Source organism: Lepus europaeus, chromosome 5 (assembly GCF_033115175.1).
Source record: "Lepus europaeus isolate LE1 chromosome 5, mLepTim1.pri, whole genome shotgun sequence".
Taxonomy (NCBI): Eukaryota; Metazoa; Chordata; class Mammalia; order Lagomorpha; family Leporidae; genus Lepus; species Lepus europaeus.
Genome location: NC_084831.1, coordinates 38,386,728 through 38,528,556, shown reverse-complemented (window position 1 = coordinate 38,528,556; position 141,829 = coordinate 38,386,728). Strand labels below are relative to the sequence as shown.

The window sequence follows — 141,829 nt, the reverse complement described above, 5'->3', positions numbered from 1 at the left end:
AACCGCCACATATCAGAGAAAATATGGTTTTTGTCATTTTGGAACTATTTGCTTATAGCTCTTTTCTATATTCCTGTGGGACAGTGATCTTTCTACTTTTACTTATTGAACATTGTGGTTGGTAATGAATTAAGTCTGTGATTGTAAAGTAAATTGAAATTATGTTATTGCAAAAATTAAAGGATAAAGGAAAGAAAGAAGGGAAGGAGGGGGAATTGAGGGAGAGAGGGGAGGTTAAGGGAGGGGGGAAGTGTTGGTATCTTCTTAGAGTTGTATCTACGAAACACATGAAATCTGTTCTATTTATATTAATAAATTTTTTTAAAAAATCAAGAAACAGAAACAGAATGAGAAAGAAATGTCTGTGTATATCAGTTTTGCTGAAACACAATGTTCTCCCCACTTTGTTTGAATCTTCGTCGGGCGTTGTTAGGAGTGAGGCACCGCACCGCATAGCTCTGATGGTCTGTGACCGTGTGGCCGTGACAGCATGGCCGTCAAGTTGGTGCCTTTTCACTTCACTGCTGTTTATGGCCCTTGCCTGTGCTCCTGCGAAACTGTGGTCTTTTGTTTGGTTGTTGAACTCCTTAGTTAGTGCAGCATTAAGCCTTTGACGATCATGTAAATTGAAAATATGCTATCTCAGAGATAAAAAATGACAAGTCAGTGTGCGGAACTTGCAAGTTGACACATCCTATTCTTCTGCTCTTTCAGACTCTCCAGGGCCGAGTTGAGTCCTGACCCTCTACCTGATACTGTCCCCTTGTGGACTCCCATATTTGTTTTGTTTTAATATTCTTCTTCGCTGAATGGATATGTTATGCCTTCAATATAGCATTTTCATATTAGGAATCATCAAAATTTCATGGGAAATTGTGTACTAAGAAAAAACTAGGGGCCGGCGTGGCAGCACAGTGTTCTAAGCCACCGTCTGGCTGCCTGCATCCCATAGCAGAGCACCTGCTTCGAGTCCCAGCTACTCTATGCTCCAGCCCAGCTCCTTGCTAACACACCTGAGCAGCAGCACACACTGGCCCAAATACGTGGGTTCCTGCCACCCAGGTGGGAGACTCAGATAGAGTTCCTGGATCCCGGCTTCGAGCAGGGGCACCAGCAGGTAGACGATCTCTCTCTGTCTCCCCATTTCTCTGCCCTCTGCCTTTCAAATAAATAAACAAACATTTGTTGTAAAAAAAAAAAAAAGGAAAATATATGCATGGATTTCAACATTTTTTGCAACAAAATAAACTTGTGTGTTAATGCTACTTTCCCCCAGCTTTTTGAAGCCCCTCAATATGTTGTTGCCCTGGTTTATTGACTGCTTTTACCCACGAGACTGTGAGGGCAACACGTGCTTACTGAAGGAATGAATGACTGCAGGAGTGAACCGTTCTGTCGGGCTCTGGGGACCGATTAGCCCACGTCATGAAAGCAGACACTGAGCCTCCGAGAGGGTAAGGTTCTGGCTGCACAGGTAGTGAGGCTGACCTGGGCCTGGGACCTCCTGAGCTCAAGTCCAGTGATCCACCCACCGGCACAGTCACCTGGGTACTAATGGGTTGTGTACTGGCTAAGCCCCAGGGAGGGCTCTGGGGCAGCCGGGGTAGGCAGCTTTCGAGCCGCACAGAGCATGATTTGGATCCACCTCAGGTGTCTTCCTCTGAACACATCTCCTCTTTTCTCTGTCTTCAGGGTCTCATCACTGAAGTCAGGGAAACAATACCTAGGACTCCTGTGACCTTGGTAAGCTAGACTGTGGACTCCCAGAAGTTGGAGCACTAGCGCACTGCCTGGCACACAGTAGGTGTTCATTACATATTTCTAAGTAATATGGACAGGGGAAAGTGGGTGTGTGCATGGCCCTTGTCACCACCCATTACTAAAGCTTTACTTTCACTGTTGCTCAAGTTGGATCCTTTAGGGTTAAACCACTCTGAAAGAGGAGATCCGAACTCTGCCCTCAGCCCTCACCCGCCCCTCAAGTGGGTGGGACAATCCTCCCAGGACTTAAGCAAAGTTCCTCACAGGATTGAGTGACAGAGAAGGTCAGTCCCAGGTCCAGAGCCGCTGCACCATGAGTGTGTCTGCGCTGAGCCCCACCCGGCTCCCGGGCAGCCTCTCCGGGCTCCTCCAAGCAGCGGCCCTGCTGGGCCTGCTCCTGCTGCTGCTCAAGGCAGCTCAGCTCTACCTGCACCGCCAGTGGCTGCTCAAAGCCCTCCAGCAGTTCCCGTGCCCGCCCTCCCACTAGCTCCTGGGGCACAGTCGAGAGGTAGGAAGGAGCGGGACAGGGACTGGGAGGGCAGGGGTGGCCGGGGCTCTCAGAACCCAGTCAGCATGGTCGCAGGATGCAGGAGCACAGGGCCACGAGGGGACGCTCAGACTGCCTCTCATCCCTGGCCTCATCCTAGCAATGGGGAGCTCCCAGTCTCCCTGGTATCCTGTCCTGCTGTGACCCAGCCCTGTCACACACTCCCTCCTCCTACACACCCGTCCTCCATCCTGGCAGCCCTGCCCTTGGAGAGCAAGGACTTTTCCTGGGTCCCCCCCCTGCACCCGGCTGAGCCTTTCCACATCTACCCCCAGCAGCTCAGCAGCTGCAGCTGTTCTCAAAGAATTAGGCTTCTAGAAGTTTCCCTACCCCTGCCACTCAGTGCCGTCCTCTGTGCCCGGCCCTGAGCACCCATAGGGACAGAGACATCAGTTGATGGAATCGTCCCTCTGTGGGGTCACACTGTGTGGAGGGCATGGGGGTCTCAGAAGGAGTGGACACAGGAAGAGCTCACTGCCAGGTGAGTGGCTCATGTCAGCTGTAGAGAACCAAAGAGTGCGATTTGCCTGAGTTCTGGAATTTTCCAGAATGGGAATTCATGAAGGGGACAGTGTACTATGTCTTCCAGGCCAGGAGTACCGAATCACATATTAAACAGGGTCTGTGCCCGCCCAGCTCTCTTGCGGCACCCTTTGAACCGTGAGCTTCTTGGCACATGTGCCCCTCTGTGCCCAGTGCCCAGCACACAGTCAGGCACAGGGGCTCAACTCGGGTGTATGGAGTGACTGGAAAGAGGAAGGGGGCAAGTCAAGGGCTTGGGAGGGCCAGCGCATCCCCACCCACGACCCTGCCACCTGTGGACAGGGAACACAGAAGCAGGCATGGGGACAGAGGATGAGGGTCACACAGGGTAGGGGAGACTGTGTAGAGAACAAGTTTAAGAGGTGGCCAGTGCAGAGATGACATCTCTCAGTTCATAGAGAAGGCCAAAGGAACATCAGCAGAGTGGAGCCGCAGACAGTAAGTGAAATCACATCACAGCCCTGCACAGAGGATCCTCAGCCCCTCTCCCTCTCATCCCCTCTTCCTGTCCTCTACCGCATTAAATTCTCCATTATCCTCCCTGCCTGTCCGTGCATTCCAACCTCTGGGTCTCTGCTTACCTTGGGCTCTTGGCCTGGAGAACCTTGTCCCTCAATTCACTTGCCGAGGCCCAGCCCCAAGCAGTCCTTCTGGGTCGCCTAGGAATGGAAGCGGTAGCTCCCGTTCCTGTGACTGGTCCTTCTCGCAGGGAAGAGCTGTGCTAACCTAACTCGAGCATTGTCCTCAGTGTTCTGAGGGCTCATCTGACTCATCTTGGTCACCCAGAGCTCCTTAGTAAATGGCGATGCAATCAGTGAATGAGCACGTGGAGGAGGAAGGGCTTCCTAACGCGCACTTCTGAGTCCCCCTCCAAAGCTTCCCCGATGCTTAGGCTTCCTTCCATCTCAACAGCAATGTCTTCTACTGCGTGGCCTCCCAAGCTTCCTGCCCGACTGGACTGCAAGCCCCATGCTCTATCCTGACCCAGTGCTTGGCACACAGTAGGTGCCTGGGAAGCACACCCTGAACAAAGAAATACATCCCGGAGCAGGGCCAGCTTCCTCAGGGCTGGTGACAATGGTTGTCAGAGATGTGGGCACAGATTGGCTACAGCAGGCAGCTGCTTTGAGTTCTGCAGAAGCAGCTGAACTGAAAAGAGCTGACTACACAGAACATCTCTAGGAACAATGTCTGTGAGGATTCCAGATGGGGTAAAGCTAAGCTGAGTGTTGAAAGCTTGGGGGTGGTGGCTCCACGGCAGAGAGGAGGGGCAGTCCAGGCTGAGGGAGGAACCTGTGCAGAGGCATGGCCGTGGGAGTCAGGAGAACAGCAGTAGCCTGAGGGATGAAACAAATGGATCATGTGGAACTGCCAGCGTGGAGGAGGAAAGCCTAGAGGAGCCAGAAAGCAAAAGGCTTGTGATCCGCATTGAGAAATTTCGAAAGATGACACTAGACTATGGAGAGCTTACAAGATTCTTTTCAATGAAAAATGAAACTGAGAGAAGGAAACCCAAAATCTCAAAATCGTAGAAATACTATTTTGATAGTTATGCATCCAAACTTCCTGCTATAAATCCATAGATATTCAGCATGTAGAATAACATGCACACCGTTTCTACTTATTCCTTTTTTCTCTCAGCCAAAGACATCCCAAATACTATTTCATCTTAACAAATATATGCATGTATGCAATAATAACATTGAAACTACCAGAACCAGTATGATAAAATAAACCTAATGGATAAATTTAGAAATTTTGCCATAATCTATTTTGCTGTCTGTGTAAACTGAGTTCACTGCCTCTCAAGTCACAACAAGTTGTCATAGCTGTTATCCATTGAAATAGCTGTATTGGTGTTTTCCCAGAATTGCTTTTGGCAATACTCAGGCAGCATTGAAGGAAGGCTCACAGCTCTGTGCAACAGCAGGGACAGAATCTGGCCTAAGATCAAGTTCTGAGGAGTCCACTTCATCAGAAACAGCTCCAAAACCCTCACTTGTGCTGAACAGATCCAGAATGCCTCCCATGGTCATCCTACCCATCACTCTCACTAAAAAGAATAGAACAAAATGAAGATTTGCATCAATTTGTCTTTCCCTTGGCCACAGTTCCAGATGAACCAGGAGCTTCAACAGATTCTGAAATGGGTAGAGAAGTTCCCAAGAGCCTGTCCTCACTGGATAGGGGGCAACAAAGTCCGTGTCCAGCTCTATGACCCGGACTACATGAAAGTGATCCTGGGGAGATCAGGTGAGAGAAAAACTCCTATTGCACCTGGAGCAGCCCTTCGCTCTTGAGTATGTGCCTTAGGGAATGAAAAATGCCAGAAGATAGTGGCAATGAAGGAGCAATTGTGAACCCTCCACCAGCTCTCCAATAAGCTCATGATCCAGCCTAAGGACAAGATATTTAATTATATTTCAATGTTGAAAACAACTATGTGGGGCTGAATTTATTTTTTTTAAAGATTTTTTTTTGAAAGACAGAGTTACAGAGAGAGGTAGAAACATACAGAGAGAGGTCTTCCATCCGCTGATTCACTCCCCAGATGGCCTCAATGGCTGGAGCTGTGTTATCCGAAGCCAGGAGCCAGGAGCTTCTTCTGGGTCTCCCATGCGGGGGCAGGGGCCCAAGGACTTGGGCCATCTTCCACTACTTTCCCAGGCCATAGCAGAGAGCTGGCCTGGAAGAGGAGCAGCCGGGACTAGAACCAGCGCCCATATGGGATGCCAGTGCTTTAGGCCAGGGCTTTAACTCACTGCGCCACAGAGCCGGCCCTGGGGCTGAATTTCTTATCCCCACACCCCCCTTTTATTGTTCTTGGTTTTGCAAATAGATTGAGGTGATCTTTTTATGTAAGTTGCCCTAGATCTCAAAACAAATTTCATATCCACACTGCCTTGAGTTTGGAACTTCCAACTGTTGGCTGCCCTGGCAGGCTTTGTTGTCTTATTCTTTGGGACAGAGGACAAAGCCCGGGTTTCCTGTAAACTCACCCTGCTGGTCCTGTGGGTGCTTGCTGCTGGTACCCCGAGTCTGCCTTCTTGAGCACAATGGATTATCAGGACAAGATAGAAAGGGATGGGAGGCAGATGGGGAGTGATTGGAACCAACTCCTAAATGCCAGTCTTCAGAATTGGTGGCAGCCCATGGTCTGAACCACAGCTACTTAGGGGGCTGCTCTATTTGGTTATGAACAGTTTCCTAGAAAGCCCTTACTTATCTTTCAGATCCAAAGTCTCGTGGTTCCTACACATTCGTGGCTCCCTGGATTGGTACGTACATCTAACCCAGGACTGCATGCACTTGCCAGTTAGCTTTGCCAAACAGCTATCTCTTTGGCTCAAGAAAAAATCATTAAGTCTTATTTTTCTTCTTCTAGACAGACGCCTGCCCCTTGCTAACCTTGATGGGAGCCCCCATGAGGCTCAGCTCATTCCACAGCACTTCTCAGTTCTCTCGAGACATTCTCAGCCCAACATGTGTGACCCTCACCTGACACAGCTCTGGTCAATCTTTCATTCACATGTATCAGCCCCACAGGGAAGTTCATATTCGTGCAATGCCCTGTGCCTTTCCTGCCGTTTTTCAGGATATCTCACCATCTGGGTTGTCCTCCCCTGCTCCTCCCAAATTATCCCGAAAGGTCTCTAAGATCTAGCCTCCTAACACACATCCACACCCCCATCTCTTATCCAGGGTACGGTCTGCTCCTGCTGAACGGGCAGCCATGGTTCCAGCACCGGCGCATGCTCACCCCAGCCTTCCACTACGACATCCTGAAGCCCTACGTGGGGCTCATGGTGGACTCCGTCCGAGTGATGCTGGTGAGCCCATCTCTCCCTCTTGCCTCCAACACAGCACCCCCGGCAACTCCCCTCCCAAGCACAGGTGTCCCTCACAGACAGTCATCAGACACAGGGGAAACACTCTTAGACCATTACTGTGAGAAGATGGTTCCCCAAAGTGGGTGGGGCAGTGAGGACAAGGCATAGACACACGGGTCCCTCTCTTCCCACTTCCAAGTCTTCAACACAGAGGACTGGAGGAACAGTCATTCCCACTGAACAGCCAGGCAACCTGTTGCTGTCTGAGTTGGGGAACGGCAGTGTCAGTGGTAGGGGAAAACCCCAGGATGTCACTGCACAGGCTCTGGCTTGGGACCCAGCTCATCCAAGTGCATTTGAAGTGAAACAGACACCAGATCTACACTTTAAGAGTCCTACCTGCCACACCGTCTCCCCTCATCAGAACTCCGGTTTCTCACCCAGCTGTGCCCAGCAAATGTTTGATGGATGAAAGGGATTGAAATCTCTGATCTTATCCCATCAGGGTTCCCTGAGGCTTTCTTCTTCTCTCTTGGCAAATGGCATTGCCCCCAAACACTGAGTCCTACCAGTGCCTCACGACTAGCTAAGTATCAGAACATCAACATCACTCTACTTCCTGTCGCCTTAAGGAATAACATAAGAGAAACTCAGAATTAGTGTAGAACATTAGGAGCATTTATGTTTGCCTTTGATTGAAAAGTTTGTAAGAAAAATATCACTTTACGGCTGGCGCCGCGGCTCAATAGGCTGATCCTCCGCCTTGTGGCGCCGGCACACCGGGTTCTAGTCCCGGTCGGGGCACCGATCCTGTCCCGGTTGCCCCTCTTCCAGGCCAGCTCTCTGCTGTGGCCAGGGAGTGCAGTGGAGGATGGCCCAGGTCCTTGGGCCCTGCACCCCATGGGAGACCAGGATAAGCACCTGGCTCCTGCCATCGGATCAGCGTGGTGTGCCGGCCGCAGCGCGCCTACCACTGCGGCCATTGGAGGGTGAACCAATGGCAAAAGGAAGACCTTTCTCTCTGTCTCTCTCTCTCACTGTCCACTCTGCCTGTCAAAATAAATAAATAAATAAATAATAAATTAAAAAAAAGAAAAATATCACTTTACAAACATTACAGTCTCGCTGACCTCTAAACAATCTGCTATGCCCAGTGAAGAATTCTAAACACTCTCTCTGGAGATGCAGGAACAGAGCCCAGCTTACCATGAACAGAATTCATGGGACAATCAAGAAGCTCAATGCCCTTCGCCCACAGGACAGATGGGAGCAGCTGGTCAGCCAGGACTCCTCGCTGGAGGTCTTCCAACACGTCTCCCTGATGACCCTGGACACCATCATGAAGTGCGCCTTCAGCTACCAGGGCAGCGTCCAGCTGGACAGCAGGTCCGTGATGACCTCCACCTGAAGGGTCCTTGTGCTCACCATCAGTGTGCAAGCACCTGCCAGCCAGCTCGGGGAGGGGGGTGGAACTTGCATGCTCACCTCCACAAAAGGCAAGACGCTGACCCAGCCCACACCAAGCTCTAACTGCAGACCAGAGTCCTCCTGCCTCAGCCGTGGATCCCTGACGCCCCCCTCCCCCCACCCAGCACAGGTGGGAGACTGGCTCTCCTGCCATCCAACAGAGGCCCCAAGGTCACAAGGACTGCAAACAGAAGTGGTGTGTGTCTCCATGCTGCCTGTCCCCAGTGTGGGGAGGAATCTCCTCCCAGAGCCCCATTCTGCCTCCAGATCGGAGGCCCCTCCACTCTGACCTCATCCACGTCCTCTCCCTCAGGAATTCCCAGTCCTACATCCAGGCTGTTGGGGACCTGAACAACTTGGTGTTTGCCCGAGTGAGGAACATCTTTCACCACAGCGACTTCCTCTACAGTCTGAGCCCTGAAGGCCGCTTGTCCCACCGTGCCTGCCAGCTCGCCCACGAGCACACAGGTTCTGCCTCCTCCTCCTGTGACCTCCTCCTTGTGCGAGCACTGCATAAAGGAGCCAACCCAGACTCCCCAGGCAGAGGCAGGCCCCCTGACTCCCCATAGGAGCTGGGACACACTCAAGCTGGGTACCTCCTCGGTGCAGGGGTTGGGAGCTGAGATGATGGGGTGCCAGGTGCTTGGCAGGGCTTCCTGGGTCATCACATTGGTGATGGATAAATGAGGCCCCAACCCAGCAACATCCAGCTGTGGCTCCTGGGCTGTGCTAATGCAGGGAGGCCTACCCAGCCTCACAAGAGGCTAGAGGGAGGATGCTGGGGCAAAGTGAGTCAGACAACCTCTGGAGACACATCCTTTATCCAAGTTCCTAGGACAGAGTCTCACCTCCACTACAAATGCAGCTTTCTGTTAGTGCAACCGAGAGACAGCAAATGATGGCCCAAGTACATGGATCCCTGCCATGCATGTGGGAGACCCAGATGGAGTTCCTAGCTCCGGGCGTCAGCCTGGCCCAATCACAGTTGTTACAGGCATCTGGGGAGTAAAGCAGCAGATGGAAGATCTCTCTCATCTCTCTCTCTCTCTCACTCACATGTACAAGTGCACACACACACACACACCCTCACTTGCTTTCTCTGTCAAATAAAGAAAGAAAGAAAATGCTGCTACCTGTCCATGTGTCACACAGTCACTTGTCTCACACCCACACTGACCTCTCAGGGTACTGGCATTGGGGCAGGTAGGAGGGGTCTTTTGGGAATAATGTAGCTCTCAGCTCCTCCTGGTACCCACTGCTCTGTGGCAGACCGAGTGATCAAGCAGAGGAAGGCTCAGCTGCAGCAGGAGGGGGAGCTGGAGAAGGTCAGGAGGAAGAGGCGCTTGGATTTCCTGGACGTCCTCCTCTTTGCCAAGGTCAGTGCGTGCAGGGCAGGCCCGAGCTTGGCCTGGAAGCACAGAGCCAGGGACAGAGCCCCCGCCCTCTCTCCCGCTGTGGCCTCCCCCAGATGGAGAACGGGAGCAGCCTGTCCGACCAGGACCTCCGCGCCGAGGTGGACACGTTCATGTTCGAGGGCCACGACACCACGGCCAGTGGCATCTCCTGGATCTTCTATGCTCTGGCCACGCACCCCGAGCATCAGCACCAGTGCCGCAAGGAGATCCAGGGCCTCCTGGGGGACGGAGCCTCCATCACCTGGTGAGTGAGAGCCCCGGGAGTGGGAGGGGGGCCCTGCCTGTCTGGGAGGGGAAGCCCTGGGGGGTCCAGCCCTGCCCCCTCCTCTGCCTGGGCTTTGTTTCAGGGAGCACCTGGACCAGATGCCCTACACCACCATGTGCATCAAGGAGGCAATGAGACTCTACCCACCGGTGCCAGCTATTAGTAGAGACCTCAGCACGCCCGTCACCTTCCCTGATGGACGCTCCCTACCCAAGGGTACAAACTTCCCACCCTCACTCACCTAAGCACTCCATGGGGACCCAAGAAGATTGGAAATTCAGCCATGCATCAGCAATTCTGAATCTCTGCTTCTCCTTTCCTTGTCACCATAATCGATGCTTACTTGGTAATTTGGAAGATGTGCAGGAAGTGCTTGGCATGGAGCTTAAACTCAGCAAAATCTCAGTGTATAGGTGTGCCTCTGACAGGAGATGTGGAGGCCTGTAGAGAAAATCTGCTAAGGGAGCGAGAGACGTGCTTTTTCCTAATGGTCCTGGTATATAAAGGAGATCAGGGAACCCTATGTCAGGTTCACTTATGGTTCAGTCTGTGAGGAGCCCTCCGGTTGGCAGCAGAGCTGCTGATGACCAGAGCTTGGTCCAGCTGTGGTAGAAAGCCCCTTGTTGGCATACCTGCCATTGGTTCTGTCCCCAGCCCTGGCACATCTTAGGTGCTTCATCCTTGGCAAGACATGAATTTTTGTGAGACCGAGCTACCTCTACAAAATGGCATAAGCAGTTGTCTTCCCTAAGGCATGCTTGTGAATACTGAGTTAATGTATGTTGTCCAACAGCTCAGGGAAAGTATTTGATCAGTGTCAGTTTTCACGTTAGTGACTTCCAATAGTGAGCTTCCTCTTGTTTTTTGCTTCTCATTCCTGGGTTCATGGTTTCTGCTCCTCATTTGTGCTCAAGTGCTTTGTCAAGCCCACCACACCCATCTGTTAGAGGATTAGCCTGTACAAAGTGAGGATTTGTGGCACCCACATCTTTAGTGCATGCAGGAGCCCTGCTGGCCGAGGGAGTGGGATCTTACCCCCTTGTCTCTGTCTGCTACCTGCCCTACAGGTTTCACAGTCACACTCTCCATTTATGGCCTTCACCACAACCCGAATGTGTGGCCAAACCCAGAGGTACGAGAGCCCCTGGGAGGGCGAGAGGTGGTCTCTCAGGGGCGTCTCCTCTGGCTCCCACTTCCTGTCCCCTTGTGGGTCACAAGCAGCACCTTAACCTCTCCCACCCCGTCCTGGCCCTGGTGTTCTCCGCAGGTGTTCGACCCTTCCCGCTTCGCACCGGGTTCTGCTCGCCACAGCCACGCTTTCCTGCCCTTCTCAGGGGGAGCACGGTGAGCATTTGGTCATGGGGAGGGGAAGGGGGGAGAGTTCTGGGCACATCTCCAATGTTTGTGCTCTCCTATGTTCTTTTTTTTTTTTTTTTTTTTTGACAGGTAGAGTTACAGACAGTGAGAGAGAGAGAGACAGAGAGAAAGGTCTTTTTTTCTGTTGGTTCACCCCCCAAATGGCCACTACGGCCGGCGCTGCACCAATCCAAAGCAAGGAGCCAGGTGCTTCTTCCTGGTCTCCCATGCGGGTGCAGGGGCCTAAGTACTTGGGCCATCCTCCACTGCCTTCCCGGGCCACAGCAGAGAGCTGGACTGGAAGAGGAGCAGCCGGGTCTATAACCCAGCGCCCATATGGAATGCCGGCGCTGCAGGCGGAGGATTAACCAAGTGAGCCACAGCGCCGGCCCCCTCTCCTGTGTTCTTATGTAGGATCTTCAGACCTGGCCCATTTTGTTAGTGTCTGTGAGAAGAAAGCCTTATATGGGTGTCTGGGTACAAGAGAGAGGTGGCATTTCATAGCCTAGCACGGAGATATTGACACATTGCCCTTCCCTGCGGCCATCCGAAATTCAGCGTCACTAGGCTTCCAGAGTTCAGTACATTCTGGGGATGTCCTCACTGTGGGAGCAAGACTTAGTGGGTATACTAAACATTAGTTGTTACGCTTCTCAATTTTCAGGATTCACAAGGGATGGATTTATTCCCTTCCACACATTCTTGATTCAGCCCACTGCCCGTTCTACTTAACTTGTTAATCCTCCAGTGGTGAACCAAAGGATTGATTTACAAGTGTTTGTTGTCCAGTATCCTTGCCTGCCCTAAGTTTCAGTCCCATACTTGCAAGTTTACCATATTCCTTTGTAGAAAGCGTCCCACCCCAATGTGTCAGTCTCGTATGTTTTGTGTTCTATTCTGAGAAAAGTTTCACTGCATGTTAATATTCAAATATCTATGCCTACTTCCCTGCTTGGCAGAAATCTGTATTGTGGAGTGGGATCTCTGTACCACTCTCCCATTCCACTGAGTCTAACATGGGCAAAAATGGGGGCAGTAGAATGCTCAGAAAACACTGGTGTGTAAAATATGAAACATGCTTGAAATTGCTGATGATCTGGTAGCACACTCTGAATTGACTGCTCCAAACGCCCACAAGGACTGAGGGAATCCTCCAGTGAGATATAAATTGCCATAAACTGCAGATTTTTCTGAGTCCATAATTCTGAGATTTCTTTAAATAGTGACTCAGCTTGCATTGAACAGGCTATGAGCAAATTGCTTGTTCAAAATTACTTCTTCCGAATTTGATTTATTTCAAGGTTGAGAACCTCGCCATAAGAATTGTCTGCAAATGGCGCTGTAGCCAATAGAGGACAGTGGTGTGTTGGCTACTGCAATTTCTAGTGCAGAGCTGATAGTTACTGTCAGAATACTTCGTTCATTTTTTCCCTTTTTTTTTTTTTTTTTTTGACAGGCAGAATGGACAGTGAGAGAGAGACAGAGAGGTCTTCCTTTTGCTGTTGGTTCACCCTCCAATGGCCGCCGCGGCCGGCGCACTGCGCTGATCCGATGGCAGGAGCCAGTTGCTTATCCTGGTCTCCCATGGGGTACAGGACCCAAGCACTTAGGCCATCCTCCACTGCACTCCCTGGCCACAGCAGAGAGCTGGCCTGGAAGAGGGGCAACCGGGACAGAATCTGGCGCCCCAACTGGGACTAGAACCCGGTGTGCCAGCGCTGCTAGGCAGAGGATTAACCTGTTGAGCCACAGCGCCAGCCCCCTTTTTCTTTATTTTTAAAATTTTAATTGTATATATTTGAGATACAATGTGATAATTCAATACATGGTTTCAAAGTGTGATGATTAAATCAAATTAGCTAGCATTTCCATCGGATAAAACATTCTAATAATAAATACTGATGTAGCAATATGTGGTATTTCAATAAATACACATATTATACACTGTTCAAATTAGACTAACATTTCCATTTCCTTATTAGTATTCTGTGTTTGCACTCCACTCCTCTATTCAAAAACTATCTAGGAAGTGGCTGTGAGCTGTAGTGAACACTAGAATTTATTTTTGGGTTTTTGTACTATTGTCCAATCTCCCTCTGTCCCCTTCACACGACCTTTTCCAACCTCTAGTCATCACTATTCTACACTAGTTGGTTTTAGCTTCCTCATATGAGACAGAATATGCCGGTGTTTGTGTTTCTGTGTCTGACTCACTTCCCTTGACATGATGGACAAGATCTTGGCCCATCCATTGGCTACAAACAATAGAATATCCTTATTTCTTATGCCTGAATAATATTCCACTGTGTATATATACAACACACCTTTTGTACATTTAAACTTTGATGGGTAATTGATTTCACATCTTAACTAGTTTGTAGTAATGCAACAATAAACATGGGCCTGCAAGTATCTCTTTGAATCATTGATTTCACTTCCTTTGGAGATATGTATACCCAAAAGGGATAGCTATATCATAAGGTAGCTCTATTTTTAGTTTTCTGAGGAACCTCCATACTGCTCTCCCTATTGGCTCTACTAGTCTACATTCCCACCAGCAATATAAATGAACTCCTTTTCCTCCACATCCACACCAGCATTTGCTACTTTTTGTCTTTTTGGTACTAGCCATTTTGACTGCGGTGAAATAATATACATTGTGCCTTCAATTTTTATTTTCCTACCAGTTCATGATATTGAGAATTTTTTCATTTATTCCTTGGCCATTTCAATTTCTTCTTTTGAGAAGAGCCTATTCATATCATTTGTTCACTTAATTGGATTACTTGCTTTTCTCATTTTTTTGTTTATTTCTTTAATGTTTTCTGGATATTGATCCTTTGTCAGGTAAATAGTTTCCAAAAATCCTTTCTCATCTATAGGTTGTCTGTTCACTTTATTGATTGCTTTCTTGGTTGGGCACAATCTTCCTTGTTTGATTTAATCACATTCATCTATTTTTGCTTTTGTTCCCTATGCTTTTCAGGTCCTATCCAAAAAAAAAATCATTGCCTGTGTTAATGTCTGGAAATGTTTCTTCTGGTAGTTTCATAGTTTTATGTCTTACAATCTAGGACTTTGATCCACTTTGAGTTGATATTTTTTAATTTTTAAAAATGTATTTATTTTTTAAATTTTCACAGACTACACCAATTTTACATATTTTGGGGGTATTTTGTGATGTTTTGTTACATGTATGCATTGTGTAATTTCCAATTAACATATATTTACCTTTTCAAATATTTAACATCTCTTTATAGTAAAAACATTCAAATTCCTATTGCCTAGTTTTTAGTAGAGAAATATGTAGTGCACTAACATTATCTGTAGATACTCTGTGATACAAGAGAACCCCAAAACATCTTACAGCTGACTAGCTATTCCTAGTGCCCATAAGTCAACCTTTTTCCATCTTCTCTCCCCAGTTTTCTTCTCCAGTTGCTGGTAATCATTATATTTTAAATCCTATAAGATCACCTATTTTTTAGGCTCCACAGATGATTGAGATCATGAATATTTGTTTCTCTGTACTTGACTTTTTTGGCTTGACATATTGACCTCAAGTTCCATCCATGTTGCTGGAAATGACAAGATTTCACTTTTTTATGGTTGTGTAATATCTCATTATGCATATGTATCACATTTTGTCCATTCATCACTGGATGGACACTTCAGCTGTTTCCATTTATTGGCTATTGTGAATAGTGCTGCAGTAAACATCAAAGTGCACTTATCTCTCAAACAGATAGATTTCATGTCCTGTGAATATATGCCTTGGAGTGAGATTGCTGGATCATAGGGCAGTTTTATTTTTAGCTTACTGAGGAACAGCCATTCTATTTTCCACAATGGCTGTACTTAAAATATTCCTACCAACAGTGTGCAAGTGTTCCCTTTCCTCCACATCCTCACCAACGCTGGTTATCTTTTGCCTTGCTGATGCTAATCAATCTTAGTAGAATGAGGTGCCATCTCATTGCAGCTTTGAATTGTCTTTCCCTGATGATTAGTGTTGCTGAGCATTTCCTCATGTACCTGTTGGTCATTAGTGTGTTTTGTTTTGCAAAATGTACGTTTAGATCAATTGCTTATTTTTAAATTAGATTATTTGAGTTTTTTGCCTTTGAGTTGTTTGAGCTCCTTATATATTCTGTATATTAACACCTTGCCAAATGTGTAGCTTGCCAATATTTTCTCCCATTCTGTAGCCTGTCTCTTCAATGTTTTGGTTGTTTCCTTTGCTGTGCAGAAATTCTTTAGTTTGATAAAATTCCATTTGTCTATTTTTGCTTTTATATCCTGTGATTTGGGAACCTGATCTAGAAATTCTTGTCTGTTCAAATTTTCTGAGGCATTTTCCCTATGTTTTCTTCCAGAAGTTTCAATGTTTCAGGTCTCACATTTGGTACTTTAGTCCATTTGGTTAACATGATGAGAGATAGAGATCTAGTCTCCTTCTTCTGCATGTGGGTATCCAATTTTTCCAGCATCATTTATTTAAAAGACTACCCTTTTCTCAATATATGTTGTTAGCATATTTGTTAAAGAAGACTTACCTATAGATTATATGAGCTTATTTCTAGGGCCTCTGTTATGTTCCCTTGATCTGGGGATATGTTTTTATACCAATACTCTGCTAATTTAATTATGTAGCTTTGTAATATATTTTAAAATCAGGTGATATAATGCCTCCTGCTTTGTTCTTTTTGTTCTTGATTGCTTTCGTTATTCAGGGTGTTTTGTGCTGTTGCCATAGTTCTGTGAAAAATGAAATTGGATTTTGGATAGGGGTTGAGTGGTATGCACATTTTAATGATATTGAGTCCTATCCATGAACATGGGCTGTCTTTCCATTTCTTTGTGTCCTCTTCAATTTGTTTCATTGTGATTTACAATTTTCACTGCAGGGATCTTTTACCTCTTTTGTTGAATTTATTATTGGATATTTAATTTTATTTTTTGTAGATATTTGAAATGGGATTTTTTTCTTTTTTTCTTTTTTTTTTTTTTAATTTTTGACAGGCAGAGTGGACAGTGAGAGAGAGACAGAGAGAAAGGTCTTCCTTTTGCCGTTGGTTCACCCTCCAATGGCCGCCGCGGTAGCATGCTGCGGCCGGCGCACCGCGCTGTTCCGATGGCAGGAGCCAGGTGCTTATCCTGGTCTCCCATGGGGTGCAGGGCCCAAGCACTTGGGCCATCCTCCACTGCACTCCCTGGCCACAGCAGAGAGCTGGCCTGGAAGAGGGGCAACCGGGACAGGATCGGTGCCCCGACCGGGACTAGAACCCGGTGTGCCGGCGCCGCGAGGCGGAGGAGTAGCCTAGTGAGCCGCGGCGCCGGCCGGATTTTTTTTCTTAATTTCTTTTTCAGATGATTCACCACTGGTGTATAACAACACCGCTAATTTTTTCCATTGACTTTTTTTTAAGTTTTATTTAATGAATATAAATTTCCAAAGTACAGCTTATGGATTACAATGTCCATTGACTTTTTATCTTGCAATTTTGCTAACTTTGACTATTAGTTCTGGTAGATTTTTGGTTGGGTCTTTAAGATTTTCTATATGTAAGATCATGTCATCTGCAAAGAATGACAGTTTGATTTACTCCTTTCCAATTGGGATGCCTTTTTTTTTTTCTCACCTAATTGCTCTGGCTAGGATATCCAACACTATATTGAATAAAAATGGTGAAAGTGACTATCCTTGTTCTGTTCCAGATCTTAGAGAACACCTTCAGGTTTTTGGTTTTTTTTTTACATTCAACATGATTTTTATTGTTAGTATGTTAGCATTTTAGATGTTTTTCTTAAATATGGCCTTTAGTATGTTGAGATATGTTCCTTCTGTGCCTCATTTGGTCAGATTTTTTATCATGAAGTTATGTTGAATTTTTATCAAATAGCTTTTCTGTGTCTATTGAGATGATCATATGAATTTTTGTCTTTCTTTCTGTCAACCTATTGTATCACATTTATTAATTTGTATATGTTGAACCATCCTTGCATCATTGGGTTGAACCCCTTTTGTTCCTGGCAAGTAGTCTTTTTAATGTGCTATTGGATTCAATTTGCTAGTATTTTACTGAGGTTTTTTGCATCTATGTTCATCAAGGATATTTTCCTGTAGTTTTCTTTCTTTGTTGTATCTTTATCTGGTTTTAGTATCAAGGTAATGCTGGTCTCAAAAAACGAATTTGGAAATATTCCTTCCTCTTCTATTTTTTGATGATTTTAAAATGATTGGGGTTAATTTTTTAAATGTTGGTAGAATTCAAGAGTGGAGCCATATGGTCCTGGGCTTTCCTTTGATGGAAGATTTTTAATTGCTGGTTCAATCTCACTACTATTATTGGCCTATTTAGGTATTCTTTTTCCTTATAATTCAATCTTTGTAAGGTATATATGTCTGAAAACATGTCTATATTTTCAGGGTATTGAATTTTCTGCCATATAGTTATTCAGAGTAATCTAATAATGCATTTTATTATGTGATATGTTATAATTTCTCAATTTTCATTATTTGTATTTGAATCTTAACCCTTTTTTGCTTGGTTAGCCTATCTAAGGTTTAATCAATTTCATGCATATTTTCAGTAAACAAGCTCTTTTTGTGCAGTGATATTTATATTGTCTTTTTTAGTTTCTATGTTGATTATTTGTGCTCTGCATTTTATTGTGTCTTTCCTTGTCAAATTTGGATTTGATTTACTCTTGTTTTTCTAGTTCTTTAAAGTGAAGTGATAGTTGTTTATTTGAGATTTTCTGAGTTTTTTTGTGGGCACTGATTGCTATAAACTTCTGTTAGTAGAGCTTTTGCTTTATCTCATAGGTTTTGATAAATTATGCTTCCATCTTCATTCATCTCAAGAAGTTTTAAAATTTCTTTCTTAATTTCTTCCTTGGCTTATTTGCTGTTGTGGTTCTTCTCTGTGGAGGAGGAAGTGGACACTGTGAATGACTATTTAGCCATTTGGGAAAATCTCATTTTTTTGGAAATTCAATGAACTTCATTAAAGTGTGAAAGTATTTAGTAAGCCTATCTCAGTCTGGAATTAACAGAATACAGACAAAAAATACTGTCAATGCCTATAAAAAAATCAAAGTAAAAAATCTATTGTACAGAAACAGATACCAACTCACCAGGCAGATGCCAATCCTTGCTTCCTTCTCTCACACACTCATTCCTTTCTTGAGATGCTTCGTGGAATCATCCATGTTCTTTGCACTGACCTGGACAAAGCACAAATGATGCCTTAGGAGACCATGATGGAGAGGGACAACTAGTTGAGGGATGGGGCCAGCAGGTCACTCACTGGCCTGAGCCCTGAGGAAGTGGCAGAGAGAGGAGGAGGAGGGATAGCATTCTGACAACAGGAAGTAAGCCAGAGAGAGAAGGTGAACAGGTAAGAGGTGGGTGAGCAACAGCCCACAGAGAGTTTGATGCACTTGAGGCATATGGATGCTGTCTCACTTGCTTGGGAAACGTTGAAGGATCTGAGCTGGTTAGGGATTTAGTGCAGGGGGAAGAGAGAGATGGACACTAGAGAATTCCATTGAGGAGGCTGAGGCAAGGTAAGAAAGGGGCACTGCTGGAGTAGAATTAGAAGGCAAGGATACTGTTGGACTTAGGAGGAGATGGAGAGGCAGAAGCCTGGACCACTGAGTGGGAGGCCGATGGGGCTTCGGCTGGAGGGTCCCTGACCTCTTTACCCTCCAGGAGCTTCTCCGTGGCAGTCCAGTTCCCTCTAAGTAACTCAGTTCATGTGGCTCCCTGGAGGGTGACCCCCTGATACCATGGCCTACCCTTCCTGCATGTGCCCTGAGTGGTGACCTCCGCAGTGAGGTGATGTGTGTCGAGGGAGTGAACTAATAGTGATGAACTCTGAAATATTTCTATGATTAGAAGCTGTCCTTTAGAGCACCAGCTCTGTCCTAAAAGAAATTTCCTACTACTGAGAGGAGAAGTGACATCGGGGAAAGCCCTGGAAAGTGGTAGGCTTTATCCAGGTCAGGACAGTGTGATAGATGCTTGAGGCAGAGGTGTGGGGGATGAGAGAAGTCAGGCTGGACCATGTGAAGGGGGGCCCTGAATGATTAGTCCTGTCCTGGAGCTTGGGGACCAATGCCTGCCCAGCTCAGAGGGAGGGGGCCTAAGGCTGCTTCTCATTTTACTGTCCCTTCCTGGCCCAGGAACTGCATTGGGAAACAATTTGCCATGAACGAGCTGAAGGTGGCCGTGGCCCTGACCTTGCTGCGCTTCGAGCTGCTGCCGGATCCCACCAGGATCCCCAAGCCTACAGCACGACTTGTGCTGAAGTCCAACAATGGGATCCACCTGCGTCTGAGGAAGCTCCACTAACCCTGCTGGGGACACGGATGAGAACTGGGAGCCTCCTGACTGAATGCCCATCTTCCTGCCCCATCTTCCTGGGCTTTGCATATCTGACCGCATCCTGCTTACCATATGCCCACCTGAGCTTCTTCCACCTGAGTCTGCATGGCCTCCTATCTCCAGGCTGATCCTCCAAGTTGCCAATGTGCTTGCCAGTCTACCTGCCTGTATCCCTGAATGTCCGCATAACCGCAATCACTGCCTACCCCTCAGCTTACTCTTCCTTCACCTGTTTCCCTCTTGTTCCTGCTTGTATCTTCCTGGTTGTCTTTTCTACCACTGCTATCATCAATTATCACAACACCATTGGCTTTCAGTGACGTAAATTTAGTCTCCTGTGGTTTTGGAGATCATAAATCTGGAATGAGTTTTGCTGATTCACAGCTAGTGTGTTGAAAAGACTCCATGCCTCCAGGGCTCTGCGTGAGACTATTCTTAAATTTTCCTTTATCCAGAGCTGCATTCTTTGCATCCCGTGGCTTCTGGATCTTCCTTCTTATTCAAATACGGCAGCATCTTCAAATCTCTCTACTTCTGTCTTTGTACTAGCTTCTCCATTCTAACTATGCTGGTAATTACATTATGCATCTCCTAAGACAAGGACTTAGACATCACTGGAAGACATTTTTTTCTGCCCAGCACCATCCCTTCCTCACTGCCGTGTGACATATCCAGTAATATCTTCCCTCGATGGCACATGTCTTCATTGCCAACATTCACACTAACCTCTCTGTGTATTCTCTTCCCTGGAATAAAATCCCCAAGTTGTTTGTAACACACATCTTCTCCTGGGTGGAGAAAGAAGGAAGAGAAGGGGGATGAAGAGTGGAGACAGATGAGGTGACAGGTGGCTTCTGAGGAAGGAGAGAGAAGTGATGTCTGCCCCGTGGTGCCAGGACCCCATCCAGACCTGACATGACCTAGCTGCCTCCATGTAACTTCATACATGGGACCCCTGGTGCCCAACAGCCTGAGCTGATCCTGAGGCTCCCATTGGAGCTGAGTTTAGGCCAAAGGCTCCTCTCCAGGAGATCAGAGAAAGATGCTCATCCTTGTCATGGGATAGACCTATATTAGCCAGTCTTTGTGCCACAATGAAATACTTAATACAATTTATGGAGGAAAGGAAGCTTTATTTGGTTCAAAGGTTTTTGGAGGCTGAAAGTCCAAAAAGTATGCTGCAAGCTTTGCAACAGTTGCATGGCAGGGAGCGGAGAACATGTGATTACATGGCAAGCCAAGAGACAGAAAGAGAGGCTGGGCCCAAACTCAGGCTTTTATTACAACTCCCTAAAGAGAGCTCACTTCCCAGCACAAACCCCAGATGGCCCAAGGACCTCTCACTAGTCCCACCTCCTTAAGCTTCCGCCACCTCCCAGTAGCATCACCATGAAACAAGTCGTTAAGACATGGGCTTTTAGGGCACATTTATCATTCAAACTACAGTAGTGACCATACCTGCATTCTCTTCTTTGGTTATATTTTTTTAAAGATTTATTTATTTATTTGAAAGTCGGAGTCACACACAGAGAGAAGGAGAGGTAGAGACAGAGAGAGAGAGGTCTTCCATCCACTGGTTCACTCCTCAGATGGCCGCATTGGCCGGAGTTGCACCAATCCTAAGCCAGGAGCCAGGAGCTTCTTCCAAGTATCCCACGCAGGTGCAGGGGCCCAAGGACTTGGGTCATCCTGCACTGCCCTCCCGGGCCACAGCAGAGAGCTGGATCAGAAGTGGAGCAGCCAGGACTCAAACCAGTGCCCATATGGGATGCCGTCACTGCAGGCAACAGCCTTATCCACTACACCACAGCGCTGGCCCCTGGTTATATTTTTCTAATAAGAGACTCTTCAGAATAGGACTATACCTGTGGCCCTCATGAGTTGACAAGGAAGACCTCACAGGTCTGGCCTGACAGGAAGGCCGTTGGGACCCAATCCATTGTAGCCCCAATGGGACAGGAGAAGTGTGCCAGCCTGGCTGTGTTACAGCCACCTGTTGGCCTCCCTCTAACATAAGGCCTGCAAGCTCCTCAGGAGACTCACAGAGAGGACAGCTGTCCAACAGGTGCTGAGAGGGGGTCCAGATGGGCCAATGGATCAGACCCTAACAACACTTCCTCCATAGGAACGTTTATTGGAATGCCCTCTCTCTCCAGCTGGCCAACCTGAAGTGTGGTGAGGGTTTTCAGCCCTGTACATATTCAAGGATTGCCCAGGGGCTAAGCTCAGGTCCTCAATCCAGTATCCGATGCTCTATACAATCCTACCCTTGGTAGTGTTTTCCCTACCTCTGTCAGCCTCTCCCAAGCCAGAATCTGTACTTTTTTGCTGGATTTAAACACAGGTTCTGCTGCCCCCATCCATAGCCCAGGGCCATGGATGCCATACACAGACTCCACTGGCAACCTCTATCTGCAGTGGGACTCTACCTTCTACTTCCCTGGAGAGATTTCTCCCCAAGTCAGCAGCTATAGCCAGGACCTCTGTTCCAAGCCCCTGGTTTCCCAGGTCATTGGACTAGCCCATCCTTGCTCTGTAAAAGGGCAGGGAAAGGGCAGGCTGGACACTTCATACTTAGCAAGAGGATTGGGCCAGGACAATGAACTTGAAACATCCTGGACCAGATGTTCAATTGGCAGCACATGATGCAGAAGGACTTGTGCTGGCCAGGCTCAGACAGTGCTAGATAATGGGAACTCACTGGCATCACTGCCCCTAGGGCGGTGAGTGAAAACAGGAAACTGAACCACAATAAACAGCTATCTTGGCATCTATGTACCAGAAAGGTAACTGACCAAAGACAGTCTTTCTGCTGACAAGAGAGACTGGGAAAGTGTGCAATATGAGAGAAAAGTTGATATATATATATGTAAAAGATTGATCTTGGGTCCTTAACTACACCATATATATAACATAACCAAGAATGGATCAAAGATTTGGAAGACCACAAATGACACAAAATGATTGCAAATTAAATGAAGACATGTAATATATTCCTATCCACACAGCAAAAATGCAAGAACCATGTGCAAAAATGACAAAGGGCTTCAATACACTCTTCCTCAAAGTTGATATGCAAATGGTGAGTAAGTAGCACACAAAAAGATGCTCAACATCATTAATTATTAAGGATATGTGAATAAAACAATGAGATACCACTTCATTTCATTTAGAATAGCTTTAATTCTTTTATAATTGAAAATAACTAATATTTGACAGTGCAGAAATAACAGAACTCTTGCATTATGTGTGAATATAAATTAGTATTGCTAATTTGGAAACTAGTTGGTTCCTCAAAATGATAAAAAGTTGATTACTTTATGATGCAGCCATTTTATTCCTAGGTATTTCCCCAAAGGAGTTAAGAGTAGAACTTAAGGAGATGCTTGTGAGCCAATGTTCACTATGATATCATTCACAATACACATAAGGTAAAATAATCTGGGTGTGCTTCAAAGGAGGGGGTACATAAAATGTGGAAAACACATACAACAGAATATTATTCAGTCATATAAGGAATGATGCATTCCACACCATTATGGACCTTGAAAATAAGATCCCAAGTGAGTAAAGCCAGTCACAAAAGGACCTGTATTGTATGATTTCACCCTGATTTAGAATAGAGAAATTCACTGGAGATTAGAGATTATCGGGGCATAGGGGAACAGAGAATATAAATTCACTGCATCCAGCTATACCTGAGACTTCACTCTGCCTCAGAGAGTGACATACCCACTGACAGAGAAATCTCACAAATCCCCTACAGCCACAGTCTCAGTTGGCACTAATTACAGCCCAAGCAGCTACACAGGCTCTTACTGTGCTCACCTTGAAGCAAAGCCAGTGTAGCCAACTCAAGCAACAAACTCGGACACAGGACAGACAAAAAAGGTTTTAGCACTAATGCCACCCTGTAAAACTGGGAGAAGTGACTGACCATCCATATGCACAAATATCAATATAAAGACACTCTTGAGGGGCTGGCTTTGTGGCGTAGTGGGTTAAGCTGCCACCTTAGGCACCAGCATCCCACATGGCTACTGCATTGAGTCCCAGCTACTCCACTCCTTGGGAAAGCAGCAGCAGAAGACCCAAGTGCTTGGGCCCATGCAACCATGTGGGAGCCCAGGAAGAGGATCCTGGCTCCTGGCTTCAGTGTGATCCATGTCCTGTGGCTGTTTGGACAGTGGACCCTTGGCTAGAAAATCTCTATCCGTGAGTCTCTCTCTCTCTCTCTCTCTCTCTCTCTCTCTCTCTCTCTCTTTCTATAACAGGGCCTTTCAAATAAATAAAAATAAATATTTTTAAAAATAAATAAATAAATAATAAAGACACTTTTGAAAAATCAAAATAAAGCAACACCTCCAAAGACACATAATTTTTTAGCAACAGATCCCAGAGAAAAGGAAACCAAAATAATTGCCTGAAAATGAATTATAAATAATGATTTTTTTAAGAAATTCAAGGAAATGCAAGAGAACACAGAGAATTCAGAGAAACTAGAAAGAACAATGCATTGAGTGGTAAAAATAATATGATTGTGTCAACAGACGCAGAGAAAGCATTTTGATCAAAGAAAATATCTTTTCATAATAAGCTCCTTAAAAAATTAGGTTTAGAAGGAAGGTACCTTAACACAATAAATTCTATATATGACAAGTCCACAACCAGCATCATGTTGAATGGGGAAAAACTAAGATCTGGAACCAGATGAAGATGTCCACTCTCACCACTTTTGTTCACTGTAGCTCTGGAAGTTTCAGTTAGAGCCATTAGACAAGAAAAAGAAATTAAAGAGATACAAATTGGAAATAAGGAAGTCAAAATATCCCTGTATGTAGATGGCATGGTTCTTTATTTAAGAGAAGCAAAGAATCCCACCAAGAGACTATAACAACTCATAAGATAATTCAGCAAAGTTGCAGGATATAGAAATATAAAATCAATGCACAAAAATTAACAGTATTCTTATGCACCAAGAATGATCAGGTTGAGAAAGAACTTACAGGAACAATCTCATTCAAGATAGCTACCAAAAAGCTAAGTAACTTAGGATAAATCTAACCAAGTGCATGAAAGATATCTACATTGAAAATTTAAAAAACAATAATGAAATAAATAGAAGAAGACATAAAAATGGAAAATCCATTCTCTAGGATAGACCACATGTCATGCCACAAAGCCAGTGTCAGCAAATTTTAAAAAATCAAAATGTTAGCAAGTATCTTCTCGGACCACAATGGCATAGAAGTAGAATCAAAGTAACAAAGAGAGAAAGATTCTCCCATTTATTTGAGAATGACAGGGCCTTACGGCAGCAGCACATTTGTCATGGTAAACTCTGGCTGGATTCAAGGAGGCTGAGGCAAGAGGAAGTTCTTAAAAGCACAGGGGGAAGATTTACGTAAATCCCTCAGCTGCAGAGTACATTTGTCTTGGCACCCCAGGCCGGAGCTGGCACCAGCTCATTGGTCGAGTTGTATTGGCAGCACCTGGGCAATTGTTCTCTCTAGATTATCTCAGCCTGATTATTGCAGTCCTAAGGAATGCTAACCACGAAATATGCTACAGAAATCGGAGCCTATGTGCCAGCCACGCAAAACACAGTGTACATTGGAAGAAGACAACTTTCTTTGTAGAAGTACTTAGCTCGGAAAGGCAGGCGTGAGGCTTTGCCCTTAACTACTTCTCAGCCAGGATTTGTCTGGATCTGGTAAGAATGATGTCGTCTTGGTATCCTCGCATTTCCCTCTTACCCCTTTTTGGCAAGGTCGTTCTCCAAAAGCAGCACTGATGCAGTAATTACTAGTCAGGTGTTGGGTTTCCCTGCTCATGGCTCACACTGGCGGAATGAGATCGACACCTGGAAGCCAATGCCAGCTGCCCTTTAGTTGCACTTGAATAGCAAGAAAGCCATCGAAAGTAACCCTCCATCTGCCTGGGTTTTCATTCTGAGCTTGGTCTGTAGATGTTGGCTACCGTCTCAGAGCCCTGGGTCAGCATTATGTTGTTGGGAGTTGTATTTCTGCAGATATGTGTTAGATACCAGGTACAAAGTTGATGAAGGAAAATGTGAAACAAACCCAACAAGAACATACCAAATGCAGTTTTTTTAATGACTGTGACCCACAAGCCTCGGCGGGTCATGGCTTGTCCTCCCAAGGGCTCCCAGGTGCAGCACGCAGTGGCTATGGAACGTGGTATTGTAACTGCACCATGATCCTGACAAGTGAGCCAGGCAGGCATGAGCAAAGCCACAGTTGAGAGGGGTGGGCATCTTCGTGTGCTACAGAGTCTGGTTTTTTTTTTTGTTTGTTTGTTTTTTGTTTTTTGTTTTTTTTGTTGTTTTTTTTTTTTTTTTTTTTGACAGGCAGAGTGGACAGTGAGAGAGAGAGAGAGGTATTCCTTTGCTGTTGGTTCACCCTCCAATGGCCACTGTGGCCGGTGCACCGCGCTGATCCAAAGGCAGAAGCCAGGTGCTTCTCCTGGTCTCCCATGTGGGTGCAGGGCCCAAGGACTTGGGCCATCCTCCACTGCACTCCCGGGCCACAGCAGAGAGCTGGCCTGGAAGAGGGGCAACCGGGACAGAATCTGGCACCCCGACCAGGACTAGAACCCTGTGTGCCTGCGCCGCAGGCGGAGGATTAGCCTATTGAGCCGCAGCGCTGGCCAGAGTCTGTTCTGACATCAAGTTTTCTTCCTGGGTTGTAGCTCAGCTATCTCAGGTTATGGCATCAGGTAGTTTTGGTGACCTTTCCATGTGGCTCCTACATCTGGCAAAAGGCTTATTTGTCCCTTGAAATTGACATCAACTTCTACAGCATCAGGGTAGAGGGCTCTAAGAATAGAATGTTTTTCATTCTTAGTTGGAAAGTTATAGCCAGATGCTAGGGAAAACCAGTATATAAAGTCCAGTCCAATCCACAGGTAGATAATAAAAAACTAAAGAGCAATGAACAGTTACACTCCAATAACAGGCCTATTTTAGCTGTTTCTAGAAACACAGCTGTTTTTTTTTTTAACAATCATACCAATTTCACCAAAGATAACTAAAGAAGCATCACGGTGGGGCTGGCGCTGTGGCTTAGAAGGTTAAGCCTCTGCCTGCAGTACCAGCATCCAATATGGGCACCAGTTTCAGTCCCAGTTGCTCCACTGCTGATCCAGCTCCCTGCTAATGTGCTTGGGAAAGCAGTGGAAGATGGCCTGAGTTCTTGGACCCCTGCACCCATGTGGGAGGCAGGGAAGAAGCTGCTGCCTCCTGGCTTTGGCCTGGCCTGGCCTTGGCCATTGTAGCCATTTGGGAGTGAACCAACAGATGGAAGACCTCTCTTTATCTCCCCACTTCTTTCCCTGTATCTGCCTTCCAAATACATAAATAAATATTTTTTTAAAAAGATCACTTTTCTTACAAAATGAGTTTAGTTTTACTCTGTTTGGCTAAATCATTTACATAAATGCAGCAAGAAAAGCGATTTGCCAAATGGCACTGTCAAATTCAGAAATAGCTGGAGGCTAGAAAAGCAGACCAAGGCCGACTTTCCGATTTCTCCTGTAAGAACCTCACCGCCGCAGGTCTCTGGGAGTGGTGGGAAGTGACAGTCCTCACTGTCAAGTGACAGTCACTCACTGTAAGGCTGGGGAACCTTAAAGTCAGACACTTATATATACCTTTTGAAAAACAACATCCAAAGAGAAAAAGAAAAAAGAAAAACAACATCCAGTCAATGTTTCCAACTGCACAAAGAAAACAGATTATTGAATCAATGCTAACTGCCATAGTTTGCATAAAAAACCCAAAACTTTCATGAAGAGTTTTTGAATTATGGAAAATTCAGATAGAAAGAAAAAAGTCAATGCTTCCATCTTTTTACAGATTTACTTATAGCAAATCACTATTAACTATACAAAGCTTAAGAAAGAAGTTTCCTTAAATTTGGAGGGAAATTTTCAATAAACAATCAACAATGTTTTAACTAATAAATATAAAATCCATAAATTCTTTTAGCTCATTCAGTCTAACATAAGTAATTCTTGTTCCATTTGCTCCTTGTTAGCAGTTTCATGGTCCTATCAGTTTTGTCATTGAGATTTTAGACCTTTTTATTGAATTCATTGATCTTAAAGTTACCAGAAATTCTACTGAACGGTTCTGGAATCTTTTCCTCCAGCTGATTGCAGATGCCTTCAGAGAAGAATCACAACGAAAGACCCAGAGTGGCCGTGGCACAGACTCTGGAGACAGCTTAACAACTGGCAAAGAAATTCTGCTATTTTAATCGCATATAGCCTTTAAAATAACAAGCATGGTTGGGACCATTAGGTTTTCATAAATTTCATTGAATGTTCAGAACATTTGCATCAGTAATATGTCCATCATCTTCCTATTTAACAATGCTTCCTCTACAACCTAATATGCCTAATACGCTTAGTTAGTTTATGTGTCTCTACAAGATGAAAAAATGCAATCTTTGAGGTTGCTCCACGGCCAAACCAGAGAATCCCAAAGTGAACTCTAGTTCAAAAGGACTTATTTCAGAACTTTGATCTCAAGGATGCCTGCCAAAGATGTCAAAAGTGTTTAAACATTTGATTAAAATAGGATCAAAGATCATCATGAAATAGCCATTCATTTAATCAGAATGATAATTAAAATACCTTAAAATCAAGGATATAGAAATATTAACTCAAGCCTCAGTGCTATTAAGCAATCAAAAGTGTGACAAAACAACATGAAGTAGAAGTGATCTTGATAAGACACAAGATAATTACGTTTCTAGAATAGTTACCAAGAAGTAAACAAAATCTCTTACAGTGTGATTCCTTCTCCTATGGGAAGCCCATTTAGATAACCTAAAAATAGTAAGCCTGATGAAATTATACTGGCTTTTACTTAGACACTATAATATGATGTACACTATATTATTGAAAAAACAAAAAAGAAAATTTAGTACCTTGAGCAAGAGAATCCATTAGTTTTACAAACAGTGAAATTTAAGGAAGCAAATTTCAGAATTAGAAATCTCAACTTATTGCGAATTTTCACTAAGAGTAGACCAACACTCCCAGGAAAACCTTATTGCTTTACCATAACAGTCTATATTCTGATATTATATCAGTGTATTAATATTCATAAATTTTTTAGAAAAACATAAATAATGATCTACTTGATCACACACAATTTTCTCTAGTAATATTTGTTCTTTAAAAGCCTTCTGTAGGCACAGTATGAAGACTTCTTCATTTATATTGCACCAGCAAACTTAAAGCCAGCTTCTTTTCCAAAGATTTGTTTATGTCATAGGAACTAAAAGGCATATGGGGTCATTGCTCTATGCTTGTCACAGGTTTATGCGTATTTCCTTATGAGTGCCCTTTTACCTCTAGGCCAATTAAGAGTAGAGCTCTTAGAGTAGGTTCCATGTCCTGCTGGGACAACTGATATCCACATGCAGAAGAATGAATCTACATCATATCCCTCACCATGTGCAAAATTCAATTTAAAATGTAACAAAAGCCCTGGTGTTAAAACCCAAAATTATGAAACCACTGGAAGAAAACAGGGGAAACACTTTAAGACATCAGGACAGACAGTCATATTTTAGAACAAACAATGAAAGAAAAAAAAACAGGCAAATCAGATTTATATCAAACTAATAAGCCTCTGCACAGCAAATAAAACCATTACCAGAGTCTGACAAGAGATTCATACCGGGGATGCACAAATTTCTTCCAAAAGTGCATGGAAAATGAGTATTATTAAAAAGCTAGGCAAATGGACACTATGAGAAACAGTGACTTGATCAGCTCTTGTCCTGACTGTTGATGTACAATGTAATACTTTATCCATTTTAGTATTTTTTTGTTCTAGTACTGGTGGTTGAACTCTGTAATTAACACACAATTATTCTTAGGTGTTTAAATTTTAACTGAAAAGTGATCCCTGTTAAATATAAGAGTGGGAAAAAGAGAGAGAGGAGATGTACAATTCGGGACATGCTCAATCAGACCTGCCCCAAATGGTGGATTCCAATACAATACCATCAAGGTGGCACGTACCAATGCCATCTCACTAGTCTAAGTGATCAATTTCAATTCACAATTGATCACATTGACAGGTCTAAGAGTCAAAGGGATCACACAAACAAAACTAGTGTCTGCTAATACTAACTGATAGAATCAAAAAGGGAGAGAACGATCCAACATGGGAAGTAGGAGACACAGCAGACCCATAGAATAGCAGATGTCCTAAATAGCACTCTGGCCTCAGAATCAGCCCTTAAGGCATTTGGATCTGGCTCAAGAGCCCATGAAAGTATTTTAGGCATGGAAAGCCAAGATACTCTGTCAAAAAAAAAAAGAAGAAGAAGAAGAAGAAGAAGACCTAAATGAAAGATTTCTGTGAGTGAGATCCCAGTGGAAAGAACAGGGCCATCAAAGAAGGAGGTACCTTTCTCTGAAGGGAGGAGAGAACTTCCACTTTGACTATGACCCTGTCAGAATAAGATCGAAGTCGGCGAACCCTAAAGGCTTCCATAGCCTTGGAAACTCATGACTAGAGCCTAGGGAGATTACTGACGCCATAAACAAGAGTGTCAAATTGTTAAATCAACAACAGGAGTCACTGTGTACTTTTGTCTCATGTGGTATCTGTCCTTAATGTGTTGTCCAATGTGAAGTAATGCTATAACTGAAACAGTATTTTACACTTTGTGTTTCTGTGTGGGTGCAAACTGATGAAATCTTTACTTAGTATATACTGAATCGATCTTCCATATATAAAGATAATTGAAAATGAAAAAAAAATTGGTTTTAAGTTGGAAATTGCATAGAAAATTAACTAATTTTTTAAAAATATCATGTAGGATCTCTGTCCTTAATGTGCTGTGCATTGTGATTTAATGCTATAACTGGTACTCAAACAGTATTTTTCACTTTGTGTTACTATGTGGGGGCAAACTGTTGAAATCTTTACTTAATATATATTAAACTGATCTTCTGTATATAAAGAGAATTGAAAATGAATCCTGATGTGAATGGAAGGGGAGAGAGAGTGGGAAAGGGGAGGGTTGTGGGTGGGAGGGAAGTTTGGGGGTGAGGGGGAAGCCATTGTAACCCATAAGCTGTACTTTGGAAATTTATATTAATTAAATAAAAGTTTTTTTAAAAAGCTAGGCATGAATTTCAAAATTGTTTTGCACCAAAATACACTTATCTTTTAATTCCATTTTTCCAAAACCTTTTTAAAAGTATCCTCATATAAGGAAATAAAAAAAAAACTCAAAAGCAAAAATAAAACCTTCCCATTAAAAGTGAACTAATGAACTGAATAAATATTTCTCAAAAGAACACATACAAACAGCCAAAAAGTACATCCAAAAATGCTTGACATCATTAATTATCAATGGAATATAAATCAAACCCACAATCAGATAGCATCTCATCCCAGTTGGAACAGCTATAATCAAAAAAGGCAAAAATAAATAAATAAATAAACAAACAAGTGTTAGTGAAAGTGAAGAGAAAGGGGAACTCCTTTTTTTATTTTATTTTTTTTTTGACAGGCAGAGTGGATAGTTAGAGAGAGAGAGACAGAGAGAAAGGTCTTCCTGTCTCCGTTGGTTCACCCCACAATGACTGCTGTGGCTGGCGCAGCGCGCCTATCTGAAGCCAGGAGCCAGGTGCTTCTCCTGGTCTCCCATGTGGGTGCAGGGCCCAAGCACTTGGGCCATCCTTCACTGCACTCCCAGGCCATAGCAGAGAGCTGACCTGGAAGAGGGGCAACCAGGACAGAATCCGGTGCCCTGACCGGGACTAGAACCTGGTGTGCTGGCGCCACAGGCAGAGGATTAGCCTATTGAGCCATGGTGCCGGCCGAGAAAGGGGAACTCTTGCACACTGTTGATAGAAACATAAATTAGAAAACCTATTATGTGAAAACAATATTGCAAAACCTCAAAAAACTGAAGTTATAACTACCATAGTAGGATTGTCATGAGTCCAACTCAAACTTGGGATTCAGACCAGGAAAAAGTCACAACCAGGGTTCAATTCAAGCTAGAATATCTGACTCCAAGGTTCTTTCCACTATTGCTTCTCACGCAGTAGGTCAAAAGCAGGTTTTGAGCCAAGTAAGGCAGGAGTCAAGGTCCAAGAGTCCCTGGGGAGGAGGAGAGGATGGAATGACAGAAGGCAACCTCAGAACTGGGGGAAGGTTGACTGGAATGAAGTGAAATAGGTGCATGCAGCTCTGCTTTGGTTTCTTAAATTCCCGGGATTTAGGGGGAAAAAGAACTCTGGCCCTGAAGATTGTATAATGAATCATGTCTCCACTCAGGGCCAAGCAGAAGTGTATTGGGGAAAAATTGCTTAGGTGGGTGGGGAACAGGTCAGCAGGAAACTCGTGGCCCCTGGAAGACCTGGAGTCCAAGGGACTACTCCTGAAGAGTATTTTGGGTTACATTGCCTGAATTCTGGCATTACATTTGACCCTGGGAAGAATACTCATGGAAACGGTGTGAGGGATCCCCATTCTTTGCTGTTTTGTGTGTGATCTCCATGGCTTTTTTGGTGCCTCACCGTCTATCTGGCATGTTCTACTTGGTGAACTCCTAGTCATACTTCGAGACCTCATCTGACTTGATTAGTATGCTCCACCTCTGGGTGGAAATTTCATGTCTCCAGGATAGTTTTATCACATCTTATTGAACTGAATTCATTCTCTGTCTTTCCCTACTAGAATGTGAGATCAATAAATATTTGTTGAAGGAATTTATTGAAAGACTGAGCAGAAAAGTAATTTAGACTTTAGGAGAGGAATTACTATCTCACCTCACAAAGGAAGAAGCAGAGGTTCTGATAGAATAAGTTCCTGGTTACATACTGGATTTGAGGCTGATCGAGGCCTTCAGTCTCCTAAGCTTGAGTCTGGAACTCCATCCACCAGCACCATCAACTCTGTCATAGCGCAGTTAGTGGACTGGGACGAGTCCCAGGAAACATTTCGAGGAAAGCCAGGGTTGGTGGTCTTGCAGTCCAAAAGAGAAAGCATATGATTCACCCCGAACTCTCAATGACTGTTTGCCTCCAAATACATCACTTTACATCTCTGTAGTTAGTTTCTCATCACTGAAGCTGGGGAAATAGTACACCAGCCACACCTACTGAGCACTTAGTAAACCAGCCTGTGAATTCCTTGAAGTTGAGATTGGTGTTTGTTTTTCTTAAAACTGTGCCCCACCACCTAATATACTGCCTGGTACATAGCAGATGATCATTAAATATTTGTGAGTGGAATGCGCACTGTTTTGCTGTATGTTAAACTGCCACTTATGATGCTTGTATTCCATATTGGAGCCCTGGTCCAAGTCCCAGCTGCTCTACTTCCAATCTAGCTCCCTACTAATGTGCCTGAGAAAGCAATAGAAGATGGCGCAAGTACTTGGGCCAATGCCACCCCTGTGGGAGACCTGGATGGAGTTCCAGGCTCCTGACTTCAGCCTGGGCCAATCCCAACCACTGAGGGATTTGGAGAATGAATGAGCAGATGGAAGATTTCTCTCTCTCTCTCACTCCACTCCCTCTGTCACTCTGCATTTGAAATAAATAAATCTCTTTTAAAAATAAATATTTGTGAGTAATGTGGACAGGAGAAAGTGTGTGTGTGCATATCCATTGCTACTGCCAGCTCATAAAATTTTCTTCCATTGTTACCCAAGGTGGATCCTCCAGATTAATCAACTCTGGGTGCTGAGAGTCCAAGTATGTCCTCACCCTTCATCCTCCTCTCGGGTAGAAGAGACAAGAATGTGAGAGGCCGTCATTCCTTGTTTGACTGGAGGTTTGGGCCAGGAGAGTGAGCAGGGAACATATTGCACAGATAGTCAGCAGGTCCCCTGACATAAACTGGGGCAAAAGGGCTCATGCTAGTCATGGGAGCTCACTGCCATTACCACCCCAAGTGCAGTGACTGAAAAAAGGGAGCTGAATCACGTAAGTAAAAGGCCAGTGTCTCAGTCCTGGTGGAATGATAAAGGTGGAGACCTGACACTGACTAAAGACACAGAGAAAATGAGGAGGAAAACTGGATATTCACATGTAAAACAATGATACTGGACTATAATCTACATCATATTCACAAAGTAACTAGGAATGGATCAAACAATTAAAAAGAAGTCTACAGAACAGCAGAAAATTCTTGAAAATATATAAAGAACCCTTGCATGCAACAACTGGTATGGAGCAACTCCTTCCCCAAATCACCAAAGGACTTCAATAGAAAGATTAGTAAATAGGCAGTAATCAATGACAGGTTAACTCTTTACAGAAGGTCCCATTATCTGTTCTTTAGGTTGACTAACCTGTACATCTCTACAGAACCATTAAACTGACCTCCAGAAGTTGACCCAGTGCAATGGGTCATATTAATGCATCAATATGGAACGGCTAAGAAAGAAAGACAAGTTAACTTGCCTCTTCAACCTTTTATTTATTTTATGTATTTTTATTTATATAAATGGAAGAAATTTAATGTTTTTCATATATGCAGTTTTAAAAGCAAAATGATACTTCTCACCATAATGTCCCTCCCTTCTTCGCTCCTAATCTCCTGCCTCCTTCTTATTTTTCTTTTAATTTTTACAATGACATAATTGCAACTTTGTTTATAATCACAAACTGAACCCTCCACTATAAAAGAAATCAACCTCTAGTAGGCAGAAAAACCACTGATTCTCAAGAGTATAGACAAGGGCTATAACAATAATAAAATCTCAAAATGTTAATTTCACTCATATACATTACATTTTTTGTACTCTGTATTAATTATAACAAATCATTAAAAACATGATATTTGTCTTTTGGGACTGGCTTATTTCACTAAGCAAATGGTCTCCAGTGGCATCATTTCATTCTTTTTTGTGGATGAATGTATTCCTACCTGTATATATATACCACAATTTCTTTACTTAATCATCAGTTGATGGACACCTGGGTTGATTCCATATCTTAGCTATTGTGAATTTAGCTTATATAAACATAAGGGTACAGATAACTCTTTCATAGCTGATTTCATTTACTTTGTGTAAATTCCCAGAAGTGGAATTGCTAGATCATATGGTAGACCCAGTTTCATATTTCTGAGGAATATCCACCTGTCTTCCACAATGATTGTATGAGTTTACATTCCCATCAACAGTGTATTAAGGTAACTTTTTCTCCCACATCCTCACCAGTATTTATTATTTTTTTTATTTTTGAATGATAGTCATTCTAACTGGGTGAAGTGAAACTTCACTGTAGCTTTTACTCACATTTCCCTGATTGCTAGTTATCATGAAAATCTTTTCATGTGTCCGTTGGTCATTTATATTTAATCCTTTAAAAAATACCTCTTCATATCCTTAGTCCATTTCTTAAGTAGATTGCTTATTTTGTTACTGCTGTTGAGTTTTTTGAGCTCCTTATTTATCCTAGATATTAATCCTTCGTCAGATGTATAATCTGCAAATATTTTCTCTGTGACTTTGTTGAATGTTTCCTTTGCTGTGCAGAAGCTTCTTAGCTTGATGTAATCCCGTTTGTCTATTTTTGCTTTGATTGTCTGCGTTTCTGGGGTCTTTTTCAAGAAGTCTTTGCCTATGCCAATGTCTTGCAGTCTTTTCTCTATGTTGTCCTCTAGTAATTTGGAGGCTTCAGGTCTTAGACTTAGATCCCTGATCCATTGTGAGTTCATTTTGGTATAGGATATAAGGTAGGAGTCTTATTTCATACTTCTCCATGCAGAAATCCAATTATCCCAATGACATTTGTTGAAGAGATTGTCCTTTCTCCAGAGAGTCATTTTATCTCATTTGATAAAGATTAACTGATAGTAGATGTGTGGATTAATTTCAGGAATTTTTATTCTGTTCTGTTGGTCAACTCATCTATTCCTGTGTCAGTACCAGCCTCTTTAATTATAACTGCCATGTAATATGTCTTGAAATTAGGTATTGTGATATCTCCAGCCTTGCTTTTATTGTTTGGGATTGCTTACTGTGAGTACATAATGTGCACATTATGAGCACATTATGAAGAACTCAGCATACAGAGAAGGAACAAGTCTCACCCAGGATTAAAAGCCAGGCTCTGACACAAGCTCTTTCTGCTACTGTCCCTTGTGCTGGAGGTAGAAACCAGGTGCTGAGCCAAGTAAGGCAAAAATCAATGTCCAGGAGAACCCAGAGTTGGGGGCAGGGGGCGGGTGGATGTAAGGATGCAAAGTAAATACAGAAGTGGGGCAGAGTTGAGAGAAATAAGGTAAATAGTTGCATGTATCTCTGTCCTTGACTTTTGACAGGATCCAAGGCTAAGAGGAGAAATAAATCTGTCCCATTGTCGGCATCATAAAACACTTTCTGAGAGGTAAGGTAAGGAGTAGGCTGTTTGGAAAACAGGTTTAGACAGGTAAAAGATAAGCCTAGCAAGACACTCATGGCCGCTGGGGAGCTGATAACCAAGGAATTCTTCCTGAATTATCTTGCATGCTGTAACTGCTGAATTCTGGATATTGGATTTGACTTTGGGGTACAGATCATTTCAAAAGTCAGCCTTGGGCACATTCTTTGTCTCACCCCTGTCCCACATTGGAGTGCCTGGGTTCAAAGCCCAGTTTCACTGCGGACTCCAGATTCCTGCTGTTGTACCTGAGCAAGTGCAGAGGAGCACCACACACTGAACATTTGATGTTCCTTTATTGCTGGCAGTGGAGAGTGGGCTCTTGCCCTAAAGAACTCTCAACCTTGAAGCCCAAAGCAACGGGTTTGTAAAGGCAAAAAACACAAAAATGGGAGGAGGAATACATGGTTGCTAGGATCAGGGGGAATGCATGGTTACTGGAGGTCAAGCTAACATAAAGTCCATGTGAAACTAATATCAATTATAATATTAACAATACCAGTTACAATGTTAGCAATTTCAATTATAATCTTGACATGAATCCAGTTATTGGCCTAAATAATATGTAGGAGAAAAATTATAATTAACCCAGATCAGACTGTGTTTTTAAAGATTTATTTATTTGAAAATCAGAGTTACACAGAGAGAAGGAGAGGCAGAGAGAGAGAGAGGTCCTTCCATCCCCAATTGACTGCAATGGCAGGAGCTGGGCCAATCCAAAACCAGGAGCCAGGAGCTTCTTCTAGGTCTCCCACATGGGTGCAGGAGCCCAAGGACTTGGTCCATCTTCTACTGTTTTCCCAGGCCATAGCAGAGAGCTGGATCAGAAGTGGAGCAGCCGGGACTTGAATCAGCTCCCAATGGGATGTCAGCACTGCAGGCAGTGGCTTTATCCGCAAAGCCACAGCGCCGGCCCCAGCCTGTTTTTAAGCTTGAGTGATCACGCTAGGGGGTGTCTACGCACTGCCAAGTGTGAATCAGTTTGCCAGGTGTGACGTAGCGGACTGCTGTTGTCTGTGCACGTTAGTTCAGAGTTTCAGACCATGTCTCATGGTGTGTGGGGTGGTGATTTCTCAAGATGGAGTCTCGAGTGCTCTAAAATGGAGTTCCTGCTGTCAAGGTGTTACTTCGCTGCTAATGCAGACCCTGGGAGGCAATAGTGACAATGCAAATGCTTGGATTGCTGCCACCCATGTGGGAGACTCGGATTGCACTCCCAGCTTCAGCACCAGCCCTGCTCCAGCCACTGCTGGCACTTAGGAGTGAACCAACTGATAGGAGATCACACCTTCTGTGTCTCTCTCTATTGCCCTCCCTCTCTGTCTCTCTGATTTTCAAATAAATATTTTTAATTTTAATAAAATAAATAAAAACTCAGCATGAGGGACATGAAGCTGAACGTGCCCCATCCTTTGCTCTGTGGCAGAATCACCGTGACCTTTTTCATTCCTGACACATGACCTTGCACTGGTCCCCACTATGAGCTCCTACACATCCTTCAAGTCCCCATTCTCTCTGTTTAAAACAATTTCTTCTCTGCTTGGACAATTCATTTCCCCAATATAGCATTAACATATTTTCTCATGTTGATTTCATGTACTGTCTTTGTCCACTACACTGTAAGGTCAACAAATATTTGGGGAATGAATGAATGACTGAAACATGAGCAATTCTCTGAAGTACTGGGGAAATGGATCACTAATGCACCTGACACAAGTAGAAACTGAGGCTCAGAGAGGCTCCATAACCTTCCTTTCAGGAAGATGACAACAAAAAATAAATGAGCTTTTGAAGTGTCCAAAGTTAAATAACTTGCCCAACGAAATAAAAACTTCATCAACAGCTAACCTATATCTTACACATAATTCTAAAGAAGAAAATATCTAAGCTCGTTAGAGAGTAAAGCACATAAACTATGTTAAAATAAAAATGTTGAGGATGGAGCCAAGATGGCAGCATAGGGAGGGAGCTTACTGATAATCCAGGAGAGACAGATTAATAAAAGTGGAGATAGTGGAGTCTCAGAGAAGAATTAGGGGGAAAACAGCAGAAGAAATTTCCATAATTAGAGGGACACAGTGGATCTATGTGGAGGGCACGGGCACCCACAGCTCAGGACCCCAGCTGCTAAGAGTCTCCGCACCAGTGCTGTAAAGAGAGGTGAGACGAAACCACAGTAGTCCGAGACACTGGTGGAAAAGTGTCAGGAAGAGCCTAGAGGGAACGAGGCTTGAAGCCCTGTGGGGGAAAGTACACCAGCCTAACTAGAGGAGAGAAAAAATAAAAGAGACAGTATAGACATGATTCTCTCTCTCTCGAATCAACTTACAAAAGCCTACAAGCTGATAGAGTGGGCGCCATTTTGGACACACATAACAGCTGCACCAGTTCAGGGCTGTGCTGGGCAATCAGCCATACAGAAAAACCTGACTCTGGTGGGGAGTAATAACAGGAGACTAAGACCTAGTGAATGTGTGGAGCTTATGAACTGGGACTGTGAGAAAAAAAAACTGAGGGTGTGTGGGAGAACTCACAGTGTGGCTGAGACTTGAGTAGTCTCAGTGGGAGACGCCACAGCTCAGGCAGCCCTGGCTACCCGGTGAGAGACATAGCAGGGGAATCTGAGCCTGCACTGAGGACTGCACAGATCCTTTGTGTGGTCCTTGGGACATAGCAGATGAATATTATACCTACTGGGGCTAGCGCTCAGGCACTGATCACCATCGAGGAGAAGAGCTCAGCTGAGCGGAAATACTTCCCTTCTGATTAAGAGAGAGAGAGAGAGAGAGAGAGAGAGAGAGGTTTACCATGCCAAACCTGGGTGTGTCACCTTTGGCACACCCTTAACCCTGAAGAACTGAACAAAGCTCTCTGGCCACACCCATCACAAGCCTCTAGAGATTCAGAAGGGAAGTAATTCCACTCAGCTAAGCTCTTCTCCTTGATGGCAATCAGTGCCTGAGCGCTAGCCCCAGTGGGTGTAATATCCGTCTGCTCTGTCCCAAGGACCACACAAAGGATCTGTGCAGTCCTCTGTGTAAGCTCAGATTCCCCTGCAATGTCTCCCCCCAGGTTGCCAAGGTTACCAAGTTTGTGGCGTCTCCCAGTGAGACTACTCACGTCTCAGCCACACCATGAGTTCTCCCACACACCCTCAGTTTTGGTTTTTTTTTTAACTTTTATTTAATGAATATAAATTTCCAAAGTACAGCTTATGGATTACAATGGCTTCCCCCCTCCCATAACTTCCCTCCCACCCGCAACCCTCCCCTTTCCCGCTCCCTCTCCCCTTCCATTCACATCAAGATTCATTTTCAATTCTCTTTATATACAGAAGATCAGTTTAGTATATATTAAGTAAAGATTTCAACAGTTTGCCCCCACATAGCAACACAAAGTGAAAAAATACTGTTGGAGTACTAGTTATAGCATTAAATAACAGTGTACAGCACATTAAAGACAGAGATTCTACATGATATTTTTAAAAAATTAATTAATTTTCTATGCATTTCCAATTTAACACCAGGTTTTTTTTTTTCATTTCCAATTATCTGGTTTTTTTCACAGTCCCGGTTCATAAGCTCCACACATTCACTAGGTCTTAATCTCCTGTTATTTCTCCCCACCAGAGTCAAGTTTTTCTGTTTGGCTGAGGGTGGGCACAGCCCTGAGCTGATGCAGCCGTTATGTATGTTCAAAATGCCACCTGTTCTATTGTCTTCCCTGCCTCTGTAAGGTGAGTGGAGTGGAGAGAAAGAATCATGTCCATACTGTCCCTTTTATTTTTTTTCTCTCCTCTAGTTAGGCTGGTGTACTTTCCCCCACAGGACTTCAAGCCTCGTTCCCTCTAGGCTCTTCCTGACACTTTTCCACCAGTGTCTCCGGCTACTGCAGTTTCTTCTCACCTCCCTTTCCAGTGCTGGTGTGTAGACTCAGCAGCTGGGGTCCCGAACCGTGGGTGCCTGTGCCTCCACGTAGGTCCACCGTGTCCCACTAATTCTCGAAGTGTTTCCTCTGTAGTTTTTTCCCTAACTCTTCCCTGAGACTACAATATCTCCACTTTTATTAAACTATTTTCCTGGACTATCAGTGCATTCCCTCCCTATTCCGCCATCTTGGATCTCCAACCTGGTTGAACTCTTTAACACACAATTATTCTTAGGTGTTTAAATTTTAACTGAAAAGTGATCTCTGTTAAATATAAGAGTGGGAATAAAGAAGGAAGAGATGTACAGTTTGGCACAGGCTCACTCAGACTTACCCCTAATGGTAGAGCTAGAAATGTGCCAGGGAATTCCAAATCAATCCAATCAAAGCAGCATGCATGTACCAATGCCATCTTGCTATTCAAAGTGAACAGTTTCAGTTCATAATTGATCATAATGATAGGATTAAGTGTCAAAGGGATCACATAAACAAGACTAGTGTCTGCTAATACTAACTGATAGAATTAAAAAGGAGAGTACAATCCAACATGGGAAGTGGGATACACAGCAGACTCATAGAATGGCAGATGCCCTAAACAGCACTCTGGCCTCAGAATCAGCCCTTAAGGCATTCGGATCTGGCTAAAAAGCCCATGAGAGTTTCTCAGGCATGGAAAGGCAAGACACTCCAGCAAAAAAAATGACCTAAATGAAAGATTTCTGTGAGTGAGATCCCAGCAGAAAGAACGGGCCATCAAAGAAGGAGGTACCTTTGTCTGAAGGGAAGAGAGAACTTCCACTTTGATTACGGCCTTGTCTAAATAAGGTCAAAGTTTGGGAACTCAAGAGGCTTCCATAGCCTTGGCAGCTCATGATAAGAGCCTCGGGTGATTACTGACATCATAAATAAAAGTGTCAGTTGTTAAATCAACAACAGGAGTCACTGTATACTTGCTCCCCATGTAGGATCTCTGTCCTTAATGTGTTGTACTATGCAAATTAATGGTAAAACTACTACTCAAATAGTACTTTATACTTTGTGTATCTGTGTGGATGCAAACTTTTGAAATCTTTACTTAGTATATACCAAGTTGATCTTCTGTATATAAAGATAATTGAAAATGAATCTTGATGAAGAATGGGATGGGAGAGGGAGTGGGAAATGGGATGGTTGCGGGTGGGAGGGAGGTTATGGAGGGAAAAGCCGCTATAATCCAAAAGTTGTGCTTTCTAAATTTATATTTATTAAAGAAAAGTTTTTAAAAAATAAAATTAAAAAAAATGTTTCCACTTTCTCAAAAAAAGAAAACAAAAACAGTTGTGAGTAACAGAGAGGGGAAAGTGAGTATGTGCCTGGCCATTACCACTATCAGCATTTACCTCCCCATTTCTCCAGGTGAATCATTCAGGGTTAACCAACTCTGGGAGCGGAAGTCAAGCTCTGCCCTCTGTCACCCTCCCCCCAGGTGGGCGGTACAATCCTGGACATAGGAAAGAGTCATTAGCAGGGGTCAGTGACAGGTAGGGTCAACCACAGGCCCAGAGTCACTGCACCATGAGCATGTCTGTGCTGAGCCCCACCCAGCTCCCGGGTAGCCTCTCCGGGCTCCTCCAAGTGGCGGCCCTGCTGGGCCTGCTCCTGCTGCTGTTCAAGGTAGCTCAGCTCTACCTGCGCCGCCAGTGGTTGCTCAGAGCCCTCCAGCAGTTCCCGTGCCCGCCCTCCCACTGGCTCCTGGGGCACAGCGGAGAGGTAGGAAGGAGTGGGACAGGGACCGGGAGGGCAGGGGCGGCCAGGGCTCTCAGAGTCTGCTGAGCGGGGTTCCACAGGACACAGGCTGGTGCGTGATGAGCACGCGGGCTGTGAGGAGCACACAGCTCACCTCTCGGGTCTGGGTTCATCCCAGCGACAGAGAGCTCACTCCCTCACAGGAAGCCCATCCTGCTGTGACGCAGTCATCACGCATGCCTTCCTCACTCAGTCCTGGCAGCCCTGGACATGGAGGGCACAACTGCTCCTGCCTGAGTCTCCATCTCCAGGCTGAGCACCCCCTACAGCCCCAGCTGTTCTCAAAACAGGCTTCTAGAAGCTTCTTTACCCCAGTCACTCAACACCATCCTCTATGCCTGGTCCTTTGCTTGTCTGGAGACACAGACATCAGTCTGAAGCAGTCCTGCTCTGTGGGGGTCATGGGGTGCGGCGACGACAGACGGGAGTCTCAGAAGGAGCCAGGACACAGGGTGGGCTCATTCTGCTGCGGTGAAAGTGGTGTCACCGCACACCCTGGACTGTGAGCTCCCTGGAGCTGAGTGCACCATCCCCTCCCTGCACCCAGTGCCCAGCACTGAGGCGCTCAGCACTGGCGTCTGGACAGACGGAGGAAGGAGGGAAAGGGGCAGTGGAGGGACAGGGTCACCCCCGCACTGGCCGCCCTGGGGTGGGGATGCGGACCCAGGTGAGGAGCCTCGCAGAGAGGGGCTCATCCGGGGACGGCGCATGGAGCATACATTGGCAGACAGGAGTTTTCACGCACTGAGGCCTCTTGATTCTCTTGTTACCGGCAAAAGGGGCCAAATATGGAGACTGGAAACATCCAACCTCCGCTCCATAACCCTGTCCTCTTCTGCCCCACTGCCCTGTTCTACACCACATTATTCATTAACACCTCTACCTGTCCACGCATTTTTACCTCTGGGCCTCTGCTCACCTTGTGCTCTTGGCCTGGAATAACCTGGCCTCCCAGTGTCCAACCTGCCAATGCCCAACCCCAAGCCAAATCCTCGAAGAAGTTTCCAGGGTCTTTCAAGAACGGAGAGGGCGACTCTTTCCTATGCACTGTCCTCCTCATGGGACAGCGCAGTGACAACTTGATTCAGGTATTTTCCTGCAGTGTGCTAGCTGGGAGCTCCTTCTGGGTAGGATCATCTGACTCACATTTGTAACCATGGTGACTCAATGAGTGAATGAGCACGCGAACAAGGAAGGGCTTTCTAGTGTCCGGTTCTGAGTCAACCCCCTCTCCAGGGCTTCCCCGATGCTTGGACTTCCTTCCATCCCAATAGTAATGTCCTGTGCTGTGTGGCCTCCCAAGCTTCCTGTCTGTCCGGCGAGGCTGTGAGCGCTAGACAGCTGAGGATCCATGACCATGCCTCCATCCAGTGCCTGACCCCGTGCTGGGCACCCAGGTGCTTGGTGATGAAGGAACCTGTTCCACGGCAGGGCCAGTGTCCTCAGGGCTGGTGGCAATGGTGTCAGAAAGCTGTGTGTGGGTTGGATACTTCCACGGCAAGCTGGTGCTTCAGTTCCATAGAAGCAGCAGAAACAAAGAACTGAAATTCCTGCACGGAGTCCAGATGCACTGGGTGTGGAAAGCTGGGGGGAGGCCCTCGCTCTGCGGCAGAGAGGAGGAACAGCTGGGCAGACAGAAGTGGGTGTGCACAGGCCAGCGAGTGTGCAGGTACAGCTATGGGCAGGTCAGCAGCGGAACAGCAGAAGCCTCAGGGCTGGAACATATGGGTTACATAAACCGTCGGCACGAGAGAGGAAGGACGAGAGTCGAAACCAGAAAGCCAAGGACTTTGTGATCCACATCTAAGACTTTCGCAAAACGACTCCAGGCTGTGGGGAACTCACAAAAGATTCTTTTTGACGGGAAGTGAAAATGAGAATACGAAACCCAAATCTCAAAATCACTATTTACACATCCAGATGTTGTGCAAGAAATCTGTATATATTTAACATGTGGAATGACATTAAATGTGTAATCTCTATTTAATCTTTTTACATGTAGCCATATATTTCATCTGAATAAATATGTGTATGTGTGCAGGAATAATGTGGAAACTATAACAACCAGTATGGTGATATAAAATTAGTGTATAAACTTAAAATTTCAATATAATCTATTTTATTCTATGAGTAAACTAAATTATGTTACACAGCTGCCTACCAAGAGACGTAAGTTGTTCTATAATTGTCCATGGAAACTGTTGCACTGAAAGTTTCCAAGGTTCTGCACAACGTGGACACAGTGCCTGACTTAAGCTTGCGGGTGATGTTCAGGGCAAGCCCATAGCTCTGCTCAAGAGGGAGGCCACATTTGGCCTTGGGCCAAGTTCTGGTGAGACAGCAAGGCCCTGGATGAGGCCGTTAGGCCTTTGGAGCAGGGGTTAAGACCCCATTGGGGCTGCCCACATCCTATACCAGAGTGCCTAAATTGGGTACTGGTTCAGCTCCTGCCTCTAGCTCTCTGCTGCTCTGCACCATAGAAAGCTCCAGTCGTCAGGTCTCTCCCTACAGGCTATGCGGGAAAATTGGATTAAGTTCATGGCACCTGGTCTGGCCAGTCCCAAATAAGCCGAATAAAGTAAGAATATGAATCCCAGTCCTCCTAGGTCATAAAAACTTCCAAGGTCTGACTTCTACTGGTAGATCCAGAGATGTTTTCCTGTGATTGTCTTCCTCTCCAAGGCCTAGAGTTAAAGAAAACTTTTCATTGTTTTGTCTTTCACTTGAGAACAGTTCCAGAAGAACCAGGAGCTGCCACAGATTCTGAAATGGGTAGAGAAATTTCCGAGTGCCTTCCCACAGTGGCTGTGGGGGAGCAACGTCCGAGTCCAGCTCTACGACCCAGACTACATGAAGGTGATTCTGGGCAGATCAGGTGAGGACGAAACCTCACTCCAGCTGAAGGGGCCCTTCTTGGTCTCAGCAAAGTGCTCGTCTGAACACCAATATCTGTCCCTTCCACCCACCATGCACCAAACTCACGACCCAACTTAATGCCAATGCATTTACTCGAGCGTTTACAAAAACCGTGATTATTTGTTCAGTGTCTCATGTCCTTTTTGTTGCTGTTGTTTTTAAAAGAAAATTGAGATGACCTGTCATGTAAATTGTCCCAGTTTTGAAAAAAACTTTTATATCCATACCAACTTGAGTTTGGAACTTCTAGTTGTTGGCTGTCCTGAGTCTTGAGGTGGCCAACCCGTGATCTATTTGTAGAAAAAAAAACACAGGATTTGTCTTATTCTTTGGCATGGAGGATATAGCCTGTGTTCTTGCTAACTCACTATTCCAGTCCAGTGGGTGTTTGACTCCTGCTGCCTTGAGTCTACCTGCCCAAGCCAAATTAACTTTGAAGACAAAATTGGTCTACAGCCATACCACCCTGAATACACCCAAACTCAACTGAAGACAAAATTGAAAGAGGGGAGGGAAGCAAGTAGAAAGTGGTCTGGGACCAACTCCCAACTCACAGCCAACAGACATGATGGCAGCCCTGGTCGGATGTCAGCTACCTTGGGAGCTGCTTCATTTGGTCATAGCTATTTTCCTGTAAAGTCCTTGCTTACCTTTCAGACCCAAAGGCTCGCAGTGTCTACGAGTTCTTGGCCCCCTGGATTGGTATGTATGCCTAAAGCAGGACAGCAGTCCCTTCCCCAGCTAGGGTAGTGAGCTTTCACTGCCTCACGGAGAGCAAGGTGCCAGCCGCCACTCTCACGAGTCTCGCCTTGACACCAGCCTCATTTGTCATCTGCCATACAGACCCTCAGCCCTTCCTCAGGCTGGTGCAAGCCCCCTGGGACTCAGCACCTGCCACAGCACAGCTCAGTTGTCACCAGACGTTCCCAGCTGGACATTAACTAAGTCCCTCCTAGATCTGCCCCAGCTCTTTGCAGTCTTTACCCCATGCTCATGTACCAGCCCAGGAGGGAAATTCCTCCTTGTGCAGAGCATCGTGCCTTCCCTGCCTTTTGTCCAAGACATTCCACTTTCTTCTGAGTTTTTGCTCCCTGTACACTGCTCAGTTCTTCCCAGATTATCCTCGGTGGTTTCTCACATCCAGTATACTACATGTGCACACTTACCTGTCTCTGGCCAGGGTATGGTCTGCTCCTACTGAATGGGCAGAAGTGGTTCCAGCACCGGCGCATGCTCACCCCAGCTTTCCACTACGACATCCTAAAGCCCTACGTGGGGCTCATGGCAGACTCCGTCCAAATCATGCTGGTGAGCCCGTCTCTCTCTCTCTCTCTCTCTCTCACACACACACACACACACACACACAAAACCTTCACCACTCACAGGCTCCTCTATCAAACACAAGTGGTGCACAGACAGCCATCACCCACAGCCCCATGGAATAGCACTCTTAGACCATTAATATGAGAGTAGGGCTCCCCAAAGTGGAGCAAAGGCATGATATTGTACTCACTCATTGCTTATTGTACCAAGAGGACTATCTGGGACACAGGACCCTAGCTTCCTCTTTCCAAGTCTTCAACATGGAGGACTAGAGGCATGGTCAATCCTTCCTGACAGCAGGATAGTATACCGTTGGCTGGCCTGCACAGTGGAAGCTTTACTTGTAGGGCAGATGCTCCGGGATGTCACTCGGCCAGGCTCTGGCCAGGGACCCAAGGCTACTGCATAGATTTGGAAACCCATGAAATGAATGCACAGTAGGTCCACACCCTGCCATACGAACACTCCGCCATACGAACACTCCAATCCGAACTCTGATGTCTGACTCAACCATGCTCAGCAAACATCTGATGAAAGACAAGGAATTGAAGTACCTTGATATCCCCATTAAAAGTGCTACTATATGTCCCATGAGTTTCTTTTGCCTTGACACAACCATCTCTTAGCCATGGGCCTGCCAGTGTCTTGGGACTGGCTCAGGTATCAAACACTGAAGAGTCACTCTACTACTTATCATTAAAGAAAAAAGTTTCTCATAAATCAAAGATTGTAACAGAATTCCAAACTTCAAAATTTAATGTAAACTAATGTAATATAATGTAAACTCGGAGGGGCTGGCGCTGTGGCTCACTTGGTTAATCCTCTGCCTGCGGTGCTGGCATCCCTTGTGGGCACCGGGTTCTAGTCCCAGTTGCTCCTCTTCCAGTCCAGCTTTCTGCATTGGCCCAGGAAGGCAGTGGAGGATGGCCCAAGTGCTTGGGCCCTGCACCCACATGGGAGACCAAGAGGAGGCACCTAGCCCCTGGCTTCGGATTGGCATAGTTCTGGCCGTAGCGGCCATTTTGGGGGTGAACCAACTGAAGGAAGACCTTTCTCTAAGTTTCTCTCTCTAACTCTATCTGTCAAATACAAAAAAAAAAAAAAAAAAGAGCCTCAGCTCCCTGGCCCAGGCCTTGGGTGGGAAACAAGAACAAGGCTCACTCTCCCTACAGGACAAATGGGAGCAGCTGGTCAGCCAGGACTCCTCGCTGGAGGTCTTCCAACACGTCTCCCTGATGACCCTGGACACCATCATGAAGTGCGCCTTCAGCTACCAGGGCAGCGTCCAGCTGGACAGCAGGTCCGTAATGACCTCCACCTGAAGGGTCCTTGTGCTCACCATCAGTGTGCAAGCACCTGCCAGCCAGCTCGGGGAGGGGGGTGGAACTTGCATGCTCACCTCCACAAAAGGCAAGAGGCTGACCCAGCCCACACCGAGCTCTAACTGCAGACCAGAGTCCTCCTGCCTCAGCCGTGGATCCCTGACGCCCCCCTCCCCCCACCCAGCACAGGTGGGAGCCTGGCTCTCCTGCCATCCTACAGAGGCCCCAAGGTCACAAGGACTGCAAACAGAAGTGGTGTGTGTCTCCATGCTGCCTGTCCCCAGCGTGGGGAGGAATCTCCTCCCAGAGCCCCACTCTGCCTCCAGATTAGAGGCCCCTCCACTCTGACCTCATCCACGTCCTCTCCTCAGGAATTCCCACTCCTACATCCAGGCCATCAATGACCTGAACAACTTGGTGTTTGCCCGGGTGAGGAACATCTTTCACCAGAGCGACACCCTCTACAGGCTGAGCCCTGAAGGCCGCTTGGCCCACCGTGCCTGCCAGCTCGCCCACGAGCACACAGGTTCTGCCTCCTCCTCCTGTGTCCCCCTCCTTAACCAGCACAGCCCAAAGGAGCTGATGACAACTCACAAGGCAGAGCCAGGCCCATGCTCCTCCTACAGGAGCTGGGACACACACACTGGGTACCTCCCTGGTGCAGGGTCGGGAGCTGAGATGCTGGGCTGCCAGGTGCTGGCAGGGGTTCCCATCACACAGGCGATGACTGAGTGAGGCCCCAGCCCAGCAGCAATCAGCTGAGGCTCCTGGGCTGTGCTAATGCAGGGAGGCCTGCCCTCCATCCCAGGATGCTGGGTCCCACCCCTGACCCACACACCCACTCCCACGCCCACCCTGACCTCGAGGGCAGCCAGGTTGGGGCAGCTGGGGCTCTCAGCTGCTCTGATAACCACTGCTCTGGGGCAGACCGAGTGATCAAGCAGAGGAAGGCTCAGCTGCAGCAGGAGGGGGAGCTGGAGAAGGTCAGCAGGAAGAGGCGCTTGGATTTCCTAGATGTCCTCCTCTTTGCCAAGGTCAGTGTGTGCAGGGCAGGCCCGAGCTTGGCCTGGAAGCACAGAGCCAGGGACAGAGCCCGTGCCCTCTCTCCTGCTGTGGCCTCCCCCAGATGGAGAACGGGAGCAGCCTGTCTGATCAGGACCTCCGCGCCGAGGTGGACACATTCATGTTCGAAGGCCACGACACCGTGGCCAGCGGCGTCTCCTGGATCTTCTATGCTCTGGCCACGCACCCCGAGCATCAGCACCAGTGTCGCGAGGAGATCCAGGGCCTCCTAGGGAACGGAGCCTCCATCACCTGGTGAGTGAGAGCCCAGGAGGCGATGAGGGGGCCCTGCCTGTCTGGGAGGGAAAACCCTGGGGGGCCCAGCCCTGCCCCCTCCTCTGCCTGGGCTTTGTTTCAGGGAGCACCTGGACCAGATGCCCTACACCACCATGTGCATCAAGGAGGCGCTGAGACTCTACCCATCGGTGCCAGCTGTTAGTAGAGACCTCAGCAAGTCTGTCACCTTCCCTGATGGACGCTCCCTACCCAAGGGTATGAACATCCCACCCTCACTCATCTAAGCACTCATTGGGGACACAGAAGATTGGAAATTCTGTCGTGCATCCTCAATTCTGAATCTCTCTGCATCTTCCTTTCCTTGTCATCATAAATGATGCATACTTGGTAATTGGATGATGTGCAGGAAATGTTTTGCACAGAGCTTAAACACAGCAACATCTCAATAAATGCAGGTGCACCTCTGACAGTATCCATGGGTTTGTAGCATGAACATTCTCATTTTCTGAGATGTGGAAGCCTGTAGAGGAAATCTACTCAGGGTTCAGGGCCCCACCCCATGGGGACCATTGGTCTCTTCTCTTGCTCTCCTCCTGCCCCACAGGCATCATGGTCACACTCTCCATCTATGGCCTGCATCACAACCCGAAGGTGTGGCCAAACCCAGAGGTAGGAGGGCGCTGGGAGGATGGCGTGGACTGATCCTTCAGACCAACTCCTCCCCCTGCTGCCACTGTGTTCCCTGGGCCCTCAGGGATCCCCCTTGACCTCTGCTCCCTGCAGGTGTTCGACCCTTCCCGCTTCGCACCAGGTTCTGCTCGCCACAGCCACGCTTTCCTGCCCTTCTCAGGGGGATCCAGGTAAGCGTCCTGTGTGCGCTGATGGAGTTGGAGAATGATGGGAAATCTCAGGGCTCATCCCCAGCATCTGTGACCTGCTGCGTTCCCACATGGGATCTTCAGACCTGCCCTCCTGTGTTGGCATTGCTGGGAGGAAGGCCTCGTGTGGGTGTCTCTGTGAGCCACGTAAGGGGGTGTTTCAGAGCAGTGTTGGGGGTGCCCCAAAGTTCAGGGCCTCCTGGAGGTCTGCTCACTGTGTGGGGGTGTGGCTCTTCTGTGTAAATTACACTTCCCGGGTTGTGCTTTTCAATTTCTCCTTTTCCCACGCACTCTCAAGCCAGCCCAGACCTTTCTGCTTAGTCACTAATCCTTCCATCACCAAACCAAAGGACCAGATGTCCTGTGTTTGCTGCCCGGCATGCTCGGGCGCCCTGACTGGCCACAGACTTGAAGGTCTCGGTGGCCTTTGTAGAAAGGGTCCCACTTGGGGCTGTCACCTGACAGATTTTCTAGTCTTTCCCAACAGAAGGTTCGCTGTATATTTACGTTAAATATCTGTGTCTATATTCCCAGTTCATGAAACTCTGTACATGGAGATCGCTAAACCATGGTCCCTATTCCACACAGTTCTACATAAAGATGCACACAATGAGCTACTTGTAAAGGAAAGCCCACTACTGGGTATATGATACGGCACTGCTACAATTCCCAAACTTTCTTTTGTTGACTTCAAGTTTTAGTCCATCCTTGTTGGAAAAAAATACATGACATTTAAATTATGTTGAGTTTGTAGAGACTTACTCTGTATCCTAATATATGGACTCTTCTTTTAGATTTAAGAATATTTGGTTTATAAAATTGAGTGTTCCACAGTTAGAAGCATATGCATTTACAACCATTGCAGCTTCTTCTTGAGTTGATCTCAAGACCTTCCATGTCTTTTTTTACAGTGGCATGGGTCCCCACAAGGACCTGCTGGTGCAGGGAGAGGGCCAAGGTCACAAGATGGCCAGCTGGCAGGCCCAGCACAAACAGAGCCCAGCTGTGGCAAACATTGCCTCAGATGACAGTGAGGAGAGGTGGGGGGGGGGCATAGGCCCCAAGTCCGGGGAGACCAGCCCCTCATATCCAGGGTCCTGGGGACAGGTTGTGCCCTGCTTTTATGACCCATTTGTGCCTCATGCTGCATGGGCTGGTGTGAGGGTCCACAGCTGAAATGATGGATCTGGACAGGTTCAAAGGCTGCAGTCTTTGTGACTGTTGGGATCAAAAGTCTGTTGGGGGCCAGTGCCTTGGCTCATTAGACTAATCCTCCACCTGTGGCACTGGCACACCGGGTTCTAGTCCCGGTTGGGGCACCGAATACTAGTCCCAGTTGCTCCTATTCCAGTCCAGCTCTCTGCTGTGGCCCAGGAAGACAGTAGAGGATGGCCCAAGTGCTTGGGCCCTGCACCCGCATGGGAGACCAGGAGGAAGCACCTGGCTCTTGGCTTCAGATCAGCACAGCACCGGCTGTGGCGGCCATTTGGGGAGTGAACCAACGGAAGGAAGACCTTTCTCTCTGTCTCTCTCTCTCACTGTCTATAACTCTACCTGTCTAATAAAAAAAAAAAAGTCTGTGGGGTCCCAAGGATGGGACCCTAGGATACTAGAGATTCCCACAGTGGCTCCTTTCTCAAGGTGGAACCACACTCCACTGCATGGCTTCTGGGGGTTGAGAGAAAGACAAAATGAGTCCCTTCTCTGACACAAAGCTACCATGCTTGCTCCAGGTACCTCTCTAACTGGGCTCCGAGCCTATGGCAAATGTGGACCAGCCCTATAGCCAGGCCCACCGGAGTACGGCACCCATGGAGATGGGTTCCACTGAGGCTCCCCTGCATGCCAGCTCTCCAATGAAGATGCCTCCTGGCCATGGGGCTGGTCTTGGCTCACTGTTGTCTTCAGTCTCAGCTCTCCATGGCCTGTAGCTTTCCTTATCTTCTTTGCTGAGTTCTAGAGTTTTTCCTCAGGCATTCATTTAAAATGCAACCATTTGTTTGTTGTTTTGGTTCTTCTCTGGGGAGGACATGAATGTCTGGCACCACTGTCAGCCATCTTGAAAGGAATCATTTCATTTTTAAAATTTAATCAACTTCACTCAAAAATCAAAGCATCTTGTGCTCTTGTCTCTATGTGCCATGTACTCCTTAGAACTGAGGGAACACAAAGATGGAGAGTGTCATCGATGTCTCCAAGGGTTCACAATTAAGATAAAAAGTGTACAAAAAAAACACCTATTCACAAGACAGACATCAGTCCTTTCTTTATTCCTTCACAAACTCATTCCTTATTTCAGTAGTTTATGGACTGCTGCGTGCTCCTGGCACCGTCCTAGGCTCTGGACTGCACCTCTAAACAGAATCACTAATGCTGCCTTGAGAACCCAGCAGAGAGGGATGGCTGGCAAGGAGATATGGGGCAGGAGGTCACTGGCCTGAAGCTGAAGGAAGGGAGGGCTTTCTCAGCAACTTCAGTGACATGAGCTGAGTTAGTGGAGCTGGACACCTAAGTGATAGGTGAGCAGCAGCCTACAGAGCTTGTTGCATCTGAAGCATTTACACCTTGTCCCACTGGCGTGGAGAGCAGGGAAAGATCTGAGCTGGGCCTTAGTTTCAGTGTGGAAGAAAGGGAGACAGGGAGATCAGAGGAGCCCAGGGAGGACACTGAGGGATGGCACGGAGGAACCAGGAGACAGATGCTGGTAGACGTAGCAGTGAGGGTGCACCAAGAGCCTGAACATTGAGCTAGAAGCAGTTGGGACTGCGTTGGGAGGGGTCCCTGACCTATCCCCTGTCCAGGAGCTTCCCCAATGATGCTCTAACTCCCTCTGAGGAACTCAGTTCTTGAGGATCCCTAGCCAGCGAGTGTATGTGAATGTGACCCATTTCTCCCCGTGTGGTCCAGACAAGTGACCTCCCATGGGAAACCAGCCCCTGTGTGTGAAGGGAGGGAGCTCACCAAGTATTAACTCTTCCAACTATTCATGTGATTAGGCTCTTTCCCTTAGAACGATGGCCCTGTCTTACAAGAGATTTAATGCCCTCTGAAGGCCAAAGCAGGGTCAGAGCCAGCCTTTGGGAGGGCGGTAGGCTTGTCAAGTCAGGAGAATGTGACCCAACCATGGCAAACAGAGGTGTGTGTAACCTGTGAGGAAAGGGGTTGGGGCTGATCCACAAGAAGGAGGGCCCTCAGAGGGCCAGCTCTGAGCTGGGGTTCAGAGACCAATGCCTGCCCAGCCCAGAATGAAACCTGAGCTCTCTTCTCATTTCACATCCCTGCCTGGCCCAGGAACTGCATCGGGAAGCAATTTGCCATGAATGAGCTGAAGGTGGCCGTGGCCCTGACCCTGCTGCGCTTCGAGCTGCTGCCGGATCCCAGAAACGTGCCCGTCCCCACAGCACGGGTTCTGCTGAAGTCCATCAACGGGATCCACCTGCATCTAAGGAAGCTCCACTAACCCTGGTGGAGACAAGAAGAGTCTCTGGGGGCCTCCTGCCTTCCAGCCTGTCTTCCTGTCACCTGTGCCTGTCCCCTGCCTGATGGTCCACTTCCTACTCTTTATCTGTCCACCTGCCCTTCATCCACCCACCTTCCTTTCTGCCTCCACCCTCCAGTCTGTCTGCCCAACTTTCCTGCTGACTGCCAGCTTGCTGATGTGGCTATGTGCCTCCCGCCTGTCTGCATCTCTGATTGTCCACCTAATCTCCAATCCCTGCCTGCCCTTCTCCCTGTCTGCCCCTCTGCCTGCCTTTCGCCTTTTTGTTGCTTGCATCTCCCTGTTTTGCCACCATGACCAAATCATCACAGCCTTACTTGCCTAGAGTAACAAACTTCTTCTCATGTAGTTTTGAAGATCGGAAATCTGAATTGGGTTTCACTGGGACAAAGCCAGAGTATTGGGGGGTCCTCACTACCTAGAGCAGCATACTTTGCATCCCGAGGCTTATGGGTGATTTCTCACTATGTTATAAGGACCTTTGTTATTACACTGTGTCTACTCAGATAATACAGAATATACTCATTGTGCTCCAAGAATTAGGACTTGGATATCAGTGGGTGCACTTGTCAGCAGAGCTCAGTCCCTTCCTGCCTGCCATGCAATCTGCCCATCTAAATCTCTGCTGCATAGAGCCTGAATATATTATTGTCATTCACACAAGGCTTTCCAACATCCCTCTTCCTCGGGTAGAGATGGAAAGAAAGGAAGGAGTTAAGGAGTGGAAGAAAGGTGAAGTGACTTCTGCCCCACAGTGCTAGAACTCCATCATGGCCTGGTGTGACTCACCCCCCTCCATGGAGACTCATGCATGTGATGCTGATGCCCCTTATCCTGTCCACCTCTTGCGGTTCCTGTAGTAGAAGAGTTAGACAAAGGAATCTTCTCTAAGGATTCAAACAGGGAAGCTCACACTTGTCAGTGAATGAGATTATTAGTTTGCATTATCACAGTGAAATATCTGACACAGTGAATAAATACTTATTTGTTGACAGTTTTGGAGGCTGAAAGTCCAAATGTTATGATGCAGGCTCTTGCAGAAGTCCCTTGCAGGGCTCAACCAGAGGGATCCCATGGTTTGCAGGAAGCAGAGAGAGTGGTTGGGCCCAAACTTGGGCTTTTATGCAACCCTCTTGAGAGAACTGCTTCTGAGGGCATTCCCCAATGACCTAGGATGTCCCACTAGGCCCTACCTCCTATAATTTCCATCATTTCCCAATATCACCACCCTGGGGACCAAACCTTTATCATGTGGGCCTTTGGGATACACTTACCATTCAAACCAGAGACCATGCCTATTTTCTATTCAGTGGTTAACTTTTCTGATTAGAAATTTTTCAGAATAGGACTGAACATGAAGGCATCTTGAGTTCACCAGAGAGTGCTGATCTGCCATGAGCACTAACTGGACCCAGCTTATCATGGCCCCATGATACCTGAGAATAGGGCCCCAGCCTGACAATGTCAGCCTCTCTAATGTCTAAGGACCTGCAGACTCTGCAAAAGACTCACAGAATGGGCACCCATCTAGCAAAGGTGGGAGTGCAACTGATCTGGCTGGTGGTAGAAGATCTCAGATCCCAAGCAACTCTTCCCCCTGAGGCCGGCCTCTTTCCAATCACCTCCCATCCTGACAGGCCACCCTGAGGGATGAGGGCACCATCAACCCTGCCTGAACTTGATGATTGCCTGGGAGGTAACTTTGGGTCCTGTACTCAACATCCAAGCACCTATGTGTTCTTACCATACTTCTAGTGGTATTTTCTGTGTCCCTGGTGACTTCTCCGAATCCAAGCTCTTTTTCTGGTTCTGAACACAAGTGTCCCCTGGTCCCCACATTTCTTAGCCCAGGGCCCTGAGTCCCTTGGACCTTACTGAGGCCCTTTGATTGAAGCAGCACTTCCCTTCCTGCTTCCTTGAAGTGGTATCTTACAAAGTTGTTGCCTGATGACAGTACTGACTTCCCCGGGCTGGTTCTGTGGCATAGTAGGTTAAACTTCCACCTGCAGTTCTGGCATCCCATATGGGTACCAGTTCATGTTCCAGCTGCTCCTCTTCTTATCCAGCTCTCTGCTATGCGGCCCCTGCACCCACGTGGGAGACCCAGAAGAAACTCCTGGCTCTTTGCTACAGATCAGCTTAGCTAGGGCTGTTGTGGCCATCTGGGGAGTGACCCAGTATATGGAAGATCTCTCTGTCTCTCTGTGTGTGTCTGTAACCTACCACTCAAATAAATAAATGAAATCTTAAAAAAAGAACTGACTTCCCTCCCAGTTCCCAGATCAACCAAGTCCCTGTGCCAGTTCAGCCTTGCTCTGAAAGGCGTAGGCTAGACCACCCATGCTTAACAATGGGGTATGAGCAGCAGAGTCAAGTGGGAATGTCCTAGACAGTATGTTTGGGAGATTCCCTGGTGTCAGATGGTACAGTAGGGCCAGGCTGGCCGTGCTCAGAGAGCATCAGAACAATGGGCATTCACAGAAGTCACTAACGATAGTGTGGAAAGTGGAAGAATGACCTGAACCACATAGCAATTGTCATGTTTCTGACCCAGAAAGATGAGAGATGTGGAGACCTGACACTGGTCAAGGACATGGGGAAGGTTGACAACAAGAAGGAAAACTGGGTATCTACATGTGAAAGATTGACCTGGGCTTCTTATTTATACCACAAACACAAAGTAGCCAAAAATGGATCAAAGAGTTGAAAAACAGCCCACAGAATAGCACAAAATAATTATATATTAAATGAAAATACATAACATACTCCTGTATTCAAGAAAAAAATGCAACAACTCTATGCAAAAAAAAAATGTGCAAAGGACTTCAACAAACACTTCTGCAAAGAAGATATGCAAATAGCCATGAGGCAACATATGAAAAGATACTCCACATAATTAGTCATTAGAAAAATGTAAATAAAAACCACAATGAGATACCACTTTTCATCCTTTTGGATGGTTTTAATTATTTTTTTAGTGGAAAACAACAGATGTTGAACAGAATGTGGAGAAATTAGAACTCTTTTATATTAGGGGTAAGTATAAATTGGTACAGCCAATCTGGAAGTTTGTTTGTTGCTCGAAAAATAAAAACTGCAATTACCATGTGATACAGCAGTTTTCCTCTTAGGAATTGACCCAGAGGAATTGAAAGCAGGAGCTCAAAGAGACACTAGCAAGCTAATGTCCACTGCAGTGTTATTTATGATGACCATACGGTGTAAAGAGCCTGAGTGTGCATCAAGAGAATGGGTACAGGAAATGTGGACTATACATACAGTAGAATAGTGTTCAGTCATATGAAGTAACAAAGTTCTGACACATGCCACATCATGACTGACCTTGATAACAGTATCCAAAGTAAAACAAGCCAGTCACTAAAGGACCTACCTTGTATGATTTCATTTTTATTTAATAGAATGGATACATTTATAGGGTCTGAAAGTAGATTAGATTTCATCAGGGACTGAGGAGATGAAATGAAAAGTATTGGTTATTAGACAACGCACTGCACCCAGCAAACTCATCCTGTCTGAGAGCTGCATCCCTACTGACGGAGAAAACCCACAAATCCCAGACAGAAAGTCCACAGTCTTGGTTGAGGCTGACTACAGCAGACCTAGCCACAGAGAGGTTACACTACTGACCCACCTTGAACCAAAGCCAATGTAGCCTACCCAAGCAACACACTAGGACGTATGGCCAGGAGGAAGCCTTTTGCTACAAAAGTCACCTGATAAAACGGGCAGAGGAAACTGACCTACCAAGTGTGGAAATGTTAACGTAAGGACACAGGAAGCAGGGAGAAGCAGGGTGCTAAGCAAGGTGGCAGCTGAGTAGACCCTCAGGCAAATAGTTCCCGACACCAACATGAAGACACACCATAGTGCTTCATTTGGGGAAGTCCTTGGGCCAGCCTTGTGGCACAGCAGTTAAGGAACCTCTTGCTAGCTGGCATCCCATATCAGAGTCACAGATGCTCTGCTTTCAATCCACCTACCTGTTAATGATGCCTGGAAAATTAGCAGAAGATGGCCCAAGCACCTGGGTCCCTGTCACCCATATCGGAGACCCAGATGAAGTTCAAGGCTGCTAGCTTCAGCACCCCTAGCCCTGGCTATTGCAGCCATTTGGGGAGTGAATCAGTAGATTGGCTATGTCTCTTTCTCAGCCTCTCTCTCTCTCTCTCTCTACCCCCTGACCCTGCGTGTGTATGTGTGTGTGTGTGTGAAAGAAAGAGAAAGAGAGAGGGAGAGAAAGAGAGAGAGAGAGATTCTGTTTTTCAAATTCATAAATAAATTTTTAAAGACAAAGAGGAGGGTCAGCATTGTGATGTAGTGAGTAAAGCCACTGCCTGCAATGCTGACATTCCATGTGGGCACCAGTTCGTGCCCCAGTTGCTCCAATTCAGATCAAGCTCTATGCTAATTACCTAGGACAAACATCAGAGGATGATATGGGCCCCTGCCACCCATGTGGGAAACCTGGATGAAGCTTCTGGCTCCTGGATTGGCCCAGTTCTGGCCATTGCGGCCATCTAGGGAGTGAACCAGAAGATGCAAGATCTATCTCTATCGCTCTCCCTATCTCTATCTCTATCTCTATCTCTATCTCTATCTCTATCTCTATCTCTATCTCTCTATTTATCTATCACTCTCTCCCTGTCTCTCTCCCTCTGTAACTCTTTCAAATAAGTAAATAAATCTTTTTTTAAAAAAGACAGAAAGAGAGAGAAGTCATGTTGAAATAAGCAGGCAAGAGAGTTGCCTGTTTCATTCCTCCCTCAATTCCAAGTAGCAAAACCTAGAGAGAGATACCTCCCACTTGAAGGAAGGAGAGGGTATCAAAACCAGTTCTTGAACTTGAATCTCAATGCCAGGTCCAGTAGAACTCAGAGTCAAACAGCACCTGGCATGGGAGTATATTTAACCAAAGAGGCTATAAATCATTAATGAAAACAATCTTAACAGGACACAAAGAAATGGAAGACTTTCCATGTTCACAGATGTACAGCAGTTGACAGATCCAATATAATCCCCACCAAAATTCCAATGATATTTTGCACAGGACTATAAAAAAACACAACTAAAACTTGTGTGGAACCTCAAAAGACCCCAGATAACCTAAACAATATTGAGCACAAAGAATAAAGCTGACTTAAACTACTTGACTTTAAAATGTGTTAGTAAAGTACAATAATTAAAACACCACAGTATGGGGCTGGTGCTGTGGCGCAGTGGGTTAACACCCTGACCTGAAGCACCGGCATCCCATATGGGCGCCAGTTCTAGTCCCAGCTGCTCCTCTTCTGATCCAGCTCTCTGCTATGCCCTGGGAAAGCAGTAGAAGATGGCCCAAGTCCTGAGGCCCCTGCACCCATGTGGGAGACCTGGAAGAAGCTCCTGGCTCCTGGCTTCGGATTGGTGCAGCTCTAGCCGTTGCGGCCATTTGGAGAGTGAACCATCGGTTGGAAGACCTCTTTCTCTCTCTGCCTCTCCTCTATCTGTGTAACTCTGACTTTCAAATAAATAAATAAATCTTTAAAAATACATAGTATTAGCATAAAATAGAACCATAGATCAATAGAAGAGAGAATAGAGACTCTAGAATTAAACTCATGCATAAAGCCAACTTATCTTTGACAAACACGATAAGAACATGTACTGGGGGGAAAGGGCAGTCTTTTTAATAAATGATGCTGGAAAATTGGATATTCATATGCAGAAAAATGAAATACATTCCTGTCTCTGTCTCACACCATGTATAAAAATCAATAAAAATCAACTCAAAATGGATTAAAGAATTAAATGTAAAACCTGAAACCTTGACACTACTAGGAGAAAACATAATGGCAATTCATTGGCATGAACAAGGATTTTTTTGGAGCAGACCCCAAAAGCACAGGAAATTAAAGCACAAATAGACAAATGGGATTTCATCAAACTAAAGAGCGTCTGCAGAGCAAAGGAAGAAATCAATAGTGAAGATACAGCCTACAAAATAGGAGAAAATATTTGCAACCTATACATCTAACAAGGGGTTAATAACCAGAATACATAAGGAACACAGACAGCTCAAATAAATAATAATAAAATAATCCAAGTTTAAAATTGACAGTAGATCTAATCAGATGTTCTTTAAAGGAAGATATGCAAATGACCAATAAGCACATGATAAAAATGCTCAACATCATTAATCATCATGGAGATGCAAATTAAACCTACAACAAGGTATCACCTCACTGCAATTAAACTATCATCAAGAAGACCGAAGATATTAAGTGTTAGCAAAAATGTAGAGAAAATGGAACCCTTGCAAACTGTTGGTAGGAATGTAAACTAGAATAGACATTGTAGTTTCCTAAAAAAAAAAAAAAAAAAAAAACACAAAAAAAAAACACAAAAAAAACACTAAAACTAGGACTGCTGTGTGGTCCAGCAAGCCCACTGATGGGTGCATATCCAAGAGACATGGAGCCGTCTGCAGAAGAGACATCTGCACTCCATGCTCACTGCAGCACCATCCACAATGGCCAGCAAATGGAAACAACCTAAGAGTCCACTGACTGGTGAATGCACAAAGAAAATGTCGTGCATACACATAGTGGTGCACCCCTCAACCCCAAAAAGAGGCATGAAGTCTTATTCACAGCAACACGGATGGAGCTAGAATCCATTATGCCAAGTGAAATAAGGCATGCACAGAAGGAGAGGTGTCACATAATCTCACTGATGAGTGGAGCGCTTTTAAAAAGTGATCCCAGAGTTGGTGAACTCAAGAGGCTTCCATAGCCTTGGCAGCTCATGACAAGAGCCTCGGGTGATTACTGACGTTATAAATAAGAACGTCAATTGTTAAACAACAGGAGACACTGTGCACTTACTCCCCATGCAGGGTCTCTGTCCTTAATGTGCTGTACTATGTGAATTAATGGCATAACTAGTACTCACACAGTACTTTACACTTTGTGTTTCTGTGTGGGTGCACACTGTTGAAATCTTTACTTAGTATATACTAAATTGATCTTCTGTGTAGAAAGATAATTGAAAATGAATCTTGATGTGAATGGGATGGGAGAGGGAGTGGGAGATGGGATGGTTGTGGGTGGGCGGGAGGTTATGGGAGGAAAAAGCTGCTATAATCCAAAAGTCGTATCTTGGAAATTTATATTTATTAAATAAAAGTTAAAAAAAGTGATCCCAGGGCTGGAGCTTTAGTGCAGCAGGTTGGGTTGCCGCCTGCAACTCCAACATCCATATGGGTGCTGGCTCAAATCCCAGCTGCTCCACTTATGACCCAGCTCCCCATTAATGCGCCTGGGAAAGCAGCAGAGGATGGCCAAGTGCCATCAGTCTGAGGAGGTGAGATTGCACAGAGAAGACCATGTTAGAGACAAGTTCACTGTAGAAGGAGCTGTCTCTTCATGCAGGGGCCACTCAGGAAGGCTGCAGGCAGAGGAAAAGGCCCAGATCCGCCCCTCTCTCCAGTGGGGAAATGCAGCATTCTTTTGCTTGGGCTTGGTTCAAAAATGCTGTTCTCTCCCAAAGGAATTCTATCTAAGCTGATAGCTGTTTTTAGGGTATGGACGATTTCCAGGCATTAGCTAGTAAGATATAGGAATGATACGTTTGCTTTTTTTTTTTTTTTTTTTGACAGGCAGAGTGGACAGTGAGAGAGAGAGACAGAGAGAAAGGTCTTCCTTTTTCTGTTGGTTCACCCCCCAGTGGCCGCTGCAGCTGCTTCCTCCTGGTCTCCCACATGTGTGCAGGGCCCAAGCACTGGGGCCATCCTCCACTGCACTCCCGGGCCACAGCAGAGAGCTGGCCTGGAAGAGGGGCAACCGGGACAGAATCCGGCGCCCCGACCGGGACTAGAGCCCGGTGTGCCGGCGCCACAGGTGGAGGATTAGCCTGTTGAGCCACGGCGCCGGCCTCGTTTGCTTTGTTTTTAAATCAGATGACAAAAATATAAAATAGATTGCAAAATGATTGCTCATGAGACATCAGAGAAGCATAGCTCTTGGAGATGTAAGCTGTTGTGCACTGCTGCTGTTCCTAGGAAGCTGCTCCTTTGGGGCAGTACACAGAATCCAAATAAATACCTAAGCAGCGATGCTTCCCGCCTTGGAATAGCATGTATTACACATGATGTCTACACTGAGTAACAGTGCATTTTGGAGTTCAGGGAAGGGTTGTAATAAAGTGTTCTTTAACTCTGAGTAAGTGTTTATGCATAATATGGAGATGGGGAGGTGACTGTGTGCGTGGCCATCTCCACTGTCAGCTGACAGTTTTCCTCTGCCTACTTTCGAAGGAGGCTCCTTTACAGGGAATCAACTCTAGATGCTGAGCCTCGTGCTCTGGCCTCACCTGTTACCCAGCCCACAAGAGAAGGGGCTGGGTGCAGGCTGGACACTCCATGCTCTGGGGCTGTCGGGGCAGGAGTTTGAGCTGAATATGTTCTGGCAGGGTGCTCAGCAGGGCCCCTGGCATCAGCTCAGGCAGAATGGCTCGTGCTGGCTGTGTTCAGAGAGGACGGAACCATGGCTCTCACCATCATTACGGCCCTGAGAGCTGTGGGTGAAAAGAGGGCGCTGAACCTAGTCCCAGAGGGATGGGAGAGGTGGAGACGTGACACTGACCAAAGACACGCGGAGGTGGGCAAACGGGGGAAAGTGAATCCCCACGCATCCAGGAGTAACCCTGCACCTCACTTACACCTAAACACAAGGATGAGGCGCTTAACCCTGTGTTGCAGTGTGGATTTGTTTCTGAGAGGAGGAGCGTGGTGGGGGCAAGAGGCGCGGAGTCACCACACAGACCCCGGGAGTCGGGTGAAAGCAAGCCTGAGGCAAGCAGCCTGCAGACTCGTTTATTTCAGTTGTTACAACATCTTATATAGCCAAGACAGCCAATCAGGTCAAGGGGCGGTTTATGCCCTAACCAGTCACAGCCTGTTGTCAGTCAGGCTCTGTTTGCCATGTGGTTTCCAAAACCATCCAATCACAGCCTGTTGCCAAGCAGGCTCCGTTGCCAGGTGGGATTCAAAGCCATTCCTGAGTCACTGACGCTCGCTTGCCAGCGGCCATTGTGGCATGGCCTGCTCATTCCCCCACAACCCTGGAGCAGGGTAGCCTGACAGATCTGCCCGCTCCTTGGAAATGCTGAGTAAAACACAGCAAGTGTGCAATGGCTCCTAAGAGTTGGGGGGCTGCCACACAGACATACGAACATTTCAGTATGGATGTTGTGAGAGAAAACACGTAAAGGTCTTTGCTCAGAACACAGTAAATACTCAACGTTAGCTGACAGCACAGCAGGGGCCCAACGATCATGAAGAGCTCAGAAACTGGACAAGGCAAAAAGACTCAACAACCAAAATTCCAAACCGCGCTCCCTGGCTTCAAAGTTCTTTCTACTCCTTGCTCTTTTCACCTCGTGCTGTAGGTGCACAACAGGTGCTGAGTCAAGTAGGACAAAGGCCAGGGTCCAAGAGTCCCTGGTCATGGAGGGAGGCTGGAGAGCGAGATGGAACGCAAATACTGAACTAGGGCAAAGTTGAGGGCAGTGGGGTGAAAATGCTTGTCTGCCCATCTCCCTGAGGTTTTTCACAGGGCCCAGAATTAGGGGACAAAAAAGGAGCTGTGGCACCTCATGGGGTACAATGAATCACCTTTAAGGAGGAAAGGCAAGGAAAAGGGTGTTGGTCACATTTCTGAGACTGTTGGAGGGAGGCAGTTTGGGAATCCAATAGAAAATGGTGCTAATCCCACCTTGGACTCGCAATGACTGCTTTTCTCTGAAAAACAGCGCTTCACCTCCCTGTCCTCAGTGTCTGATCGACGAAGTCAAGGCAGTAATAAATGCAGCCACGCTTATTGAAGTTCAAATAAACTAGCTTGCAAATTCCCTGAAGTTGGGGCTCATATCTATTCTTGCTAACGTACAGCCCAACACTGAGCATACTGCCTAGCACATAGTAGGTGCTCATTAAATGTTTGGGAATAACACGGAGCTGGGCAGGTGTCCACAGACATTGTCACTGCCAGCTGGCTCTCTTCCCCAGGGTGTTATGAACTTCTTCCCAGGGTTAACGAACTCTGCTCTGTGAGGTCAACTTCTGCCCCCACCCTTTGATCTCCCCACAAGTGGGCGGGGCAATGCTCCTAAAACTTAGACAAGGGTCAGTGACAGGGAGGGACAGTCACAGGTCCAGAGCCGCTGCACCATGAGCGTGTCTGCGCTGAGCCCCACCCGGCTCCCGGGTAGCCTCTCTGGGCTCCTCCAAGCGGCAGCCCTGCTGGGTCTGCTCCTGCTGCTGTTCAAGGCAGCTCAGCTCTACCTGCACCGCCAGTGGCTGCTCAAAGCCCTCCAGCAGTTCCCGTGCCCGCCCTTCCACTGGCTCCTGGGGCATAGTCGAGAGGTAGGAAGGAGCGGGACAGGGACTGGGAGGGCAGGGGTGGCCGGGGCTCTCAGAACCCAGTCAGCATGGTCACAGGATGCAGGAGCACAGGGCCACGAGGGGACGCTCAGACTGCCTCTTATCCCTGGCCTCATCCTAGCAATGGGGAGCTCCCGTCTCACTGGCATCTTGTCCTGCTGTGACCCAGCCCTGTCACACATTCCCTCCTCCTACACACCTGCCCTCCATCCTGGCAGCCCTGCCCTTGGAGGGCAAGACCACCACTATCTGAGTCTCTCCAACTCCAGGTTGAGCACCTCCAAAAGCCTCAACTGTTTTCATAGAACCAAGCTTCTAGGGGCTTCCTTGTCCCCGTCACTCAGTCACCCTCTCTGCCTGGGCCTGGGCTTGCCTGGGAACAGACATGAGCCATTGATGGAATCCTTGTACTGTGGGATTCAGCGTGTGGAGACGACAGGCAGGAGTCTCCGAAGGAATCAGGACATGGGGAACAGCTCCCTCTGCTGGATGGGGCTGGGAGTGGTGTAATGTCAGGTGTAGGGGACCAGCTGGCTTGGTTGGCCCAAGACTGAGGGAATTTCCAGAATGTGTGATTTCAGGGTCAAGGGCACACAGAGGGAGGTGGCCTACATGACGTCCTCCAGGTGACTGGTACTGACTTGAAGTTGCACATTAAACAGTCTATCACCCTCCCGTTACTCCTCCTGCACACCCTGGAGAGTGAGATCCTGGGAGAACACTTTTTCCCTCCCCGTTACCCCGTTGCCCAGCACAGAGCCTGGCACAGGGATGCTCAGGCCAGGTGTGTGGAGTGACAGAGAAAGGAGGGAAAGTATCAGCTCAAGGGTTGGAAAGCCACAGAGCCACTCCTGCGTTGTCAGCACTGTAGGTGCAGAGGCTTAAGACAGAGTAAAAAGAGGTTTTACCAAAAGCATATACATTGGCCTCATCTGACTATAGCTGGAGCGTATGGAGCTGGCACCAACAGCTGAGGCTCTGATACCCACAAGTCCTCGAAGTCACACAGCTCCATCCAAGAGGGGGGAGAGTCCTAGGGCAAGATCTTAGAGCAAGGCCTGGGAGAGGCCAAAGGACTGGCTTCCAGCCCAGATAAGCTGTCAAAAACAGCTCCAAATCACTACTTAGAACTTTTAAGGCCAGAACTATCTCCCTGAAGCTGTCCAAGAACTAGAACTAAATGATGAGTTTTAATGATTTCTCTTTCTTTTGGTGTCAGTTCCAAAATGGCCATGAGTTACAAGTGATACTGAAATGGGTGGAGAAATTCCCAAGTGCTTGTCCTCGCTGGCTATGGGGGAGCAGAGCCCACCTCCTGATCTATGACCCTGACTACATGAAGGTGATTCTGGGGAGATCAGGTAAGCGTGAAACCTCATCCCAGCTGGAGCAGCCCTGCCCTGTTGGGCTTCTACCTCTGTGACTGTGAAATCCCAGAGAGACAGTGGCATTTTAGACATCAATGCCTAAACACCCACCCAACCATACTCCCAACACCCATGCCAGAAAGTGAACCAGCATATTTACTGAATACTGGATTTATCAAACAGCTGCACAGAACTGCATTTCATTTTCTTTTTTCTTCTTTTTCCCCCCTTTCTTTAGCCAAAACTGAGATAATCTGTTATGTTATGCAATTGCCCCAGATCTGGAAAAAGAACTTCATATTCATACAGACTTGAGTTGGGAACCTCATATTCTTACTATTCTGGTGCATGGAATGGCTAAGCTACCCTAAGATAGAAAAACTGCAAACTTGGGCATGGAGGACAAAGTTATACGTTTCTCACCAACTCATCCTCCTGGTCCTGTGGGTGCTTGGATGCTGGTGCCCTGAGCCTACCTTCCTGAGCACAATGGACTTTCTGGACAAGACGGAAGGGGATGAGAGGCAAGCGGGAGGTTTCATGGGACCAACTGCCAACTGAAAGTCATCAGGAATTGATGACAGCCCATGGTGTGAACCACAGCTACTGCAGGGTACTGCCTCATTTGGTCCCTTGCTGCCAACACGTGTCCTTACTTGTCTTTCAGACCCAAAGGCTCAAGGTTCCTACAGGATGCTGGCTCCCTGGATTGGTATGTACAACTAAACTAGGACTGTACCTACTTCCCAGTTAAGTTTACCAGCAGTTATCACTTTGGCTCACTGAGATAAGTGAGTGGTGGCCTCCACTGTCACTACCCTATCCCTCAATCAAACTTCATTTCTCTTCTAACCAGACCCTCATCGCTTCCTAAAGCTGGCGTGAGTCCTCTTGAGGCTCAAATCCTCCTGGCATTTCTCATTCTTCTCCAAACATGCTCAGCCTGGCACTGACTTAACTTCCTCTCCTCAACTCTTTTCCCCCTTTATCTCACAGTCATTATAACCTTGCATGTTCCAGTGCAGTTGGAAAATTCACAATCCTAAAATGCACCAATTTTTTTGCCTTTGTCCATGATGCACCTTCTTCTTTCTCCCCCAAGTCTCTCTCTGTACCCCAAAATTGTCCCAGGTCGTCCTTTTGATCCTGTCACACACACACACACATGCACACTCATCTCTGGCCCAGGGTACGGTTTGCTCCTGCTGAACGGGCAGACGTGGTTCCAGCACCGGCGCATGCTCACCCCAGCCTTCCACTACGACATCCTGAAGCCCTACGTGGGGCTCATGGCAGACTCCGTCCGAGTGATGCTGGTGAGTCCGTCTGTCTGTCACCTTCACACATCCACTCCCAGCATGCAGTCACAGACTCCACTGCCAAACTCATGCGCCCACAGTCATCAGACACAGCCACACAAAGTAGCACTCAGGCCACTGATAGGACAGCAGGGTTCCCCAAAGGTGCACGACTCAGAGGACGTCCATGCATCAACATGACTCCACACTTTGCTCATCATACTGGAAGATAGGGCCATGGTGGACACAAGCCACTGGCCTCCCACTTCCAAATCTTTTGCACGGCGAACTAGAGGAATAGTTAGTCTCACCAGACAGCAAGTTGACCTGCTCCTGGCTGACCTGGCCAACAGCAGCTTCAGTGGCAGGGTGGACCTCCCATTACATCCCTCAAAGAGGCTCTGACCTGGGGCCCACGGCTTCCGCGTGGTTGTGAGCCAGCCACAGAGCGAAGTGCCCACCAGGGCTCCATTCTCAGAGCCACACCTGCCACACCGTCAGCCCCTCCCATCAGAACTCTGACTCCTCATTCAGCTGTGCTCAGCAAACCCCTGATGAACACAAAGGAAGCGAAGGCCCTGCTGTCCCCCTGTTGAGATGCTCAACTTTCAGAATGCTGAAGAGTCAGGCCTCTCGCTCCTTATCCCCCAAATAAATACATTTCTCAACATCTAAAAGATCAAAACTGGATCTCAAAATTTAAAATTGAATCTTATGCTAGACTATGTTTAATTTTGTGATAAAATTGGTGAAAACAGAAGTTTCATTTTACAAATATTTGCTTTACAAACAATTTGTTACATTACATCTGCTCTGTGTGAGGGTTTCTAAACACAACACCTGGGGGTTCAGGGAAAGAACCTCAGCTCCCTGGCCCAGGCCTTGGGTGGGAATCAAGGCCAAAGCTCAGCCTCCCCACAGGACAAATGGGAGCAGCTGGTCAGCCAGGACGCCTCGTTGGAGGTCTTCCAACACGTCTCCCTGATGACCCTGGACACCATCATGAAGTGTGCCTTCAGCCACCAGGGCAGCGTCCAGCTAGACAGGTCTGTGATAATTCTTTGTTTGTTTGTTTGTTTTTAGAAAGCTTTTATTTAATGAATACAAATTTCATAGGTACAGTTTTTGGAATATAACGGTTCTTCATCCCATAACCACCCTCCAACCCCATTCCTGTCCCACCTCCTACTTCCTCTCCCATCCCATTCTTCATTAAGATTCATTTTAATTAACTTTATATACAGAAGACCAACTCTATACTAAGTAAAGATTTTCACAATTTGCACCCCCCCACACACACACACAAAATATAAAGTACTGATTGAGAGCAAGTTTTACAATTATTTCTCATAGTACAACTCATTAAGGACAGAGGTCCTACATGGAAAGTAAGTGCACAGTGACTCCTGTTGTTGATTTCACAATTGACACTCTTATTTAGGATGTCTCTGATCACATGAGCTGCCAAGGCTATGGAAGCCTTTTGAGTCCACAAACTCCTTTAGTATTTAGATAGGGCTATAAGCAAAGTGAAAGTTCTCTCCTCCCTTCAGACAAAGATACCTGCTTCTTTGATGGTCCCTTCTTTCTGCTGGGATCTCACTCACATAGATCTTTCATGTAGGTCATTTTTTTTGCCACAGTGTCTTGGCTTTCCATGCCTGAAATACTCTCATGAGCTTTTTAGCCAGATCCGAATGCCTTAAAGGCTATTCTGAGGCCAGAGTGCTGTTTAGGACATCTGCCATCCTATGAATCTGCTGTGTATCCTACTTCCCATGTTGGAACATTCTCTCCTGTTTAATTCTATCTATTGTTATTACCAGATACTTGGTCTTATTTATGTGATCCCTTTGACACTTAATCCTATCTATACAATCAATTACACACTTAATTTGATCACTTTAACACGTAAGATTGCATTAGTACCACACAGTTTAATGGGATTTGGAGTCCCATGGCAAGTTTTTAGCTTTATCCTTAGGGGTAATTCCATGGGAATGTGTGCCAAACTATATAGCTCCTACCTCTCTTATTTTTACTCCTATTTCTTTAAAGATGTATTTATTTATTTGAAAGAGCTACACAGAGAGAGGTGAGGCAGAGAGAGAGAGAGAGAGAGAGAGAGAGAGAGGTCCACCATCCGCTGGTTCACTCCCCAGATGACCGCAATAGCCAGAGCTGCACTGATCCAAAGTCAGGAGCCAGGAGCCTCCTCCGGGTCTCCCATGTGGGTGCAGGGGCCCAAGGACCTGGGCCATCCTCTAGTGCTTTACCAGGCCACAGCAGAGAGCTGGATTGGAAGTGGAGCAGCCGGGTCTCAAACTGGCACCCATATGGGACGCCAGAACTGCAGGCCAGGGCTTTAACCTGCTGTGCCACAGCACAGGCCCCTCCACTCCTATTTTTTTACTGGGATCTATTTTCAGTTGGATTTATATACTTATAAATAATTTTGTGTTAGTAAAGAGTTCTACCAATTATATTAAATAGAAAAAGAAAATAATAAAAAATAATAAAATAAACTGTTCCTCAACAGTTACGACAAGGGCTGTTCAAGTCATTGCTTCTCATAGTTTCAATCTCACTTCTACAGGTTTCCTTTTTGGAAGCCTGTAGTTGTCACAGATCCTTTTAGTCACAGAATCTGTTGTCAGAGTCCTGTTAGTTGTCTCATCAGGGAGAACATAGGGTATTTGTCCCTTTGGGACTGGCTTATTTCACTGAGTATGATGTTTTCCAGATTCGTCCATTTTGTTACAAATGATAGGATTTTGTTTTTGTTTTTTTTACCACTGTATAGTATTCCATAGAGTATATATATCCCATAATTTCTTTATCCAGTCTTCCATTGATGGGCATTTATGTTGATTTCATGTTAGCTAGTATTAATTGAGCTGCAATAAACATGGAGGTGCAGATAATTCTTTTATTTGCTGATTTCATTTTCCTTTGGTAAATTCCGAGGAGTGGGATGGCTGGGTCATATGGTAGGACTATATTAAGATTTCTGAGGTATCTCCAAACTGTCTTCCATTGTGGCTTTACCAGTTAGCATTCCCACAAACAGTAGAGTAGGGTACCTTTTTCCCCACATCCTCACCAGATTTGTTGTTTGTTGATTTCTCTATAAAAGCCATTCTAAATGGGGTGAGGTGAAACCTCATTGGGGTTTTGATGGCTTGTGATCCTGAACATTTTTTCATGTGTCTTTTGTCCATTTGGATTTCCTCTTTTGAAAAATGCCTCTTTAAGTCCTTGGCCCATCTCTTAACTGGGTTGTTTATTTTGTTGTTGTGGAGTTTCTTGATCTCTTTGTAGATTCTGGTTATTGATCCTTTACCAGTTGCATAGTTTGCAAATAATTTCTCCTATTCTGTTGGTTGCCTCTTCACTTTCCTGTTTCTTTTGCAGTACAGAAGCTTCTCAATTTGGAGTAATCCCATTTGTTAATTTTGGCTTTGGCTGCCTGTGCCTCTGGAGTCTTTTCCAAGAACTCTTTGCCTGTGCCTGTGTCTTGCTGGGTTTCCCCAGTTCTCTAATAATTTGATGGTGTCAGGTTGTAGATTTAGATCTTTAATCCATGTTGAGTGGATTTTTGTGTAAAGTTTAAGGTAGGGGTCTTGCTTCATACTTCTGCATAAGAAAATCCAAATTTTCCCAGCACCATTTGTTGAATGGTGCTCCAGAGATTGATATTAGCTCCTTGATCAAATATAAGTCGGTTGTAGATGTTCAGATTGATTTTTGATGTTTCTATTCTGTTCCATTGGGCTATCCATCTATTTTTGTACCATACCAAGCTGTTTTGATCATAACTGCCTTGTAGTAAGTCTTGAAATCTGATATTGTTATGCTTCTGGCTTTGTTTTTGTTGTATAAGATTGCTTTAGCTATTTGAGGTCTCCTGTGCCTCCATGTTAATTTCAGCACTTTTTCTAGATCTGCGAAGAATGTCTTTGATATTTTGATTGGTATCGCATTGAATCTGTAAATTACTTTTGGAAGAATGGACATTTTGATGATATTGATTCTTCCAATCCATGAACATGGAAGATTTTTCCTTTTTTTGTATCTTCTATTTCCTTCTTTAATGTTTTGTAATTTTCATCATAGAGCTTTTTGACATCTTTGGTTAAATTTATTCCAAGGTATTTTTTAATAGCTGTTGTGAATCAGATTGATCTTAGAAGTTCTTTCTCAACCATGGCATTGTCAGTGTATACAAAGGCTGTTTATTTTTGTGTATTAACTTTATATCCTGCTACTTTACCAAACTCTTCTATGAATTCCAATACTCTCTTAGTGGGATTTTTGGGTCTCCTATATATAGAATCATGTCATCTGCAAATAGAGGTAGTTTGACTTCCTCCTTCAAAATTTGTATCCCTTTGATTTCTTTTTCTTGCCTAGTGGCAAGAAACTTCCAGCACTATATTGAATAGTAATAGCGAGAGTGGGCATCCCTGTCTGGTACCAGATCTCAGTGGGAATGCTTCTAACTTCTCCCCATTCAATATGATGCTGGCCGTGAGTTTTTCAAAAATTGCCTTGATTGTGTTGAGGAATGTTCCTTCTATACCTAATTGTTTTGCTTTCTCTGCGTCTATCAAGATAATCATATGGTTTTTGTTCACCAGTTTGTTAATGTGATGTATTACATTGACTGATTTGCAAATGTTGAACCATCTCTGCACACCAGGGATAAATCCCACTTGGTCTGGGTGGATACTCTTTCTGATGTGTAGTTGGATTTGATTGGCTAGAATTTTGTTGAGGATTTTTGCATCTATGTTCATCAAAGAAATTGTAATTCTCTTTCTCTGCTACATCTTTTTCAGGTTTTGGAATAATTATGATGCTGGCTTCATAGAAAGAATTTGGGAAGATTCCCTCTCTTTCAATTGTTTTGAATAACTTGAGAAGAATTGGAGTTAGTTCTTTAAATGTCTAGAAGATTCAGCAGTGAATCCATCTGGTCCTAGGCTCTTCTTTGTTCAGAGGGCCTTTATTACTGATTCAATTTCTGTCTTGGTTATTAGTCTGTTTAGGTGTTCTATGTCTTCATGGATCAATTTAGGTGGGTTTTCTGTGTCCAGGAATCTCTCCATTTCTTCTAGGCTTCCCAGTTTGCTGGCATAAAACTCTTTGTAGTAATTTCTGGTGATTTTTATTTCTGTGATGTCTGTTGTTACATTTCCTTTTTAATCTCTAATTTTATTTATTTGAGTCTTCTCTCTCCTTTTTTGGCTTGTTGGGCCAATGGTGTGTCAAATTTGTTTATTTTTTCAAAAAACCAGCTCTTCATTTTGCTAATCTTTTGTATTGTTTTTGTTTTTTATTCAATTTTGTTGATTTCTTCTCTATTTTTAATTATTTCTTTTCTCCTACTAGTTTTGGGTTTGGTTTTCTCTTTTTCTAGATCCTTGAGATGTAGTGATAGCTCATTTATTCGGCGCCTTTGCAATTTCTTGATGAAGGCACCTATTGCAATAAACTCTCCTCTTAACATTGCTTTTGCTATATTTCATAAGTTTTTTTTAAAACAGGCAGAGTGGACAGTGAGAGAGAGAGACAGAGAAAGAAAGGTCTTCCTTTTGCCATTGGTTCACCCTCCAATGGCCGCCGCGGCCAGTGCACTGCGGCCGGTGCATGGCTCTGATCCGAAGCCAGGAGCCAGGTGTTTCTCCTGGTCTCCCATGCGGGTGCAGGGCCCAAGCACTTGGGCCATCCTCCACTGCACTCCCAGGCCACAGCAGAGAGCTGGACTGGAAGAGGGGCAACCGGGACAGAATCCAGTGCCCCTATTGGGACTAGAACCCGGTGTGCCTGTGCCACAATTAGCCTAGTGAGCCACAGCGCCGGCCTGTATTTCATAAGTTTTTGATATGTTATGTTGTCATCCTCATTTGTTTCCAGAAATTTTTATCTCCCTTTTGATTTCTTCTGACCCACTGTTCATTCAGGAGCAGGTTGTTCAGTCTCCATGTGTTTGCATATGCTCTAGAGATTCCTGAGTTACAGATTTCCAGCTTCATTCCACTGTGGTCAGATTTTGGTGGTATGATTTTGTGGTATGATTTTGATTTTTTTGAATTTGCTGAGACTTGCTTTATTTCCTAGTATGTGGTGAATCCTAGAGAAAGTTCCATGCACTGCTGAGAAGAATGTGAATTCTGCAACTCTAGGATGAAAAGTTCTCTAGATATCTATTAGATCCATTTAATCTATAGTGTCAATTAACTCTGCTGTTTCTTTGTTTATTTTCTGTCTGATAATCTGTCCATTGCTGAAAGTGGAGTATTGAAGTCCCCCATTACTATTGTATTGGAGTCTAGGTCTCCCTTTAAATCCCTTAACATTTCTTTTAAATAGCCATGTGCTCTGTAATTAGGTGCATATACATTTATAGTAGTTACATCTTCCTGTTGAATTGATCCCTTAATCATTATATAGTGCCCTTCATTTTCTCTTTTTACAGTTTTTGTGTTAAAATCTATTTTGTTTGATAATAGGATGGCTACACCAGCACTTTTTTGGTTTGTTGGTATGGAATATCTTTTTCCATTCTTTCACTTTCAGTCTGCAAGCATCTTTATTGCTGGGATTTGTTTCTTATAGGTAGCAAATAGATTGGTTTTTTTTTAATAAATTCAGCCAATCTGTGTCTTTTAACTGAGGGGTTGTATCTTTTAACTGAGGAGTTGAGGACATTTACATTCAAGGTGACTGTTGATGAGTAATGACTTTGCCCTGCCATTTTTCCAAAAATATTCCTATTTTTTACTTTTAATTTCCTTTGAACTTTTACTAAGAGATTTTCTTCCCTTACCTTCTTTCATAGTGATTACCATGTTTCTCTGTTTCTACGTGCAACATGTCCTTAAGCATCTTTTGCATGGCTTGGATGGGTGGTGACAAATTCTTTCAATTTCTATTGATTATGGAAGGTCTTTATTTCACCTTCATTCATAAATGAGAGCTTTGCAGGGTATAATATTCTGGGGTGACAGTTTTTTTCTCTTAAGACTTGGACTATACCTCTCCGTTCCCTCTTTAGCCTATAGGGTTTCTGAAAAGAAGTTCACTGTGAGTCTAATTAGTGGTTCTCTTAAAGTAATCTGGCATTTCTCTCATGCACATTTTAGAATCTTCTTTTTATATTTTACTATGGAGAGTTTGATTACAATGTGTCATGGTGAGGATTTTTCTGGTCATGTCTATTAGGAGTTCTGTGTGCTTCCTATACTTGGATGTCCCTTTCTTTCTCCAAACTAGGGAAGTTTTCTGTTATTATTTCACTAAAAAGGTCTTCTAATCCTTTCTCACTTTCCATGCCTTCAGGAACTCCTGGAACCCATATATTGGCTCTTTGTTTAGTATCCTATAGATTCCCAATAGTGTTTTTTAGTTTTCTAATTTCCTCTTCTTCTCTTTGGTTTGACTGCATAATTTCCTGTGCTTTTTCTTCTAAGTCTGATATTCTTTCTTCTGTTTCACCAATTCTGTTGTTAAGGCTCTCCACTGCATTTTTTATTTCTTCTATTGAATTCTTCATTTCCAAGATGTCATTTTGATTTCTCTTTAAGATCTCAATTTCATGGGAGAAATTTTCTTTCAGCTCCTGCATGGATTTCAGTATTTCACACATTTGCTTCTGATTACTTCTATGTAATCTTATGATCAATTTTTTTAATTCCATCTCCTGCATTTCTTCCATCTCATCATCTTCACAACCCAGTATTGAAGTGTCATATTCTTTTGGGAGTGTCATGTAGTCCTCCTTATTCTTGTTTCTTTAATTGGTGTGTTTGTTGGTTGGCATTTCTCTTTTTTATCAGAAGGGAAATTTATTCTGCTCAGCTGAGCTCCTCTCCTCAAAGGAGACCAGTGCCTGAGCGCTAGCCCCAGTGGGTGTATTATCCGTCTGCTCTGTCCCAAAGACCACACAAAGGATCTGTGCAGTCCTCAGTGTAAGTTCAGATTCCCCTGCAATGTCTCTCACCAGGTAGCCAGAAAACCCTGAGCATGTGGAATCTCCCACTGTGACTGCTCAAAGTCCCAGCCACACCGTGATTCCTCCCACACATCCTCATTTATTTTTCAGTCTCAGTACAAAGCCTCACACAGTCACAGCTGTTAGTCCCCTGTTAGTTCTCCCCACCAGAGTCGGGAGTCTCCACTTGCCTGGTTACTGGACACAGACACGAGTTGGCGCAGCTGTTATGTATGTCCAAAATGGTGCCCGCTCTATTGGCTTGATACAAGATGCCATTGTAGAGTATCAGGGAGACAGAAACGTGTCTGTCCAGTCCTTTTTTTTTTTTTCTCCTGTAGTTTGGTACATTTTCCCCCACTGGGCTCCAAACTGGATTCCCTCTAGGCTCTTCCTGCAGCTTTTTTACCAGTGGTTTGGGCTGCTTCAGTCTCGTCTTACCTCACTTTCCAACGCTGGTGCGTAGGCTCTCAGCTGCTGGAGTCCTGAGCCATGGGCACCCACACCTTCCACATAGGTCCACCATGTCGCTCTAATTTTGGTAGAGTTTCCTCCACCCTTTTCTCCCAAACTCTTCCCTGAGACAACACTATTTCCACTTTTTATTTTATTTTATTTATTTGAAATGTAGAGTTACAGACAGAGAGAGGGAGAGACAGAAAGACAGGTCTTCCTTCCGTTGGATCACTCCCAAAATGGCCACAATGGCCAGAGCTGTGCCAATCCGAAGCCAGGAGGCAGAGGTTTCTTCCAAGTCTCCCGCACAGGTGCAAGGGCCCAAGGACTTGGGCCATCTTCTACTGCTTTCCCAGGCCACAGCAGAGAGCTGGATTGGAAGTGGAGCAGCCGGGATTAGAACCGGCATCCATATGGAATGCTGGCACTTCAGGCCAGGGTTTAACCTGCTGTGCTACAGCATCGGCATCCAACACTTTTTTAAAACTGTCTTCTCCTGGGCTAAGCAGTAAGCTCCCTCCCTACTCTGCTACTTTGGAACCGCCTATGATAACCCTTCACCTGTAGGGTCCTTGTGCTCACCATCAGTGTGCACGCACCTGCCAGCCAGCAGAGGGACTAGCATGCTCACCTCCACAAAAGGCAAGACGCTGACCCAGCCCACACCGAGCTCTAACTGCAGACCAGAGTCCTCCTGCCTCAGCCATGGATCACTGACACCCCTCCCCCTGCCCAGCACAGGTGGGAGCCTGGCTCTCCTGCCATCCTACAGAGGCCCCAGGGTCACAAGGACTGCAAACAGAAGTGGTGTGTGTCTCCATGCTGCCTGTCCCCAGTGTGGGGAGGAATCTCCTCCCAGAGCCCCACTCTGCCTCCAGATCGGAGGCCCCTCCACTCTGACCTCATCCACGTCCTCTCCCTCAGGAATTCCCACTCCTACATCCAGGCTGTTGGGGACCTGAACAACCTGTTCTTTTCCCGAGTGAGGAACGTCTTTCACCAGAGCGACTTCCTCTACAGGCTGAGCCCTGAAGGCCGCTTGTCCCACCGTGCCTGCCAGCTCGCCCACGAGCACACAGGTTCTGCCTCCTCCTGTGTCCCCTCCTTAACCTGCACAGCCCAAAGGAGCTGACGACAACTCACAAGGCAGAGCCAGGCCCATGCTCCTCCTACAGGAGCTGGGACACACACACTGGGTACCTCCCTGGTGCAGGGTCGGGAGCTGAGATGCTGGGGTGCTGGCAGGGGTTCCCATCACACTGGCGATGACTGAATGAGGCCCCAGCCCAGCAGCAATCAGCTGAGGCTCCTGGGCTGTGCTAATGCAGGGAGGCCTGCCCTCCATCCCAGGATGCTGGGTCCCACCCCCGACCCACACACCCACTCCCACGCCCACCCTGACCTCGAGGGCACCCAGGTTGGGGCAGCTGGGGCTCTCAGCTCCTCCCATAACCACTGCTCTGGGACAGACCGAGTGATCAAGCAGAGGAAGGCTCAGCTACAGCAGGAGGGGGAGCTGGAGAAAGTCAGCAGGAAGAGGCGCTTGGATTTCCTGGACGTCCTCCTCTTTGCCAAGGTCAGTGCGTGCAGGGCAGGCCCGAGCTTGGCCTGGAGGCACAGAGCCAGGGACAGAGCCCGCGCCCTCTCTCCTGCTGTGGCCTCCCCCAGATGGAGAACGGGAGCAGCCTGTCTGACCAGGACCTCCGCGCCGAGGTGGACACGTTCATGTTCGAGGGCCACGACACCACGGCCAGCGGCATCTCCTGGATCTTCTATGCTCTGGCCATGCACCCCGAGCATCAGCACCGGTGTCGCGAGGAGATCCAGGGCCTCCTGGGGGACGGAGCCTCCATCACCTGGTGAGTGAGAGCCCAGGAGGCAGTGGGGGAGGGCCCTGCCTGTCTGGGAGGGGAAGCCCTGGGGGGCCCAGCCCTGCCCCCTCCTCTGCCTGGGCTTTGTTTCAGGGAGCACCTGGACCAGATGCCCTACACCACCATGTGCATCAAGGAGGCAATGAGACTCTACCCACCGGTGCCAGGTGTCGGCAGAGAGCTCAGCTCGCCCATCACCTTCCCTGATGGACGCTCCCTGCCCAAGGGTACGATCTCCCCACCCTCACCTAAGGGCTCCCTGGGACACATGGAGGATCCAGGGAGCTCCTGCAGCTCCAAGCCTCTCTGGTCTCCCTGTGCTCACCAAGAAATGAGTGCTTCCTTTGTGTTTCAGATAAAATATGTGAAATGCTTGGCACAGCTGGGCCACAGCAAACTCTCCACAATCGTTCCTTCCTTTTCTTACTCATTAAGTGCACTTTCCAGTGTGACACATTCACCTGATCACCTGTAAGTCCATTCCAATTCTGATATTCCAGATGGGACCTAAGTTTGTGTCCCTCTCCAGTTAAAAACCCTCCTGCTCTAGCATCTTACAAGACCTCAACTCATTCAGACTGGTAGCACTGACCTTCTTTTGTTCTAATACTCCACACAGCAGTTCCATTCTCCAACAATACAGGGTTCAGCACTGATCCTGCCCGTCACTCATCTTCTTTGTCTCATGTACTTTTTTTAACATCCTCCACATTTGCTACAATGTGTGGCTAGTTCTCTGCAAGGAAATGCAAAGAACTGTGTGTTTAGATGGGTAAATGCGCTGAGATTCAGTCTACAGAAGCTTTTCCACGTGGGTGTTCAATCCATCACCTCTGGATGTGGCCCTGGGACTTGGGCCCTGGTATTCACATTCCCTGGGATGTGGGGAACTGTGAATGTCATGAGACAGGGTAGAGGCAGATGAGGCCAGAGCAGATGAGGATGACCAAGGAACCTGTGCCATGAGTCAGACACGGTGCAGGCTCTGAGGACTGATGGCAGAGAGCAGTGGATGGCTACCCCTGCCACAGTAGGAAGCCACTGGCACACCTCTCAGGGGTCCGAATCCCAGCCCTGCTGCACCCTAGCTGGGTGGCAGACCTGATCTCTCTGAGCCCTGGTCACCTGCTCTGGAGAATGGGGATGCATGAGGACCTCCTCCGGAGGGCCGTTGTGAGGACTGACAAGTTCGTGTAGTTTCACCTGAGCTGCTCCAGAAAGTAAGGGCCAACTCCTTCCTGCTTCTCTCTCTTGGATTCTTGGTTTTCTGCTTCTCATGGAGGCTCAGGTCCCTTGCCAAGCTCAGCCCGCTGCTCTCACATGAGCGTCCTGCTCAAAGTGATCGTTTGTGGCACCTGGGCCTGTTGCTCATGTGTGACCCCTGCTGGCTCAGGACACGCGCCCCAGCCCATGGGTGAGATCAGCCTCTTCTCTGTTTCTTCCTGCCCCAAAGGTGTCATAGTCACGCTCTCCATCTATGCCCTTCACCACAACCCGAAGGTGTGGCCAAACCCAGAGGTACGAGGGTCCTGGGAGGAGGGCAAGGGATGAGCCCCGGAACCCACACCTCCTCATCTGGCTCCCATCTCTATGGGCTCTGTCCCCTCATGGGTTGGAGGCAGAGCCTTGACCCCACCCATCCTGTGGCCCTGGTGCTCTCTACAGGTGTTCGACCCTTCCCGCTTCGCACCAGGTTCTGCTCGCCACAGCCACGCTTTCCTGCCCTTCTCAGGAGGATCCAGGTGAGAATCCTGTGTGCGCTGATGGAGTTGGAGAATGATGGGAAATCTCAGGGCTCATCCCCAGCATCTGTGACCTGCTGCGTTCCCACATGGGATCTTCAGACCTGCCCTCCTGTGTTGGCATTGCTGGGAGGAAGGCCTCGTGTGGGTGTCTCTGTGAGCCACGTAAGGGGGTGTTTCAGAGCAGTGTTGGGGGTGCCCCAAAGTTCAGGGCCTCCTGGAGGTCTGCTCACTATGGGGGTGTGGCTCTTCTGTGTAAATTACACTTCCCGGGTTGTGCTTTTCAATTTCTCCTTTTCCCACGCACTCTCAAGCCAGCCCACGGACCTTTCTGCTTAGTCACTAATCCTTCCATCACCAAACCAAAGGACCAGATGTCCTGTGTTTGCTGCCCGGCATGCTCGGGCGCCCTGACTGGCCACAGACTTGAAGGTCTCGGTGGCCTTTGTAGAAAGGGTCCCACCAGGGTGCGTCCTGTCTACCTCGGCACTCTGTCGCAGCAATAATCCGACCACATGTGGATGTCTGCCTTCCTTTACCACTTTACCAGATCCCAAAACTTGACAGGTGAAATGAGATTGTATACTCTGACATTGCACCAAGTCCTTTGTTGGAAAAAATTAAAATGAGGACAAAGGACTGCCTATTCTGTAAAGGACACGGAGCCCCTGAGAGGTGCCTGATGAGTAACTTTAAAACCCACTTGAAGTAGCTGTGGAGCTGGACAGTCGCACTCCAGTCCCTCCCGTGAAAATCCGAAAGGCTGTAGGAGCCATCCAGTGGATTACTATAAGTCTTGTGGAGGGTTAGTTGAAACATTTTTTTGCTTCCATGCATCTATGAATTCTTCCAATGGTGAGTGCACCCTCAGAGAACAGGCTTTTAGCAGACTGTGCCTCCAGGAGCTGGCTGTGGGGGGCATGGTTAATCCTGGGGTGAGAGCTCTGTCTAGACATCTGCAAACCATCTGCTGCCTCCACAGGGCGTTCAGTTCCTAGGTAAGAACCAACGTTCCCTTTCCTTGTATCCCATTCTGATTTATTTTTTTTTTCAATCCAATTGAATCAAACTTTTCAAATCAAATGAAGTTAATGCACTTAATTCAAATATAGAAGTGGTTACTAAGCCTGTTTCTCTGAGCCAAGTCCTCTGCCGGAACTGAGAGGCACAGAGATGAGAAATACTGGCTCTACCTCTAAAGGGTCACAGTCAAGGAGAGAAATGTGCTCTGCAGAGAAAAATACCTGTGCTCCGAATGGACAGGATTCCTTCCTTCCTTCCTTCCTTCTTTCACTCTTCCAGCCACTTCCTGAGAAGCTTCTGGAATGTTCTGTGTTCTGGCATTGTCCTAAGCATGCCTAGACCATGAGAAGTCTATGAACAAAACCCTAATCATGCCTTGGAAGTCTAGGAGGGAGTCAGATGGCTGGCAGAAGGGGGAGCTGTAGCAAGCCATTGGCCTGAGCCTTGAAGAAGTCAGACAGAGGGGGCACCTGCTCGGCGACTTCAGCAACACGAGCTGAGCCAGGAAGTGGGGCTGGACTGGGAGAAGTGGGTCAGCAGCAGTCCTCAGAGGGCTCGAAGCAGATGAACCATTTAGACACGGTCCCGTGGGCTTGGGGACCGTGGGAGGGTCTGAGGGTGGGGGCTTCAGTGTTGAGGGAGAGGAGCAAGGCAACCAGAAAAGTTGGGGGAGGAGAGTGAAGCATGACAAGGAGGGACATTGCTGGCACGGAATTAGGAGACAACAGATGCTGAGAAGCTGAGAAGCAGGAGCCTGGAGCCAAGAGGGAGGCAGACCTGACCAGTCCCGACCAGGAGCTTCCCGGTGGACCCTGTGAGTCCCTCTGAGGAGCTCAGTTCCTGGGGCCCTGTACTGGGGGAGGGCCTGGAAGCGTGGCCCAGCCTGTCCTGGCGGTCCTGATCAGTGGGCTCCACACCAGGGAGCCTGACGCTGTGTGCCTGTGCCAGCACTGAACTAGCAGTGAATGATGACTTCGATCATTCCTGTGGATGACCCTCTCTCATACGGGGCTGGCCCTGGCCTCCAAGTCACTTCCTGTCTTCCAAGAGCAGCAGCGAGGGCAGAACTAGCCCTGGTAGAGCAGTAGGCTGTGTCAAGGTCAGGAGAGTGTGACCAGTGATTGAGGTAGAGGTAAGGGGAGGGGTTGGGCAGACGGAGCAGCCAGCTCTGGGCTGGAGTTCAGGGACCAATGCCTGCCCAGCTCAGAGGGAGGGGGCCTGAAGCCGCTTCTCCTTGCGCTGTCCCTGCCTGGCCCAGGAACTGCATCGGGAAGCAATTTGCCATGAACGAGCTGAAGGTGGCCGTGGCCCTGACCCTGCTGCGCTTCGAGCTGCTGCCAGATCCCAAAAGAGTCCCGGATCAAAAACCACGTCTTGTGCTGAAGTCCAGCAGCGGGATCCACCTGCGTCTGAGGAAGCTCCGCTAACCCTGGCGGGGACAAGAGCAGGCTCTGGGGGCCTTCTGCCAGGCGTCCTGGCTTCCTGTCACCTGCCCGTGCCCCCTGCCTGTCTGCCCATATCCCACTTTCTATCCACCGGCGCTTCTTCCACCTGCCTGCCTTGCTGCCTCTTGGCCTCCAGCCTCTGTCCTCTCGCACCATCCTCTGGGCCGCTGACCTGAGTGTCTGTCTATTGTCCCCCTCCTGCCGGCACCTCTGACTGTGCACCCAATGCTGGTCACTGGCAGCCCTCCGCCTGCCTCCCCTCCACTGGTCCTTCCCCTCTGCTGCCATCTGTGTACGCAGTTCCGACAGCTGCTGCGCTATCATGGCTGTGATGGTTCTCCTCTTGAAGTCCTGGCAGTCGGAATCTGAAACACCTGTCACTGCTGGGAGACAAGCAAGCTGCCAGCTGGGCCAGGCTCCCTCTGCGGTTCTAGGAGTGAATCCTCGCCTCGGCTCTTCAGATCTAGAGCTGCGTTCCTGGCACCCTGCAGAACTGGCCCCTCCCTCCTCCTTAAAGCCAGCAGCATCTTCATTTCTCTCCCCCACCCCCTCCACATCTCCCCTCTCACAAACTCTTGTGATTTCATCAAAGCCACTCAGCTAACCTAGGCGAGTTTCCCTGGCCATCTTTCACTTAATCACATCTCTCCGAATTCCCTTTTGCAAGATGGGGGTCACACACTCAAGGCTTCCATACGTTCCATGTGTCCATCTTCCAGAGCTGTTGGTCATTGTAGCCCAGTCCCTGACTTCACCCCATCTTGTCTCTAAATCTCTCTTGCACGGCGCCAACTACACAATTGTCATCCACGCTGGCCTCTCTGCCTCCCTCCCTTCTGGAATAAATTGGACAAGCTTGTATGCAGAGTCTGCCTTCCCCTGGGAGATGGAGGGAGGAGGGGAGAGACACATGTCAGGTCCCCTCCGGGGAAGGAGACAGGTGATGTCTGCCCTGTGGTGCCGGGACCCTAGGCCAGCCTGATACAGCCCACCACGCTCCATGCAGACTCACACATCTGATCCCTGATGCTCCCCCCTGCCCAGCCCCTGGGACTCCCGTGACAGTGGAGTTTAGACAACGGGCTTTTCTCCAGAGAAGTGAAAATAAAATCCATCCTGGCTGTGTCACCAGCCACCTGTCAGCCTCCCTCACAGGTGACAGGAAGCCAGGATGCCTGGCAGAAGGCCCCCAGGGCCTGCAGGCTGTTCGGGAAGCTCACCGAGGGGTGGCAAGGCCTGGGAGGAGCCCAGGAGACAAATAGGTCCGGTCAACCCAAGCAGCCCCTTCCCCCACAGGACAACCTTAGGGCAGTCTCCTGTACCCAGGATGGCCACCAAGGGAGTAGGGACATCATCTGCTCTGCCCACACTTGGTCAGTGCCTGGGTGCTGGGCCCTGTTCCTAGCATTGCCCCCCATGTACTCCCACCAGTTTCCTTGGACTGGTGTCCCTGCTCCTGTCAGCCTGTCTTAACCCAGACTGTGTGTCTCCTGCTGTTCTGAACACAGGTCCCCCATTGTGCCCCCACCACTCCCACTCTAGGGCCTCAGATGCCAACAACAGACCTTCCTGGGGGCCCTGAACCTGCACTGTGGCCCTATTTTCTCCCCAGGATGGTGCGTGCAGCGGGATCTCTCTCCCGAGTCCCTGGCCTCCCAGGCTGGCTCAGCCTTACTCCGAGAAGGGCAGGAAGGGCTCTTGTCTGGGAGACTGGGGGAGGAGCATGAGCTGGGAGCATCATAGACAGGCTGTTCTGCAGTGGGAGCTCAACGTGCTGGGGACCCCCAAGGGCAGGTGCTCTGACTGCAGGATTCCACAGGGAGCCAGGAGATGTCCTAGAAGTGGGCAGTGGGCAAGACGCAGCGGGGCTCACGCTCATATACACGACCCTGACACCCACATGACACCCACTTCCATGCGGCCATGCCTGTCATAAATGACACAGGCCACTCCCACCCCCAGGATCAGAAGAGGCAGCCAAGTGTGTTGCAGAGCTTGAAGGACGAAGCAGAATCCGTCTGTGTGCCCACCAGGGCCCAATCTCTCTCCTTCCTTCCCGCAAGAGGTGCCTCCCTCCTCTCTGGCCCCCGAGCGCTCAGCTCTGTCTCCTGCCAGCACGCACCCTCAGAGAGGCCATCAGCTCCAGTGAGGGAGCCTCGCTCCAGCCGCTCCCAGCTGAGTGTCCCATGGCTTCCCTTCCTCGCTATTGAAACGGGATGACAGCCTCCTCCCAGCCAGCCTCAGGCCTCCTGAAGACCCAGAGAGGCGAGGGAAGTGGAGGCATGTGGACAGGGTGCCGCCCAGGTGCACCAGGAGACTGTGACCTGTGGCTCGGTGCGCAGGTGATGGCTGTGGGGGCCTCACCCCGGCTGGTGCACAGAGCAGAGGGTACAAGGCAGGCTGCTGAGACATGTGTGCCGCCAGGGAGCTCCGCAGCCCCACCTCAGGAGGGGAAGGAGTCTTGGTCTTGGTGGGGCTTTGCAGGGATGAGCAGGTGGCCCGTCACTGACAGGCCGTGGCCCTCTGCTGAGCAGGGAAGGATCAGTAAAGAGGAAGGATCCATCTCCAGGTGGCAGCACCCTGGGGCACCATAGCCCATCGCCAGCGTCCAGAGCCGGAATTCCTTTCATAAACCCTGCCCCTAGGGCTCCAGCATCCTTCCTTCCACACCTGTCAAAGTCCTGGATTGGAAACCTCTAGAGGCTTTAGACCCTGAACCCAAGAGGACTGCCGGCAGTGAAAGGCCTCCAGTTCAGGGCTGGTGCTGTGTGCAGTAGGTTAACCCTCTGCCTGTGGTGCCGGCATCCCATGTGGGCGCCAGTTCGAGTCCCAGCTACTCTACTTCTGATCCAGCTCTCTGCTAATGGCCTGGGAAAGCAGTGGAAGATATCCTAAGTGCTTGGACTCCTGCACTTGTGTGCGGGACCTGGAAGAAGCTCCTGGCTTCAGATCGGCCCAGCCTCAATCATTGCAGTCATTTGAGGAGTGAACCAGAGGATGGAAGCCCTCTCTCCCTGTCTTTGCCTCTCTCTGTCTGTAACTCTGCCTCTCAGATAAATAAAAAAATCTTTAAAAAAAAAAATACCTCCAGTTCATCGTCTCACCCAGCCCCAGGCCCTCCCCAAAAGTCTGTACCTCCCTACCTCACCCATGCCTCAAGGCACTTGCTTCCTTTGGGGAGCAACCCCTCCCCTACCCCATGCATCTGAGCCACCTCCCCCAGACAAGCTCGGAATGCCCAAGGCACCGTGTTACTGTGAGACCCAGACGCTGACAACGGCAGGACTGCCACAGAGACCCAGCTCAGGAAGGCAGAAGGCGCCCTGGTGAAACACACTCCATACTCCCTGGCTTCTGTGGGGGCTGTGAGCAAGTTCTGTTTATTCATCATCTTGTACAGTCTGGGCCTAGGCAAATCTTCCTTATGTCTGTTGTGTTCCAAACACCCACATCCACACACAGATAAAGCTGATCAAGTGTGGGGTGGCCCCCAAGCTGTCCCCAGTCCTGTGGGCCCTGCTCCTGACCTTGAATCCTGAGACAGAGCCTCCACTGTGCTCACGCCGAGTCACAGAGGTGGACTGTAAGTTTCTGGTACATTTTAGAAAGGCTGTCCATTATGGAAGGTAAGAGAGAATCCTTGAAGCAAGTAGGTGCTCACCAAATGCTTGCTGAGTGAATAAACGAGCTCTAGAATACATGCACAGCAGGCACCTATAGACACATGTGTTTCCATGGCACTGGCCTGGAGGTGACTGTGTCTGTGCCTACTCCCTTCCCAGGCTACAAGATCCCGAAGGCAGGGAGCCCCCAACGAGACAGCAATGCTCAGGAGAGGCCGCAGCCTGGGCGGCCAAGGACCCTGCTCTCGGCAGAGCTACTTCCCAGCCTTGGGGCCCAGCGGCTTCAAGTAGAGGTGGATGCCGTTCTTGGAGCGCAGGACCAGCTGGGGCAGCTTGACGGGCAGCCGCAGGGGGTCCACAGAGAATTCAAAGCGGAGCAGGCACAGGGCTGTGACCACCTTCATCTCATTCATGGCGAACTGCTGCCCGATGCAGTTCCTGCGGGAGCAGCAAAGTGAGTAGATGCAGCGCCCTTAGTGCATAAGGGACGCACGCATAAGTGGCTGAGACACTGATCGACCTGGGCTTGAAAAAATACAGCTTGGGAGCATGGTGAGGGTCCCAGACTGAGTGGACTCACACCAGGTGTTTCTGGCCTGGGGGTCTCTCTTGGAATGACTCACCCGTCCCACCCATCTCCCAGGGATAGGGACACAACAACGGCAAGAGGGCCCCCGGGCTTATCTTATGCGAAGATCATCGCAGACCCAGCAGGAGCCCCTTCAGTACCAAATCCCCGTAAGGACGCCCACCCGATCCTGCGCTCAGAGGCTGCAGAGGCAGGGTCTCCCTACCTGGGCCCGGCAGAGAAGGGAATGTAGGCATAGGGGTGGCGTCCAGACGAGTTCTCCGGGGAAAAGCGCAGGGGGTCAAAGACCTAAGGGACAAGCCTTGTTTAAACACCCACCAAATCCTGGCTGAGCGGGACCCCCAGCATCCCGCCCCATCTGACCTCCGGGCCCAGGGGCGGGGTACCTCAGGGTCAGACCACACGTTGCTGTTCCTATGGAGGGCGTAGATATGCAGGGAGATCAGGCTGCCTGCGGACAGAGCAGAAGCCCAGTGACCAGGTGATCCACGGAGGTCAAGAACCTGTTATGTCCCCTTTGTGAGGCATTAGCCCCTGCCCGGCCACTGTCAGGGAGAGAGCCTGACCACACTCGATTTGTCCAAGTCCTTCGATCATCACACCCAGTTGGTGCGGCCCCAGCGCTGAGCACACACCTGCTACAGGCATTTGTGGGATGACGAGAACAAAAGGAACACAGCCACAGGGCCGTAGGCAGGACAGGCAGCGACTGCTGGGGTCTTGCTGCGTTCAGTGAACCCACTCCTGGCATGGTATTATCCGTGATATCACGCCATGGATAGTAACAGCTCCCATTCACTGGGTGCGGTCAGTGCATCGGGTACAGGTCGAAACGCTGTACAGAGCCAGCACACAGGGTCACACGGCACCATCGCCCACGCTAGCTGTGTTCCCTGATGTCTGGGGTCTACCTGGGGAGGTGGAGTGGTTCAGGACCGTCCTGAAGAACCTTCTCTCTAACCCTGAAAACGGCCTTGCCTGCTCTTCTCACCCCCGCTTTACAGAAGAGGAAATAGGGACTCAGGAGTACGGGAGTTTGTCCCAGTGTTGTGAACTGGGATTTGGAGCGCAGCTCTCCAAACACACATCTGAGCTCTCGCTTCTTGGTGCAAAGACTTGGGCACTGGCACAGAGGGCGCCAGAGAGGCATCCAGAGGCCTCCAGGCCTACCTTCCAACCCACCCCATCCCACCTGCAGGCAGGGAGCGGCCGTCCACAAAGTTGACGGGCTTGCTGAGCTGGCGGTACACCTGGGGCACGGGCGGGTAGAGGCGGAAACACTCCTTCATGCACATGGTCAGGTAGGTCATCTTGGCCAGGTCCTCCCTGCCAGCAACAGAAGCAGGACATGCTGGGAACGGGGATCAGGGAAACCCCAGGAGGAGGCGGGTCCTGCTCACCTCCCTGCTCACCTCTACCACACACCCTACAGTAAGAGGGGCCGTGGGGCCTCCACACACCCAGGCCACACCAGACACAGGTGGCCACTTCCCCTTCCCCTCCTCCCCTTCACTGCCATGAGGGAAAGGTGGACAGCCTTAGAGATGTATGTGCACCTTGTTATCACAGGCAAGGACACTTGGCAGGACCCCAGGGAACCCCACTAGGGACAGCTCTGTGTGTTCAGTTTGGTTTTCTCTGGAAAGGCTCCGTAAAAGGTGTTGCACAGCAGTGATCATTGGACTCGCATGGGGTCTGAGCTCTGTGCTGGCCAAAGGCAACACACACACGTGCACACACACGTGCATACACGCACACACTGGAATGGAAAGGATGGACAAAGGCTGGAACATGTTGGTTGAATGAAAGACCAATGTTGCTGCATTGTTCAATGCATCAACAGTGCCAAGCTCAGGGAAAATTTTAAGTGTGTGTGTGTACCTGTGTGTGGGTGGGTGGGTGGGTGCATGTGTGTGTGTGTGCATGTGTGCGTTGCCTTTGGCCAGCACAGAGCTCAGACCCCATATGAGTCCAATGATCACTGCTGTGCAACACCTTTTACAGAGCCTTAAACTCCAGGTCTTTCTCCTGCACAGTTCTGAGTGTTCATCTGTGTTTTAATGCTTCATTTAACTAGTGTCCTCCAGGTTCCTTCAAGGTCGAGGCGGAATGAAGTGGCAGAGCTAAATGTTTGCCTCCCTGCCTCAGCCTGGGTTCACACTGTTGGCCATCCCAGGCTGTCCGGCTCTTTCTCTGCCTGAGCTCCGACCCTTCTTGCAAAGCCGGTTCCAGCCCCGCTTGTTCTCATTCTGTCCTCAGCATCCAGGCCGCCCAGTCTTCCTCCTTCCGGTATCTCTCTGTGGCTTGGTGGCTGTGTGAGTGTGGGCAGCAACCCGGTTCTTCCTACACTTCCTCCCTGCACCGGGCACCTGACCAGGTAGCCTGGGAGGTTTCCAACATCTGGCCAGTAAAAATGAGTGACAGAGATGTCATCCTTCCAGCCCCAGACCTGGAACTGTGGGTCAGTCTGCCTACAACTGAACCTAAACTTCCCCCATCAACAGCATTTTCTATGGCCCTGCAATGTGCCAGGCCCGGTGCCAAAGGCAGCTTGGAGCCCAGAAGGAAAGGTGAGGTGCCTGGCAGAATAAAAGGCCTGGGCAGGGCAGGTCGTAGGGAGAAGAGGCTGTGAGAGATGAGGCTACAAAGAGAAGTCAGGCTCAACTGGGGTCACGCTCAGGACTTCAGGTGTTGTACCAAGAAGCAGAGGGGAGCATCTGAGAGTTTGTGAGTAACGGGGTTTGGGAAACAGTCTCTCCTTCTCCAGCAGGAGCGGCGTACAAGCCGGCCTGCGCCCTGCCACCCATGGACCGGCTCTCCTGGCTCTATGCGGCCTCCATTTCCCCTCTCTCCCAGCCCTCCCCAGTCTATCCAGAAACCAGACGCTTAGTCTGTCTCTGCCACCAGGGGGAGCATCAGGGCATGAAACCCTAGCCTTGTGTTGCCAAGCTCCACTATGCCACATATCTGAAAATGCTCCATTGGGGGGAAGTTCCAGAGGTACACCCATGCTCAGCCCCCCCAAAAAAAGCTACAGCCCTGGAGGGGCCAGGACAGCTGCTGCCAACCTCAGCTGGCTTCCAAGGTGGCTCTGGGTCGCCCTCCAATGCCCCGAGATGAGCACGGCCCTTGCCTGGGCTGGGCAGGACCGCGCAGCCTCACTCACCACTGGAAGGAATCCTGGTCTCCCAGGATCTCACGGACCTCCTCCCTACAGCGCTGCTGGTGCTCAGGGTACAAGGCCATGCAGTACAGGAACCAGGAGATGCCGCTGGTGGTGGTGTCATGACCTTCGAACATGAACGTGTCCACTTCAGCGCGGAGGTCTGTGTCCGACAGCTGGACTCCACTTTCACCCTGGAGTGGGGAGAGCACAGTGGGACAGCTCAGGACATTCGGGGCAGGCCCCCAGGAGAACTTGCAATCATAGTTGTCAAATGAAGGTTCGAGAGGGGGGAGAAGCTCCTGCTCGGCTGGGCGTCAGGACTTTGCCCCAGATTCCCCTCTCTCCCCCCTTCCCCTCCCCTACTTTCTCTCTCCCTCTGCCTTCTTTCTCTCTCTCTTCTGAAAGCCCAGGCAGGATGCCTGCTACTCCACAAAGCTCTTCTCAGTCCCTCTGATCTGGTGCCTATGACTTTACCCATCTCCAAATGTTAGCCCCGCTCAGTTGGCATACAGAATGCCATGTGGCAAAGAAAGTCATCCATCTTTTTCCTCATGCACCTGTTATCCCCCTCCCCCACCAGACTCTGAGGATCTGGAAGACAGGGCCAGGTCTTTCCCATCTCTGCATCCTAGCACAGGAACTAACCCAAGGTGAGTTTGTGGAGTGGACAAATAAATGATGAGATAAATGAATGAAGTCTACACTTCTCCCATGCAGCTGTCTGCAGGCCACTATTATGGAACCTAATGTGTCCCAACTATGTAATGTGTCCCAACCACCCATACACATGCTGCACCTGCCCACTGCTGAACGCTCCCTGATGTGTGTCACAAACAGGAGGCAGGTGGCATTTGCTGGGGACTGAGGAAAACACACTTAACAGCTCTACTGGCTGTGCAATGAACCGCATCCTAGGAAGATGGCCGCGAGAGCCCTCTGGAGCCGGCTGGCAGGCAGAGGAGGGCCATCACACACTCACGCGGACATCCAAGAGAATGTCCAGGAAGTCCAGGTGTCTCCGGCTCTGGATCTTCTCCCGCTCCTTCTCATCCTGCAGGGCTGCCTTCCGCTGTCTGATGACCCTGTCTGGACCCAGAACACAGTGCGTCACTGCCTAGGAACCCGGGCCCTGCCGCGGGAGGGAGCACAGAGGGGCTGGGGGGAGGAACCCGGGCTCCCGAGAGGTGGGCACTGCTGGAAAGGCCCACCAGTGTGGTCGTGGGCCGCCTGGCAGGCCCGCAGGAAGCGGCGGCCATGCGGAGTGAGCCAGTAGATGAAGTCGTTGTGGTACTGGAAGGAGTCGATGCGTTGCTGCATCAGCAGCGTGAGCTCGCTGACTGCCACGTAGTAGCTGCTGTCCCTGCAGGGCCCGGGGAGGCAGGGGGCGTGGCTCAGAGCCAGGAGCAGCTCCCTTTCAGCCCCAACCACAGCGCCCCTGCCCTTCCTCTTGAGCCTGCACCTGAAAGCCAGCAGTGGCTGCCCGCCTCTGTGAGGAAGACCTGGCTCCCCGCAAGCCGGGCCTCCGCACCCCCTCTCAGACCAGGGCTGACCCTCCCCTCTGAGCCAGCCCTAGGGGAGAGCGCCTGACGCCAGGGGTGCTGCTGACCTGTGATTCAGGCCACTGTCTCCTTTGCCAAACGTGCACTTCATGAGCGTGTCGAGCGCCATGTGGCCCACGTCAGAGAAGATGTCGAAGCTCTTACCCTCACAGGCCTTTTTCTCCCATTTTTCCTACAGCCAGAGACAGGCAGCCAGGAGGGGACGCGTTACGCCGGATGCCCTACCTGCCCTCCAGCACCTTCCGCCACCAGGCCCTGCCCTGCCCTCCGTCCTGCTGTGCTGTCGGGGCTGGGAAGCCTCTGGGCCTCAGGTGGATGTTGCCCGTCGCATGGATGCTTTCTCTCTCTTCTCTCGGGGCCGTCAAGAGGTGGTGAGCTCCCCAGCACAGGTTGTGTGCAAGTCAGGTTTGCAGTAATGCTAGGGAGGAGTTTCCCGCAGGGGCCCAGGTTGGCCCAGGTAGCCCCTGGGGGTTCCCCAGACCCAGGATGCCAAGCCTGATGGGCATCGCGCCTGGAGTTGAGTTGCACAGCCACAGTGTTTCGGGCCACCGTGGCAGGCAGAGGAGGAGGGGTACCCATAGAGGACAAGACTTTCCCACCCCGCCCAAAGACAGGCAAGTCACTGCCGCAGGAGCCTCACCAAGGCCTCCCGGGTCTGACAAGAGAGGGCCAGGCTCCCGGTGGAGACAGGGGCCAGGCTGCCCAGCCAGGAGCCTCAGCCTGCGGGCCACAGGGCCCGCAGCACATGTTGGCAGAGCCAGGCGTTCTCGCTGCCATTGCAGGCAGAACGGGGAGCCAGGGCAGAGGTGGGGAGGGCCGGCACAGGGAGCTCACCAGCATGATGCGCGTGGAGTCGGCAAAGATGGCCACGTAGGGCTTCAGCACGTCGTAATGGAAGCCAGGCGTGAGCAGCTTGCGGTGCTGGAACCACTTGGGCCCATCCAGAACCAGCAGGCCTTTGCCTAGGGAAGGGAAGGGAATGGAGGACAAGGTAGAGGGCTGGCCAAGCAGCCCTGCCCCGTGCCCGGCGGCCTGGATGAAGCCCACCCAGCCCTGTCCCTGTGCGCTGGAGCCTCCAGGACCGGGCCACCAGGAGCTCCCCTAGGACCGGGTGGCTGCATTTCTCCTTCTCAGCTGCGCCCAGGAAACTGGCTCAGATGCTACTGGGGGCAGACAATGGCACTGCAGCTCCCTGGGGACAGGCAGGTGGCTCGGAAGCCTGCTGGAGCCTCACTCTCAGCTGCTGTCACCAGAGCCTCAGGGGAACGGTCTGCTCAGTGTGCGCCTGGTGGCCCTGGGTGGGACCCTGTCCTCCAGTCACCACACATACCTAGCAACAGAAACGCGTTCCCAGCTTCCAAATGGCCCCTTCGTCTCCCCGAGCCCTTTCTGTCTCTTTCCATTCTAGCCACCCCTTTGATCAGGGAAGAGAGAGTCGGAATCACCCAAGTCCATGTTTCTGGGTGTCATCTCGGGGATGTTTTCTTACTCTTGGCTCTGCCTTTTCCCAGATGCCAGGGAGATGCTGAGGTCTCCAGGCAATCATGAGTTAAACAAGAAGTGGGGGTGAGGGAGTTTTGGAGAAACACACGGTCTTGCGCAAGAATACTCAATGGCTCCCACCTACCGTCAACATGGACCACACTCCTCATCCTGACGGCCAAGGGTGCCAGTCCTCCCCAACCAGCTTCATCTCCCAGACACCTTCCAGCCACCCAGAAGGCCCCCCCAGCCTCTGGTGGCACCAGCCACAGTGCTCCCACCACACCTTCGCCCGGCCCTTGCCCTGGACGGCACCTGCCATTAGCCTCTCCTGGAGGATCAACTCTGGTGCCACTTCCTCCAGGAAGCCATTCCTCCTGCCTACACATTCTCCTTGCAAGGACAGGGCAAGGACAGCCCTTGCCCTGTCTGTCCGGGGAAGACGGTAGGCCCAGCAGGAGAAGGAGGCTGGAACCCACTTTCCCAGCCAGCTGGGAGCCCTCCTGCCCTTCCACCTGATCAGAATAGGAGCCAGTTCAGGAAGCCCCGGAGCCATTCAGAAAGGTCATCCTTAAGGTTCCATCCCTCTGGAACCATCCTTGTATGGAAATCTGTACCAGCCAGGGTTTGACCAGAGCAATGGGGCCAGAGGAACAGGTTCTTCTCCAGGGTAGAAGACAACCTGGCGAGAGAAGGTGCCTGGAACCCGCCTCCCCTGCTCTCCAGGAGTTCCCCTGCCTCCCGAGGAGCCGCTGAGAGGAGGCCAGGCATTGGGGATGCGGGACAGCAAGGGGCAGGTCAGGCCGGGGCTCACTCACCAATCCACTGGAGGAAGAAGTCGTACACATCCGGGGCTTTAGGGTCTGTTGGCGGAGAACATCGGGTCAGGCTGGGACAGGGAGTTCCCACAGGAGGGCTGTGGATCAGAAGAATAGGGACAGGGGCCCAGGCCTCCTCCCCCACCCTCTGCTCCCCTGAGCCCCTCACCCCCACGGCTGTACACAGCTTTGGCGTAGTCAGGCTCGTAGATGTTCAGGAAGCCAATGAACTGTCCCACCCAGAGAGGGTGGGCGTAAGGAAACTGCTGGGTCCAGGTCACCACCTTGTCCAGGCTCCCTGTCTTCTGGATCTGAAAGGGTGATGGAAAACCAGGGCCACCCAGGAACCCGGTGTCACCAGCCAGGCCCCAAGCCCCTGGGCTTCCCTCTATCCACCTGCACCCTCCTCTCCTAAACACCCCGGGGCAGTGCCTTCCACACACCACTGCACTAAGTCCAAGCCACCCTCCTCTCAGGCCTGGGTTAGCTCCACAACCCCTAAGTGGCCAATCTGCCTTCTGCCTGGCACTTGCCACCAGCCCTCTACCTGCGCTGCATCCAGGAAGAGCTTCCTCCTTGTTGTGAAAGCTTTTTTTCTTTTTTTTTTTTTTAAGATTTATTTTATTTATTTGAAAGACAGAGTTACAGAGAGAGAGGGAAAAGGAGAGAAAGAAAGAGAGAGAGAGTTCTTCCATCGGCTGGTTTTCTCCCCAAATGACCATAATGGCTGGGGCTGGGCCAGGCTGAAGCCAGGAGCCAGGAGCTTCCGCCAGGTCTCCTACATGGATGCAGGGGTCCAAGGACTTGGGCCATCTTCTGCTGCTATCCCAGGCACATTAGCAGGGATATGGATTGGAAGTGGAGCAGCCAGGACGTGAACCAGCACCCATATGGGATGCTAGCATTGCAGGCCGGCAGCTTAATCCAATACTCCACAGCACTTGCCCTGTTATAAATTTAATCTTTGTTATGCAACAGAAAAATCACCTCAAAGGGGAATGAGACTGGCACAGGGTTAACCTTTCATTTTATGGCGAAGACAGATAGTAAACAAGCAAGCAACCGAGTATGACAATCACAGACACGGGTGAGTGCTGAGCAGGCACTAAACACGGCCACAGGAAGGCCACGGTAAGGGCACCTGCTTGGATAGGGTCATCCAGGAAGGCTTCCTGTTGGAGAGGACATTGGCGGTGAAACTGAGAACATCGAGGATCTGGCCACGTGAAATGCAAAGGAAGAGCATTCCGGGTGGAGGAAATAACAAGTGCCAGTGTCCTGAGGTGAGACAGAGCGCGGCACCTTCAAGGAGCTGCCCTGTGGGGGGAGTCACCTGAGAAGAGGACGGCGAGAGTGCCTGGAGGACCGGGTGTGGGAGGCGGGGTTCTTGCCGCAATCCGCTCACCCAGAGGTGTGTTACAGAAATGGAGCGCTCCAATCACCACTTTCACGCGGGCAGCCTCCTTGTATTTGCCATGCCTCGTCCTTCCCCTCTAGTGCATTTTACTGCCTTCAATGTCATTCACACCGAGCGTTCCAGCCCAGGAGCCTGGGGCAGGGCTGAGCTCCGCAGTCTGGGAGCAGGAGCAGGAGCGGCTCCTGTGCAGGAAGTGCTTGTGCCAAGCCCCTCACATCCTTGCCTCCTTGAATCCTCACGGCACTTCCTGAGGTCCCATTGGGGGGGGGGGGGGGGGTTACCTGCCAAGGACCACACAGCGCAGGAAAGGAGCTGGGATGTGAACCCGGGAAAGTGACACCACGGCCGTGGTCTCTGCAGCCCGACAGGTTTGATTTTTAACTTTTTGTTGCAAAAGTGTTCTATATTTCAACACAAAAGCTGTGGGGTTGTGCAGAATTCCCATGGACCCCAGGCTTAGCGCCCCCTGTTGGCAGCGTCTCCTTGTGAGCGCCTTGGTCACAGTCTGGAACCACGCTTCTCCTGCGCCTTAAATGCAGCTCCCTCCGTCCTTCCCTCCCTGCCCAGCCCCTGGTGGTCGATATCCTGGGCTCGTGTGGAGTGGTTGTGAGGCTCCCACGCACGAGGGAGACAGGTGCACTTGTCCTGAGTCTGACGTGCGTCACTCCGCAGGATGCCCTCTAGCTCTGTCCATTTTGCTGAGAAGGACAGGACTCCATTCTTTGTGTGGCTGACCAGCATTCCATTGCCTATCTATAGCACGCTCTCTTCACACATTCATCCCACGACCGACTCCTTAGTTGATTCCCTCTCCTAGCTATGGTGAACAGGGCTGTAGAACCGTGGTGGAGTGGGAATCTCTTGGATGCAATGATCTCCCATCTTTTGGGTGTACGCCCAGTGGTGGGCTTGGTGGGCCATTTGGAAGTTCTGGGCACTCTCTTTGCCTGCTACATCTTCCTCCCACTCCCAAATGCCCCCAGCCTTGCGAGACACCATGCTCTGAATGTTCCCTGGGACGCTCCCACCACGAGCAGAAAGTAGGGCAGGGAACCTGACCTTGGCTCACACGCTCCACCCCTATTCTCCTGGAAACCTACCTACAGGCTGCTAAACGCGACCCCTGCTCTGTAGATGATGTGTTAACTGGAAGGCAGCGTGAATCGGGACTAAGCATCTGATGGGGACCTTGCCGTGTGCATGGCCCTTGCAGAAGCCCTGGACTCCAGTGGCCACAAGGATCTTGTGGAGCACGAGGACTCTGAAACAAGGTGGCCCCACATGGCCCATCTGGCTCGCTCGCTCTCTCTCTCTCGCACGTGCACAGCACCTAGCCATCCCCTGAGAAGAAGCTGGCTCCCTGGCAGCCGTGTGGCTGTGGCGAGGAGCCCCTGTGGCTGCCTGGCTGGCTCCCGGCCTGCTACCCCTTCCTCCAAGCAGACTCCAAGGCTCGCTGTGCCTCTGGAAGTCTTGGGAGCGGGCATTCGAGAACGAAGACGACCTGCAGGAGCGAGGCCTCGGCTCTGCTCCTTTGCTCGCAGCGCCCTTCCTCCTCGCCCTCCTTCCCCACAAGAACACCGGGGCCCTCCTGCTGTTCATGACCCCTGAGCTGAGCGTCCTCCCCAGCACCTCCCTGATCCAGCTCTGCCGGCACTCTCTGCCCCCTCGGGCCTCCCCCCACCCACAGCCTGCTTTGTGTAATAACACACCCATGGTTTTTAACATGAACAATATCGACACGCATTCAGCACTGATTGGGTGTCAGGCACGCGTTGCTAAGCACGCGACGTCCATTCTTGCATGTAATCCTCCAAAAGTTCTTTAAGAGAGGCGCCAGGCCATTCCCATGTCGCAGATGCGGAAGGGAAGTCCAGTCACACGGGTGGGCAGTGATGGAGCTGGGCTGCACACTCAGAGCCAGGACGCCTGCCCTCCTCCCCCGGCTGTGAGCAAGCCGCATCCCACGGGACTCCGCACAGGACCTCTGGGACACAAGATGTACTCGATGCAGTGCATGGAGAATGAATGGAGTGAATCAGGAGATGAGAAGGAATGAAGATGTGAAAGGAAGAAAGAAAACACACAAACATCTGACCAATCTGAAAATGCGCCAGACACGTTCAGTCTCATGAGGAACCAGCCCGAGGTCTTGCTCAATTTGGGGAAGTCAGAGAAGGGCTGTCACAGTACTTCCCATGTGATAGCCACCGTTGCAGATTTCCATCTGCTCTCGCCAGCTACCCCAGCCTGTCTGCTCAGGGCAGAGTCTGGTCTCTCTGCAGAGGTCCTACCCCTCACAGCCTCTGAACTCAGAATCCCGGACTCAACCCAAGGTGGGTTGTAAGAGGGTCACCCTCCTGGAGCATACAATGTCAAGAAGAGCTTTAAGTGAGAAAAGTCCTCTGCACCTGCAGATGAGGGGGACCTTTCCGGTGGCCCTGCCTCCCTCCGGCTGCTCCCTTCTCTCTTATTTTTCTATCCGCCCTCCTAGGTTTTCCTTGCTGACTGTGATCACGATGGCCACTTCCCTTCTCCCCAGAGCTTCCTAGTCCAGGGAGCCCCCTTGAACAGGGCAGGGAAAGGTGTAAGGGACAGGATAGCCAGACTCAGAGGCTCTCTGGGTCGAGAGAGTTTGGGCTGATCTGGTTCGTCTAAGCCCGCTCCTCTCCCTACCAGCCACGCAAGTGCCCTCTGCAGCATCCCCTAACCTCACGCGCACTGTGGTCACAGCCAGCTTGCCTGCCCCCAGCCTTCTCTTACGTGCACTTGATTTCCCGGGAAACCTGGTGAGAGTGAGGCTGGTCCCAGCCCCCGGCCCTGCTCCCTCAGCTGCAGCCCCGAGCCATGTCCCCCTATTGCATCTGCAGGCCCCCGGCACCCTCCCTCTGGGGGCCGCATGGCTGCCTGCGTAGCCTAGGTCATACAACCGTATGCCGAGGCGCGTCCTCGAGCCCCAAGCTGAGACACCTGCAGGGCTAGGAGGCCCAGGCCAGCCTGTTTTTCTCTAGAAGGAAGGAAGCAGAGAAGCCGCCCTGGAGGTCACTCCCTGTTCCCAGCTCCCCAGCCCCTCCCCACTGCCTCCCATCCGCTCTCCTGTTGACCAACGAGGAATGAGCTAGGGCAGGGAATGGGAAGAGCAAGCGTGAATCGCCACTCCCAGCTCTGCTCCCCGAGAGTCTGAGAATGAGACCAGAAAGGGCCTCCAACGCCGCCTAGCCCAACCGCGACCTCCGTGTACCCGGGAGAGGAGTCGCGTGAGGCCGGGCAGCCGGAAGCCTGAGCGAGGCTCTTCCTGCTGTCTTGCCTGTCAGCAAGCCTGCTCTGGCCGGCAGCCAGCTGACTCCATGCCCAGTTGACCGGAGGCCAAAGCACAGGCTACCTGCCCGGCCAGTCTGCAGCTGCCGCAGCCCTCCTGGGAACCGAATTGAGAACAAACACCAATCTGCTCACCCAATGGGATGGGGGGCTTAGGAAAACAAGCAGGGAGGGGAGAGGGCAGGGCTTTGCCTGTCCCAGCAGGTCGGGCTCCCGGGAGGCAGAGCACGCTCCTGTCACCTTGCCGGTTCCCAGGGCTACCTGCGCGGCACCGGCTCTGAGCCCCAAGAGCCCAGACATCTCTCACAACAGAAACCTGACTGCTTTTCCAGACAGGCCAACCTCTTTGGACTGTGTTCATCCTCAGGACTGGGCTGAAAGCCTTCCCTTTGAGTCTCCACTCTGCTTTCTAGAGCCACGTGGGCTCCCAGCGCCGGAGAGGCCCCGCAGGGCTCGGAGGCTAGAGGTCCCTGGGACACACACCCTTACCTGCCCTCGGGTGCCTCAGCCTCAGCGGCCTCCCTACCACAAGCACACACACACATGCACACGCACACACATGCACACACATACTTTTGTCAGGTCCCAGTGTGCACGTGAGCCCATGCCAACGTTAAGCTTCCAAAGGAACCGAAGGGTTAGGGGTGCCTGCTCCCAAAAAAAAGCAACAACCGAAAGTAAGAAGAAACGGCCAGAAAAGTCAATGAGAAGAAAAAAAGGCTCAGTCAAGGCAAACTCTTGAAAGATTCAACTGTGGGGTTGCGCAAGCCGTGTAGAGGCTGGAGAGAGAAGCTCTAACGCACTGCAGCAGAGACGTGACCCCCCCCCAACCACTCTGATGACAGACAGGTGACTGCATCCTTGGTCCCCCCTTCAGAGACAGACGGCATGTGCTGTGTGACCCCAAAAGGTACAGAGAGAACCTCGAAGTCCATAGGAGCAAAGGGACTTGGGGTGTGAGCTGCATGGGCCATGCTGTGGTGCTAATGGGACGCGGCTCCAGAACTCATCAAGACGTTTAGCCCCAAAGTCAGAAATTGCTGGTGCTGAGATGGGGGAAACTGAATCGGATTACAGTGTTTAGGGGTGGTCCTGGGTCACCAGGTCGTGGAGGGGTGCTTTTGAAGGGAGTTCCCAGCAGAGGGTTGGTTATAAAAGCAGAGCTGGGCCCAGCTTCTCTGCTTCCTGGCTGACCACGTGATCCTTCCTGTGCACACACTGTGCCCTGGCCATTCTCCAGCCTCATCTGGTGGCCAAACCAACAGGGCCACCCCATCTTGTACCGCGAACCTCCAACACGGAGAGCCAAAGTAAACCTCCTCCCTTCACAAGCAGCCTGCCTTAGATGTGTTGTTATGGAGATGACCACGACTCTCAGCCACTGTAAGTTGACTGGGAAGTGATGATGGGCCTTGTCCAAAGACACACGGCTCCCATCCTGTCCAGGCCTTGGATCCCACACTCTGCACCTTCTCCCAGGGGCTCTCACCTACTCTCCTGGCTTCCTCTGCCACCCGTGGCTCCCTCCTGAGCAGCCTACCCCGCTTCTCGTTCTCCCGAGGCCGGGAAACCCACTCAAGCCCTGGGCGTCCGCGTGGAACATCGTCCAGTCCCCTCAGGCCCACATGCACCCCCATGTGAGGAAGTGGCCCTGACCCACTCCAAGCCCAGGACCCAGGCTCCCGGGAGCACAGCACGGCTGCAGGCCCTGAGCCTCCTCCTTCTGGGTCTCAGACTCCCAGGATTTAAAATCCAGACCTAGAAATGCATTCCTGCTGCTCACAATGCGATCCCGCAGCTCGAGGGGCCTCTGGCTTTCAGTGCTTTTCCAAATCCTGCCCAGACAAAGCTGTGTGGCTGCCTCAGTTTAGTGAAGCTCCGAGGTAGTCCTTGGCCCCCTCTTCCTAGTGCATGAGGGGCCCCTCACAGACGCCCTCTCGTCTGGCTGCGGGGAGGGCCTTGACACCCTCTTCCCACGTCCTCCGCACCAACGCCTGGCTCACTCTGCCTTGCTTGGGTCTCACTCCCCAGTGCCTGCCTGCGTCCTCCATCCACCTATTCATACCCCGAACTCAAGGTGACTTTTCTCAAACACAAGTCTGACCTCACCACTCCCTTGCTTCAGTCTTGTCAAGGGTTGCCCTGGGAAGAAAGTAAAGCCTTCCGGCGTGGCTTCCGGGGATCTATGTGGCCAGCCCCACTCACCTCCACCTCATCCTCGTGCTCCTGTCTGCCTTCCCACCACTCCAAAAGTGGGAGCTCCCCAGGCAGGCCATGGGGGGGCTCCGAGATCAAGCTGACTCCCCAAGCACAAGGCGGTCTTCCCAGGCTCTGGGCCTCGCCCAAGGAAATGCCTTTTCCTCTGCACGTCCACAGGCTGCTCCTTCCAGATCTTTCAGGATTGTCCTCAATATCACCTCCCTCAACCTTCCCTGCCTTCCAGGCTGATAGGGCCCCCAAGGCCCGGGGATGTGTCACACCCGCGCTGCCTTATCTGGCTCTCCGACAGACCTGCTTCAGTCCGCGTACACCCCTTCTCTCCGTTCCTCATCTTCTGGTCTCGGCACAGGGCCAAAGCTGGGCAAAAAGGGAGCTACGACTGGGTGGATTAGAGAAGGAAGAGGGTGAAGAGGGTAAGTGGCTCAGGGTGTTTCGAAGAATCCCCTCCACCGTCATCTAACATCTGCCATCCATGTGCCCAGCAGTTGGCAAATGACCCCTGATGGCTTCTGACCCCTTTCTAAGGCAGCAAGGTACAGAAGATGACCTCTGTGTTACCAGCAAGCAAACGGAAGCACAGAGAGTGGAGAAACTCACCCAGGAGGGCAGAGCAAAGGCCCACGATCAATGTTTGCTGAATGAATTGAGCCAGAGCCTTGTCTGCGTTACACAACACGCGGTCACAGAGAATGTTCCAGCAATGGGTAGGAACAGGGAAGAGAGGCGTCAGCAATCTCAGCAGATCATCTTTCCTTGGCCTGGGAGCTGGTATTCCCCACTTACACACACACGCACACTGACCCCACTTAGAGGTCCTAACTTGAGGCCAAAATCGAGCACCTCCTGTGTGCCAAGTCCTCCGTGGGCCCCAGGGGGGAGTGAGGGGTCTCTAGCAGAACAGGACACACTCTGAGACTTGTGTAGGAAGACAGTGGAAGCCACCAGGGCCTCCAAGCTGTAACTGGAGACCAAGAAAAGAGAAGTTAATCCTGATGGACAGATCCTCCCCGCCCCCATGCCCTTCTCCCGCCAGTCTTTTTCCTTCCCGCTCCATTCCTGTCACCTCCAGGCCTAGGAGTCAAGTTTGTAGTTCCTTCTTATGGGCTGACCCTGTCCGAAAATTAAAATGCAGGAGTCTTGGGCTCAGAAATGACTCAAACCCTGAGCTCAAGCACGGTCTTAGGCAAGCAGCTTGCACCCTCTGTGCCTCTGTTTCCTCATCTTCACATTGGGGAAACGAATCCCCGCCCTGCCCTCCCCAGCTTCCAAGTTCAGGTGTGGAACCAACCGAGAGGTGCCAAGAACCAGGGGAATGCAAAGGGGCACTTTCTGCAATGGTTCCCAGGAAATTTTGTAGTGCCCAGGAGCACAGCAGCCCTCACCAGCCCCTGCCCACCTTCCCGATCGCTGTGGCAGAGCCAAGAAGCCAGGGCTCAGCTCTGAACCATGCCCTCCACGTGTTCTCCAGGGGAGGGGCAGGACAGCTGGCAGAGGTGCGGAGGGGGGGGGAGCAGATCTGACTTGCAGGTAGAGAAGCAAAAGCCCCTGTCCTAGCGAGGTTCCCTGATGGAGGGCAAAGCCCACTTTGCTAGAGGCAGGCGGGAGTGGAGGAGCGGAGGGGGCCTGAGAGGAAAGGGACGGAGCATGTGGTTCCGTCCATCTCAGCTCTTGGCCATCTTCTCTTTTTCCCCGGTGGGGTCAGACTCAACCTCCCCATGACCTGCCTTCCTTCCTTGGCCAAGCTTCTCCCCAAGCCCCCGGTACCCTCACTGATCTTCACCCTCACCGCCTCCGTCTGGGCGCCCCTCCCCTGGCACTCACTGTCGATTACCCCCAGTGCCTCTTCTGTGCCAGGCTTTGCACTGGACACTGAGGGCACAGAGATGAATCAGACCAGATCCCCATCCTCCAGGGCCCACCGGCCGGCAGAGAAGATGGCCAAGAGCTGAGATGAGAAGGACGGGGCTGACAGGGGATCCTGGGAAAGCAGCAGGCAAGGCTCCAGTGTCTGCTTTTCCCTAGGGAGAGCGAGCTCCCTAAGAGCCTGGACAGGGTCTCGCTTCTCCCCACCCAGCCTTTCTCCTCTAGATGTCCCCAGGTTGCACACAGGTCACTAGAAACAGGGCTGTCTGTAAAAGCTGGGAGGTCAAGGTCATTTACAGTGTCAATCAAGGAAAAGAGGCAGTAGCACAGGCCTTGGAATGAGCAAGGTGCATTCAGGAGGTAGGGAAAGGAACCTTGCCTCTCTCTGAGCCCAGATCTCCAGCCTCTGTAGCTGCACTCCCAAACCTGGCTGCAGATCAAAACACTTGGGGAAGTTTTCAACTCACACTCCTGACCCCAATCTGGCAGATTAGAACCTCCACAGCCTGCAGGTCCAGGACCACCTGGACCCCGGAAGGTCAATCACAGGGTGGCCCCGGCTTCCCTTTCATTTTCAGCCTTAGAAATGGGTATCTCCCATGGAAAAGAAAAAAAGAAGAAGACCTAAATGAAAGATCTCTGTGAGTGAGATCCCAGTGGAAAGAACGGGGCCATCAAAGAAGGAGGTACCTTTCTCCGAAGGGAGGAGAGAACTTCCACTTTGACTGTGACCCTATCAGAATAAGACCAAAGTCAGCGAACCCTAAAGGCTTCCATAGCCCTGGCAACTCATGACTAGAGCCTGGGGAGATTACTGACGCCATGAACAGGAGTGTCAAATTGTTAAGTCAGCAACAGGAGTCACTGTGTACTTACATCCCATGTGGGATCTGTCCTTAATGTGTTGTCTAATGTGCAGTGATGTTATAACTAGTACTGAAACAGTATTTTTACACTTTGTGTTTCTGTGTGGGTACAGACTGATGAGATCTTTACTAATTATATACTGAATCGATCTTCTGTATATAAAGATAATTGGAAATGAAAAAAAAAACCTGGTGTTAAATTGGAAACGGCATAGAAAATTAATTAATTTTTAAAAAATATTATGTAGGATCTCTGCCTTTAATGTGCTGTACACTCTTATTTAATGCTATAACTAGTACTCCAACAGTATTTTTTTTTTCACTTTGTGTTGCTATGTGGGGGCAAACTGTTGAAATCGTTACCTAATATATACTAAACTGATCTTTTGTATATAAAGAGAATTGAAAATGAATCATGATGTGATTGGAAGGGGAGAGGGAGCGGGAAAGGGGAGGGTTGTGGGTGGGAGGGAAGTTATGGGAGGGGGAAGCCATTGTAACCCATAAGCTGTACTTTGGAAATTTATATTCATTAAATAAAAGTTTAATTAAAAAAAAAGATTAAAAAAAAAAAGAAAGAAAGAAATGGGTATCTCTCGGGCCAGCGCTGTGGTGCCATGAGTTAAGCCACTGCCTGCAGTACCGACATCCTATATGAGTACCAGGTTGAGTCCCGGCTGCTCCACCTCTGATCCAGCGGCCTGTTAATGCACCTGGGAGAGCAGCAGAAGATGGCTCAAGTGCTTGGGCCCCTGCACCCATGTGGGAGACCAGGAAAAGCTCCTGGCTCCTGACTCCTGGCTTCAGCCTGACCCAGCCCTGACTGTTGCAGCCATTTGGGGAGTGAAACAACAGACGGAAAATCTCTCTCTCTCTCTCTCTGCCTCTCCCTCTCTCTAACTCTGCCTTTCAAACAAATTAAAAAAAAAAAAGGTAACATTTTAAAAATAAAGGAAGAAATGGACATCTCCGCACCACACAGAGCAGAGAGCGCTGCTGCTGAGCTCCCAGGAGGGGCTTGCGTGCCTCCCCTAGGCCATCTCTGAGCTTTAGCAGAGCCTTGTCTGAACTTCGGGCCTCAGAGCGATGGGAAGGGGTCTGTGGCCTACTTGGGTCCCTGTGTTGAAGCCCCCCGCCGTACCTCCCACCTTCTGAAGCCAGCTGCAGGCAGGACTGAGACAGACAGAGATCCTGGCAGCAAGGCCAGATGGGAACAGTGACCCCCAGGTCGGCACCACTGCCCAGGCTGAGGGTCTCCCTCCACAGCCCCCGGGGGACAAGCTGGATGCTTTGAAGGTGAGAAAGCCATTTCCTTTCTCCTCACCCCCTCACCCCAGCTGCGTACCTCGAGGGCGTGCCCAAACAGCCAGTGAGTGGGCGGCCCTGGGAAGCTGTCCATGGCCCGGGCCAACCTCTGCCTTCGAAGCAGCAGGCGGAGGAGCTTGAGGAAGCCTAGGATCAAGATCAGTCCGGAAGCCCACAGGCCCAGGCGGGAGAGGAAGCCCAGCATCGTGGCTGGAGCGGCAGCCGCCGAGACGCCAGCTTGTCTCCCGCTGTCCCTGGCTTCTCTTATACTCTGAACCCAGGCGCCCCGCCAGCTCCCACCCCTCGCCACACCCTGCAGCCAGCAGCAGCCCAGCCCGGGCTGAGTGCCATGGGGAGGAGACAGCAACCCCAAAAATCACCGGCAACAGAGGTGAGAACTTGGCTGACTTTTCCCAAAACTCAGCTGAAAGCACGCTGGGCGTGGGCACCCCACCTTGATTCCTGGGGGAGCCCGTAGGGGACAACTCTTGGTGTAATTGTCGGCAGGATAGCCGCTGCCTTTCCCTATAGGCATGTTTTACACATTAACCATTTAACCAGGACAACAGGAGATCATAGGTACTCACTCTGAATACTCATTTCTCAGATAATAAAACGGAGGTGCAACTTGCCCATGCTTTATCACAAGAAAGTTCCCACTGTGCCCTTCCCTGTGGCCCACAGGGAGGGCTTGCCCCATGCCAGCCTCATGAAGTTCTGATTCCTTCTTTGGGAGGCATCTCCAGAGGCGAGGGTCTAAGCCCCAGAAGGAAGATCTCGGGTAAGCAAAGACCCAACTGCGCCCGCCGAAAGCAGAGTACCAAGTTGACATTTAGGAAATTAAAACACTACTTTTAGGGTGATGAGGAGAGACCCTCAGGTCCAATCCCTCCTGGGTGAGTAGGGCCACTTAGGCCCAGAGAGGGATAGGGACGAATCTAAAACTGCACAGCAAGGAAGCGGCAGCTCAAACGCCCCAGCCCAGGGTTCTGCTGAAGAACGAGTTTGACCCAGCCCCGTGCTCCAGGGAGAGACTGCTGTTTCCCTCTCCTGTACCATCTCAGGCCGGGCGCCGCAGGAAATGGAATTCACCCCCACGTGTTTTCTGCACGTGAGGCTTCCTTGGAAGGAGATGGCAGTGAAAGATTTCCACACGGGATGATGCAGCCTCCAGAGCCTGTGACGGCAGGAGCCCCAGCGACCCCCCTAGGCTGCAGGAATAAGGCAGAAATGCTGTTCCCAGAGCCTGGGCAAGAGGTCTCGCTGGGAAGACAGCTGTGACGTGAAACCAGAACAGGGAAGGAGCCGAGAAAAAATGTCCCAAGCCTTCTCCTCTCCTCCTTCCAACCTCTCGCTGGAGTCTCCCCTCTGCCCAACCTACCCAGAGGCGCCAGCATGGGAGCCGGGGTGAGTCCCCGGGCAGGTGTAAGCCCGCAGCCAGGAGGAAAGAGCAGACGCTGAGTCCGGCGGGAGGCAGCAGCCGAACCTGGAACCCCCGCTGCAGGTGCTGACTCACACATGGCCTCCCTGGCCTTCCGCGGAGACCAAGCCCCTGCCTCCACCGAGGGGACATCATGCGGGCCTGCCCCTAGGCAGACGGCAAGAGGATGCACAGTGAAAGGAGTGTCTTCCCCAGGGCTCTGCACCCTCCCTGAAATGCCGACTTCAACCTCGTCTCCCTGGCTGGAGACCCTGGCTATCCCACTTCACTGCAAGGCTCCCGGGTGGGAGAATGAGGAAACACGATACACCATCAGCCGACTTCCACACTTGGTGGCCGATGCGTTTATCAGCCTGGCTCTGGCCTGGCTAGGGAGTGTTTGGAGGAGAGCCGGAAGGAGCGCCCACTTGATTCAGGAGCCACCCGGGCAGTGACCAGGACTAGTCCAGACAGTGCTCGTGGGTAGTGTGGACACTGGTTGAATGTCTCCCCAGCATCCGTTTACTGCTTCTGTCATCCACTGCAAGCACGAATTTGCTGAATTCGGGGGGCACTGGCATTGCCCCCCCAACTCCAGCACAGGCCTGTTTGTTGAAGACAGCACTCAGTATTTACGATCTATCTGTCACTCCCTACTGTGCACTTCCTGGCTGAAATCTGGCAGCCACTCCTACTTCCATGGTCAGAGCAACAGGCAACTCCCAGGGCCTGACCCTAGTGCTACCTACCCGCACTCTCGGTAACCCTGGCACCGTGACTAAGACAGTCTGCATTCACCTTGCCCAGGACAATTGATTGCCTCAAGGACAGACATGACCAAAGCCAGCCCCATCCGGGCTACTGAAACTCGATTTCTGAACGTAAAGTAAGCTATATGGAGACAGACTCTCCCTTTGATGTTAATTCAATCCTGAAAACATGAGCCATCAATGTGGGAAGAACTAAGAAATCCTCAAAGAGAATCTGAAAATCAGTCACGTGGTTGGAACTCCTGGATCAAGCCTCACCTGAAACTTGGATTACCTCTGCATATTTTAATTACATGAGCCAATGAATCCCCTTTGTTGCTTAAATTCAATTTAATTTGTGTTTCCTGTTTCTTGAAACCAAGATGGAATTAAAGAGATAAGTTTGTGGGGATGGCCTCACAAACAGCCGGTTAAGCTGCCGATTGCAACACCAGCATCCCATAGTGGACGCCGGTTCAGGTCTCAGCTGCTCTGCTTCAGATCTAGCTTCCTGCTATTGCACCTGGGCAAGCAGCAGAAGATGGCCCAAGTGCTAGGGCCCGTGCCATCCATGTGAAAGACTCAGACAGAATTCTGGGCTTCTGGCTTCAGCCTGGACCAGTCCCCCACCACTGTGACCATTTGGAGATTGATTCAGCATATGGAAAATCTCTTTCTCTTCTCTCTCTCTCTCTCTCTCTCGCTTTCACTCTTGCTCTCTCTCCCCCTCACTCTCTGTCACTCTGTCATTCATATAAATAAAAAAAAAATTAAGATTTTTTTGGTGCAAACACACATCTTGAAATCCATGTGTAGCTTTTTCATTATATGAATTTTCCATAAACTTTTTGAAGACCCTTTATATTCAGAAAAACCCAGGAAAGTGGACAAAGCTTGATTAAGTTGGGATGAAATATAATTAGGGTGTTAGTCTAGGACAAAGTGAATGGCATTAACCCAGGATGGGACAACTGACATCAACCCTGTATATTCTGTGCAGGGAGACTGGCCCGGGAATTATTGGGGGGGTCCACAGAGAAGCTCTAAATGGGATTCACCTGATTGATGCAAAGCTCTCATAAAAGGGGAGTTAGCAAGGAACTGGGAGTGGTGAGAGCTGGGGCTTGGCTTGGAGGAGCTGGTTATGAAGCAGAAACACTCAGTGGAGCTGCATGTTGGGAAGGGGGCGTCAAGGGCATGATCTACAGAGATATGAGCAGACTAGGCCTTGTCTCCTGGGCGGCAGGCAGCTGGGGAGGGGCCTTAGCAGAAGAGGGGAGATCAAAGATGAGTTCCATACTCTTAGTGTTTGGGAAGTGACTCAGGCTGCTGAGGATGGGGCCTGTGGAAGCCAAAGAGCAGGGGAAGGAATCGAGGCCCCGGTCCCATGGGAGACGAGGAGCCGGGATAGAGGGGTAGCAGAGGGCCCGAGTCTGTCGAAGGGGCTTGGCACTCAGGGTGGCTGTGGCTTGTGTGGGCTCAGAGGTCCTGCAAACCTTCTCTGACCAGAACCATGGTTCAAGCATTCGTGACTTGTTTGTCACACACACACCCTGCTGTCCACTCCCTGGCCAAAGTCTGGAACTCATTCACACTTCTAGGGCAAAAGGCAGGTCAGAGGCTGGGTCGCAGCCAACTCCCAGGTCCTGCTCCTACCGGTCCCCCGTGCCAGGCTATCTTGGCTTTGTGATTCTTGAAAGCCAAGGTGTGCCTCTCTGAAGCTTGCATTTATTGGCTCTGTCCTCAAGGACCCTGTTTCAGTAGCCCCACATAGCAGTGTGCTGGAAAGCGCCAGCCCCAGCTCTGAAGAGCAGCTCGTGCATGTCCAGTGATGTCACATGTGTTGCATGTTGACATTGGTTGTCACGGGAGTAGTTACACCACAGAGGTTGGCCCTGGATCCCTGGGGAGCCAGCTGGTAAACATTCTACCATTGCCCCACCCTCAGACTGCAGAGCAAGTAGCAGTATTTGCCTAGGTGACCACCGTTATGCAGGCCAATAGGCTAAGAACAGAAAACTCCTTTTTTAACTCCTAGGAAAGGAAATCTTTAGGTCTTTAGCAGTTATTTATTCTCATTTTTCAGAGGCAATCTGGGATTATGGGAGTAAGGAAGGGAAGGCTCTACGGAAATGGAGACAAGACTGTCCTTGTCCATATCCTTGCCGATAGCTCTCCTCCTCCAGGAAGCTCTCCTCCACCACTTCAGAAACAGCACCTAGAGCCAGTCTTGTAAACCTGCCAGTCAGTCTGCAGAACTTGGATGTGTTCGCCTTCTCCCTTGTAGTATTCGGATGCTTATCTGATCCCCGTATCCTCTCATTTTGCTGCAAACCAGAGACTAGGCTTGGCTTTTCCTTCATTTTACGAGAGACAGACAAGATACAAGCACCCAGTAAGCCTGTGCCCAGGTGCATGACTGGAAGAGCAGGGTGCTTCCAGGGTTGTGCAGGCCCCGGGGGGGGGGGGGGGCAGGAGTAGAAAGAGCGTGGCCACTGTGCTCCCACAGCACTGACTGCTCTCCCCATGGCTCAGGGTCCTCACCACCTCCCCAGCATCCAAACCAGAGAAGGCACTTCATGAATAATTGTTGAATGAATGTTGAAGGGATTGGCCCTTATACCCGGGACATGAGGGAGGGCCGGTGAGTTAACTGGCCAATGCACATTCCCTGGAAATGCTGTACTGCTGCCCATCTGGAAGACAAAGCCGGCACCTCTTGTGGCTGAGTCCTGGTATCCGCTGCCTGCTGGGGAACGCATAGCTCACACTATCCTCAATAGGACGCCTGTCACAAGTCCCCAGGGATGTCAAGAGACCTGATGGAGTGGTGAGGATGAATTCCTGGCAGAGGCCAAGGGGCCCAGCTATAACTCAGAGGAAGAATCGGTGTGTCTACGCCCATGATCTCCACCTTAACTGCACATTGGACTCACCTGAGGGGCTCTAAAAATATCAACACCCTTGATGCACCCCCAGCCCCTGTGCTGGCCCACAGACAGCTCTCTGCAGCTCACTCTGCCCCCCTTTCAGGGGTTATCTCCAAGATCCTGTGATCCTGGCAGTGTTCTAGTCACACTGCAAAGTGTGTGTATGTGTAAGCAGTGGTTATCAGTGCCCAGAGTGCGTGGGGAGGAAATGGGGACGGTTCACTGGCCTGGCATCTGGGCCAACATGAACCCTTGTGGCCTGCCCAGTTCTTTCCACTTGGGCCGTTTGTGCTCACTAGCAACTCCACTAGCTCTGCCCGAGGACTTTGGCCCTGGCAGGGAGTTGGGGTGGGGCAGAAGGTGGAGATGAGAAAAGCAGGAGGACGGTGAAGAATGAGGGGCAGCTGGGCTGGCCACCAGCTGCTCATTCTACAGGTTCTGTTCTGAGGCTCCAGGGAGCACAGGCCCTGTCTTCCAAGGTGCTCCAATCCACCCCAAAGATGGGTTCCCCCCAAGAACAGCTAAGGATGCAGCCTGGAGGGGCGCACGTGACTCAGAATCCTTGCTCTTCCAGGGACACACACCCCAGCCCCTCTGCCTAGAACTGTGTACTTCTCGGCTTCCATGTCAACCTCGAGCTGTGTCCCACGCGAAGGGACTGAGCGGGAGACACCCCTGGGAACAAGGGCACAGTCTGGGCAAGCGGGAGGAGGGAGAGAGACGAGAAAACACAGCTGGCCGGCATCCCAGCACAAGCACAGCTCGGCCTGCTGGAGTCACGGTGTGTGAGCGAGACACGTCAGGGCTTGGGAACAGAAGCATTGAAGAGATGTCCCCCATCTGCAGGCAAGAGGGAAGAGGAGCCGAGAGGAGAGCCACTGTTCTCTCTCCAGTCATCAACCTTGTTAGGAAAGAGTGCAGATCGCTGCTCCCTCCCACAGGGCACCAAAGTGTTAGGAAAAGACGTGCAGAACAGAGCTGGGGCAGGGTACAGACCTACAGCCAGACCAAGTTTATTCAGGGAAAATAAATCCACAGAGGTGAGTGACCAACTGCTGGCATGCACAGACTGGGCATGTGGCCCCAGGGGCCAGGCCTTTTTATATCTTAGGCAGGATAGGGGTGAGGTGGAGTAGGGGGCAGTAGGCAGAGGTGAATTCCTTCATACTCATCTAAACCTGGGGAAGAATGCAGGGGTGGGTTGTAAAGATAATACTGTGTGAGACTGAATTGACATTCAAGGACAAGGAATAAAGTCTGATATTTATCTATCTTTTGAGCAATGAGCGAGAATGGCTGAGGCTTATGTCTTTGTTCCATCAATCCTGACTCAGTATAGACGAGGAGATGGGACAGTTTCTTTCTGGCTGACATGGGGCATAGACGAGGGGCAAGGATTTGAGCAAGGATCTATACTGGGGATTGAATTGATTGAAGAAGAGCAGTTTTGTGTTGCTCTTGCAAGATGGCTTGAGGTATAGCAGTTATTCCTTCCTGCAAGAAACTTTGGAATAAGTTAATTATACATAGCAGAAATAGGAACACTATAATTATGAGGTCAAAGGAGATAGTCGAGACATTGCCCATGGTGGAAAAGATGGCCAAAATGAGGCAGAGTTACCTTGTGAATGCATCTCATTAGCAGACCTTTTTATGCATTCGATCTCACATTTTCCACCCCCAATTGATTTCTGCCAAAGAAGCAAACTTCACCCCAAAAGAGGCAAAGTCCCCCTCTCGCGGCTGTGAGGAGGCCCAGTGTGTGACGGATCTGGAGAACTGCTGCTGCTAGTGAATCCACCCGATCCTGGAGGGGAGATGGCTGCTGTGCTAGGTCATTTAGGTCTTCTTTGAGGCCTTCAATTTTATTTGCCTTATCTACTGAAATGGCTAGTCCAGTCATTCCTGTTCCAATTCCTATCAAGATACCCAGAGAGATTATCAAGAGGGTGAGTCCAAAATCCCTCTTGACTCAGTGGGTTATAGAAACAGAAAATAGAGATTGGTCTAGGGTACAGGGCACAGGGGGAAATGGGAAGGCAAGTGTACAGGTCCCCCTCCAGTTGGTGGGAGGCAGATGTGTGCCTGGGCACCACAGAGAAAGAATGCCCGTTTCTGGTCCTATACACGCAATCTCATGGTAAGAGATAACCTTCATGCTCTCGTGCAGCAAAGGGATATGATGAGTAAATGCCACTGCAGCCGCTTCCATTGGGTGTGAGGAGTAGTGGTGGCCAGCAGGGGGTGGCCCTGGCAGAATGACAACTAGGCCACAGGTGTCATGGGTCATGAACCCACATTCTGGGAAGAAGGAAAGAAAGTGCGCGTGATGCCTAGAGGGGCCTGTAGCAAAAATGCCTTGGACAGCTATAGCAGATGGATCCTCTGGTTTTATTCCTCTATACAACACCAATCTTCCTTCCTCTAGCCATGCTGGCATTTCTTCCTGGGAATTCCAGAAGAGATATATGTGCTGGGGTTCTACCAGGAAAGTTCTGGTCCTTGTAATATAATCAAGTCCATGGGCCACTTCTCAGAGCATGGTGGGGATGGGGAGGGCTTGCCAGCCCTTGGGGGAGGAGTGTGTGCAGATCCAGCGTGAAGAGACATTGGATTATCTTCAAAAACAGGCCAGAGGAAATGTTGATGAGAGATATATAATAATTCTGGGAGGAAACATGGGCGAGAGGTATGTGGGAGATTGGAGCTATGATAGGGCACAGGTTAGAGGCAGGAGATGGCCGAAAAGCATCCTGTCCAGAGAGATAAAAGATTGCTAAGAGGAGTTTTTTACACAGGTCCGGTCAGTGGGGACGATTGCCGTCAAGCCTATGGCCAAAGTTAGGGCTGAGTTACAGCTGCAGACAATAGCAGAGGGTGACAGTGCATCACAATATAAGGTGTAAACAGAAGGTAAAAGGATATCTGTGTGGGTGTGAAGTCACAGGGATCTCCCTGGAGCCAGCAATCTCAGACGAGGTCGAGAAGGTAGATTGGTGGAGTGGACTACCTATAGCTTTCCTGTAAAATAATCCGGAGAAATCTGGGGAATCCAGGACCTGTCAGGGACATGAGAATGTGGTTCTTCTCACACTGCAGGGAGCCACATCAACCTGAGAGGTGGGTCCTGTGGGGTGGACTTACAGGAGGGAGAGGTTACTAGTTTCAGTGAAGTAAAATGTACCCAGGGGGTGCCCTTTGGGTTTGGCAGTGGTGGGGTAGTCAGTATAACCTGGTAGGGCCTGCTGCATTTTGGCTTTAGAGCAGCCTCATTTTGTTTTAGATAAACCCAGTACCCGGGTTGAAAGGTAGGAGTATAGTCAATAGGTATAGAGTGTGGTTTGGGTAGATGTGTGACTGCACAGGTCCCTAAGTGAGAGCGCATTTCAGCATGAAGAGGGAAAACACCAGGAGGAGGAAGAGCTTCAGAATTGTGTAGGGGAGGGAAGTTAGGTGAAAGAAGAGGCCGTCCATTGAGAAGTTCCAACAGGCTAAGCGTTAACAGCTTTCAGGGAAGAGATCTAATTCTTAACAGAGCTAAAGGAAGGAGTTTTACCCAGTCCAAGTGGAGCTGGATGGAGACTTAGTTAGAGCCTGTTTTACAATTCCACTCATCTGTTCTACTTTTCCTGAAAGGGGGGGGGGGGGGGGGCAATAGGGAATGTGAAAATCCCATGAGATATGAAGAGAGGCAGATACTATTTGAGTAATTTGAGAGGTAAACTTCAGTCCGTTATCTGATTGAATGGAAGCCGGAAATGCAAATCTTGGGGTAATATGATTTAATAGTGTAGTGGAAATGGTGGAAGCTCTCTTATTGGTAGTGGGGAAAGCTTCCACCCACCCTGAGAAGACATCCATCGTAACCAGAGGGTAATGTGTTTGCCTAACCAGTGGCATATGGGTGAACTCAATCTGCCAGTCCTCCCCTGGGAGCGACGCACAGTCCTGGTGGGTGGGGAATGGGGGTGGTCTGATATTAGAGTTGGGGCTAGCAGTTTGACAAATGCTACATGCCTGAGATATATTAGGCAAGTTTCTCATATGGTGGGAGTTAGGTATGCGTGATCTCAGAAAGTGAGTAAGAGAGTTTGAGTTTGAGTGATAGAGAGAGTGAAGGTTTCTTAGAAAGATAGCAGTAAGAGAAAAGTTTGAAATCCAGAAATGAGAGTATCCCACAAGTCCCAGGAGAGAGAGGAGGTCGTGCTTAGTACACAGGGAAGGAGGGGAATTACTGCCTGCTTTCAGGCTGGAGGGGTGCATGAGTGTCTGGCATCATAAGAAGTCCCAAGGAGGTGACAGAAGTGAAGTGGACTGAGCCTTCTTTGGAGATACCCTATACCCTTTGCAGCTAGAAAGTTCAAAAGACTAATGGTATGTTTACACGGGTCTCCAGGGAGAGGCTACAGGGCAGAAAATCATCAACGTATTGAAGAAGGGTGCTGGGTGAAAGAGGCTAGATCTGCCTGGAGGACCCGTCCAAGTAAGTGTCCACTGTCCTGGAAACCTTGGGGTAACTCTGTCCCGGTGAGCTGTTGAGTCTGGCAAGTTTCCGGGTCAGACCAAGTGAAGGCAAAGAGTGGCTGGGAAGATGTGTCGAGAGAAACTGTGAAGAAGGCAACCTTTGGGCCCAGGATGGAAAAGAAAGAAGTTGCAGGGGGTATTTGGGAGAAGGGAGTGTGGCATGGACAGCAGCATTAATACCTCGGAGGTCCTGTACTAAGCAATAAGAGCCATCTGGTGTTTTGACCAGAAGTATAGGGGTGTTATGGGGAGTGTGAGTGGGAATGAGGATGTTAGCCTGGAGGAAGTGGTCTATATTAGGTTTCAGACCTCTATGGCCCTCTGGACTTAAAGGATATTGGGGAACAACAATAGTTTTTGTAGGGTCTTTTAGAGAGATACAAATGGGGATATGGTGGGCGGTGATTCTCAGGTGGGAGATATCCCACAGCACAGGATTAACCAAGGGAAGGGAGGGAGACTGGGGAGGAGAGGTGGAGAGAGGGAGGTCTGTAGTGTGAAGTATAAAGGTTTGTGCTTTATCCCTGGTGGGAATGGAGATGGATGCCCCCAGGTGGTGGAGAAGGTCCCTGCCCAAAAGGGGGTGAGGCAGTTAGGAAGAATGAGAAAGGAATGCAGAGAGTAATGTCTCCGAAGGAGCAATAGAAGGGAGAGACTTTATCAGGTGTTTCAATAAGGCCTTTCATGCCAACAGCAGAGACTGAGGAGGGAAGGAGTGGATTGCAATATGTATTTACAACAGATAAATTAGCCTCAGTGTCTGCCAAAAAAGAAACTCGCTTGCCAAACACTGTCCCTTTTACCCTTGGGTCCCTCCGCTCGTCTGACAGGGGCTGTGGACCCCGGGCCTCCTCATTCTGTTAAGCTTAACAGAGATGTCCTGTGCCAGAAGGGTTTGAGCAGAGGGCTGTTCCAGAAAGGGGGGGGAGGGGGACATGACTTGCACTTGGGCTCTTGGTGGATGACAGAGGCAAACATCTGAAACTTTAGTTTTCTATCTATTTCCTTCTGAGTCCTTAATTCTTCATCTCTATTGTTAAAAACATGAAAAGCTGTATTTCTGGGGTCCCTCTGGGGAGTTTGTGGACCATCTTGTAATTTTTGGAGTTTGTGACGGATATCTGGAGCTGACTAGGACATAAAGTGAGAATTTAAAGATAGCTATCCCTCTGGGGAATTGGGATCAGTGTTAGTATACTTTGTCATTGCCTCTGTAAGGCGGGACATAAATACAGTAGGATTTTCATTGGGTTCCTGGGTGACCTTTTGGATCTTCTAATAATTATCCTGTTTATGGCTGTTCTTATCCATAGCCACCAGCAGGCATGAGATCATGTGGTCTCAGGCCTGTAGCCCTGGGTCCCCAGGTTGGTAAGTCCAATTTGGGTTGGGGTTAGTTCTGGGGATGGCTTGAACAGCTTCTGGGGCCTGGTGGTGCATCTCAGCTGCATGCTGTTTGGCAGCATGCCAGATATGTTCAAATTCATCTGGTGTTAGGGTAGAGGACAGAACTAAATACAGATCATTCCAAGTTAAGCTATAGGACTGAGCTGGGTAGAGAAATCCCTTATAATACTTGGAGGGATTCTCTGAGAACGAGCCTAGACGTTCCTCAATCTAAGATCTGATAGAGAAGGGCACATGGACCCTAACCAGACCTTCCACCCAGCCACCGCCCCCAAGGGGAGAGGGGGTTTGGGTTGTACAGTTCAGGAGCATGTGTGAGGAGGAGATAGGGTGGGGGGAGGAGGCGGGGTGGGATCCGAGGAATTAGGTGGATCGTCAGAGAAGAGTCACAAGACGAAGGCTGGGATGGGGGTAGGACAGGTGGTCATCTGCAGAGTCAGGGTCACAGAGGGGATGAGATGAGGGAGGGAATGGCGGGGCAGAAGGCTTACGAGGGAAAGATTTTTCTTCCTCGGAGCGAACTGGGTAAAGATACGTGTGGGGAGAAAAGGATGGAGGGGTGGCAACTGCCCGTGCTGCTGCTGGTGGGATGGAGGAAGAGGAGGGACTGGAGAGAGAGAGGGATGGAGTGAGCAAGGGGCAGTGGCCTGGGTGGCTGGCTTCTCAGATTCAGGGAGCGAAGGGAGGGGTGGGGAGGTAGAAAATTTAAGGGGAGGCTCCAGGCCTTCTTCCTCCGTGAGAACTTGGAGTGAGGAAAATCGACCCCAAAGGAGGACAAAAGCCTAGCTGTAAGAGACCTCAGACTGTTTGCCATCTCTCTGTGTAAAACTATTGAGGTTGCAGAGAATTTGGAGATCAAAGGTGCTGAATTCTGGCCATTTTGAGCCATTGTCTAATTCATTTTGAGGCTAAATTTTAGTACAGAGTTAATTAATCACTTCCATTTTATCTCTTCCTTTAGGCCCAGCTTGAGCAAGCTTTTTAAGAAGCAGGCCAGACAGGAGTTGGGTGAAACGCGAGAAATATTGGAACCTATGGATTAGACAAAACATGGCCTGAGGGAAGGGGGTCCTTTCCGCAGGGCGTCCTCCAGGGAAGAATTACCCCAGCCGAGAACCTAAGTTCTGAGTCCTCCAGAGGAGAGAAAGAATCCCCACACTTAGACCAGTGTTGCCCCGAGCGTTTCTCTGAGTGAGAGAAACCAACCAAACACCCAGGCCCTCCCAGGTGGGATGAATCAGCCCGACCTGGGCCCCTAAAAAGGGTGATGAACCAGGCCTGAGTGTCAGCCCAGCGTGACTGAGGCAATGGAGGCCTCCTTACCAATCCAGTGAGTCAAGAATGAGATCCCATGTCGGACGCAGTGATGAGATTTGGCAAAGGGCTCTGCCTGCGTATTCATTTGAGAAAATGAGGAAATGCTACTGGGAGTGAGAAACATGACGAAGGCTGTTCTCAACGCGTATGGGTGGTTTTCGGAGCAGTGTCTCCCAGGCCCATCCGGGTCACTTGAAAGAGGACAGCGGGGGGAATCCTGGAAGTTGCACCCTCCCCAACCCTGAAGAAAAACCAAGTCAGAAATTTAAGTAGAAAGGGAGATAGACTCTGGGATAACCTGTCGGGCTGTCAGAGTCTGGTTTTCACCTGGGAAGTTCGAGCCTCACCAGAGAGTCGCCCTGGCCAGAGGCTCTCAGTCACCCACCAGGTTATTCCTGGTTCCATGCATCCACGGTTTCCTTCTTGAACGGAAAATGAAGATTCAGCACGCCACAGAGAGAGGCGAGAGTTCAGAGGAAGGGGGAAGGGACCACGGCTCTCACCCAAAAGCCGGATCCTTTGCTCCCCTCCTCACACGGGGCACCAAAATGTTAGGAAAAGAGCACAGAACAGAGGTGAGGCAGGGTATGAATCTACAGCCAGACCGAATTTATTCAGAGAAAATAAATCCACAGAGGTGAGTGACTAACTGCTGGTGTGCACAGACTGGACACGTCACAGAGGGTCCCAGTCCCAGGGGCAGGCCTTTTTATGTCTCAGGTGGGCTATGGGTGAGGGTGGGGTAAAGGGCAGCTGGAGGAGGTGAATTCCTCCATACTTGTCTTTTGAGTGGCCACTGGCCTCCAAACCTGGGGAAGAACTGGGGGGCGAGGGGTGTAAAGACAATAGGTGTTAGACTGAATTGACACTCAGGAACAAGGAATAAAGTCTGATATTTATCTATCTTCTAGACAACGAGGGAGAATGGCTGAGGCTTCTGTCTTTGTTCCATCAAACCTGATTAATTCATTCACTCATCAACATGTATTTACCGAGTACCATTAGTGCATGTACTGAAAAAGTACTCCTACTTATTGAGTACTACTGAGTACTGGAAATAAAATGATAAATATGACACAAAGGTGCTCACATTCGAACATACTTCTGTCAAAAAAAAAAAAAAGATTCGTCTCCATATTTCCAGGAGACCAGAATTCAGGCATTCCCCTGCCTCTAGAAGGAATGCTTCTGTGTAAGTTGAGAAGGGGAAGGCCCATACCTGGGAATATGGGTTCTGTTCTCAAGTCTGCTTGTAGCTTTCTAAGCAACCTCAGATTAGACCCTGCTGCACTCGCTGCTCAGTGTGCACCATATCAGAGAATCACATGGGTCTAGAAGTCCACTCTGGTGTAGGAGCCACAGTGTGTGAATTCCAGTGTGCGAACTCCAGTGTGTGAGCTAGAGTGTGTAAACTCCAGTATGTTATCTGCAATGTGTGAGCTCCAGTGTGTGAACTCCAGTGTGAGAGCTGCAGTGTGAGAGCTGCAGTGTGTGAGCTCAGTGTGAGAGCTGCAGTGTGTGAGCTCAGTGTGTGAGCTCAGTGTGGGAGGTCAGTGTGTGAGCTCAGTGTGTGAGCTCAGTGTGGGAGGTCAGTGTGTGAGCTCAGTGTGTGAGCTCAGTGTGTGAACTGCAGTGTGTGAGCTCAGTGTGTGAGCTCAGTGTGTGAACTGCAGTGTGAGAGCTCAGTGTGTGAACTGCAGTGTGAGAGCTGCAGTGTGTGAGCTCAGTGTGTGAGCTCAGTGTGGGAGCTCAGTGTGGGAGCTCAGTGTGGGAGCTCAATGTGGGAGCTCCAGTGTGTGAACTGCAGTGTGTGAACTGCAGTGTGTGAGCTCAGTGTGTGAGCTCCAGTGTGTGAACTCCAGTGTGAGAGCTGCAGTGTGAGAGCTCAGTGTGGGAGCTCAGTGTGTGAGCTCAGTGTGGGAGGTCAGTGTGTGAGCTCAGTGTGGGAGCTCAGTGTGTGAGCTCAGTGTGTGAACTGCAGTGTGTGAGCTCAGTGTGTGAGCTCAGTGTGTGAACTGCAGTGTGTGAACTGCAGTGTGTGAACTCCAGTGTGCGAGCTGCAGTGTGAGAGCTGCAGTGTGTGAGCTCAGTGTGAGAGCTGCAGTGTGGGAGCTCAGTGTGAGAGCTCAGTGTGGGAGCTCAGTGTGGGAGCTCCAGTGTGTGAACTCCAGTGTGAGAGCTCAGTGTGAGAGCTCAGTGTGGGAGCTCAGTGTGTGAACTGCAGTGTGTGAGCTCAGTGTGTGAGCTCCAGTGTGAGAGCTGCAGTGTGAGAGCTCAGTGTGTGAGCTCAGTGTGAGAGCTCAGTGTGTGAGCTCAGTGTGGGAGCTCAGTGTGTGAACTGCAGTGTGAGAGCTCAGTGTGGGAGGTCAGTGTGTGAGCTCAGTGTGTGAACTCAGTGTGGGAGCTCAGTGTGTGAGCTCAGTGTGGGAGCTCAGTGTGTGAGCTCAGTGTGGGAGCTCAGTGTGTGAACTGCAGTGTGTGAGCTCCAGTGTGAGAGCTCAGTGTGGGAGCTCAGTGTGGGAGCTCAGTGTGTGAGCTCAGTGTGAGAGCTGCAGTGTGAGAGCTCCAGTGTGAGAGCTCAGTGTGGGAGCTCAGTGTGTGAACTGCAGTGTGAGAGCTGCAGTGTGAGAGCTCCAGTGTGAGAGCTCAGTGTGGGAGCTCAGTGTGTGAGCTCAGTGTGGGAGCTCAGTGTGTGAGCTCAGTGTGTGAGCTCCAGTGTGTGAACTGCAGTGTGTGAGCTCAGTGTGTGAGCTCCAGTGTGAGAGCTCAGTGTGGGAGCTCAGTGTGTGAGCTCAGTGTGGGAGCTCAGTGTGTGAGCTCAGTGTGTGAGCTCCAGTGTGTGAACTGCAGTGTGTGAGCTCAGTGTGTGAGCTCCAGTGTGAGAGCTGCAGTGTGAGAGCTCAGTGTGTGAACTGCAGTGTGTGAGCTCCAGTGTGAGAGCTGCAGTGTGAGAGCTCAGTGTGTGAGCTCAGTGTGTGAGCTCAGTGTGTGAGCTGCAGTGTGTGAACTGCAGTGTGTCACTCCCAGCAATCTTTCTGCCCCATTTTGACAATTAAAAGTGGATCTTCACTACTCACCACTGGACAGTGCATTCACCGGAGATGAGACCTGATGCCAGGGCACAGGTTTGTCTAATTGGCTAGCATCTTCAGAAGAAGGGAAGACACCTTCAGTCTCAAAAGTGCTCCCCTCATCCCCAATTTGCAAGTTATCAAGACAATTTTTAAAGGAGAAAGGGAAGTTGGGGGAGGTTGTCAGACAGATTTCTAGGGTTGGTGCTGCAAGTCATCCTTTCTTTCTTTAAGATTTATTTATTTATTTATTTGAAAGTCAAAGTTATAGAGAGAGAGAGAGATCTTGTACTGTTTCACTTCCCAAAATGGCCACAACGACCAAAGCTGGGCCAATCTGAAGCCAGGAGCCAGGAAATTCTTCCGGGTCTCCCACGCGGGTTCAGGTGCAAGAGCCCAAGCACTTGGGCCATCTTCATTGCTTTCCCAGACACATTAGCAGGGAGTTGGATCAGAAGCGGAGCAGCCAGGACTAAAACTGGTGCCCATATGGGATGCTGGCCCCATAGGTGGTAGCTTTACCTGCCGCACCACAGGTCTGGCCCCAAGAGCCATCCTGGATGGCACTGAATTTGAAGCTTGACTGCCTCGGCCAGTGGCTGTGATGTCCTTCCTCCCATGAGGTTTGCTCTTTCAGCCGTTTCCCAGCAGTCATGATAAATCCAATCCTCTGGTCGTGATGACCAGCACTGGCCAGATTACTTTGCAATTTCAGCTGGCCTTCTCAAGGCCGGTTACTGGAACGTTCAAGCAAGAATTATTTATCTGTTGAATTTAGTGGACCCTTTAATTAGTCACAAAATCAGCAGTGAGCTTCTGTTACCCAGAATGTGAAAAGGAAAAGAAGACGTACGCGGTCCAGTTGTCATCTCCCCAGTGGCAATCCTTCACTCACTGGACTCCATTCCGACTCCTTCCTGCTGCCTGGGGGCAGGGAGGGGTTTGGGGAATGGAGACGTTTTATACGGAATACATCTTCTTTAGTTCTCCTCTTTAAGGAGAGTAGGTCACACACTTGTTTAGCTGTTAGTTTAGATGTTTGTTTACAAAGCTTTTGAATGCATGACATAATGATTTATAAGCCCTAAGTTAAATCCCGATATATTAACAGGAGTGCTAATCCTACCTTTAAGATGTCTTTGAAAATGGACCTGATTCCGGATGATATCCAGGAGAATAAATTTGAAAACCAGTCTCCAACTCCCTGGAAGAGGGGGTTTGATGATCCAGAGTCTGTTGGAGACAGGTGGCCTGTATCAATAATCACTTTTCCCTGGGCTGCAGCATTAACATAAGAGCAGCAGGAAGAATCGACTACTGTATAGACACTACCCTGTTCTGTTAGAAAATAGTCTAAGGCTCATACTGTCTAAAGCCACCTTGGTTCAAGAATTTAAGGTTGTGGCCAGTGCTGTGGCGTAGCGGGTCAAGCCACCACACAATAGACTGCCAGGGCTACAACTTCTGCAGAGGGTCACCATTAAACTGGGGTGGGGTGGGGGGATGGCAAGAGAGACAGAGAGAAATACTAACTTGATATGATGTTTGGTATTCTTACTCCTGATGCTAAAGTCTATATATAGCATCCACGCTGAGATGCTAAGAAAGCCCTTTGATTTCTTGAACATGAGAGGCAAAGCTTAAAACTGAAAATACTGAGGCTGGTCCTGTGGCTTAGCAGGTAAAGCCGCCGCCTGCAGTGCTGGCATCCCATATGGTCAACTGTTTGAGTCCCAGCTGCTCCACTTCCAATCCAGATCTTTGCTATGGCCTGGGAAAGCAGCAGAAGATGGCTCAAGTCCTTGGGCCTCTGTACCTGCATGGGAGACCCAGAAGAAACTCCTGGCTCCTGGCTTTGGTTCTGCACAGCTCTGGCCATTGCGACCATCTGGGCAGTAAAACAGTGGATGAAAGACCTCTCTCTCTCTCTCTCTCTCTCTCTCTCTCTCTGCCCCTGCCTCTCGGTAACTCTGCCTTTCAAATAAATAAATAAATAAATATTTTTTAAAAATAAACAGAGACACAATCTAACAGCAGGTGTATTATAGTTGACTGTTTGCATGACTATAGGAAGAAAAGTTGATCTACCATATTGTAATATCAGAATTAGAAAAGCTTCAAAATTAAGAAGCCCAACTGGGGCCAGGGCTGTGGCATAGCAGGTAAAGCCACTGCCTGCAGTGCCAGCATCCCACATGGGCACTTGTTCTACTCCCAGCTGCTCCTCTTCCAATCCAGCCTGATAATACCCTGGGGATGCAGTGGAAAATGGCCCAAATGCTTGGGCCCTCGCACCGACATGGGTAACCTGGAAGAAGCTCCTGGCTCCTGGCTTCAGATTGGCTTGGTTCCAGCCATTGTGGCCGTTTGGGGAGTGAACCAATGGATGGAAGATCCCTCTCTCTTCCTCTCTCTCTCTGCCTGTCTGTAACTCTGCCTTTCAAATAAATAAATAAATCTTTAATTTAAAAAAATGAAGAAGCCAGCCGGCGCCGTGGCTTAACAGGCTAATCCTCCGCCTTGCAGCGCCGGCACACCGGGTTCTAGTCCCAGTCGGGGCGCCGGATTCTATCCCGGCTGCCCCTCTTCCAGGCCAGCTCTCTGCTGTGGCCTGGGAAGGCAGTGGAGGATGGCCCAAGTCCTTGGGCCCTGCACCCGCATGGGAGACCAGGAGAAGCACCTGGCTCCTGGCTTCGGATCAGCACAATGCGCCGGCCGCAGCGGCCATTGGAGGGTGAACCAACGGCAAAAAGGAAGACCTTTCTCTCTCTCACACACACTATCCACTCCTCCTATCAAAAAAAAAAAAAAAAAAAAAAAGAAGCCCAAGACAGACTTAAATGTTTTTAACTTATTATATCTAAGCTCTTGAATTTTTAAGATCTGCTAAGGAACGATTTTGTTTATTCACTGAAAGGCTGGAGCCCTGGAAGTAAGCATTCTGTGCAGGTTTTCAGACATGCCAATGTTTAGAAGTGATACCCTGACAGGAGGGACTCCACTTTAGAGCAGCTGAGCCTCCATCTTGAGAAAGCACCCCCCACTGTGAGACTACGGTCTGAAACTAACTATGGTCTACAACTAAGACAATAACAGCACATTATATCCCACTTGGCAGAACATGGAAATCCCGTAGCAGATGGCTACACCGGGATTAATGTTATGATTATAATTTGTCCATGTCCCACATATGATCTAGGTTGGTATCTGGATTAATGTCAAGACTGTAATTGGTATTGTCAAAATTGTAATTGATATTAGTTTCACATATGCTTTTGGTCAGCTAGACCCTAGCATCCATGTATCCCCCTCCCCTCCTTGTAGCTTTTGCCTTTATAAATCCCATTGCTTTGGGCTTTGGGGTTGAGAGTTCTTTAGGGCATGAGCCTGCTCTCCACCCTAGCAATAAAGGATAGTCACATTTTATCAGTGCATGGTGCTCTTCTGTTGACACTCATTCAGTTTGCACTCCCTCAGGCACAACATTTTGGAGGCCCCAGTGAGATACAGAGACCACCCCTGGGGAAGACCTTGCTCCAATCCTTCCAGGTTGGTGCTCTGGCCACAGGAGAGGCACCCCCTGATGATGTTCCAGTTTCCTGTGTCCTGATTCCCTGACCTGGGAGGCTCGGCTCAATCTCTTCACCCACCAATTGGCCTTATGCCCTCTGGTAACTTGATGTTTCTTTGAAGTATTGGAGGTCTGATGAGACACCAATACAGACTCCTTTCCATTTGAGTGTGAAGGCATTAGGATGGGGATGCTGATCTGGTTAAAGAAAGGCCTTTCCTGGATATAATTTGTTTTCTGTCATTGTGCTATTTGTCCTTACTATCATTCTTGTCTATCTCCTACTTGAAACATTAGGATGGGAGATTGTGGTCAGTTAAAGAAAGACTTATTAACCTTTCCTGGATATAACTGGTTTCCGTTCCTGTTTCATGGCCACTTTCCAATGTACTGTCTGCATTTACCTGGAAGGTAAATTCTTTTCCTTGTCCTGCCTGTCTGTCTCCTTTATTCCCTTGTCTCTGGAGGCTTTCTGTGCCTTCCATTGAACGTGGGCTCTGCTCAGTCTAAGCAGATGCCTTTTCAAGAATTTACTATTTTGAACCTAGAAAGATTACTGCCTTAAAAATTGCCTTGTAACTTGCCAAACTTGTTTTGTGACTTGGTTTTTACAGATCCAGATGAAAAATAGCAATAGGTAATCAGCGCTGAGGAGGATTTTGCAATCTCTGGTTTATGTCACTGATTTCCAGCTAGAGTTTTATAAAGAGAATAGAATTCTATGTAAATGTAATTTTGATCTTAATTCAGATAAAGGTATGGTGTAATATCAGCATGTTAAGTCACATAGATGTAATCATTGAATATAAATTAAAGAAAGGTAAATGAGATAAATGTGTCTAAATGTAAACATTGCCACACTTAACACCTTATATTATTTTATTTATTTATTTATTTATTTATTTGACAGGCAGAGTGGACAGTGAGAGAGAGAGAGACAGAGAAAGAAAGGTCTTCCTTTTGCCATTGGTTCACCCTCCAATGGCCGCCGCGGCCTGCGCGCTGCAGCCGGCGCATCACACTGATCTGAAGCCAGGAGCCAGGTGCTTCTCCTGGTCTCCCAAGCGTGTGCAGGGCCCAAGGACCTGGGCCATCCTCCACTGCACACTCAGGCCACAGCAGAGAGCTGGCCTGGAAGAGGGGCAACCGGGACAGAATCCGGCACCCTGACCGGGACTAGAAACCGGTGTGCCGGCGCTGCTAGGTGGAGGATTAGCCTATTGAGCCATGGCGCCGGCCACCTTATATTATTTTTTAAAGATTTATTTATTTACTTAAAAGCCGGAGTTACACAGAGAAAGAAGGAGAGTCAGAGACAGAGAGAAAGAGAAGTCTTCAATCCACTGGTTCACTCCCCAATTGGCCGCAAGGGCAGAGCTGCACTGATCCAAAACCAGGAGCCAGGAGCTTCCTCCGGGTCTCCAACATGGGTGCAGGGGTCCAAGGGCCTGGGCCATCTTCTACTATCTTCCCAGGCCATAGTAGAGAGCTGGATTGGAAGTGGAGCAGCCAGGACTCAAACCGGCACCCACATGGGATGCCAGCACTGAGGCAGCAGCCTTACCCACTATATCACAGTGCTGGTCCCTAACACCTTATATTCTATAAAAAAAAGAACTATTTGGGTTTGTTAACAAAAATGTTTTCATAAACAATTCATATACGAAAAATAATTCAACACTGCTTAAAAATAACTAAGGTTAAAATTCGATGTGTTGGCCGGCGCCGTGGCTCAACAGGCTAATCCTCCGCCTTGCGGCGCCGGCACACCGGGTTCTAGTCCCGGTCGGGGCACCGATCCTGTCCCGGTTGCCCCTCTTCCAGGCCAGCTCTCTGCTGTGGCCAGGGAGTGCAGTGGAGGATGGCCCAAGTGTCTGGGCTCTGCACCCCATGGGAGACCAGGAGAAGCACCTGGCTCCTGCCATCGGAACAGCGCGGTGCGCCGGCCGCAGCGCGCTACCGCGGCGGCCATTAGAGGGTGAACCAACGGCAAAGGAAGACCTTTCTCTCTGTCTCTCTCTCTCTCACTGTCCACTCTGCCTGTCAAAAAAAAAAATAAATAAAAAATAAATAAAAAAATAAAAATAAAAAAAATTCGATGTGTTATCTTATTTGGAAAATGTTGTCCTAATTGAAGATTTTTAAAAGACTATTTCAATGTCAATCAAGAAATCAGCGGGTTAAAAAGGGGGTCACAAGTATAAAAATGTGTTCTTGGTAATGAAGGTTAAAAAGGAAAGAGAATAAAAAGTTAGAAAGGTTTAAGTAAGTTGCAGAAGGTGTGAGAAAGACAGTTATGAAAAAATTTCTGGATACAAAAGCTAGTAATATATTTTTCTTTTGTTACATAGGAAGTTAGAAATTAGCCTATGTGTGTGTGAGAGAGGGGCCTGAAGAAGCCGGCATCTGCAGAAGCTCACTTTTGAAGCAGCCCAGCATCTGCACTTCAAAGTCCTGCCCAGACCCTGATAACCTTCCAGGTAGCCCAAGCCCTTCCCCCAGGGAAAGCTCCCAGGAGAATTCTCTCTCCCCAGGACCAAGTGGGTTACCTGGCCTGATATCACTGAGCAATAAAACCATGGCATCCTTCCTCCAAGGTAGGCAACCCTAGGGAAGCTGCCAGGAGGGCTCCCCAAACTGGGGAACGAAGTTCCTAATTCACACTCAGCAAACCCTTAGTCCTGGGGGAGAGGGAGGAGGTAAAGAGGAACAGCAGGAACGAACTGGACCCTCCCCTTAATGACTCTGTCTGAACAAAGTCTGCATGCACTCAGCTCCCTGCTCTCTACTGAGCTGCCTGCCTGGCCTGCCAGCTATATTCTCTCCATTCAACCATGTAAACTCACTTTCCCCCAGTCTGAGTGACTGGGCACTCTCTATTCCTTCAATTCTGATGGATGCCCTATCCCCAATAAAACCTTGCTACTTTGCTCTCTGCCACACTGAATTCTTTCTTGTGTGAAGACAAGAACCCCACACAACTCATCTCCAGTGACACTTTGACATAGAATCTGACCCTCTGTTAAAACAATAAGGTTTTTGTAATACATATATGTTAGTAAACATCTTTAAATAGTCTTTAAATTCTATTTTAAAACTACAGCATATCTCTTTAACAGTTTTTGTTTAATTGGTGACTGTCAGTTTTCTAGCTGGTTCCAGTAAGCTCTCTTCTCTCCCCTATTTCTGACTCTTAAAATTGTTCTAGGTTATGAAAACTTTTATATTCAAGGTTTTTATTTCCCATTTTGGTGACAGACCAAAGAGAATCAATTTTGTATCCTACTGAAGTAATCTTTGTATTATTTGCCCCTCCTTAAGTTCTGGTTGTTTAAAAACAGCTGAGTTCTTATTAAAAGAGTTATGGTTTATTTAAATATATACTCATTCTAAAACATTTGAGTGATCACTTTGTAACAATGACCAAATCTGGTCTATATTATGTCATGATGTTAAGAGACCCTATTTCTACCAGGTATTATAAACCTTCTTGGCATTTTTGGGACATTCAAAAATTCAAAGTTCCAAACACCAACTAATTAGACTATTTGGATTACATAAAAGATACTGTCAAGATGTGAAGTGATGCTAAATTTTAAGTCATGATCATATAAAATGCTATGGATACAAATGCCCAGAAGTTACAAAAGTCTAATGATCTTATTGTGTTTTCAGTCATGATGGTTATCTTAATGAAAAAGGCTCAGAGTGGCTGGCACTGTGGTGAAGCAGGTAAAGTAGCTGCCTGAAGTGCTGGCATACCATATGGGTGCCAGTTCAAGTCCCAGCTGCTCCACTTCCGATCCAGCTCTCTGCTATGGCCTGGGAAGGCAGTAGAGGATAGCCCAAGTGCTTGGGACCCTGCACCCATGGGGGAGACCTGGAAGAAGCTCCTGGCTCCTGGCTTCATATTGGAACAGCTCTGGCCATTGCAGCTGTCTGGGGAGGGAACCAGTGGATGGAAGACCTCTCTCTCTCTCTCTCTCTCTCTCTCTGCCTGAATGTAACTCTGCCTTTCAAATAAATAAATCTTAGGAAAAAAAGAAAAAGAAATGAAAAGGCTTAGAGGCCTAAAAAATCTTATAGGTGCTTTCTAAAATACTGTGTAGTGTAAACAAGTACCTCTTATTGCTGGTTAATGGGTTTTATAATTTTAGCCTTGGCTATTTAAAGTCTTTTGTCATTCACAGCTTTGTATTCTTCTCTAAACACTAAAAATCAAATTTACTGCTCATGGAAATTAAAACATTGTTGGTTCTGTGTTTGAATATGTCCTCTTTTAGGTACCAAAGGACTTTGGAATGGTTCTGCAAGTAGATAAAGCCAAAGTTTAACAGGTTCCAACCGAGAAAAAGTATGGTTCATTCAGGTTACCAAAAGCAAAAAATAATTCTAATCAATTGGTAAATTAAGAAAAAAACAGTTAAAAATTTTAAAAAACTATTACCAAAACTATTGTTCTATCCTGTAATGTATGTTATGTATTAAACATGTGTACATATCATATGTCTATATGAAAAAAATTATTAAAAGATCTGTTTTAATTGACTTATAAGATTGCTCATAAGCTTAAACTTCTAAGTTAATCCAAAATACATTTTTGGTTCACATGTCCTAAATAAATCTTTGTATCAGATGTTTTAAACTTCTTGGTAGAAAGAAACAAAAAAAAATTGTTTTAAGTAATTGACATGCTTATGCTTGGGTTTGCTGGTCAAACAAGTTACACTTGTGTTTAAAAATTTATAAAAGACATCAGACCTTTGGTAAATATTTTCACAAGTTGTTATTTGACAGTTAAAATTGCTTACTAAGTTTCCTTTCATATTAAGTTATTAACAGACAGCAACCTGAGAAGCTCGTATTCTCTTCCAGATGAGAAACTGATTCTATTCTGAAGGACTCTCCATCAGGATGTACAGTTGGACCTTCAGATCTTATAAAAGTGATGGCTAACATTTTTCTGTAATACTGCTTGGCCATATATAAAAAACAAATAACATAGCCTAAATAAAAGCTTACATTATGATATAATTTTACAGCTAGATTTATCTGTAAATGGCACAGCAAACAGGCAAAGCCTTCCTTTTCAAACCAAACTAAGGGAGAGACCCAAAGTCTTCCTAACTGCTTCAAAATTTGTAGATAGGTTGGATAAGGTGTCTTCATGTTTGATCTTACCTAAAAAGAAATAGCTGTCCTCATGGGCATCGTCTTATCCCACAGGAAGAACATTGTCAGAACATGCCTGTGACCACAGATTTCTAGCTCAGGCCACCAAAGACTATGGATGGGACTGAGCACCCCTTGGCTGACAACCTAAAAGCTCCTTCTGAGGTCTACTTTAACAAAGAGTGGGGAAAAGAGGAGCAAGTTAGGCAGCAGGAGCAATGTAAGGATAGATGGCAGGCCAGGTAATAACAGCTCTACACAGTGGTCTGCCATCAAGGAGACCCAACAAGGCCAGTCCACCCCCAGTGGCATTGGTTCTCTATGTTGAAAGCCAGGGATTCAAACAGACAGCAGTCATGACAGAAGCCAATCTCTGAAGAGCCCTGTCAGCACTGCCAGCCAGGAGCTGGGACACTGGAAATGGAACTGACCTGGAGTTAAAGGACTCCCAGGTCAGAGCCACAGACCTTGTTGGCGCTAAGCTGAAAAGCCCTTCACTCTGCCCAGCTTCCAAAGTAACTACTGCATCAGGGGGACAGCCTGGGATCAGTAACATTGCAGGCAGAGCTGCAGGCTTGCTTTTAGAGATCCTGCCTATTCTATACTGACCTCCTGTTCAGGCCAGCTCTGCTCCCAGGCAAGCTACAAAATGGGAGCCAACACACCCCTTATGATGTCTCTTCCAGCACCCCATGTAAAGAGATACATAGGTCTAGACCTCATATACTTGGCCAGACCTTGATGCCAAATGATTATTATCAAACCCCTCCTGGCAGTATCTGTTTACCTCTAAATGAAGAAACTCCCTCCTGGTTTGGACAGCACCTTTTTTTTAACTTTTATTTAATGAATATAAATTTCCAAAGTTCAGCTTATGGATTACAATGGCTTCCCCCCCCCATAACTTCCCTCCCACCCACAACCCTCCCCTTTCCCGCTCCCTCTCCCCTTCCATTCACATCAAGATTCGTTTTCAATTTTCTTTATACAGAAGATCAATTTAGTATACATTAAGTAAAGATTTCAACAGTTTGCACCCACACAGAAACACAAAGTGAAACATACTGTTTGAGTACTAGTTATAGCATTAAATCACAATGTATAGCACATTAAGGACAGAGATCCTACATGAGGAGCAAGTGCACAGTGACTCCTGTTGTTGACCCAACAAATTGACAGTCTAGTTTATGGTGCCAGTAACCACCCTAGGCTCCCATCATGAGTTGCCAAGGCTATGGAAGCCTTCCGAGTTCGCCGACTCTGATCATATTTAGAAAAGGTCATAATCAAAGTGGAAGTTCTCTCCTCCCATCAGAGAAAGGCACCTCCCTCTTTTTTTTTAAGGGAAAGAGTTTATTGGGGAACACCAAACAGACTGGAGTGAAGGGGCGGCAAAGGGAAAGAGAAAGAAAGAGAGTATAAGAGAGAAACAGAGAGGAGAGGAGCTAAGAGAGAGGAGAAAGCAGAGAGGAGAGAGAAGAGAGACGAGAGGAGCCAAGAGAGGCCAAGAGAGCGCAGGAGAGAAGGGCCAAGAGAGAAGAACCAAGAGAGCAGGAGGGAAGAGCTGAGAGAACACATGTAAAAGATAGGGTGAGAATAGTAACCAATGATCCTAAGAGTGGCATTAACCAGGTAATGAGAGGATTTCATAGAGGAGAGGAAATGTGGGGGGCCTCTGGACGCTTGTGGGGACAGTTTGATGGATGTGGCTTAAAGCTGATTCCAGCCAAGACTGGGAGAAAAGTCACTCATCTTTTGTAGGTAGAGGGGTTTTTCTGTAGAGAAATTCTGAACAATCATACAACATTAAGTGGGGGAGAGGACCATCAGTACACACAGGTTGGGAGTAGAGCCATTGATGGTAGAGTAGAGGTTATGATTACAAAGGAATGGGGCCCAAGTGCGCTAGACAGGGTCTAGAACACAGGACAAAGTCATTATTAGAGGAGCCAAGAAAGGTGCTGTCTAAGCTACAATTAAGTTTTCTGATTGAGAGGCAAATAGAACCAGATAGAAGGGGCTTGATATTAATCTGGTGGGCTTTAGGCCTTGTAAGTTAAGAGGCCCAGACCTATCTATCTCTTCACATGGGGTACATCCTAAGGCAGGTGTGAACCTCCTAGGGGAAGGCACTCTGTTGACTTTCATTACTTAGCTGGCCTGGGAGGAGAGCTGGCCAGGTAAAGGCAGGGGGCATCTCTAACAAGAAATTTACAGTTCTGCCTGCAATGTTGCTGATCCTACTTGGCCATCCCCTCAGCTGTGGTGGTCACTTTGGAAGTTGGGCTGAGTGAAGGGCTTTTCAGCTTAGAGCCAATAAGATCTGTGGCTCTGACCTGGGCATCCTTCGAGTCCAGGGCAGGTCCATTTCCAGTGATCCAACTCTTGGCAAAGCTGCCAGGGCTCTTCACAAGCTGACTTCTGCTGAAACCCAGGCTTACCACATTGAAAGCCACTGCAGTAGACTGGCCTGTTGGGTCTCCTTGAGGGCAGATCACTGTACAGATCAGCCATTAATAGGCCTGCCACCCATTGCTTCTGATGCCTAGCTTTCTTTTCCTCCAGGTTTTTGTTAAAGCAGACCAGAGGATGCAAGTCAAGGGAGTGCCCAAGTCCCATCTCTAATCTTCGGTGGCCTGAACTACAAGTCTATAGTCACAGGCATGTTCTGTAGTAGTTTTTCTAAGGTAGACAATGCCCATGAGGAAAATTATATTCTCACTTTAAAACTTTCTTTCCCTTTGGTCTGAAAGGGAGGTTTTTTCTGCATACTGTTTACTTCGCTGATGGTGAAGTAAATCTAACTATGAAATTATAATTTAAGCTCTTATTTTGGCTATTCTATTACAGAAAAATGTTAGCCATCTCTTTTATAAGGTCTAAAGATTAAATTGTGCATCCTACAGATTCCTTCATAATAGAATTAGTTTCCTACCTTGAAGAGAATAGAGAAATGAAAGAACAAGTTGGGCTTAGAATAGAGAAATGAGGGAGCAAGTCCTAGATCACTTGCTGACAATAGCAATATCACATGAAAACTTAGCAAACAGTTTCAACCATTAGATAACAACTTAAGAAAACATTTACTAGAAGGTCCAATGCCTTCTATAAATTTTAAGAATCATGTATTTGGAAACACCTCTTAAATATCTAACATGGTATAGTTTGTTTAACCAGTAAACTTAAACACAAACATATAAAATGTTTTTAGTTTCTTTCTACCAACAAGTATAAAACATATGATGCAGAGATTCAGGTCACATGAATTAAAATGTATCTTTGATTGATTTTAGCAGCTTAAATTTATGGACAATCTTATCTATAAGCCAATTAAAATAAAACTCTTAATAAAATTTTCCCATGTGGACATACAATATGTACACACAAGTAACATAACATAATAAACCAATATAGCAATTTTAATAATAGCTTTTAAAATCTTTAACTCTTTTTTGTAGATTGCCAATTGATTTGAATTGCTTTTTGTTTTTAGTAACCTCAGTTAACCATACTTTCTCTCAGTTGGTACTGTTAATACATTATTGGCTTCATCTGTTTACAGAGCCATCCCAAAGTACTGAATACAATAGAAGTGGCTGGAAAAAGTCCATAGGAACCTATAGGAGGACAGCTAAACACAGAATCAACAACACTTTAGTTTTATGAGCAGCAAATCATATATAACTGTGGATGACAAAAGACTTTAAGTTGCCATGTTTAAAATTATAAACTCATCAACCAACAAGAGGCACTTGCTTACTTCACAGTATTTTTGAAAGCACCTGTAGGATTTTACAAGTATTTAACCCTTTAGGCCTCTGGGGCTTTCTCATTAAGATAACTAGCATGTCTAGTAACACAAGATCATTAGACTTTTTAATTCTCAAACATTTGTATTAATAGCATTTTCCATTATAGAGACTTAAAATTTAGTACCACATCACATCTTGACAGTACTTCTAATATAATCCAAATAGCCTGATTAGTTGGTGTCTCTATAAGATGAGAGATGTAGGTCCTTTGATTTTTTCAGTTGGGCCCCAACTGGAAAAACCAAAGTCCAAAATTTACTGGAAATTTTAGAGTCCATATTGTTTGAAACTTTGATTTTTTGAATGCCTGTCAAGAATGCCAAGAAGGCTCAAAATCCAAAATATCTGGTTGAAATAAGATTCCTTAAAATCATGACATAACATAGACCAAATTTGATCATTGTTACAAGGTGATTATTCAAATCTTTGAAAATAAGCACATATTTAAATAACCCATAGCTCTTAATAAAAATTCAGCTGTTTTTGAACAATTAGAATTTAACAGACATCAAGAGAACATAATAGATTACTTTAACACATTGCTTTAACAGAGCATCAGATTTTAATTCTATGTCAAAGAGAAATGGATTAGTATACTTGTAACATTTTCCATCTGCCTATGTCCTTGATTTACATTTTGAAATAAACTGTTAATAATCTCCAAATTAGGATAACATTTTAAATAAGGTAACACAAATTTTAGCCTGAGCTTTTTTCATTTCTGTTGGCATGGTATATCTTTTTTCCAGCCTTTCACTTTCAGGCTGTATGCATCTTGTTGGAAAGATGTGTTTCTTGTAAACAGCAAATAGATGGGTTTTGTTCCTTAACCCAATCAGCCAATCTGTGTCTTTTAACTGGACAGTTCAGGCCATTAATGTTCAATGTGACTATTGATAAGTAGTAACTTTGCCCTGCCATTTTCCCAAAGATATTTTCTAAATGTACTTTGATTCCCTGTGATCTTTTGCTGTGAGGTTTCCTTCCTTTACCTTCTTTCATATTGATGACCGTGTTTCTGTGTGTAACACATCTTTAAGCATCTTTTGCAGGGCTGGATGAGTGGCGACAAATTCTTTCAATTTCTGTTTGCTATGAAAGGTCTTTATTTCACCTTCATTCACAAATGAGAGCTTTGCAGGATATAATATTTTGGGCTGGCAGTTTTTCTCTCTTAGTACCTGGGCTATGCCTCGCCATTCCCTTCTAGCTTGTGGGGTTTCTGATGAGAAGTCTGCTGTGAGTCTAATTGGAGATCCTCTGAGAGTAATCTGACGTTTCTCTCTTGCACATTTTACAATCTTCCCTTTATGTTTCACTGTGGTGAGTTTGATTACTACGTGTCGTGGTGAGGATCTCTTTTGGTCATGTTTATTAGGGGTTCTATGAGCTTCCTGTACTAGGATGTCTCTGTCCTTCTCCAAACCCAGGAAGTTCTCTGCAAGTATCTCACTAAAAAGGCCTTCTAATCCTTTCTCTCTCTCCATGCCTTCAGGAACTCCTAGAACCCAAATGTTGGGTTTTTTAACAGTATCCTGTAGATTCCCAACAATATTTTTTAGATTTCTAATTTCCTCTTCTTTTCTTTGGTTTAACTGTATACTTTCCTGTGTTCTGTCTTCTAAGTCCGATATTCTCTCTTCTGTTTCACTGACTCTGTTTTTAAGGCTCTCTAATGTGTTTGTCATTTGATCTATTGAATTCTTCATTTCATTATGATTTCTCTTCACTATCACACTTTCCTGTTCTACTAGTTTCTGCATTTCATTTTGATTCCTCCTTAAGATTTCATTTTCTCAAAGGAGATTTTCTATCCTGTCCAGTAAGGAATTCCGTAGCTCAAGCATTTGTTTTTGAACACTTCTAATTGTTCTTATCATAAATTTTTTGAAATCCATATCTTGCATTTCTTCCATCTCATCATCTTCATAATCTTGGCTTGGGGTGTCTTGTTCATTTGGGGGTGTCATAATGTCATCCTTGTTCTTGTTTCCTCGGTTTCTGCGTTTGTTGCTTGGCATTGTAGAGATATTCTTTGGATTCTTCTTCCCTCGCTGTGGTGTTTTTTCTTGTTATACTATGACTGTATTAAGTGGACTGTCTGCTTTTGATGGAGCCTTAGAAGCTTGAAATGGGTGTGGCCTGAGAGTTCTGTTTGGTTCCTCAGGGTTAAGGGTGTGCCAAAGGTGACACTCCCAGGTTAGGCGTGGTAAATCTCTCTCTTTCTTTTTTTCTTTTTTTGATTCAGAAGGGAAGTAATTCCACACAGCTGAGCGGAATTGGAGGTAGTTAGCAGGCGAATGATATACCCACAGGAGCCAGAGATCAGAAGCTCTTTCCCAAGGACCACACAGGGAATCTGTGCTGCCCTCAGTGTGGGCTCAAATTCTCCTGCAGTATCCCACTGGGTTGCCAAGGTTACCAAATTGTAGCATCTCTGGAGAGTACTCACGTGAATTCCGTGGGTTCTCTCCCCCAGTGTCTCTTTTTTCACAGTCTCAGTTCATTAGCACCACACATTCACTAGGTCCTAATCTCCTGTTATTTCACACACACACCCAGAGTCAGGTTTTTCTGCTTGGCTGAGGGCGGGTGCAGATCTGAGGTCGCCCTGCTTATGACATATGTCCAAAATGGCACCTTCTCTTTGTCTTGCTCGCCTTTGAGAGGTGAGCGGAGAGAGAGAAACTCGTATCCATATCGGTCACTTTTTTTTTTTTCCTCTCTCTTCTAGTTAGCCAGGTGAACTTTTCCCCACAGGGTTTCAAGCCTCATTCCCTCTAGTCTCCTCTTTCTGCTTGCCCGCCGGTGTCTGTGTCTCAGGCTACTGAGGTTCAACTCACCTCGCGTTCCAGCGCTGGTGTGTTTGATTCCGCCACTGATGTCCCGAACTTGGGCTCCCATGCTCTCCACGCAGGTCCACTACTGAATCACTAGTTCCGGAAGAGTTTCCTCTGCTGTTTCTTCCCCTACTCTTCCTTGAACCTGCAGTATCTCCACTTTTATTAAACTGTCTTCCCGGACTATCAGTGTGCTCCCTTCCTATTCCGCCATCTTGCTGCTCTCTGAAGAACACCTTTTGTAGGTTATCTAATAATGACTCTGTCCTTTGTTTTAGACCCTGTGTATTTAATCTGTTAGATTCATTTTCTGCAGACTTAAAGCAATACAATTCTAGAAGGCCATGCACATGAAACCTTGGATGAAAGCAGTTTCTGCAAACTGACACTGCAGCCTCCTCGAGGCCACCCCCTATTGGAACCCTATTTGACTGCCATTCCCCACTCCACACCCTGAGGGGCCCCAGGACAAAGACCGCGTGTCAGCAGGAGGTAGCCAAGATGAGACCAACGCCCTGGGTCCCTACAGTAATAGGATGTGGATTACAAGAGGGGAGCTGAGGCCGTCCAGTTGGTCTAAGTGTCTGTGGGCCCCTCAGGCTGTAGCCAAATATCTGTACCTATAGGCTGGGAGCTGTGACAGGGAAGTTTGCTCTGAGACCTGATCTCCTCACTGCAACATCCTGTTCAACCACATCTTCAAGCTACTCACAAACCTTCCACCCAAAAACTAGCAGCAGGGTGGCCGGGTCCGCCAAAGAGAATGCTGGCTCTTAGCAGCCACCTCCCATTCGAGCTGGCACCGAAAGGCCCCATCCTTTGTGTTACTGGACACATGCTTCTTCAGTTCTATGCTTACCGCGGACCTGAGGGAGGACACATAATCTCCCCCTGACCTTAAGTATTGCTAGGGTCGTGCTGCCGTCTTGTTAGTTTCATTCCTGGCTGGGCTCAGTGTGGCAGGCACTGCTGCCCTCAGCACAGCAGCCTTGGTTTGGGGTGAGCCAGGTATTTCCCAGATGCCAACATCAGCCACCTCCCATCTTCTGTTGAGTTCGAGTCTCTTGCAGGGGTTGTCCTACAAAATAGCCTCCTCCTCCTCATTGTAGGCCCCTGAATTCTTAGCTTGTTACTGAATTTCACTAAGCAAGGTACAGTTTCTCTTAAACTTATGTATAGGCACACCTATCACTCTGCTTTAAATAACTTCCTGATCAATGGCATCACGTGACTAAATCAAGAATCTGATTATTGTCAAAACACAAAGGGGGGAGTCAGGTGACACCCTGACAGTAGGGACTCCATTTTAGAGCACCCAAGACTGATGGGACAAGGACAGAAGCCTCAGCCATTTTAGATTTCTTCTTATCCCTGCCCTCTTTCAAGAACTCAGTTCCCTCTCACACCCTGCATTGTTCCCCACCCCATTTTTCTCCAGGTTTGGAAGCCCATTGGCCAAACCTGAAGAACCAGTATGGAGAAGCTCATCTCCTACCCTCCACCTCCAACCCCAGTCCACCTAAGACATAAAAGGGCCCAGCGGGCTGGGGTCCGGGCCTCTGCCAAGAGTTTGCTCTGTGAGTCTGATGGCAGTTGGTCAACCCCTGCGGGTTTATTTTCTCTGAATAAATTCGGTCTGGCTGCAAGTTTGTACTCTATCTCCTCTTTGTTTTGCACCTCTTTTCCTAACATTTTGGTGCCCCATGTGAGGAGGCACCAATCTGCACTCTTTTCCTAACAAAGACTCCGTCTTGAGAAAGCACTCCCCACCATGATTCTATGCTCTGAAACTAACTATGATCTACAACTAACACAGTAACAGTACACTACATCCCACTTGGCAGAACATGGAGATTCCCTGGTATGATCGCTCAAGCTTAAAACAGATGGGCTGCACCTGGATTCATATTTACATTGTAATTTGTCTATGTCCCACATGTGATTCAGGTCAGCACCTGGACTGATGTCAAGACTGTAATTGGTATTATCAAAATTATAGTTGGTATTAGTTTCACATATGCTTTAGGTCAGCCAGACCCTAGCAACCATGTATCCCCCCCTCCCCTCCTTGTGGTTTGTGCCTTTATAAACCCCATTGCTCTGGGCTTCAGGGTTGAGAGTTCTTTAGGGCATGAGCCCACTCTCAACCACCAGCAAAAAGTTCATCTGTCAGCACTTGCCCAGGCACGACAGTTTCACATTATATTCTATTATGAAGAGATCAGATCCTTAATGGATTTTTGCAAATAGTCATAATGCCATGAAAAATAAAAATATCCATTAGTAACTTTTGAACTCCAGAGGAATTCAGTATCAAAAAGCAAACTTTTTTTTTAAATCTTTGTTTACTAAAGTGTTGCAAACCCTAGAAATCTTGGGAAAATTTTTGAGCCTAAAAGAAAAAACATTTAGGTATAGAACCACCAATGTTATAAATACCCTTGATGGGAGGGGCGATCTCAAAGATCTTTTAAAGACACCCAGGCCCTTGTTTGTTTTTATTCAGATAACAGTTATGACTCATAACATCACCTCAGGACTGCCAGACATAAATGTTACATAACCTCTGGAATACTTGCATCAACAACACCTTTATAAATGCAACTTAAACTTTAGCATGATGTTACAACTCGATGATACTTTCCGTTCACTCTGAGTAAGCCTCATTAGTTATTATCTCTGCAAGAGGAGAGGACTCCCAGGGCCCACCTGGAAATCTCAACGTCAAAAGACCTAGTTTGAAATTTTAAGTTGAAAAAAGCCCATCGAAGATATGAGAGGTGAGGCTAGCACCATGGCGCAGTAGGTTAATCCTCTGCCTGCGGTGCTGGCATCCCATATGGGCACCGGTCCTAGTCCCAGTTGCTCCTCTTTTAATCCAGCTCTCTGCTGTGGCCTTGGATAGCAGTAGAAGATGGCCCAAGTCCTTGGGTCCCTGCACCCATGTGGGAGACCCGGAAGAAACTCCTGGCTCCTGACTTCAGATCGGCGCAGCTACAGCCATTGCAGCCATTTGGGGAGCGAACCAACGGAAGGAAGACCTGTATCTGTGTTTCTCCCTCTCACTGTCTGTAACTCTAACTCACAAATAAAATAAATAAAATCTTTTTTAAAAAATGTGAGAGGTTTAAAACATTTTATCAAAATATGACCCCAGATTATTGTGAAATAATAATCATCCTTTCTGTCAGGGTGCTTTCACTGAGTTATAGAGCAGATTGAATCATAGATATAAAGCTATCACTCAAATATTTCAAAAGAAGTAGATATCAAAAACAATCTTAATTCTATTAAGATTCAGCTGTCCCCGAGCAGTAAGAACCCAGTGAAGGCACCAGAGCGTAACAGTATAACCAGCTTCGTCCCCACCAGCCTTTGATACAGATTTTATGCAGTCCCAGTATCTCTTCCTAAATCTGCAGTTCCTCTGGCGAGATTAATGCATTAAGCGGAGGGAGTGACACAACTGCCCCTGGAGTTCACAGAGCAGAGTCCACATGGTTGCTACCTCAGTGCTAGCTTCTATTCCGAGAGCTTTCCCAAGAACTCACACACAGAATTGCAGGCCTTAAAATTCATTTATTACCCCTATTGCTAAGAGCCCAGTGTTAGACTTTAGTTGAGTTTTTTTTTTTTCCAGGAATTTACAGGCCAAACAAACTAAACTAAAACCCAATCCACCCTTAGACCCAGACAGACTGGAGCCCACCTCTGCCAGTCCGAAGGAAACACACTGGGCCCTATCGCTGCCCAATCAAAGGGAGGCCACACCCACTACGGACCAACCGGAGGCCCACATGTGAGCTGATGGTGCACTGCTCACCTGCAGCACTGAGCTGTAAGACTCACTGCCTTTACTCTCTCCTCGGGAAGTCCAGGGATTGAGCGTCAGCTGCCCGGCTCCTTGCTCTGCACTTTGCGATAAATGCGTATTTTTTTTCAACCACCACACTGTTGGTGATTGGCTTGCTGTGTACCAGGCAAGTGGACCCAGTTTTGGGGTTCCATAGCAACTTCTAGGATTCATTTTTGGGGTTGTTCCATAGCAGGGATGGGGAATGTCCAGGCTGCGGCTGCATGAGGCCCATGAAATCATTTGGTCTGGCCCTGACTAGGCAACCGTAGGTGGGACCTGAAATTCAATGAATCTACAGTAGGTTAATTTTTTAAGTTGATAATTTTTATGGCCCACAAATGATGTAAGTATCCAAATGGTCTGTGGCAGAAAAAAGTTTCCCCAACCTGTTCTAGCAAGACCACCCCAACAAAATTTGAAAATCCTTATTTCCTTGGTCAGTCACCAAAAAGGCAAAGAAAAGAGGCTAGGGTTGTGGCACAGCAGGCTAAGCCATTGCTTGCAATGCCAGTATCCCATACGGCTGTACCAGTTCGAGTCCTGGTCACTCCACATCCAATCCAGCTTCCTTGTAATGCACCAGGGAAGTGGATACACTTCCAAACAAAATCTCCCTTTTAAAAAAAAAAAAGAAAAGATTTTATTTATTTATCTGAGAGGTAGAGTTACAGACAGTGAAAGGGGAAGACAGAGAGAAAAGTCTTCCATCCACTGGTTCACTCCCCAAACGGCCACAATGGCCAGAGCTGAGCTGATCCGGAGCCAGGAGCCAGAAGTTCTTCTGCATCTCCCACATGGGTGAAGAGGCCCAAGGACTTGGGCCACCTTCTACTGCTTTCCCAGGGTATAACAGAAAGCTGGATCGGAAGAGGAGCAGCCAGGACTAGAACCAGTGCCCAAATGGGATGCCAGCACTGCAGATGGAGGATTAACCTACCGTACCATAATGGCAGCCCCCAAAATCCTCCTTGTGGAGTCTGAGAATCTTATCTCTCAGCAACAAGTACTGGAGTAAATTACCTACTGGGTCCATATGGCAGACAGAGGATTCTCGCCGTGCCTCTGGCTCCACTTACCCAGTCTTGTAATTTGTCAACTCCTTACCTAAATTTAAAGGCCATCCACACCCCCAAAGTGCCATTTCCTTTCACCAACGAGGCATTTATAGGCAGCCAATGCTGCAGCGGGGAGAAAAGGGAGAGTCCCCAAGAAAAAGGATTCTCAGCAGCTGTTGTGAGGCCCTTGAAATCCAAGCCACAGAGTTGGCTTGCCACGAGCAATGCTCATCATGGTTCCCCCAGGTGAGAGAAGGCTAGACCACTTGAAGACTGCACTCCTAGTCTCCTAGTCCTGGCTGGCTCTCCACTTGACACCAGTTAAAATTAGGCCTGGGCTGCTTTGCGCTGGACAGCCAATTCACCGAAGGTGAGAGCTGATGCCAGGGAACAGGTTTGTTCAAGATGCTGGTGTCTTGGGAGAAGAGCAGACACCTTCAGTCTCACAAGTGCTTCCCCCAACCCAGTTTGCAAGTTAGCAGGAGGATTCTTGAAGGAGTAGGGGATGTGGGTGAGGTCGTCAGAAAGGGCTCCAGGGTTGGTGCCAGTGGCCACCCCTGAGCTGCGTGGTGGCGGCTGCTTTGATAGGAAGCATGACTGTCCAGGCCTGTGTCCTCCCTCATCTGAGGCCTGCTGTTTTGTGATGACCAGAGTGGGCCAGATTGCTTTGAAACCTCAGCTGGCTTGCTCGAGGCCAGTTTCCAAGTTTTCAGGCATTATTGGTTGAGCTGAACAGACACTCCAGTGAGTCCCAGGATCAGCAGAGAGCTGATCAGAATGTGGGAGATGAATGCGGGAGAGGTGTGATCTCACACCGCCTCAGCCGGGTTCCTGCTCTGATCACTGCAGCGGCCAGGTGCACATGGGTGTGGCCTCCAGGCAACCTCGCCTCTCCTCACTTCAGATCTCTGGCTTTTTTTTTTTTTTTTTAAGATTTATTTGTTTATTTGAGAGGCAGAGTTACAGACAGATGGAAAGACAGAGAGAGAGGTCTTCCATCTGCTTGTTCACTCCCCAAACGGTTGCAACAGAGCTGGGCCGATCCAAAGCCAGGAGCCAGGAGCTTCTTCCAGGCCTCCCATGTGGATGCAGGGACCCAACTTCCACTGCTTTCCCAGGCCATCAGCAGGGAGCTGGATTGGTAGTGGAGCAGCCGGGACTCAAACCTGTGCCTGTATGGGATGCCGGCACTGCAGGCAGTGGCCTAACTTACTACGCCACAGCACTAGCCCCGTATCTCTTGTGTTTTGCTCCAGGACTTCCCTACTGTAGCCAAGTGGGATACCTGTGAAAGACTGCCCAGCCATTTCAGCCCAGATATGCACCTATCTGGCGGACCAGGAACGTAACGCCAGTGAGGCACCCCTCAGTCAGTGGAGAACAGGAGCCAGTGTGTAGATAAATACTCTCTCCCACGGCTCTGGCAGATGATTCCAAGACACACTCTACCCAGCTCCCCAGAGGGTCCTAGCAGGACTGGGCCCGGGGGCCTCCAGTACATAACGCCTTTGCCTCCTTCCCTGGCAGCTCCCCCCAGGCCCCTCATCCCTGTTCCCTGGGGTTACTACCTATCAGCAAGCCTTCCCGCACACTCGGAACTTGGGGAAACCCTGGTTAAAACTTACGGTTGTGTGACTGTGTGCGAATGAGGCGGTGCTGTGGTGACAGGAGTCAGCAGACAGGGGTCAGAAGACAAGGGGTGGGCTCTCTGGGCTGATCTCATTTTAGTGCCTAGACAGCGCAGTGGCACCTGAACCAATGGGCAGCTCTCACAGCCTGCTCGGGGGAGATCACAGAACTCGAGCAGCCTGCGTGAGCAGCACCCCAGTTGGCGAGGAAGAAGATAGGAGCCTTGCTCGGCTTCTTCAGAAGCGGTAAGGAGAGGGGTATGTCCGGCACACCACAGGAAGCGCAGTCCGCTGTGCCCTAAGGACCTATTTCCTTGTCCCCCTGCGTCTGCCCTGCCTTCCACCTCTCGGCGTTTTCCCTCTCTGGGAACTGTGACTCTGCACTTTTCTGATTGGCTCTCCCCAGGGACAGCTACAGGAGCTGGCAGTGTGGCCGCTGGCAGACAGGGCCTTGGAAGAACCCTGTGACCATGGGCTCGGGTCTGTGGACGCTGAGGGCCCTCCCCTGCAGCCTTGGCTAGCCCCACCCACACTGGCGTCTCCCAGACACAAGGTTCTGATGGGCTCTGCGCACAGGGGCCTGGCCGAGGCCAACCCCTCAGTGTGGCCTCCTCATCAGGGGCCTCCCCACCCTACCTGAGACAGCAGGAGCTTCCCTTAAAACATCGTATTGGCTGTCTGGGCAGTCTGGGATAGAAACGCAGCCCTGGGCATGTTGCCTGCGCTCTCTGAGTCTCAGGTTGCTGACCTGTAGGACAAGGGCTGTAATAGTACCTACTTCATAGTGGGGTTTGGCGGATGAAATGGGATAGTGTGTGTTTAAAGTCCCCGGGCCCCACATGGAGTGCCCCGAACGTGTCAGCTTAACCTTCTTATTGTTGTGTTTGGACAGGTTGTGACCCATAAAAGCAGAAGGGGTGGGGCAGCCTCTAACCTCTCCCTGGGCATCTCCGCCTTCTGAACCGTCAGCCCCTCTGAAAAGGACTGGTTTCAGAGTAATCCCAGCGGCCCCTGCCTGGTGCCTGAGCCCCGGCATATGCGGGACAGACAGGGAAGGAGAGGGCTGTGGAATGTGGGTAGGGCACATGGAAACGGGAGGCCTGGAAGCCGGCAGGTTCCATTCATGCACCATTTCCGTAAGGCAAGCCCGGGTCCTGCCTCCAGAGGAATCTGGGGGCCTTTGGCCATGAAGCCACGATCAGGTCCCTGGAATGAACAGTTTGGGGTATGCTGGGCAGCATACAGGGCAGGACAGCTAAATTCTAGACTTATTGTTGTGTGGTCCTGGCCAAACAGCTTCCTTCCCAGGCCTTTAGTCTGCCTGTCTGTTCAGTGGGAGGGTTGGGCAAGGTCCCATCTCGCTCTACCATTACATATTTGAAAGGATCTGACACCCGGGAGAGAGAACTGAGTTAGTACAGAATCGTGGCTGGGAGTCCGAGTGCAGCAAGGAGGGACACAGAACTGCCTTTCTCTCTGGCCCAGCCCTCGGCCGCTACCTACCTGATTCCGCGTTTTCAGCACTCGGAGCCCTTCCTCCAGGAGCCGCCTCTGAGGCCCCCACCATCCCCACACTTCTGTATTTGGCTGTCTGTGGTCCCTTCCCTGTGTCAAAGTTCGTCTGTTCACAAGCCTCCCTCCTGTCATCCTCCA

The 141,829-nt window shown here is 48.5% G+C and overlaps 4 protein-coding genes across 4 annotated transcripts; 3 read left to right on the top strand and 1 right to left on the bottom strand.

Annotated features, from left to right (window-relative positions):
* The first annotated feature begins 2,028 nt into the window (after positions 1-2,028).
* LOC133759763 (cytochrome P450 4A5) lies at positions 2,029-20,355 on the top strand. Its single transcript, XM_062191259.1, has 12 exons — positions 2,029-2,269; positions 4,963-5,104; positions 6,085-6,129; positions 6,554-6,681; positions 7,940-8,067; positions 8,462-8,616; positions 9,418-9,524; positions 9,617-9,807; positions 9,911-10,044; positions 10,896-10,960; positions 11,096-11,172; positions 19,375-20,355. The coding sequence occupies exons 2-12, from the start codon at positions 4,969-4,971 to the stop codon at positions 19,541-19,543; spliced, it is 1,335 nt and encodes a 444-aa protein (XP_062047243.1). The 5' UTR covers positions 2,029-2,269; positions 4,963-4,968; the 3' UTR covers positions 19,544-20,355.
* A 21,139-nt stretch (positions 20,356-41,494) lies between these two features.
* Positions 41,495-52,923, top strand: LOC133759762 (cytochrome P450 4A5-like). Its single transcript, XM_062191258.1, has 12 exons — positions 41,495-41,689; positions 44,459-44,600; positions 45,299-45,343; positions 45,822-45,949; positions 47,137-47,264; positions 47,658-47,812; positions 48,214-48,320; positions 48,413-48,603; positions 48,707-48,840; positions 49,190-49,254; positions 49,369-49,445; positions 52,755-52,923. The coding sequence occupies exons 1-12, from the start codon at positions 41,495-41,497 to the stop codon at positions 52,921-52,923; spliced, it is 1,536 nt and encodes a 511-aa protein (XP_062047242.1).
* Positions 52,924-63,161: 10,238 nt separating this feature from the next.
* On the top strand, positions 63,162-81,460 carry LOC133759761 (cytochrome P450 4A6). Its single transcript, XM_062191257.1, has 12 exons — positions 63,162-63,385; positions 64,623-64,764; positions 65,438-65,482; positions 65,959-66,086; positions 66,990-67,114; positions 75,445-75,599; positions 75,990-76,096; positions 76,189-76,379; positions 76,485-76,618; positions 77,845-77,909; positions 78,057-78,133; positions 80,415-81,460. The coding sequence occupies exons 1-12, from the start codon at positions 63,191-63,193 to the stop codon at positions 80,581-80,583; spliced, it is 1,533 nt and encodes a 510-aa protein (XP_062047241.1). The 5' UTR covers positions 63,162-63,190; the 3' UTR covers positions 80,584-81,460.
* A 2,493-nt stretch (positions 81,461-83,953) lies between these two features.
* Positions 83,954-103,066, bottom strand: LOC133759760 (cytochrome P450 4B1). The gene is made up of 12 exons (XM_062191256.1): positions 102,865-103,066; positions 92,008-92,149; positions 91,839-91,883; positions 90,373-90,500; positions 89,586-89,710; positions 89,188-89,339; positions 88,959-89,065; positions 87,980-88,170; positions 86,006-86,139; positions 85,200-85,264; positions 85,019-85,101; positions 83,954-84,662 (listed from the first exon to the last, which is right to left on the bottom strand). Exons 1-12 carry the CDS (start codon positions 103,027-103,029, stop codon positions 84,479-84,481), a joined length of 1,521 nt encoding a protein of 506 aa, XP_062047240.1. The 5' UTR covers positions 103,030-103,066; the 3' UTR covers positions 83,954-84,478.
* Positions 103,067-141,829: the final 38,763 nt, after the last annotated feature.

Coding starts and splice junctions, on each gene's coding strand:
- LOC133759761 (XM_062191257.1), top strand. CDS start 63,191: ATGAGCGTGTCTGCGCTGAGCCCCACCCGGCTCCCGGGTAGCCTCTCT. Junction 64,765..65,437: donor GGTGATTCTGGGGAGATCAG/GTAAGCGTGAAA, acceptor CTTGTCTTTCAG/ACCCAAAGGCTCAAGGTTCC. Junction 65,483..65,958: donor GATGCTGGCTCCCTGGATTG/GTATGTACAACT, acceptor TCTCTGGCCCAG/GGTACGGTTTGCTCCTGCTG.
- LOC133759760 (XM_062191256.1), bottom strand. CDS start 103,029: ATGCTGGGCTTCCTCTCCCGCCTGGGCCTGTGGGCTTCCGGACTGATC. Junction 89,711..90,372: donor ACTCCACGCGCATCATGCTG/GTGAGCTCCCTG, acceptor CTCTGGCTGTAG/GAAAAATGGGAGAAAAAGGC. Junction 85,102..85,199: donor ACGTGTGGTCTGACCCTGAG/GTACCCCGCCCC, acceptor CTTGTCCCTTAG/GTCTTTGACCCCCTGCGCTT.
- LOC133759762 (XM_062191258.1), top strand. CDS start 41,495: ATGAGCATGTCTGTGCTGAGCCCCACCCAGCTCCCGGGTAGCCTCTCC. Junction 45,344..45,821: donor GTTCTTGGCCCCCTGGATTG/GTATGTATGCCT, acceptor GTCTCTGGCCAG/GGTATGGTCTGCTCCTACTG. Junction 47,265..47,657: donor AGCGTCCAGCTGGACAGCAG/GTCCGTAATGAC, acceptor TCCTCTCCTCAG/GAATTCCCACTCCTACATCC.
- LOC133759763 (XM_062191259.1), top strand. CDS start 4,969: ATGAACCAGGAGCTTCAACAGATTCTGAAATGGGTAGAGAAGTTCCCA. Junction 6,682..7,939: donor ACTCCGTCCGAGTGATGCTG/GTGAGCCCATCT, acceptor CTTCGCCCACAG/GACAGATGGGAGCAGCTGGT. Junction 11,173..19,374: donor CCCTTCTCAGGGGGAGCACG/GTGAGCATTTGG, acceptor TTCCTGGCCCAG/GAACTGCATTGGGAAACAAT.